Consider the following 144,179-nt stretch of genomic DNA (forward strand, 5'->3'; position numbering starts at 1 on the left):
AGTTCTGCGGCAGGTACAGAATTCTGGAGTGGAGGAAGTAGATGGCGCTATCAGAGCAGCTCAACAGGCACTTCCGTCCTGGTCCCGACAGTCAGGGTTTGACAGGGGCCAGGTCTTGAGAAAGGCGGCACAGCTGATTAGGGTATGATCTAGGGCTGGGGGCAGAATATTCCATTTTAGAATTATCTAATCAGTCAAGGTTTTGTGTGGTACAATTTTCTTTTCGAAAAAAGTGGGAAAGATAGCCCTTTCTGCATTGAGAAAGCCCTAAATGAAACAAGTCTAGATTTCCTCAGGTTTTGAATCTCCCATCTCAATGGGATTCATTTTCAATTTATACAGAATCATTTGTCTCTATCAGGATTATATTTATTCAAAGACTAAACATTAGTCTTGTGGAATAGATTGTTATATATGTTATAATTGGGATTACACTTTCTTAGGAAAGTACAGATTCGAGTACTTTTGTTGAGTTGAGTCCCATCCGGGATTCGAACCCACACCCTCAGAGTCAGGCATCTAAACGCCAGCACACAACGTCAGCCGCCTAACCCACTCAGCCACCGCAGCTGGTTGTCCTGTCTCGGGGACAAGTACACACATCAAATGTCTACATATTTGTTTTGTTGTCATAGAGAGTTTGATGTAAAATAAATGCATTTGAATACCAGTTCTTAAAGTTAGATGAAATGAAGTGACCATGAAATGAATAGTTGTTGTGGGCTTGGGCATCTCTCCAAAGATTAAATGGTTGGTACAGGTAATGTAAAAAATACCATGGTTACAGGAGAGGTGTGAGGAACTGGCACGGACAGAGGTGTTGGACACAGGGAAGCCGATCTGGGAGGCTCGCTATGACATTCAGGGGTGTGCCGACACCATCGACTACTACGGGGGGCTTGCAGCAGCAATAACAGGTACTTTAACACACCTGGCCCGATTTCTCGGAAACAAACTTAAGTTTTTACTCAAATTTCAAACTGAGTTTGACAATTTGAAACAGCTGAATTTTTAACTCAACTGCATTTTTAAAATTGAAAAGCCCAAACAACCCAAGTAATGTATCCACCAACACAAATTGTACACTATGTATGAGTTAATATCGATTTCAGTTCATTCTGGCAAATGCATTTTCCTGCGTTTCTCAAATTTGACTACAAACTCTTAAGTCAAAGCTCAGACTTAAGTTTGTTTCGTGCATCATAGCCTAAAGCATCCCGACTTCTTGCTCAGCATCTGTAGATCCTGAGTTCAGTTACAGACAGTGGAGGTCCGGTTAGAACTGGTAAGACGCGACTAATAATAATATTGGCATTCGTAATATGCTGAATTCCGCACCACGGAGGGGCACTCTCAAAGTGCTACAATCTGATTATTATTACCCTGGATAACCTAAGCTGCCTGTGAGGTGCTAGAACGTTAATAGTCACTTGACTTATCCTACCGGGTACCCATTTTTCTGCTGGGTGAACAGAGGCAAGTTTGAACAAACTCACTTGCCTTAGGTGAGACCACATGTATCACATGTGCTTCGTGAGGCAGGACTGAAGCCCTAGAGACTCTCAGTGAAGCTGCCAAACACAGGCTCACTACCTTGTTTGACATCTGTCATCTTATCCACATTGCCGAGATAAATATTTACAGAATATTGCTGAGTTTGGTGTTAAACAACAAACAAACAAACAATCAGACAAACATGTTTAGCCACTAGCCCATGAAAATTTAATTGTATGAGTCATTTTTTATTCCCATTTAGGAAAGTTTACTGCCATCTGTCTTCAGTGAACTCCACCATTGCATAGCAAGGAAAATATTGGACTCCTGCACAGATTAAGCTCCTCAGTGTTTGCAAGTAGTTTTGGTGTGATTCTTCCAGGCGAGTTCACTCAGCTGGCAGGGGGGTCATTTGCCTACACAATCCGTGAAGCCTTGGGAGTGGTAGGGGCTATAGGGGCGTGGAACTACCCCTTCCAGATGGCGGCCTGGAAGTCCTCTCCTGCACTAGCATGCGGCAACACCGTCGTCTTCAAACCCTCGCCATTCACACCGCTAACAGCCGTTATGTTGGGGGAGATATACAGAGAGGCAGGGCTGCTGGATGGAGGTTATAATGTTATTCAGGTAAGTTGTTGAGTCTCCTGACGGATGTTACAACTTTATTTAGGTGAGCTGTGGGGGCACCTGAAAGACGATACAGTGTTATTCAGGTAAGCTGTAGGGGCACCTGACAGATGTTACAGTGTTATTCAGGTAAGCTGTGGGGGCGCCTGACAGACGTTACAGTGTTATTCAGGTAAGCTGTAGGGGCACCTGACAGATGTTACAGTGTTATTCAGGTAAGCTGTAGGGGCACCTGACAGACATTACAGTGTTATTCAGGTAAGCTGTAGGGGCACCTGACAGATGTTACAGTGTTATTCAGGTAAGCTGTAGGGGCACCTGACAGATGTTACAGTGTTATTCAGGTAAGCTGTAGGGGCACCTGACAGATGTTACAGTGTTATTCAGGTAAGCTGTAAGGGCACCTGACAGATGTTACAGTGTTATTCAGGTAAGCTGTAGGGGCACCTGACAGATGTTACAGTGTTATTCAGGTAAGCTGTAAGGGGGCACCTGACAGATGTTACAGTGTTATTCAGGTAAGCTGTAGGGGCACCTGACAGATGTTACAGTGTTATTCAGGTAAGCTGTAGGGGCACCTGACAGATGTTACAGTGTTATTCAGGTAAGCTGTAGGGGCACCTGACAGATGTTACAGTGTTATTCAGGTAAGCTGTGACAGATGTTACAGTGTTATTCCTGACACCTGTTACAGATGCTGTAGGGGCACCTGACAGATGTTGTTATTCAGGTAAGCTGTAGGGGCACCTGACAGATGTTACAGTGTTATTCAGGTAAGCTGTAGGGGCACCTGACAGATGTTACAGTGTTATTTCACCTGACAGATGTTACAGCTGTAAGCTGTAGGGGCACCTGACAGATGTTACAGTGTTATTCAGGTAAGCTGTAGGGGCACCTGACAGATGTTACAGTGTTATTCAGGTAAGCTGTAGGGGCACCTGACAGATGTTACAGTGTTATTCAGGTGTTATGGGGCACCTGACAGATGTTACAGTGTTATTCAGGTAAGCTGTAGGGGGCACCTGACAGATGTTACAGTGTTATTCAGGTAAGCTGTAGGGGCACCTGACAGATGTTACAGTGTTATTCAGGTAAGCTGTAGGGGCACCTGACAGATGTTGTTAACAGTGTTATTCAGGTAAGACAGGGGCACCTGACAGATGTTACAGTGTTATTCAGGTAAGCTGTAGGGGCACCTGACAGATGTTACAGTGTTATTCAGGTAAGCTGTAGGGGCACCTGACAGATGTTACAGTGTTATTCAGGTAAGCTGTAGGGGCACCTGACAGATGTTACAGTGTTATTCAGGTAAGCTGTAGGGGCACCTGACAGATGTTACAGTGTTATTCAGGTAAGCTGTAGGGGCACCTGACAGGGTTACCTGACAGATGTTACAGTGTTATTCAGGTAAGCTGTGGGGGCACCTGCACCTGACAGATGTTACAGTGTTATTCAGGTAAGCTGTAGGGGCACCTGACAGATGTTACAGTGTTATTCAGGTAAGCTGTGGGGGCACCTGACAGATGTTACAGTGTTATTCAGGTAAGCTGTAGGGGCACCTGACAGATGTTACAGTGTTATTCAGGTAAGCTGTGGGGGCACCTGACAGATGTTACAGTGTTATTCAGGTAAGCTGTAGGGGCACCTGACAGATGTTACAGTGTTATTCAGGTAAGCTGTAGGGGCACCTGACAGATGTTACAGTGTTATTCAGGGAGCTGTAGGGGCACCTGACAGATGTTACAGTGTTATTCAGGTAAGCTGTAGGGGCACCTGACAGATGTTACAGTGTTATTCAGGTAAGCTGTGACAGGGTTACCTGACAGGGCACCTGACAGATGTTACAGTGTTATTCAGGTAAGCTGTAGGGGCACCTGACAGATGTTACAGTGTTATTCAGGTGGGGCACCTGACAGATGTTGCTGTAGGGGCACCTGACAGATGTTACAGTGTTATTCAGGTAAGCTGTAGGGGCACCTGACAGATGTTACAGTGTTATTCAGGTAAGCTGTGGGGCACCTGACAGATGTTACAGTGTTATTCAGGACCTGCTGTGGGGGCAGACAGATGTTACAGTGTTATTCAGGTAAGCTGTAGGGGCACCTGACAGATGTTACAGTGTTATTCATGTCAGCTGTAGGGGCACCTGACAGATGTTACAGTGTTATTCAGGTAAGCTGTAGGGGCACCTGACAGATGTTACAGTGTTATTCAGGATGCTGTAGGGGCACCTGACAGATGTTACAGTGTTATTCATGTCAGCTGTGGGGCACCTGACAGATGTTACAGTGTTATTCAGGTAAGCTGTAGGGGCACCTGACAGATGTTACAGTGTTATTCAGGTAAGCTGTAGGGGCACCTGACAGATGTTACAATTAAATCAAGGTAAGTTGTAGAAGCACTTGATGGATGTTGCAAGGTTGTCTAGTGAAGTTATAGGAGCACCTGACTGATGTTATGCTGTGCTTCATATGGGCTGTAGGGGCACATAACGGATCCTTTTTTCTATGTTAAGCATCAGTGCCTCATTATAAGCACTAATCTTGTGTTTGCAGGGTGAAGGGGAGACTGGACAGTTACTGTGTCGGCATCCAGGAGTGGCCAAGATGTCCTTCACAGGGAGCGTCCCCACAGGATCCCGCATTATGGAAGCATGTGCCCAGGTCGGTAACCATTCTAACCATTGGCTCATCATGTCATGATTCTAAAAAATGGGTACAATGTATGAAGCCCATTTCTGGTGTCCCCTGCCGTGACGTAGCTGGAATATATCTAAACATAGCATAAAACCATACTCACTTACCCTAACCATGTGATACCCAAACATTCTGAGATCTCATACACTCCTACATTACTATGACAAAAGCTTAACTGGTACGTAGTTATGCTACCAAGTTAGAGCATTACAATGAATGTTCCTGTGACATTTGTTTATCTTTTATTGGATTTTATTTGGCATATTCAGTAATGTTTGTGATCTAAAGGTTGGTTAACTTTCAAACTTTGAACAAAAATACTGTGCCTTTATGTACTTTGCATGGTCTTTCTTACTGTACATGAAATGATAACATGCTTATGTTGTTACTTCCCTGTGAACATCAAAGTTAAAAGTAGTCAAGCATCTCAACTTGTCTCAAAGTGAGTGAGTTTTGATTTCCGCTCCTTTTAGCAATGTTCCAGCAATATCACAGTGGGCACCAGAAATGGGCTTCACATATTGTACCCATGTGGGGAATCGAACCTGGGTCTTCAGCATGGCAAGCAAATGCTTTAACCACTAGGCTACCCCACCGCCCTGCTTGTCTTGAAACATAACTGATATGTGGTCAGTGGTTGGGGTTATTGACTTTGTTCATGGATGTCATTGTATCTGAATTGCGTAGATCAATGCGCATTCATTGATCAGTCTACCAGTGAAGGTCCGGGTTAGAATGAACCTTCAGTAACCCGTGCTTGTCGTAAGAGGTGATTAAAGGGATCATGTGGTCAGGCTCTCTGGCTTGGTTGACACATTTCCTTGGTTCCCAATTGAGCGGATGGATGCTCATGCTGTTGATCACTGGATTGTCCGGTCCAGACTCGATTATTTACAGACATCCGCCATATAGCTGGAATATAGCTGAGAGCGAAGTAAAACTAAACTCACTCACTCACTCATTGATCAGTCACTGGATTGTCATGTCCTAACTTGATTATTTACAGAGAGTGAGTGAGTTTAGTTTTACTCCGCTTTTAGCAATATTCGTGCAATATCATGGCGTGGACACCAGAAATGGGCGTCACACATTGTACCCATGTGGGGAATCAAACCCGGGTCTTCGGTGTGACGAGCAAACGCTTTAACCACTCGGCTACCTCACCGCGCCCTGATTATTTACAAAACATGAACAGTAAAATAAATTATATGCATTTATTAGCAATATCACAGGGTTTGAAATACCCCATATATTAGCGTGCCATAGCACGGTAAATATTGAAATGGCACGGACAAAAAATGTTCTCGGTGCCCTTATGGCACGCCTAAGACATAACACACCTTTAGTCACTTAATAACCAAACAAAACACTTATGCAAATGACAACCAAGTAAAAACATTTATTGACTTTATCACCCAGGAAATCACTGGAATTAGGATGGTTCGTGTAAAGAAATCTGGTTGTTTTTTCATTTAGAGTGTTGGGAGTATTGATAGTTCAGTTATTGAAGAGGAAATTGTGTATGTTAGATATATTGAAAAAAGTGAACCTTCACACAATTCTTAGCTATTAAAGGTGTTGGGAAAGCAGAACAAATGAAGCTTAAGAAAGCCATCCTAAACAGAAGACATATCAGTGATAACAGAAAACTGGTTACATTTGTTGTTTTCTGACAACAAATTTCAAAAGATCATCATCCTTGCTGCAGTCATTTATTCTAAAACATGTGGGCACACCTGATTTCTGAAAGGTACACCTAAAATATTTACCTGGTGCCATAAGGCACACTTAGAAAAAAAAGTATTTCTATCCCTGAATATCACTTTCAAATACACAGTTATATACTTGTGCATGCTTATTTGTTTAAGGTATGATTTAGTTGAGAATAGCAAGAACAATAGTTCCCTTGATGGCGTGATAATGTCTGTGTTTCCAGGACATCAAGTATGTTACACTGGAGCTGGGAGGAAAGTCTCCTCTCATCATCTTCTCAGATGCGGACATAGACAATGCTGTGAAAGGGGCGATGTTAGCCAACTTCAGCAACCAGGGCCAGGTACAGTCATGCAGTTGGTTGGTATCCACATGTACAAGTATGCCACTGGGCCATGGTGCAATAAACCCATACAGATCCTTCTTAGAATTGGTTTTCTGCAACCCATGCTTGTTGTAAGAGGCGACTAACGGGTTGCTGACTTGGTTGACACATGTCATCGTATCCCAGTTGCATAGATTGATGCTCATGATGTTGATCACTGGGTTGTCTTTTCCAGACTTGATTATTTATATCGGGATAACTTTATAGGTGAAAAATTGCTGAGTGTAGCATTAAACAGGAAACAAACAAACCTCCCTCATGATAACACTGGCAGTTTACACATTGTATGCACAGCCATAGGTTCCTGGGCCTAGATTTTTCAAGCTCTCTTACTGCTAAGATAGTCGTAAGTTAATGTTAGTGAGTGAGTGAGTTTAGTTTTACGCCGCACTCAGCAATATTCCAGCTACTATATGGCGGTGGTCTGTAAATAATCGAGTCTGGACCAGACAATCCAGTGATCAACAGCATGAGCATCAATTTGCGTAATTGGGAACCGATGACATGTGTCGACCAAGTCAGCGAACCTGACCACCCGATCCCGTTAGTTGCCTCTTACGACGAGCATGGGTTACTGAAGGTTCATTCTAACCCGGACCTTCACGGGTTAAGTTAATGTTAAAGTATGGCACTTACGACTATCTTAGCACTAAGAGAGCTTTGAAAATCTTGACCCAGGGTGGTATTCTAGCCTTGAGTGCCCATGGGGTTCTACCTCTGTTAGTGAGCTGACCGTTTCCATTCATACCCTTAGATTTTAGTGTCTGTCTTTCAGGTGTGCTCCAACGGAACACGAGTGTTTGTCCAGAAGGATGTTGCCCAACAGTTCCTGGAGAAACTGGTGGAGCGCACACGAAAGATGAAGATTGGTGATCCAAATGCAGAAGACACGACAGTGGGAGCCACCATCAGCAGCAGTCAAGCAGACAAGGTCATGGCGTACGTTGAGGGGGCGAAGAAAGAGGTACTAGCTTCTTTTGTTGTTTTTTCTGGAAGATATCCTCTTTATGAAACATTGATTTACATTGATAATTTGTAAAACTTAGTGATGCTTGATGCTTGATGCCTGTAAATTTTCAAAACTTTGAAGTTTCCAAAGTAGAAGTACATATGTCTTATCAGAGCCTTATATGTCTTCTATTTGGTCATCAGCAATATCGTGGTCAAATAAAGATTTGATACCACTTCTTTACCAACCATGATAGAATTCTGCCATGTCTTGGTTGTGCTTTTCCCAAGCACTAGTGCTGGTTATCGCTCACAATATGCAGATCGATAATCGGATCTCAGTATTAGATTGTAATCGAAATCTCACCACAAAACTCATGTGGGCTATAACGGAACACAATCATAACACTGTGCAATCGAAACAGGCACCGATTAATACCATGCATACTTCCTTTTCAAACTTTCAGGCGAGTATGTTGTTTACTAGGGCTGGGACGGGTAAGAAAAAATGGAATCGAGTGCCCGCATGTACTTACCCGAATCGAGTACCCGGAAGTGTAAGGAATACAGCGCTTCTGTCAACTTTCTGAATATTCAATCACAACTTGACGGAGATTTTTATACAAACCTTGAAAGGATGGCAATAAGACACTGAAACTGAACTTAGGCTATTTAATTTATGTCTATTTAACAAGTATAGAGAGTAACTCCATTACATGCTTTCCTCGTTAAAACACAGGACTTTTCGTTACCGCTGTTACTGTAACTTGACTCCTCACTGCTCATGCTCATATATATTACAGTCGTTAATAATGACCTCCATTAATCGGACAATACCAATGATGCAAATGTGTGTTACAGCAATAATGAAAAAGACAAGTTATGTGCCCTTGCCATTATAGAGTTCTCTCCCTTTCCGGGTACTCAATTCCTAGAAATAGTATTCGATTTCAATTGTACCCGACCCGGATTCGAGTACCCGTCCGAGCCCTATTGTTTACGTTGCAGTTTTAAAAGTAAGGAAACTGCATCTGTTGTTCATGTCTTTATTTAACAAACATAACAATAAGAAACATACTCTCTAAAGTTTAATTTGATGAATTTTTTATGAATATCGATAAAGCTCTTGAGCTGATCGATAGTCGCTGACACAAGCGAGATCGATCAGATTGATCAATTATTCGATCAATCGCTCCAGCACTACAAAACACTCTTAAATGGATGCCAATTATGCTTTGGGGCACAATATACAAGGAAACAGTTCCTTACAGCATTTGGAATAACATGATGGAATTTATGAACATGTAATGAAGAAATGACCATTCAAATTTGACTCACTCATGAAGATCCAGGTTAGTACTGATCTCCAGCAAACCAAGCTTGTCGTAGGAGGCGACTAACGGGATTGGATGGTCAGGCTCACTGGCTTGGTTGACATGTCATTGTATCCCAATTGCGTAGATCGATGCTCATGCTGTTGATCACTGGATTGTTTGGTTCAGATTATTTACATATAGTAAATAGTGACCTCTGCTATATAGTTGAAATATTGCTGAGTGCAAAAATATCACACAATACAAACAAACAAATATGACTACTGATAAAGTCACTTTTAGATCATTATCAATGAAGACATTGAGATTTTGCCTACGTGTTCAGGGTGCTACTGTGGTGTATGGCGGAGAACGTGTGTCTGTATCTGACCCGTGGCTCGCCGGTGGGCACTATCTGTCTCCCTGCATACTGGCAGACTGCCACGACGACATGACTGTAGTTCGTGAGGAAGTGTTCGGTAGTGTCATGTCGGTGTTGACCTTTGACACAGAAGAGGAAGTGTTGAGGCGAGCCAATGACACAGAGTTTGGCCTTGCTGGAGGCGTGTTTACCAGGTGAGGGAAGATCAACTTCTTGTCTCTCAGTGTCTATTTCTAGATGTTCCCGGAGGTTTTTAAGCCTTCACACACTCCATGATGTAATCAAAACATACATAAAGGGCAAATGTGTATATAGATCGATGTAATCAAAACATACATAAAGGGCAATATAGATCGATACTGTCGATATAGATAAAAGAGATTGGTCATTCACAAATCAGCAGACCCTGTGAAAGGTGCAACCACACGGCACAACCTTGACCTTGACGTTTTGCCAAAGCAGGCCCAGCACTCTGGACTGAACTCCTGCCAAATATCCAGCAAATCAATGGCTGTGACATATTTCAAAGTGATCTGAAGACCCTCCTGTTCAAACGAGCCTATGACCTGCGCCTTTGAGCAAATTTTGGATTTAGGCACGCTACAAATATGAACTTATTTATTATTATTATTGGTAATCATTAACTAAATATTGATAGATTGTTTATAAATATCTGAGAAGTAGCTTTGTAAAAATGCAAAAGAGGTCCAAAAGAAATCAGTATATTTCACGTCACAAATGAGTTGTGATGTAAGAGTGTTCTGAGCATAATTTAGAGGAGGCATGATTAATAAAGATGTAACTCTATGTGTTGAGTGTGTAAATTAGAACTTTATATCATCACAATAATTAGTCTGTCATACAGACCTTGAAACTTATATGCCCAAGAAAGCTAATGCAAGTGTAAAATATGTGGCGAATCTAGATTACCACAGTTTCAGGAAAATGAAGAAAGTCTCTGGGCTTTTGTTCATTATATTTTATGAAATTAAGTTAGGGACCATTTTTTCTGTTACATATGCTCATTTCAGAGGCTAGATACACAATAGTGTATGTAACATATTTTGACATGAAGATCCGGGTTAGAATTGTTCTTCAGCTACCCATGTTTGTTTTAAGAGGCGACTGCCAGGAGCATGTGGTCAGGCTTGATGACTGGGTTGACACGTTATGGTATCCCAGTTGTATGGATCGACGAATATACTGTTGATCACTGGATTGTCTGGTTCAGACTGGATTAGTTATAAGCCGCTGGCATATAGCTGGAATATTGCTGAGTGTGGTGTTAACCAACCAACCAACCAACCAAATAACCCATTTGATGACAAATTTCAGGGACCTAAGTCGGGCCCACCGTGTGGCAGCGGGGATGGAGGCAGGGTCTCTCTACGTCAACAACTACAACATCTACCCCGTCGGGGTCCCCTTTGGAGGATACAAGAAATCAGGAATTGGGCGGGAAAATGGCCGGGACACCTTGGACTATTATAGTCAGATCAAGTCTGTGTATGTGGAGATGAATGATGTGGATTGTCCATACTGAGTATGTGGTCAGTTGGTCACTAGCAGGGACGTAGCTACCATTATAAAAAAAGCCCGGGCTTACACATGATTGCTGCTGAAAAGGTTGGGCAAGCCCTCAATACTATCCAAATATAAAGCTTTGCAACCTATCGGGCTTACACGAAAAAATTGGCTTGCTATGCGCCTGAATAGGTCAACCTGGTTGGTCGTGAAGTCGAGATGTTTGGCTTCAAGGTCTAGACAGCTGGTTCAGTGTCTACCCAGTAGATCTCGAAGTCAAGCCTGTTGGTCTAACATTTAACCAGTTGATCTAGAGGTTGGATTTTAGCTCTAATAGATTTGTCTTGAGGTCAGGCCAGTTTTATCTCAAGGTCTAACTAGGTGATCTTGAGGTCAAGACAGTTATTCTGTGCCTAACCAGCTGGTTGGTTGTTAGGTCTAATAGATTGATCTTGAGGTTTAATCGGTTGGTCTCAAGGTCTAAGCAGTTGGTCTTGAGATCTAGTTGGTTGGTCCTGAGGTCAAACCAGTTGATCTCGAGGTCTGAATTTGGTCTCCAGATCTGGCCAGCTGGTTTGAAGGTCTAGCTGGTTGTCAGGAAACTTTAACAGCAGGCTATAGCTGTGGACATTGATTTGAGTCTTGAAGAGACTGTGACCTCCAAAAGCGGTGACCATATGTCAGCATATATATAATCAGTGCCCTTGTGCCTTTCTCATGTATTTTGGCCATCAATTACATTGTGATCTGGATCTGGAGTGCATCATCACATATCACATTCACCTTAACTACGATTGTGAATTTAGAACTTTATCCAAGATGCCATTTTCATAGACTACCTATTTTTTATTAAGCACAAATTTTGCAGACATTGTTGTCGACAAGATCTTTGTTATCTCATCACAGAATATATATGTGAAGGTCCTGGTGTTCCTATTTGTTGGGGAGGCTTCAGGAAGAGTTGAGAAGATCTGTACCAAGCCAGACCCTTCCACAATGTTCCATGCAGGGTTTTAGAAACAAATTACAAATGGATGTAGATATTTATAATTATGATGCACAAGTGGTTATAATATTTGAATACATATGAATGACAAGTGACATTCTTCGGATATCAATGGTTGGATACTGACCTACTTTCAGTGAAGAGCATGTGCCATTTGTTGTTACATTGAATTCCACCTAGGGACGTCATACATGCGGAGATGCCAACCTCTACGATTTTATCGAAGTCGCTACGAATTTTAGCCTCAAACTACGCCAATACGATTCCACTACTCATTCTACGAAACTTGACAAAAATTCATTAACATTCGGATATATAGACAAAAACATATATTTTCATGGATTAAATATTTTCGTTGATTAGATACATTTTCGCCAAAAAGAGACGACAATAAGAAACGTAATGCTGATAATTTGGAATGTATGTGGAGGTAATGTTGGAGGTATGTGAAATTAAAGCTTCACTCTTGATTAGTGTCATATTATCTTTCTCTGAGTCCATAATGATTTTTAGTATTTAGTTGACTACTCATTTTATGGTCAAACTACTAATTTTGATCCTTGAAACTACTATTTGCAACACTTTGTGGTTGGCATCTCTGTACATGAGTTGTGTTGTACATGACCCCCTGGAATGTTTCTGAAACGTTGTCACTGATATCCAAAGTAAAAAGTCTCAATTTTATATATTTAAAAATGTATGTTTGTGGTAACTCAGGAAGTGTTCACTTTGGAAGGATGAAATTAATATCATCATTCAGATGGGGATGTTTGAGTGACCATCTTTGAAGGTCAAGTAATTCCGTTTCTTTGTATACTGGACCAATATTCATATGTTAAGTGTTTGTATGACAAAATTCATGGATAAGGTAATTTGATTGAGGTGCATTTGTAGACAAGTTGCCAAACAAAAAGTGATGTCATCTATATTTGTTATAAAGGTACTTGGTATCTGCATGCACAGTTTGGATGCATTCAGGAAAAGATTAGGGAAGGTGATGCTGTTCTTCATAGCAACACATTACTGAAATACATTAAGCCCTCCAATGTGAGGTGTCATGGTTAAGTGCGTGTGTTACATGTGTGGCTGAAGGATGTATCTGTATGGTGAGTAGGGTATGTTTAGGTATTACCAAATACATTTATCTATATATATTCAGAGACATTGTTGCTATAGATGGGATGTGGATTTCTGTGATTTACATTTTTATACAATCATTTTGTTTTGTTTGTAAAGATTCTAATTTGTTTGGTTTTGTCACAAATATACAGACATTATAAACTTATAATCAGAACACTTGAAGTTAAATTTTCCCCAAAAGGAATACCCTCATTTTTGAGGGTTTACAAAACATTTGCTTTCTTGGATGTATTTTTTTCATAGCAGTGCAGCAGAGGAGATATGTCTGTATCTTGACGACCAATGGCATTGAAAAGTATTTTGTTTATACATTTCTTGGTCTTGACAGGGATGAATGAATTCTCAGAATGTTTTCTTGAAATCCATACAGCTTGCTGATGTACCCTGCATCTAAGAAGTGCTCACTGTTTTACAGTGGCAAAGATGTTGAGCACACACTTTATATATGGTTATTAATAAATGTACTTCTCTACACTATAATAAAGTTGTTTTCAACAATATTGTTGGGATAAAATATTTAGAAGTTTTAACACCAGCTGTGATGGTCAAGAAATTGAACTTACAGCGGATGTGCGTGCTCAAGTCAAGATACTGCACATGTACAGTGCTAGCTAGTGACACCATGCTGCAGTGTAGTGAGTGAGTTTTGTTTTACGTCTCTTTTAGCGCTGCAGTGTAGGATGGATACCCAAGGTTACCAGTGCTTGTTTTATCCCTGTAAGACTGAGTGCCAGGCAGGAAAACATATGGTAATATGAAGTACCGTGTTTTGATGTGATGCTGCAAGCTGAGTATTGAATAAATGACCTTCTATACTCTTTCCATTATCCACTATGATGTCGTCAGAGGCGACTAACAGGATCACGTGATCAGGCTCACTGATTTGGTTGGCACGTCATCATATCCCAACTCCATAGATCGATGCTCATGATTTTGATCACTGGGTTATGTGGTCCAGACTGGATTATTTACAGACCGCCCCTGTATAGCTGGAATATTGCTGAGTGCAACCTAAACAACAAACAACTAATGTGGTAAACTAAGATTTGGCACCTTCATTCATACCTCTCAACAATAAGAATTTGTTTTCGTCTTGTTTGACATAGTTTATGAGCCTGCAAGAGTAATGTCCCTTTGATTGCTAATGTTAATCTACAACAACAATTATGACGAAACACTTTGTGTCCAAAACTGGATTGTCTGGTCCAGACTGGATTATTTACAGACATCCGCCATATAGCTGGAATATTGCTGAGTGCAACGTAAACTAAACTCACTCACTCATTGATCAGTCACTGGATTGTCATGTCCTAACTTGATTATTTACAGAGAGCGAGTGAGTTTAGTTTTACTCCGCTTTTAGCAATATTCCAGCAACATCACGGCCGTGGACACCAGAAATGGGCTTCACAAATTGTACCCATGTGGGGATTCGAACCCAGGTCTTTGGCGTGACGAGCCAACGCTTTAACCACTAGGCTACCCCACCGGCCCCGAGAAACAAACCCTAAGAGATGCATGTCTCAGATGAACCACTGATGAAAATTCAATGCTCATGATGTCAATCACTGGATTGTCTGGCCATGATTAAAGCATTTACAGACTGCTGTTTTGGAGTATAACAACAATTAACAAACTGAAGAAAGTGACAACACAACACCATTTTTTATAATGTTTATGTATTTTTAATGATTTCAATGGCACATGTGGCTGTTAAAATCCAGTCCAGAGGTGATGAGCTATAATGTATATATTGTACAATATGACAGGTCATCTTGACCCACACACATTATTTTATGTTGTCATAACAATTACTTCTGACATTGCAGTGTACACACTCAATACCATGACTGAAGCTGAAATCCCCTTGTGAAAGACCTTAAAATCTTCAGTATCTATAATGAAAATGACGGGACCAGTTTTGTCTCTATCATACTGATGGAAAAAAAATCCAATGTGTCTTGTGTTTCCTGTCATCAAAATAGTGATTGGGTTGGGTCTTACATTACTTCAATCAAAATCACACATTGGGAATCAAACCCAGGTTATCAACATCAGCAAGCACTTATACCACAACACTACCCCACCACGCTTTAACGAAATTGCTGTGATAACTACCAAACTTCCCCAAATAAAATTAGTATTTGTTTGGTCATGACACTAAATCCTGGCAAAATCTGACTCTGTTGAATGCAAGAACTCGGCTTAAACTTTATTGGTTGGTTGATACTTCTGGTAATACTAGAGGAGAGAATAAATGCAACAAGGCTTGCGAGTATAGTTAATATGCTGTTCTCAGCAATATTTCAGCAATAACAGCGGGGGACACCAGAAATGGGCTTCACACAGTGTACAAATTGTGGGAATCGAACCTCTGTCTTTGGAATGACGAGTGAATGCTGTACCCACTAGCCTACCCCACTCAACAGTGTAAGGCTAAATAATATCCTCCTCACAGAGTTCTATGTATATTAAATTTGGGAGATTTAATTCTTTGAAGACTGGCACTCTTTTTGTATGAATTATGGAAGAAAATGTAATTTGGTATTTGAGCTGTAAACTCACAAAGACAAAAAGGAACAGTTCACAGCTGGGAAATGTGATGTCACATCAAACATTAAGTTTTCAAGGACAAGAGTTTCTTGGCCATCCTTACATGCAGCTTTTAGCAATGTTCCAGCAATATCGTGTAGGGGACCCTAGAAATGGGATTCATACAATGTACCCATGTGGGAATAGAACCAGGTGTTCAGTGTGATGAGCAAACGCTTTATCCACTAGGCTACCACCGCCCTTACTTTCCACAGGTATAGCAAGACATAATACTGATGAATGGTGCAACATATTTCACATTCAGATCCAGATTTGAAGCAGAGATGTTGGGTACTGTAATGATTCTGCAAATGTTGTGTGATCCTGCTTATTAATAAGACTGTCAATGAAAAATAATTCACAAATCAAAGATGAAATGGATTGTTTCTGAAAGCATTGTAACCCTAAATATCTTCTGAATTTAGTGCCCGAATCTTGATGTAGAAAGGCCTTTAACAGTGTATGAAATAAACCCAAAACCCAGGGCCCGTTTCACAAAGCTATCGTAGCGCTACGACTGTCGTAAGTCTATGCTACAGCATAGGAGGTACGATTCCTCCGAGAAAAGTTACGAGATCTTAGGCTTACGAGAGCTTTGTGAAACAGGGCCCTGGCCAACATCAGGGCTGGTAACTTCAAAATGTTACCAGCCCAAAACGGATTTAACCAGACCAGACACCAAGATATGGTGAATTTACTCCGATGTATGAAACATCTACAAGTTTTACCAGACCATCGGGCTGGCTAGCTGTAAATTTAGACCGTCCCTCAGAAATCTAGCCCGTCTCGGGTGGTCGGACAGGCCTTATTTCATACATTGCCTTTAACCTGAAGGTTAAGTGTGTAGTTGTTCAGAAATCACTAAGACGGGATTTCAAGCTCATTGATAATACTGAGGCCACTGCTTTAAGGTATATCAGCTCTCAAGTCTCTGTACAGCCGCTCTTAGCATAAAACAGCATTCATAAAGTTCATCAAGTCAAATAACAATCACATGAATCTAATTGAATAAAATAACCAAAGCATGTATAATTACAGTCAATTTACATGTGTTAAAAGAATCAAAGATTTCAACTCAAAACTTGACTTTTCCACACATAACAGAACCCTGCCAACAACAACCACTGACTACAAATTAACAATGTGAGTTTCGACGTGTCTTGTCACTGGGAAAGTGTACCAGTCCCTAAATTTAAAGCTCTTATAAATGTTGATGTGCTGGAAATTCACAACAAATTGAGCCTCAAAATGCTCTTTCATTAATTGTTTCGTAATTTAGAAGAATCCTAAAACTTAAAATACATGTAATAATGCCAGTTATTAGGGAAATACTTTCCAAATCCAGAACAGGAATGTGCCCAAAAGGCTGAAATCGGCTCTAAGAACATGGCTCTTGGCCTCACTTTCAGTTGTATTTACTGTTATCATATAGACCATTATTACCTGAGCTTGGCTGAACAGTATTCTACTGGGCGAGCTATGGACTAGTGGCTAACACTGCAAACTAATAATGTGACGGGAAAGGAACAGTTTCCCTGGTAACAAACACTTTGAGTGTGGTCAGCTAGAAAACAACAAAATGGGGGAAAAACAGTGACAAAGGTCTTGACCAATAAGATATATAAAAATCCACATAAAACTTTGCGTCTTGTGACAACACAACAACATGAGTCCTTCTAGCTGCTCTTGGCTCAACGGCTACCTACAACACATCCTAGCCATGGGAAGCAAATGCCGAATTATAGCAAGCATTGGCTGCCCAATATCTTTACAGTCAGCACGGGGAGGAGGGGATTAGACAAATCAGAGTCTGGACATCATGGACGTTCATCTCATCCCATCCCTGGCCCTACCACACAAAGTGATCTGGCTCTGTGATTGCCTTAAATCTTAGTTAATGAGAGTTACGATCATCTTAAATCTGTTAATAAGAGTTACGATCGTCTTTAATCTATTTTAATGAGAGTTATGATCGTCTTAAATCTATGTTAATGACATTTATGATCATCTTTAATATAAGTAAATGAGAGTTACGGTCATCTCAAATCTATGTTAAAGAGAGCTACGATCGTCTTAAATCTACATTAATGATAGCTGCGATCATCTTTTATATATGTTAATGAGAGTTACGATCATCTGTAAATATGATTATGAGAATTATGATCCTCTTAAATCTACGTTAATGAGAGTTACGATTGTCTTTAATCTATGCTAATGAGAGTTACTACGATCACCTTGGTTGCTTTGTACCAGGGTCCTGGACTCGACTAATACAATTTCAAGATCAGTAATTTCACTAAAAATTAATGAATATGGCAGCAAAATTGAAAATGGTTTAATATTCTGTTAAAAAAAATGTCTAAACCCTTCCTCCTTTCTATAAATACAAACACACTCAGCAGTTGAACAGCAACTTAAGCAAGACTCGGTCTCAATCAGTTACAAAGCACACCAGAATCAGCAGCAAATGACACTAAGGCCGACACTATAGAGATCTTAGTGTTCCATAAACACAGATTCCACGGTCCACAGAACACTAAGGCCGAAGCTATTGAGATCTTAGTGTCCCGTTAACACCGATTCCACAGTCCACAGAACACTAAGGCCGAAGCTATTGAGATCTTAGTGTCCCGTTAACACCGATTCCAGGGTCCACAAAGTACAAAGCATCAGCCAAAAGCCTTCAAGACTCAGGATCTCTGTTAACTTCTATCACTTCTTCATCTAGTGTTAGACAAATTGTGATGGAGGACCAATCAATCAGACATTCGTTAAAGATTCAATCAAGGGTTTCATTATGAGGAATATCTACTTAAAGTCACTGATACGAAGAACTTATTAACTTGATTTATTTCACCTTGACAAGCATTGAGCATCATGTTATGTGTGAAAAAATTCAACATTGTTCATCCATTAAAACCAAGCCTGAATTTGAGATCAGTGACACACCAACAATGTTGATGAAGCTGCAAATGGATGGCTTTTACCAAGTCTATCAGTGAGATGGCTGACTACAGTCCTTCAAAATAGGTCATTTCCTAGTTAGAACATATGGCTTCAGATTAATTCAGGTCACTTCTTCCCAGAACCATCCCTAAACTCTGACAACGAACCCCTGGATACCACACTCTGCAATGGTCACTCTGTAGCGGAGAACAACTTGAAATACATCACACATATAAAATGGACAGTTTTGGATTTCTTTGAATCGTCTTATTGTGTTCACTTTCCAACAGAAGTTATAACCACAAATTGAACAGGTATTCATATATGTACTGGGTGACATAATACCCTTGATGAATTAGGATGACTATGTGGTATCATTCAAATTGTTTATTTGTCAAAGTAAAAGTAAGATAATTAAAAACTTATGTAGCCTATATATATTCTAAACCAGGAATAGGATATTAATTTTCAATCCGAGCCCAAAGAGCCCACAATTTCTAGCACAGAATGCACTTCATTGATGAAACTGAAAATCTTTGTTAGAAAATGCTTGGCATCCAGTTGTCCCAAACTTCCTTAACCATGTTCAATTTAGCCTGAGAATTAGATCACTGAAGACTGACTGACTGAGTGTAGTTTTACGCCGCTTTTAGCAATATTCCAGCTACATCATGGCGGGGGAACACCAGAAATGGGCTTCACACATTGTACCCATGTGGAGATTTGAACAAGGGTCTTCGGCGTGACGAGCCAACGCTTTAACCACTAGGCTACCCCACCGCCCCAGATCACTGAAGAAGGCAAAATTCATACTAATATTCCATCCATTAATTCAGCAATAAAATGTAATCTTCAGGATTATCAGAGACAATTGTCAAATCTGGAAGACTTACTGATCTACGCCATTCAAAATATTTCTTTAAAAATTTCATCCTAAAACAGTTAAGAAAGTAGCATTCCTACCAGCAACTACATCAACGTGTCACTTCTCAAAAGGTTCAGCATTTAACCTACTATGCTGGACACCGTCGCAGAAAGAAATACCCTTGTTTTGGCAGTGCTTAAGTACAATACAGTCGGACTTGCCCTTTTCAAACATGCCCCTCAGACAAGCACACGGGATCATCGAGGAAAATAAAGACTGACAAAACAATGTGACTGGACAGTCTGTAAATACAACTACCAAGGAAATGATACAGTCCCTGACAAATGTACACCAATGTTAAAGACACACTGTACTTCATCAGTAGACTTCTATTCTTATTATGAACAGATCAGGCTTCTTTGGAATCGGTGTACAATTATTTTTTTAATTGAAAAGGAATTATCATTCAGAAATCTGTAAATCAAACACCAAAAGGTCTTGTTGCGTCCATTGTCTATCACAAAAAGGTCTTATTTCTGATGTTCAGCTGACTGATTTCCCTTTAGTAACCTCTCCGATGAGAGAGTTAAAGAAGTGACAGATCAAGTAAAACAATGTGCCTTTAAACACTGTTAACCATGCGCTTAGGCCTGGACACGGAATAAATAACTGACAGGCAGCTCACCACTCCAACTCCATAGTTCAAAGTAGGATGCTGAGCAACGACTTTGGCATCTTGGTGAAGCCTTTTAATTTTGTAGCATCTGATTTAAGCTTGGCCCCAAATGTTTCTTAAATGTCAATTTCCAAATTAACCTACTGTTGAGGAATGAGAAATAAAGGAAAAGCACAATTTAGTCAGTAGAATATCTTTTCGTACCATGAAATATTTGGAATATTTAGCATGTCAATCGTGTGAGTTGTTTATTTCTCTAAGACATTTTTAGCAGCTTGTAAATATAAGGTAGAGGTTGATATGTTTTGTTAAACTTCATTTTATGTTTTCAAACTTTCTTTCAGAAGCTTTTGTTATTTGTTTTGTAAACCAACCAAAAGGCACAATTTGTGAAGCTGACAAATGTTTCTATCCATTGTTACAATACTAGGTGTGTGTACATGTGTGTGCATGCATGTGTGCGCAGGTGTGTATGTGCATGAAAGTGCATGCATTGTGACAGAAATTTAGCACCAATTCTAAAGGAACCAACAAGTGCCCTATATCACTTTTGAGAGAACACCCACCAAGACTAGGATATATTTGTCTATCACATGGCAAGTATGTGTACAAGCCTTACCTCAAAGAAATGCATTATGTGTTATGAATAACAGTTGCAAAGCTCACAGGTGATATATATTTACATGTCTACATACCAATAAAAAAAAATATATATTAAACTGAACCGATGATTGATGAGCAATGTACAAATTTTGAGCACTATCTTGGCCTGAGCTATTAAAAGTCTATCATGATGTCAGGAATAAACTGGTTTTGAGATGGTCCCCATGTAACGCGTTTGACGCGGTGTTCTCAATTGCCAAATAAAAAAACTTTGGGCATCACAAATAATTCAAAGCAACAATTTTATTGGCCTTTTAGGCAAATCTTGTCAATGGTCCATAATAAATGGTAATAAAAATGGGTTTGTTTGCAACAAGAAAAAAACATGTTACGTAGAAATGAAAGTTGACAGTGGGATATCGTAGACAGAGTTGTTTTTCAATCATTATTCCTCATTAATGAAACTGTCTGTGTTGGAGTTTGCGTAAAATTATATTTGGATCTTATGAAGAGGGGAACATTGACAATGAGATGTGGAGTTTTTTCTACACGATCTATGATGCTTATCTGCAATCATCAATAACAACAGTTATCATCACAAGCCAAAATAGTCTTGACATTCAAACATCTAGAGTAGTTTACCAGCAAACAATTCTTTGAATTTCTGTGTATGTTTAAAACATGCCGATCAATCCGTAACCACTTATGACAACATAAAATCACAATAAACAGTCAGGTTATTGCCAATTCTTTTGCCGTATCAGATTTTCACAACAGCTTCATGTTGTAAAAACTATGTGTTTGTTTATATAAATGCATGTTTTAGTGTATATGTGTGATAGATTTCATGCAAGCCTATACCAATCTAACTTCTGCATCAAATTGACATGATTGATGGAAACCGACAACAGATACTTCACATTGCACATTATGAAATCGTATTCATGATTGATGACTATGGAGGTGAAATGGTCGAGCGGTTACCATGGAAACTACGACAGCGAGGTTTTAAAGCCAGCAACACGCACACTACATCAATAGTCCTGGATTATGTAAGCGCTACTTTTTCTAAAGGTGAAATGTTGTGAATACATACAAATGTACAATAACTCAGTAAATCTAGACGTCTATGTACATATTTATAAAATACATTGTATACAGATGGGGAATTACGAGAGGTTTGGGTGGCGACTTGCTTCGTAAAACACACAAATAAAAGCTATAAAAAATAAAACATAAATAGCTACACATGGAAAAAAAAGCAAGTTTAGGAACTTGTTGCTTGAGTTTATCACATTGTGGAGACCATGTCGATGCTAGAAGGCAGAATGTGGAGAAAATTTGTTTTATATTAATGAAACTTAGCTTATATTTCAAATAATGTACCCAAATTGTAGAATCTGAATTTATTAATTTTCAAAATCTTGAAGAAATAAATGTGATAACACTTTTAAGGACAGATTCCATGTGTTGTACCCTTCAACTTCAATTTAATTTAATTTTTATAGAATTTTAATTACTTTTAATTCTTTTCAACCAAAATACACTGGAAAAATGTTGGCTTTGTAATTGAAATGATTTAATTGTTATTACAAAGCCCTCCAGATTCTGACCTTCTTTACAAATATTCATGGATTTTCAAGCACTAAGAACATATTTGACAGTTGAGTACACATGGCAAACACAGCAGCAGAGTTATGTCAGACATACCGCATGTTCCTACACTTATATAAGACCAAAACTGATGAGTATCCATGGTAAGGGGCTACACAAACTTGTCCATCAACCCCTGATTATGGATCAGAATTAGTCAATCCATCTGGTTACAAAATTGTCATACCAACGTTTGCTAACAACAAACTTTTAATATGAATAATTCCGACCTTAATTAATGTTGAGGAGCATATACCCAATGTAAAAATACCATAAACTCACATTGGTTGATATGGATACTGATGAATAAGAAATATATTTATCCATGGTAATAGTTTCACTCATATGACTTCCAGCCCTAATCATGGATATTTACCAATATGCAGCCTTCTGATCTTATGTGTAGTCCAGATAACTGTTCCATTATAAAAGCATATAGGAACTAACCTATTACCATTTATACTTAACAACCATGCATAATAAACACGTAAAAGAAATGGAAAAAAAAAAAAATTGACACGGAAAATTGCACTTTGTGGCACAGAGACATGCCTGCTGGGTAATATGTAAATGAGGTCACAAGATGGGGACACCACAAGGCAACCAATCGACAGAGGCGAGGTGTTCTTTTAGAGCAAACAATAACATTGCTTCAAAAAATTTAAGTAATTCCTTGAGAACAGCTGTGAATCAAATGGAATTAACGAGACTATGATAAGAGATATCGGCTGGTGTTTCAAGGTGATTTGAACATAAGGGCCCCATTTCATAAAGTAATCATAGTGTTAGGTCTGCTTTAAGTTAATGTTAAAGTAAAAGAGTCTGGTACTTGTTGTGCTACAACTGCTTATGTGAAATGGCATCCGAGGCGTTATTCCAGAGAGAAAATCATATCCCCTTGACTGTTATAATCCCAAGTTAACATGTGGGAGATATGACTGTTATAATCCAAACATAAGAGAGTTATGACTGTGATAAACCCAAGTTAACATGTGGGATATATGACTGTTATAATCCTAACATATGAGAGTTATGACTGTGATAAACCCAAGTTAACATGTGGGAGATATGACTGTTATAATCCTAACATATGAGAGTTATGACTGTGATAAACCCAAGTTAACATGTGGGATATATGACTGTTATAATCCTAACATATGAGAGTTATGACTGTGATAAACCCAAGTTAACATGTGGGAGATATGACTGTTATAATCCTAACATATGAGAGTTATGACTGTGATAAACCCAAGTTAACATGTGGGAGATACGACTGTTATAATCCTAACATATGAGAGTTATGACTGTGATAAACCCAAGTTAACATGTGGGAGATACGACTGTTATAATCCTAACATATGAGAGTTATGACTGTGATAAACCCAAGTTAACATGTGAGAGTTATGACTGTCATAATCTCAAGTTAACACGTGGCAGTTATGATTGTCACTGTTATGATCCCAATTTAATATGTGGGAGTTATGACTGTCACAATCCCAATTTAACATGTGGGAGTTATGACTGTTATAATCCCAAGTTAACATGTGGGAGTTATGACTGTTATAATCCCAAGTTAACATGCACGAGTCATGAGTGTCAAAAAATTCTAAATTTCTTTTTGGGAACACTGTCCTGCTCAACACAATGTCAAACAGCAGACTTACCAGCCACACATCAAGCAACAACATGGCTTACTATGTAGCTGCAAATTTGTGAAATTATGTGTCAATACAGCTAAATTCTGGTAATAAGGGGACAATTGAAAGTATGACCTTCACACTGATTAGCTCATGCTGGAATCAAACCAGTACTACTACATGGCAAGCTAACACACTACCCGGAGGGCCAACCACATTGTGAGCAAATCCGAATACTATGTGTACACTTGAAACAACCACCTGTCCCAATACTGCCCATATAATGTCCTCAGAAGCATCAACAATATTTTGATTGTCACTCTCCATTATCTTCAATCCACACTAATTCAGAATATCCAGCGATATGAACAGGGAGGAGACTTGAATAGAGGCCTCTGTCAATTGAGCCAGATACACAAGAAGAATAACTTCAGTTTCTCTGTAATACAAACATTTCATTGGAAGACACGTTAAGCAAATGAAGATGAATATCACATGAAGACATGGCAAACTGTTACATTCAAACACAAGGACCAAACATTTAGGTATCATCGATGAAGAATTGCGACCTTGAGTTATGAGGGTCAAAGGTGATGAAAAGGTGAGGAGTTCAGATCGCAATTGAAGATGGTTTGAAGTCTTGGTAAAATTTCACAACTTGAAGCTTCGGTTTTCGGGCACAGTTGACCTTGACCTTCACAGATGGAAATTAACCGAGGCTGTCTTCTATCCTGAAGAGTGATAGCATATTCAGAATACACCAAAAATGGACATGTTTTATTAATGTACTTTTAAACCATTGTGATTTCAAGCACAGATGACTTGAAGCTTCAGTTTTCTGACACAGTTGACCTTGTCCTTGAGGGATGGAAATTAACCAAGCCCGTCCTCTACCCTGAATCATGATAGCATATACCAAAAATGGTTGAAATTCGACTAGCTGTAAAGCTTTAACAAAACTGGTCCGGGGGGCTCATTTCCATCCCTGACCATCAGCGTAACATAACTTCATGTTGTACAACAATGATTACAAGTCGTAGCACTGAACTACAGGCAGTCTGGACAAATGGCCACCGCATACTCGGCTATAATGATCCTGAATATCAAGTAACGCATGTAATGATTTGGTAACTCTGTAATCTCTCCGTCCGTCCGTGTTGCATGTAACAAGGAACTAGCAATAGCATTATGCAGTCAATGGCTTCAGTTACTTACACAAATAACAATTAACACAAGCAAGCCGCCGCCTGCTCGCAACATCTCCGTTAGAAATACTGCATGGGTTATCTCCCCTTCCACTTCTTCCACGTCCAATCTCTTCCGCTACACCAACCACGGAAACACAAATCCTTGCATCTTCCTGTGATCTACACATTAGTCAGTCTACTTTCTCTGTGGTTTGTCGATCTCTATCAGCATCTACACTCACTCTGATTGGACGTCACGTACACAAGCTGCAAATGCAACCTCCATGATCTTTTTAAAAGTACCTGGCACTATCTTGTGTTGCGTGAACATTGGGAAGATAACCCAGGCTGACAATTCATTTATCGTCCAACTTGGATAAAAGACATATTGAACTGTTTAAAATCTCTGTTCTCCCTTGGTCACCTGATGTTTTCAACATGAGATGGTGATTTCCAACAAGAGGGACAACCCTGGTGTGACGACTATCTCTTGGAGATAAAAATTTAAAATATCTCGCTCCTTCCTGTTGGGACCTGCATGATATTCTCCACGCGCCTTCTCTGACTTCGTCTCACGGCATCAGCTCTTCGATAGGGCTCGTTCTTCAAATCTGGAAATATAACAAAAATTGAAAAATACTTTCTCAATGTTTGTTTGCCTAACTTATATGTGAACACAATATGCTACAAGTTTGTGAACATATGTTACAAGAAGGGTCAATATGTATGCTAAACTGACACACTGGACACAGTACAAGGATACATGAACACAGTATGCTATAAGGAAATGTGAACTCTGTATTCTACAAGGAACATGAACACAGTATGCTATAAGAAGATGTGAACACTGTATTCTACAAGGAAGGAACATGAACACACTATGCCACAAGGAAGAAACGTTGAACACTATGCCACAAGGTACACACTATAAGAAGATTGAACCATTCTAGGAGGAACATGAACACAGTATGCTATAAGAACAGTGCTATAAGAAGATTGAACTCTATTATTCATGAACAAGGAACATGAACACAGTATGCAAGGAACATGAACACAGTATGCTATAAGAAAGTTTGAACTCTCTATTCTACAAGGAACATGAACACAGTATGCTATAAGAAAGGTTGAACTCTGTATTCTACAAGGAACATGAACACAGTATGCTATAAGAAGATTGAACTCTGTTCTACAAGGAACATGAAAGTATGCTATAAACATGTATTCTACAAGGAACATGAACATTGTATGCTATAAGAAGATTGAACTCTGTATTCTACAAGGAACATGAACACAGTATGCTATAAGAAAGTTTGAACTCTGTATTCTACAAGGAACATGAACACAGTATGCTATAAGAAGATTGAACTCTGTATTCTACAAGGAACATGAACACAGTATGCTATAAGAAAGTTTGAACTCTGTATTCTACAAGGAACATGAACACAGTATGCTATAAGAAACGTTGAACTCTGTATTCTACAAGGAACATGAACACAGTATGCTATAAGAAGTTTGAACTCTGTATTCTACAAGGAACATGAACACAGTATGCTATAAGAAGATTGAACTCTGTATTCTACAAGGAACATGAACACAGTATGCTATAAGAAGATTGAACTCTGTATTCTACAAGGAACATGAACACAGTATGCTATAAGAAGATTGAACTCTGTATTCTACAAGGAACATGAACACAGTATGCTATAAGAAAGTTTGAACTCTGTATTCTACAAGGAACATGAACACAGTATGCTATAAGAAAGTTTGAACTCTGTATTCTACAAGGAACATGAACACAGTATGCTATAAGAAAGGTTGAACTCTGTATTCTACAAGGAACATGAACACAGTATGCTATAAGAAGATTGAACTCTGTATTCTACAAGGAACATGAACACAGTATGCTATAAGAAGATTGAACTCTGTATTCTACAAGGAACATGAACACAGTATGCTATAAGAAGATTGAACTCTGTATTCTACAAGGAACATGAACACTGTATGCTATAAGAAGATTGAACTCTCTATTCTACAAAAGGAACATGAACACAGTATGCTATAAGAAAGTTTGAACTCTGTATTCTACAAGGAACATGAACACAGTATGCTATAAGAAGATTGAACTCTGTATTCTACAAGGAACATGAACACAGTATGCTATAAGAAGATTGAACTCTGTATTCTACAAGGAACATGAACACAGTATGCTATAAGAAGATTGAACTCTGTATTCTACAAGGAACATGAACACTGTATGCTATAAGAAGATTGAACTCTGTATTCTACAAGGAACATGAACACAGTATGCTATAAGAAGATTGAACTCTGTATTCTACAAGGAACATGAACACAGTATGCTATAAGAAGATTGAACTCTGTATTCTACAAGGAACATGAACACAGTATGCTATAAGAAAGGTTGAACTCTGTATTCTACAAGGAACATGAACACAGTATGCTATAAGAAAGTTTGAACTCTGTATTCTACAAGGAACATGAACACAGTATGCTATAAGAAGATTGAACTCTGTATTCTACAAGGAACATGAACACAGTATGCTATAAGAAAGATTGCACTCTGTATTCTACAAGGAACATGAACACAGTATGCTATAAGAAAGGTTGAACTCTGTATTCTACAAGGAACATGAACACTGTATGCTACAAGGTGAACAGGTCCACTTACCCAGCAGGATGTCCTCCAGTGCCCCATGGTACACCTCGTCCTTGTTGAGGAGCTTCTTCTCCCTGATGTTCCTGTTTCTGCTCTTCAGCTCGGACACCATCTCGGCCTGCAAATCAGCAACAGTTTTTATTATATATTTATTTTATTTTAAATGAGTGTAAGTACTTGGGGAACAAGTCTCCTTCAGTGGCAGAGACTCTGCAAACACTCTCTTACAGTGAGATGAGATCTTGGAAAAACTCTGCTACAGTCAGATGAGACTGTGGGCTGACACTTGGGAACATTCTCTGACAGCAGGGTGATACTGGACAACACTGCTGCAGTGGATGTGTGAATGTTGATGATTTATCCATGTGTACAATGTTTGACATTTAACAGTGAGTGAGTGAGTTTAGTTTTATGCCACTTTTAGCAATATTCCAGCAATATCACTCGGGGACCCCAGAAATGGACTCCACACATTGTACCCATGTGGGGAAATCGAACCCAGGTCTTCGGCATGACGAGTGAACACTTTAACCACTTGGCTACCACACTGCCCCAGACATTAAATAGAAGAGCCTATAAATTATCAAGCTTGGGTCATACGGACCAGTGGTCGATATCGTGAGCATCTATCAGTAGTTCACCATGGCACATGACCGACTATGTCTTACACAGACAAACAAATTGTCTCAATTCTGATAGAATATATCAAGCAATCTTATACTTTTGCAGAAAATGTCAACATGCTTGCAGAAGAATGCACAATATCACTGACAGCTACAATTGAGCCTCCAGGTGGTATCTCCGTCCATTATAATGTATAAATGATGTAGGCCACATTGCATCAGTAGCTTTCAGGAAAATTGATCAAACACATTCATTATTACAAAAATGTATGTGTGTGTGTGTGTGTGTGTGTGTGTGCTTGCTTGCTCAGGCAACAAATACATTTAAGCCAGCTCCTGTCTATCAATCAGCACATATACATATTCCAATGCTTTCTGCTTGGCAGCCATGTCAAATATGCAACCTATTGTGCAGCATCAGCACATTTCACATGGTGAAGCAGCCTTAGTCAAGGGAGACAATCTGCCTTCCAACCTGACCCTTAATTCAAAATCCCTGATTTTCATAAATAAAGTTTAAAGTGTTCCCAGCTATTACGCTTTATAAAGCTAAGGGAATGCCTGTAGTGACTTCGGTCACTGATGTCATTTGTGCAACCCTTGGACAAAGGTATGGTGCTTACAAACCAAGAATCATAATCAGGTCAAATCACAAATTCACACCAACATTCAGTGGATCCTAATACTACTAAGGGAGACAACTCTGCACAGAAAATCACATCACCTTATATAATAGTCCACAGCCCTCCTTACATTACAAAATCCCATGATTTAGATGACATCTACCATCTACAATAATAATCTAATATGATTCATAATTTCCAAAGGGTATAGGTGTGCTACAACTCTCTGCCTGTGTGATAAGGCCCCAGCAAGACCAGCAACCAGCTCCCTCTATCCTGCATCCATGCATTCAACACAGCAGCCAGTCCTCGTGACAGAAGCATGGCTACATACCTGACCTCCTGCTTCTCTAATAACGTTTCATGACCAGCTGTGAAGCAATATCCAAACATTCAACATACTGCTTGTGTTACAACTGTTTCAAACATCACTGCCATCAACACGGAGTTGGGTTTAATGTGGCTTTCAACAGAATTCCAGTTATGTCAATGCATGATGTTTTACACATTTACCATTTTTGTGAAACTCATGAACAAAGGTACAGCGCCAAGAATCTTGAATCATAATTGGGGCAAATCAGGATTCAAACCCGGAATGATGAAGACAAAACTCTGCACAGCAACTTGTGGTAACATAAATGACTTGGTCTCCGATACCCCCATCAGCACAGAAGATAGAGGTGAAACAAAATGGAGGTTACCATTTCTTTTTCTCAATTTCAAAAACTCTGCTTTTCCAAACAAACATTTACTGCAACAATGGATCGCTTCACCCCTATTCGCAACGGATATAATAGAAACTACTTATTTCATGCAAGAATATGTAATCGGATGTGGAGCAAATACTCAACCAACAAGCGTCTAAAAACAACAACCAGTTTCCACCACTGGACACCTGCTCCAAGTCAACATTTCTTTAACTCATCATCAGATAAAATAGTAGATCAGCAAGCATTATTGGAGCTGAAATCATCTCTGCTGGGCTGGAGCACCTACCTGAGTGGCCTTCTTGTCCTTCTTCTTGTTGGCCATGGGGGTGTTGGGTTCCATCATACTAGCACACTCCAGCTTCTTCCTCCGCTCATTGTCCAAAATACTTTGCTGTGAAGATGAAGAAGTAATGAAGTTACTGATTACAGTAAACTAAGTTACTGATTACAGTGAACTTGTGTTTAATGAACTAGTTGATGTAACAATAGTGAGTGAGTGAGTGAGTTGGGTTTTACGTCGCTTTTAGCAATATTCCAGCAATATCACGACGGGGAACACCAGAAATGGGCTTCACACATTGTGCCCATGTGGGGAATCGAACCCAGGTCTTCGGCGTGACGAGCCAATGCTTTAACCATTAGGCTACATGAGGACCTATGGTGAGAGACAGACAATTGTTTATTAGAGTGTCAGCAGTTATACAAACATCCAACTATGATTTTCATAAACTAAAATTAGTGGTCTCTTTGAGTTATTACAGAGATACTGTACTTCAATGTATCACAAGAACTTTTTGTTGTCAGTTTCTTCATAACAAGTAAGTGATATGGAGGGTGTATGAATGTCTCAAATTTGTTTAATATCTTAATATAAACAACACATGAGTCATGAAAATCAACGCAACATAAGTTGCTGAACAACAAGCATACACAAAACAATGAACTCACCTTGAAAGCGTTAACAAATCTGACAAATTGAGCAAAGAAGGTTGATGGGGCAACGGTCCTTGGACTTTCACCGAAATACTCCACTACACGCTTGTATGCATCCTAAAACAAACAAATTATAGTGATGATGATGATGATGATGAAGATGGTGGTGGGTGGGTGGATGGTTAGTGAGTTAAGTTTTATGCTGCACTCAGCAATATTCCAGCTATATGGCGGCGGTCTATAAATAATCCAGTCTGGACCAGACAATCTGATGATCAACAGCATGAGCATTGATCTCCGCAGTTGGGATACGATGACATGTGTCAACCAAGCCAGCGTGCCTGACAACCAGATGCCGTTAGTCGCCTCTTAGGACAAACATGATGATGATGATGGTAATGATGATGGTGGTGATGATGATGATGATGATGGTGGTGATGATGATGGTGGTGATGATGATGGTGGTGATGATGATGATGATGATGATGATGATGATGATGATGGTGGTGGTGGTGGTGGTGATGATGATGATGATGATGATGATGATGATGATGATGGTGGTGGTGGTGGTGATGGTGATAATGCTCATGATAAAGCTTATCAGATTGATTTATCGCATCAATAAAACTAGCCATTATATGATAAACAGGATATGACTATGGTTACTTAATTTAGACTATCATCATATCGACACAAGGTGACCTTACCTGTGTCTCTGCTTAACAAGCTCGATCAGCCTGATATACTCACCTGTGCAGTTTTAACATCAGCCAACAATTTCTTAAAGCGATCTTCTGAGTTAGAGAGGAAATCTTTGAGTATTGTTGGTGAGTCTTTTTCCTTTCTTAATGAAGCTTCACGCTTTGTCAGATCAAAGCCCTTTTCTAGTTCATGAATATCTGTGGTGATGTTCTCCATCGAAACTGAAACATAAAAAGGAACCTTAGTCTCTATGATGACACCAAACTATCAAAAGTGACTTCGAATGGAAATCCACAGAGTCCTGTACATCTTTTCCCTGAAAGAATGTAAATGCAATACAAATATCTGCCCAATAAACACTTATTTGAATACAAAAGACACAGATTTATCCTGTTTTCTGAAGATCTATGGACCTTTTATCTACATGTGATGGGAGTTTATCATATTCAGAGCTACAAAATATGATACACTCTGCTTAGACAACCCCCAATCTGTCTCTCCCATCAACTGCATGGCCTGCCCAGATAAACCTCCCAGCCTGCCTTTAACAATTATACTGCTCTGCTTAGACAACACCCAATCTGTCTCTCCCATCAACTGCATGCTCTGCCCAGATAAACCTCTCAACCTGCCTTCAACAATTATATGCTCTGCTTAAACAACCCCCAATCTGTCTCTCCCATCAACTGCATGGACTGCCCAGATAAACCTCCCAACCTGACTTTAACAATTATACGCTCTGCTTAGACAACACCCAATCTGTCTCTCCCATCAACTGCATGGTCTTGCCCAGATAAACCTCCCAGCCTGCCTTTAACAATTATATGCTCTGCTTAGACAACCCCCAATCTGTCTCTCCCATCAACTGCATGCTCTGCCCAGATAAACCTCTCAACCTGCCTTCAACAATTATATGCCCTGCTTAGACAACCCCCAATCTGTCTCTCCCATCAAGGACATCCTCTGTCACCCCCAATCTGTCTCTCCCATCAAGGACATCCTCTGTCCAGACATACCACTCAACCTGCTTCTTCTAATGCATTCAAGGATAAGCTCCTCCCTTCAAGGGCGTGTTCTGCTTAGAGAAACCTCAACCTGTGTCTTCACCATGGACATGCTCTACTTAGACAAACCCCCAACCACCAAGGATGTGATTACATATCAGTTTGACATGTAACTTGCTACTAACTGCATGTCAGTCTCACCTACGGCTGCCTTGTCTATGAACCTGAGCTCGGTGTCGAAGTTCATGAGATCCGGGAACTTCTCCTGTATCGTCATCACCAGGAAGTGCATGAGAGTGACCTTCTTGTCCCCAGACTTGGTGTCCACCAGCTGAAAACACAATCACACCAATGAAGAGGAACACAATAAATGCCACATTCAACAATCAATATAGATCAAGGCTATTACATTCCTACAGATTACCATCACTTAATCAAGGCCAATCAAGAATAACCCTTCCCTACCCATTATCTATCTGGATTCTTAGTCATTATGTGTAATCAAAACTATCAAGTGAGTTTGTTCAAACTTGCTTCTGTTCACCCTGCAGAAAATGGGTACCTGGTGGGATAAGTCATGTGACTATTTACCTTCTAGCGCCTCACAGGCAGCTTTGGTTATCCAGTGTAATAACAATCAGGTTGTAGAGCTTTGACTGTGCCCCTCCGTGATGCGAATTCAGGGCATTACAAATGCCCTTATTATTATTATTATTATTATCAGTGATGTCAACACACTGTACATCATTCTCTTCAATTGCGAAAACTCAAATAACCTTCATGTATATATTCTCCTTGTGCATAATGCTGTGTATCACTTGATTGGTAACAGTGTTAGCATCTACACCAAAACGTCCCATCTATTACAATAAGCTGTCTATCCATAAAAATTGTTTCTCGTCATCATACCAGCTTCTAAAGGCCGGTTAAAGAAATAACACCAATGGCAGAAGGAATCATAACACAGAATTCCAAATTAAAGAGGAGAGCAGTATTTTAAGAATTTTCACTCCAGGGTAAATAATTTTAAAACGTAAACTCACCATGTCCAGACTCTGCAGCTTGAAACCATAGGCAGCTCCACGTTTTGAACTGTTCATGTAGTTCCCAAAAGCAAGGATCACCTGAAACATTGATTAGGCTGTCATTGAAACATCTTTGTTTCGCTGTGACACATTAATATGAACTTGGGCAGCGAGGAGAAGTCTAGCTTTCAAGATCCTTGTCGCTTGCAGAGACAGAACAACTGAGCCACATCAGTAATCCAGTAAGTCACCTCAAACAATTACTAGGTTGGTTGGTTTCTTATTTAACGCTGCACTCAGCAATATTCCAGCTATATGGCAGCAGTCTGTAAATAATCGAGTCTGGACCAGACAATTCAGTGATCAACAGCATGAGCATCGATCTACGCAATTGGGATACGATGATATGTGTAAACTAAGTCAGCGAGCCTGACCATCCGATCCTCTTGTCTTACGACAAGTATAAGTTAATGTAGACCAATTCTTACCCGGATCTTCATGGGTTCAAACAATTAGTAAAGGTTGCTAAAAGCATTTCTAACCCACCATCCTCACACGGATTCAGTTTAAGATCAAGTGAGCGAGCGTAGTTTTATGCCACTTTTAGCAATATTCCAGCAATATCAAGGTGGGGGAAGAAATGGGCTTCAACCATTGTACCATGTGGGGTATCAAACCCGGGTTTTCGCCATGACAAGCGAACACTTTAACCACAAGGCTACCCATGGCCCCCAGAAACAAGCATGAAGTGGTATGCAATTCCTTGGCACATGGTGTATGTGTGAGAGTGCAATCGAAAGTGCTGCTAGTGGACCATATTCCAATTCTTGGCATCATTCAAGACAACTCAAACCAATCTTACCTCCATCAGTTTCCGCACTTTCGTTGAGCTTCTTACAGACATGGAGGCAGCAATGATAGCATTAACTTGCTGGAAACAGAGATAACATTATACTCATGAGAAAGCCAGAAAGAGTTACAGTTCACAGAGAGATTATTATATCCCTGTTACGCAGAGAATCAGGTTCTTATTATTTTACTTTCATAATACAACAAACTGTTATCAGATCAATCAAAAATGAATTAACAAATAACATTTAACTTAAATAATCTTCAGTATCTTTTTCCAGTTAAAAAATGTCTTGAGTTGGCTGATCCATGTTCAAGGGAGTTTTCCAAGAATCTCTACATCATACAAAGTGACACTCACCGGCTGGAGATGATGCAAGTTATCATAGAAGTTACCGATGAAGCTCATGATTGTCAGTCGATGAACAAGACGTTCTACCTTGCACAACTGAAAATAACAGTACTGTTTATTAAGCAATACGACAATGACGTTTAATTTGCATATTTTTTTAATGTTGCACTCAGCAATATTCCAGCTGTATGACGACAGCAAGTTACTAATCAGGTGTAAGCCAGACAATCCAGTGACTGACACTGTCAGCAATGAGCCAACAACATTCCACACCATAGAGGTAGGAGGACTGACTATGAGCCAAGTCATTGAGTCAAATTCTTATCTAGAATAACAGTGAGTGAGTGAGTGAGTGAGTGAGTGAGTGAGTGAGTGAGTGAGTGAGTGAGTGAGTGAGTGAGTATGGTTTTACGCCGCTTGTAGCAATATTCCAGCAATATCACGGCAGGGGACACCAGAAATGGGCATCACACATTGCACCAACGTGGGGAATCGAACCCAGGTCTTCGGCATGATGAGCGAACGCTTTAACCAGTAGGCTACACCGGCCCTATCTCCAATAACAATCATCATAGGTTGATGGAGAGATTCCATAATCAAGACCAAACCCATCTCACAGAGATGATTAAATATATCATATGCCATCCATTCTATATGACTAAATATATGATGTCCATTCCATTTTACAGTTGACTTAACAAAAAAGACTGCAAGTTTCATGATGAACTAACAAGACCATTATTATATACACTAATTCTCATTTCAGTCCTTCATCTTGATGTGCTGAGGAGTGAGTTGAGTTTTAAGCTGCATTCAGCAATATTCCAGCTATATGGCGTCGGTCTGTAAATAATTGAGTATGGACCGGACAATCCAGTGATCAACAGCATGAGCATCGACCTGCACAATTGGGAACCGATGACATGTGTCAACCAAGTCAGCGAGCCTGACCACCCGATCCCATTAGTCGCCTCTTACGACAAGCATAGGTTACTGAAGGTTCATTCTAACCCGGACCTTCGCGGGTCTCTTGATGTGCTGGGGATGAACTAACCTGCATCATGAACTTATCTTCGTCAGTCAGGTTATCAACAGATTTCTTCTCCCTCTCATACATCTTGTATGCCTTGGCCTGAAGATGAATATTGTTATAAATACATCGTGGTAACATGAAATCAAGGAGTCCTCATTACAGTGTGCGAAATAGCCACTGGCCCGCTAGCCCGTGGCTAGTAAAAATCCAGCAGGGCCAGTAGATCCACAGCCATTGGCCCTACTACCTAGTGAATTTTCATTGGGTCATTTTGTCAATATATTACACTCTCCGACTTGTTAAGTTATAACACACTTTTAAATCATGCAAGATTATGACCTGATAGAAATGTTCATCATATCAGCAGCTAATGATGAAACCCGTGTCTACATTCAAATTTCGGGCTAGTGAATTATTTTGTGCGCTAGTAACTTTCAGGCATAGCTAGCCCGACTGGCTAGCAAAATTTGGAAACTATTTTGCACACTGCCTCATTATGACCTCAGTGTTGAAAGATTAAAATGTAATGGGTACCAGGATCCAAACATGTCAGAACCAGAGGACGCCCTTTGATTCTGAACACAGCATCAACAACAAAATCCTGCATCATCTACATCACCATACAGCTTATTACTGGGCCAGTTTACCCATGAACCGTGTGTGTACATCTTGAGGCACACAACCCTCCCTCCATATATATTTTCACATTATGCCATAATGTATTACGAGAAGTACACAATGTGTATAACCAGTGACCTGATCCGTTTGTGAGGATCGTGAGAAGTACATCGACCATATCCAAGGACAGTCACAACACATTCTCATCTGTTTAAAGTTTTCTGGGTTGCCTTTCTCCCAAGTTCTCAACATTTTCACATGTAATTGCCATAGATGCGTGGAATGCAGAGGCCAAATTCACCAGCACCTATATTTGTAAAGAAATTGTTACCTTTTATATGCTACTTATCATCGTCTTCACAACTATCAAAGTGTGACCAAAACTGTGTTGTTTCTATTTCCAGCAGAAAGTGAGAGTGAATTGGGCTTAACACAGCTATTAGCAACATTCCAGCAGTAATCCCGCAGTGGACACCAGAAATGGGCTTCACACATTGCACCCATGTGGGGATTCGAACCCAGGCCTTCAGCATGATGAGCAAACGCTTTAACCACTAGGCTACCCCACCGCCCCTTCCAAGAAAATTTTAGCATGAGAGGTGAGGTGAGGTGAAATTGGGCTTAACGTCGTGCTTGAGACTATTTCGCTCATATGACGACATGCATGCGTGTGTATGTGTATGTGCGGCTGCTTGTACTAGCCCAGACTTAAGCTGGTTTTATAGTGCTAGCCCACTGAGATACCATGCCACAGTGAAGCATGAATACCCCACTCAGACACATTATACTGACTCCCGAGCCGACCAGTCCTTGTTGTACCCATTAATGCTGAGTGCCAGACAGGGACCAACAAGTACCATATTTTAACGTCTTTTTGGTATGACGCGGTCGGGGATCGAACCCGCGACCTTCCGCTCTCCGGGCGGGCGCTCTAACCACTACACCACGGATGCGGTCTTTAGCATGAGAGACTGACACTGACTGAGAGTTTGGTTTTACGCCGCTTTTAGCAATATTCCAGCAATATCACGGCGGGGGACACCAGAAGTGGGCTTCACTCATTGTACCCATGTGGGGATTCGAACCCGGGTCTTCGGCGTGACGAGCCAACGCTTTAACCACTAGACTACCCCACCGCCCCTAGCATGAGAGATCATAATAATGATAATATACAAAATTTGCATAGCGCCCTATAGGATTTAGGAACAAAAACACTCCAAGGCTCTTAGAATCAACAGACAGGACAACCGTTCACCACACACTTACTTCCTGATCATTCGGGAGGATGGTGAGAAGGATGTCGACCATATCCAAGGACAGTCTTTTCAAGTCCAGGCTGAAATGGATTAAACACATAAAACATGAAATACAACACCATATAATAAAGTAGGAATCTTGGAATTCCATTTGCATATCATACCAATAACATTGACTGGAAAGAGAGGATTTACCTCGACTTACAAACATGGGCGTCCGGGGGATATCCATTAATTATTTTTTAGCCCTTCTATACAATATGAGGGTCCTGTAAGTATTGTGATGGTGTTGTGCAATGTACATTTCGCTAATGACTTCAGAGTCAATTTATCAATACTCATGTTAGCAGTGATGATGACTGATGGATGAAATAGACACCCCATAACTGAGTGATTAAGTGAAAGTTGGGTTTTACGCCGCTTTTAGCAATATTCCAGCAATATCACGGCGGGGGACACCAGAAATGGGTTTCACACATTGTACCCATGTAGGGAATCGAACCCGGGCCTTCGGCGTGACGAGCGAACGCTTTACCCACCAGGCTACCCCACCTCCCCCATAACTGCCCTGTAGATACGATGAATATCATTTGCAACCCTCGTGATGCGGTATGTTAGTTTTTTGGATTTATACTCTATATTTGGGCATACTGGACACACATTTGAGCATCGTGTAAAACCCTGAAAAAGACACTAATCTCGGTCAAACTGACCGGGGACCTTGTCTGTCCCAACAGGTCCCCACTTACTTTCTATCAGTGTGCTGACAAAAGGAATATTAATGAAGACGACTCTAGAATTTGAACTCATAATCATATGATCCTTGTTTGCATAAGGGACGCAACTCTGCACAGAAAAACGTAATTGTTTAATGCAACTGGACACAGCAATACAACACTCACCCCATGATGGCCTTGACTATTTCCTCATTGGTCATGTCCATCTTCCTTCTCGTGATGGCTGAAAACACAACGTCACATCATGTACTCTACATGGGATTGGTTGGTTTGCTGTTAAACTTTACAATAGGCAACATTCAAGTAATGTTCCAGCTTGTAAATAAACGAGTCTAGAACAGACAATTCGGTGAGGAAATGGAGCGTCTTGATTGCTTTGGTTTCCAGCAGCTTTTAGCAATATTCCAGCAATATCACGAAAGGGGACACCAGAAATGGGCTTCAGACATTGTACCCATGTAGGGAATCGAACCCAGGTTTTCAGCGTGACGGAGCGAACACTTTAACCACTAGGCTACCCCACTGCCCCTGATTGGACAGAAACAACACCATATATACATTTAATGCGTCATCAACCCATGCTTGTTTTAAGAGGCGATCAGGTGGTCAGGCTCGCTGACTTGGTTGACACATATCATCGTATCCCAACTGCATAGATTGATGCTTGTGCTGCTAATCCCTGGACTGTCTTGTTCAGATTGATTATTTACAAACCACCACCATACAGGTGTCTATAAAAATCGATTCTAATGATGTTTTTTAAATGGCATATTATTATTAATTTGGGACAAAATTGTATTTGAATAGCAAACTTAAACAAAGCGAGATTGTACTAAAGAGTCAGGACAATTAGCTGTTATGTTAAGGTTTAATCTACTGACCAACATTCCTGAGTCTGTTTGCCTCCATCAAGGAAATACTTTCTGGCTTCTTGTTCTTCCTCAACAACTTCGGCGTGCCGGTTGATGACTGACGCATTGGACCAGCGGGACCCAGACGAAATGTTTCTTCAAAGTCCTCAAAGTCTATTACCTGCATTGGATAAAGATTGAATAATTGTACTATAAGTTTTTTGGTCACACGTGCTATGTCACAACACGATCAGACTTATTCAAGAAAAGCAAGATTATGGATGTCAATTCTTTATTATTCTTTTACGTTTTTGAGTGTATGCTTGCTCCTTCCTCACCTGATGAAGCACCTGCAAGCATACTCTCCAAAACATCGTGTTATTCACAATAAAGAAGTTGACATCCATAAATCTTGCTTTTCTTACGCATTCCACTTCTAAATGCTCTTCAAAGGTTTTTCTAAGGATTCCAAACTAAAACTGATGTTTTTATCAATTTTTCATTTTCGAAATTCAGAGGTATTTTAACAATAATTTTGACAATGAATAAATGTATACAATACTTTTAACACAAAGAACATAGATACAAGATAGTCTGGTGCCTCTGTTATAATCAATGGGCAAACGTCTTTGAGTTGTCTCCCTTCACACAGCTCTCCCGTATCAGTGGTTTGGCATGAGTGAGTGAGTGAGCGATAACTGTTTTACGCCTTTCAGCAACATTCCAGTAATATCATGGCGGGTGACACCGAAAATGGGCTTCACACATTGTACCCATGTGGGGAATGGAACCCAGGTCCTTGGCATGATGAGCGGAGACTGTGGTGTGATTATGTTGGGTTTTACTCTGCTTTTAGCAATATTCCAGCAATATTCCAGCAATATCATAGCAGGTGCATTGGAAATTGTCTTCAAACACTGTTCACTTGCAGGAAAAAAGAGCCCCGGCCTCCACTATGACAAGGTATCCTTGAACCTTTCTCATCACCCCTCAGCAGATTGACATTTCAAAGTAAATGAAAATCCTTGTCAGAAACAAAACATCCCAATGACTTACCGCATACAGCTTCTCATCATCCAGATCGGAGAAAATGGTCCCCTTGACTTGCTGTGGTTTGAGTGGAGTCCAGTTGAGTATTGGCAACCTGTACTTGGTCTGGATCTTCCTCTTGATTGTCATAGCAGACATGTTGGGGATGCCTCCCCCTGGGGGTGGTGGAGGGGGTGGAGGACCGGAGCCTGGGGGTGGAGGAGGTGGAGGTGGAGGGGTGGAGGAGGAGGAGGCGCCACCGCCGGAGCACTGACTGGGGCAATTGGAGGAGGGGGAGGGGGGAGTCCGTTAGGCAGAACTGGTTCAGCTGGAACAAATTATCTTAATGTACGGCAAGGAAAATATTTGATGGCTTTGAAATATGAAATGCATGTGAATTTTGATATTCATGTTTCTAAATTTGTACAAAAATTAATCTAACAAACTGTATTCCTGACATTCTGAAGATGAATTGATAGACCAACCCATATATTAACAGTGATATATTATCAACATCGTCATCGCCTACACCCATCACAGTCGCATCATCAACAGAAAGAGGAAACTTGTTTGAAAAAAGGGTTAGCATCTTCACCCAAACTCTGCATCTATTGCAGTGAAGAAGTTGAAAATGCAGAAAACTTGTTCCTCATCATCATATCATAGCTAAATGCCACACAACGAAGACATCATCAACACAGTGAAGACATCATCAACACAGCGAAGACATCATCAACACAACAAAACTTTTACTGACACACATTATCACTGAATGAGTAAGTATGTTTTTACTCCACTTTAAGCAATATTCCAGCAATATCACGTCAGGAACACCAGAAATGGGCTTCACACATTGTACTCGTGTGCGGAATGGAACCCGGGTGTTTGGCGTGACGCTTCCACCAACTGGCTACCCCATTGCTGCATCATTACTGGTACAACTTCTCCACACACAATCAGGGGTGGAAATAACTTTAAAATTGCTAGTGTACTCAGGTACAGTGGCACATGTGAAATCACTTGCACTGATAAATTTTCCACTATACCGGCCGTTTTCTTGTTGAATTTTAAAATAAACAACATAATTAATATTGGAAAGTCAACTGGACACCGGTACAGTGTGATATACAAATTTGCTTGCCCGACAGAAAGAACCACTGGACTCGGGCGTCGGGCAATGGGTTATTTCCACCCCTGACAATCAACACATTCTGCCCAGAAAATTCTTTCACTCACTTCCAACTTGGTTCTTGAGGACCTCCAACTCCTGCAGCTTGGCGTCGAGCATTGACTGCCGTTTCCGTGACTCTTCATCCTTTTCGTTCACCGTCTTCCGTAACGTGTTCATCTCGCTCTCCTTCTCACGCAAGTCCTCCTGGTAAACAAACAACCAGCAGGTGTCAGAAAACCATTCCTCCATCCTATACAACTTGTTTCCCATTTACCTATACAAACTAAACTCTCATCATCAAAAATCATATAATTTGATATCAACAGAATTAAATTGCACAGTATGTTGGACAGCTTGATAAACAAGGTCAGAATCTAAAAATCAAGGTGATCTCGCACCAAGGCTATGAGAGCCCATTCCACAATACCATCTCAGGAAATGGCCACCCTGTCCCCATTGCACAGTGCAATATTAGCATCATTGATATCAGGCTTCATACCCCATGTTATCTTACCATGTATGGGGTTCAGGAGGTTCCCATTTCCCTGATGTCAGTGAATATGAGATATATCATCAATTCATGATCAACTCACCTTGATTTCTTCCAACTCTGTTGTTGTTTCAGATAATTGTTTCTCTAACTCCACTGAAAAATACACATAAAAATATTTGTACTGAGTTAATACTGAAAATAACTGAATCATAACTATAGAAGACTATTTCGGATTCCGAAATATGTTAATTTCTTCCAAAAAGGCCAAGATATGACATTTGTGAACCTTGACAAAAGTAGCAACAAAATTCAAATATTTATTTGATAAACAAAGTATTCAGACTCTTTTTACAATGGAGTGCTTCACTGTGATTTAAACAGTGACAAGGAATACATACTGGTGAATTACAAAGATTCCAATAAAGTATAGATCCAGCCTGTCAACCCACTGAATGGGCTGTACCTAAAAGCGAGAGTGACTCACCTGTTTTAACCATAGCTTCTTCTTCCACCTCCTGTAACCTCTCGTTTACCTGGAAGTCATACAAACATTGGGTACTAAGGAGATAAACAGTGCACTGTGAGTATCATAATAATATCCAATCGAATGTCATCAAACACAATACTCTTCAAAACCTGATTCGAGATTGAAAATCAACTTTCCAAGAATTTGTGTTGTGTCGGATATGAACATAAAATATTACTTTGTCATTAAATGAACATTTAATACAGAACCCCTACCAAAAAGCAGTGTTCAAAAAATACCAAATCAGTGATTAATATTTTTGTCCATGCTGAATTTGTTACCTGAGACAGATCGTCTTCCAGCTCAGCAACTTTCTCCAAAGCTTCCGTCTTTGTCTCCGAATCTTCCAGCAATTGAGCCACATCGATCATGTTGTCTAGGTACGCATGTACCTGCACAGCCAGTCGGTCGCTCTCTGTGTTCCGAAGTTTCTACAACAATGAAGCAGATAATGGTAATGTGGATTATGTTAACTACTGCATGATACACAGTGTGATACACATCAAAATAGTCAGTTCCTGAAATGATTAGTATCATGATACAGAAAAAATGCCACATTCTGGTGGCCATGACGACTTCCAGTGATACATGAAGACCTCAGAGTGAGTGAGTGAGTGAGTATGGTTTTACGCCGCTTTTAGCAATATTCCAGCAATATCACGGCGGGGGCACCAGAAATGGGCTTCACACATTCTACCCATGTAGGGAATCGAACCCGGGTCTTTGGCATGACGAGCGAACGCTTAAACCACTAGGCTACCCCACCGCCCCCGAAGACCTCAAATCACACAAGGGAAACAAAATGTGCCACCAATGACATCTTATGGCAAAGCAGTGATGCACAAGAAGCTACTGTGTACAAAGAATAGCCACAATGCATATAACATACTGTGGTGTCATCAAATATTGATTGTAACACATGTTAAATTTGGCATAACACTTTCTTAGTAAAGTACAGATTCTGGTTCTTTTGTTGGCTCGAGTCCCATCTGGGATTCAAACCCATACTCTCAGAGACAGGCACCTTAACCGCAGTACACAAAGTCAGCCATCTAACCCCCTCAGCCACCAATGCTGGTATCCGTTTCATTTGTGACTTATAAGTGTTAACTCCAGCACCTAGATCAGCATGTTGAGTTGGTGTTCTTATGAGAAATATTCTGATTGAGAAGCAGAAGATCCAGGCATTCTCCTGTGGGCAATTAAGAGGTGATGAGGGAGGAACTTTATGTTTCTTCTAATCAAAGAACACCTCTGTTCGCTGGCCAGATTTATTCGTTTAGAGGCAGTCTTATGGTGCAGTGAATGGCAGGGGGGAAAATAACTTTAAAATTGCTAAACCATAGTGGCAGTCTGATAATTTTCCCACTATAGTGCCATTTTCTTGTTGATTTTTAAATAAACATAATTGAATATCAATGCCCGACAGAAAAAACACTGGACTCGGGCGTCGGGCAATGGGTTATTTCCACCCCTGTACAGGATTAAATAATGCTCACCTCCAGGTAGTCATCCAGTCCTATCTCTGTGAACTCATGTTGTAAATGCACTCTGAAGTTCATGTTCTCCACAGAGTGGACCACGATGTTGATGAACTGCATACACGCGACCTGCAAACAGACTCCTTCTATAAAACACGTCACATGGACTACCAATGTCTGTTCGCTCCTTTGTTTCTTTCATGTTGAAAATGCACCAGCACTATCAATATGATGGCAGTTGATAAATAATCATCTGGACCACACAATCCAGTGACCATTTATGTGTTTCTTGTTTAATGCTGCACTTAGCAATGTTCCAGCTATATGGCAGTGGTCTGTCAATAATCAAGTCTGGACCTGACAATCCAGTGATCAACAGCTAGAACATCAATCTATGCAATTGGGATACGATTATATGTGTCAACCAAGTCAGTGAGCCTGACCACCTGATCCTGTTAGTTGCCTCTTACGACAAGTATGAGTTACTGAAGATCAATATTCTAACCCGGACCTTCACGGGTCTCCAGTCACCAACATTATAAGACTGACTGAGTTTGGTTTTGACGCCGGTTTTAGCAATATTCCAGCAACATCACAGCAGGGGACTCCAGAAATTGGCTTCACACATTGTGCCCATGTGGGGATTCGAACCCGGGTCATCGGCGTGACGAGCCAACGCTTTAACCATTAGGCTACCCCACCGCCCCTCAACATTATAAGAATCGATCTACACAACTGGGATACAATGAGATATATCAAGCTAGTCAGTGAGCCTGACCATAGGACTGCTGCCTTTTACGACAAGACCAATTCTAATCCAGATTTTCACTTGTAAACCAACATCTGTTACATATGACGGATAAACTACTGATTTTTTCTCTTAAATAAAATTTATATGTCTTAAATTCCATAAAGTTTGTAACAATACTGCATACTTCCAATGATGTACTCACCATGAAGTCTATATGAAATTCCTCATAGTTTTTAAAATAATCCATCAGTGTCTCAAACCGGTGTCCTTCATCACAGACCTGGAAATACAAACACAAATTAAACATACATGTGCTTTATCACATTGAGGACATTTCTTATTTACACAAAATGCCAGTAAGTTCTAGTTGTGAAAAACCTAATACACCCAGACAGTTGGTTCTGCAACCAAATTCTCTTACAGATATAAAGTGTTCCAAAATAATTTTTGTGTCTGTAGTATTTGAATACCCTGCAATTTTCATTTTCATCATCAACAAAGTAACTTGGGATGGATGGAAGGTTTTGAGTGGGAGAAGGATGGGTGGTGTGTTTTTTTATGGATGGATTGATGGTTTTTTGTGTAGTCCATTAATGGATGGATGGGCTTTGGTGGAAGGAGAGATGGATGGGTATTGGGTGGAAGATGGATGTTATTTTGCGTGGGTGGATGGATGGAAGGAGAGATGGATGGGTATTGGGTGGAAGAGGGATGTTTTTTTGTGTGGTTGGATGGATGGAAGGATTGAAGGAGAGATGGATGGATATTGGGTGGAAGAGGGATGTTTTTTTTGTGGGGGTGGATGGATGGAAGGAGGGATGGAAGGACAGATGGATGGATATTGGGTGGAAGAGGGATGTTTTTTGTGGGGGTGGATGGATGGAAGGAGGGATGGAAGGAGAGATGGATGGGTATTGGGTGAAAGAGGGATGTTTTTTTGTGGGGGTGGATGGATGGAAGGATGGAAGGAGAGATGGATGGGTATTGGGTGGAAGAGGGATTTTTTTGTGTGGGTGGATGGATGGAAGGATGGAAGGAGAGATGGATGGGTATTGGGTGGAAGTGGGATGGTTTTTTGTGTGGGTGGATGGATGGAAGAAGGCATGGAAGGAGAGATGGATGGATACTGGGTGGAAAATGGATGGTTTTTTTGTGTGGGTGGATGGATGGAAGGATGGATGGAAGGATGGAAGGAGAGATGGATGGGTATTGGGTGGAAGAAGGATGTTTTCTGTGTGGGTGAATGGATGGATTGACAGACGGGTGCATGTTGAATGGATTTGTAGATACAAAGATAGATAGAGAGCAATAGAACAGAGTTCTACAAAAGAATAAACATATTGCACTCACCTCTTTAAAATTATCAAATGCAGAGAGAATGATTTCATGCCCCCCACTGACTAGGCAGACAGCAGCTAACAGTTCCAACACCAGGGCCTTTGTCCTGCAAGACACACAAACAATTCATTCCCACAACCTGAAGCCTTCGATTGTCAACAAACCTGCAACTGCACAAAGAGTGAATGAGTTGGCAATTTGCAACATAACTCACAATTAACTCACATATATCACAATTTGTCAGCTTAATGTGGAAGGATGACCCAAAGTGAAGCAGATCTCATTCTGTTTTGGATACATATCCATTCAATGAACACTGTTCATTAGCAACAAGCTGTTGATCTTATTTACAGTAAGGCCAGAGTAAGCATCATTTGGCTAGTACTGTAGTGTTGATAGAGTGCTTGTAAGAGCGCAGTGGTATAGCTTAGTGGTTAGAGCATTCGCTCATCACAGTGAGGACCCAGGTTCGATTCCCAAAATGGGTACACCATTTCTGGTGATCTCCGCTGTCATCTTGCTAAAACATTGCAAAAAGCGGCATAAAACCACATGCACTCACGCTGGTACGATGATACAGATGTCAACCTACCTGAGACTCCGGTGGTTGAGACTGAGCGCTATACAGTTGATGGCGTGCTTGTGAGCTATCACCAAGTTGAAACCATACTGAAACATAGGGCAGCCCACTGTAGAATATCATCTGACAAATATATATTTAATTTTAAAATCATTCTAAATTCACACTGAACATAACCCCTACTTCAAATAACCCCTACTTCAAATATCCCCTGCATCAAATATTTCAGTGTGTTTCTATGTCGCAGGTGATAGTTTTACCTGTGCATCAAGTCTCTCAACTCCATAAATTTTCAAAGACGGTCTTCAAACCTGTGGTTAAAGTCACAAATAGTAATTGTGGGCTGTGGCTTCTAATTGTGGTCTGTAATCCGAACTTAAAATTAACCTTCTATTTCAAGTTAACCTTCTGTTATCATCGGTGTGCTTCCTACCTGGTGGTTCATGATTGCCCTCAAGCACATTATGCACACATGCACATCATCCCTCGCCTCCCCCATGTTTAGTTTACTCGAGTATTTTATGGATCGCGGTGAGCCTAGGGTGTTGGAGCGCCGCAACCTCCGGCCAGGACTCCGACTCAACCCAGACTCCAGGCTGGAAGTCTTCTCCTTGTTCAACAACTGTTCTCGTCTGGAACAAACACAGCATGGCATGAGTGAGTGTGGGGAGGGGACAGGGGTGGGAGGGGTTTGAGGTCAAATTGGGTTTAATTTTGTAATGAAGATTACTTTAATTGAAACACACAAGCCGTAAGCAATTGTATAGCTGTTAGCACTAATCCAGAGTTTTGAGACTTTTATAGTTCTAGCCCACTGAGCTATTAAACCAACATCTAAATGTGAAAAACTTGGACAACCTGAGAGGGAGAAGACACCTGTGATGGAATATTTACCAACCTCATGACAACTTGAGTGAGTAACACCTATGATGAACAATTAACTCACTTCATGACAACTTCAGTAAGTGACACCTGGGACAATTTACCCACCTCATGACAATTTGAATGCATGGCACCTGTGACAATTTACCCACCTCATGACAACTTGAGTGAATGACACCTGGGACAATTTACCCACCTCAAGACAACTTGAGTAAATGACACCTGGGACAATTTATCCACCTCATGACAACTTGAGTAAATGACACCTGGGACAATTTACCCACCTCATGACAACTTGAGTGAATGACACCTGAGATGAACAATTTACCCACCTCATGACAACTTGAGTGAATGATACCTGAGAAGAACAGATTACCCACCTCATGACAACTTGAGTGAATGACACCTGAGATGAACAATGTACCCACCTCATGACAACTTGAGTAAATGACACCTGGGACAATTTACCAACCTCATGACAACTTGAGTGAATGACACCTGAGATGAACAATTTACCAACCTCATGACAACTTGAGTGAATGACACCTGAGATGAACAATTTACCCACCTCATGACAACTTGAGTGAATGACACCTGAGATGAACAATTTACCCACCTCATGACAACCTGAGTGAATGACACCTGAGAATGAACAATTTACCCACCACCTCATGACAACTTGAGTGAATGACACCTGGGATGAAATTTAACCTCATGACAACTTGAGTGAATGACACCTGGGATGAACAATTTACCCACCTGGGTGAATGACACCTGGGACAATTTACCCACCTCATGACAACTTGAGTGAATGACACCTGAGATGAACAATTTACCCACCTCATGACAACTTGAGTGAATGACACCTGAGATGAACAATTTACCCACCTCATGACAACTTGAGTGAATGACACCTGAGATGAACAATTTACCCACCTCATGACAACTTGAGTGAATGACACCTGGGATGAACAATTTACCCACCTCATGACAACTTGAGTGAATGACACCTGGGATGAACAATTTACCCACCTCATGACAACTTGAGTGAATGACACCTGGGACAATTTACCCACCTCATGACAACTTGAGTGAATGACACCTGAGATGAACAATGTACCCACCTCATGACAACTTGAGTGAATGACACCTGGAACAATTTACCCACCTCATGACAACTTGAGTGAATGACACCTGGGACAATGTACCCACCTCATGACAACTTGAGTGAATGACACCTGGGACAATTTACCAACCTCATGACAACTTGAGTGAATGACACCTGAGATGAACAATGTACCCACCTCATGACAACTTGAGTGAATGACAGGTAGTCCACCAGGACATCCAATCCTTGGTTTTCTTCACTGAGGAACTCACGCACCCATCTGAAAACAAACAAAAACCATCAGCAATGAAATCATTGGTCTTATATATCTACGCTTTCTGGAAGCATAAATCATGAACACCAGCCATGAAAACCTTGATCCCATGTCAACTGATCAATGAAGTGTGTCCCATTTCGTACAAGAAAAATAATCTTAATATCTGAACATCAAAACTAAACAGTGAGTGAGTGAGTTTAGTTTTATGCTGCACTCAGCAATATTCCAGCTATATGGCGTCAGTCTGTAAATAATCAAGTCTGGACCAGACAATCCAGTGATCAACAGCACAACCATCAATCGATCTGCGCAATTAGGAACCGATGACATGTGTCAACCAAGCCAGGGAGCCTGACCACCCGATCCCATTAGTCGCCAAAACTAAACAGAAAGAAACACTTAACGGATCATTCCAACACATGTAAGTGACATAAATATTTAAGGCCTCTTTGTTTTGTATATTGTTTGGTGTTTCTATGTTGCCATATTCAAACTAATGACATGGTATGTAAAAAATCAAGTCTGGACCGGATAAAACAGTGACCGGTATCATGAACATCAGGTACGTCAGTGTGTTTTCACGCCGCTTTTAGTAATATTCCAGCAGTATTATGGGGGACACCAGATATGGGCTTCACACATTGTACCCATGTGGGGAATTGAACATGTTTTTATTATTATTATTTATTATTATAGGATATTTATATAGCACACATATCCAGGCAACTAGTGCATGCTCAAGGTGCTGTTATTTTTTCCCTCGATCATTGGATGTCCATCTCAATGGCACATCGTATTAGCAATCTCAACTCGTGCAGCCACTAGGCGAACCGAGTTATTGCGGCTTTCTCATCCTAACGAGGTACCCATTCAAAGCTGGGTGGACTGGGACACATAGTCACAGTACTTTGTCCAAGTTTACTGCACGTTGCTGTACCCACAACTAGGTGTTTGCACGTATACATGTGGCCAATATCTGGTCATATACCAACAGATCCGTGGGTTCTTTTAAGTGCACAGGGTTGTGTACTGTACACTAGGGGTTGTGACAACACTGAAAGAGTCTTTACACAAAGTTGACTCCAAGGTTTTTACACCTAGTCACAGGTGAGCTCGATCCTGACACCTCACCCTCGCTGGATCACTAGCCCCACGCTTTAACCACAAGGCTACCCCAAAGCCAATCATGAGCATCAATCTGGAAAATTGGGGATACCAAAACATGACTCAACCAAATAAGCAAACCTGACCACCTGGTCCATTAGCTCCCTGTTACGGGTTAGCAAGCTCGCATGGTTTGCAGAAAACCAATTCCTCCTCTCCTTCTTGATTGTTCAAAGGGCAAAGCGACTCGGGCACTAAATGTTTATCACATACATACATCCATGGTGGTGAAGGGCTAGGGTTCATCACGGAGCCAAACTCAGCACACTTTCTGTGAATCCTGGCAGGGCAAAGGGACACAACCGACTCAGCCAACTGAATCACCTTCCACCACCATTTGTGCGCTCCTAATGTTACCATACGTTACACTCAAACAGTACTTACTCTATGTGGTTGGTTCGGAGTGAGATCTCGAGGTCACGTAATACTTGAGTGGAGGTTGAATCACCCAGGATTTTTCGCTTCTGGAACAAATGAGAACTTACAGACAACACTGGCACAACATGAAAGCCTAGTCAACTTAATCGTGCAGCAAGATGGTTCCTTTTTCCTCAGCACTTTGTTTGGGCAAGAATGCATTTTAACAGATACCTTCTGCCACTTTGTTAAGGGATGCGTATAAGTTCATTCCTTAAGACTTTGGTTTCATGAAAAATAAAATAGAAAAAAAAAAAAAAAAACTTCATTCATTAGCATCTGATCTAAACAGTATCAGCTGCCTTTTGTTCCCACCTCACTAGATGTTTTCCTGTGTGAGGGCTGGTATGGGGCTGGTGTGAGGGTGGCCGCTGAGGGCTGCTGTGGGTCTGAGGTGAGGGTGGTCTCTGTGGGCGATGGGGGCTGCGGTAGGGGCTGAGGTTAGGGTGGGCTCTAGGGGCTGGGGCTGCTGTGGGGGCTGGGGTGAGGGGTGGGCTCTGTGGACGATGGGGGCTGCGGTAGGGGCTGAGGTTAGGGTGGGCTCTGTGGGCTAGGGGCTGCTGTGGGGGCTGGGGTGAGGGTGGGCTCTGTGGGCTGGGGGCTGCAGTAGGGGCTGAGGTTAGGGTGGGCAGGCAGGGGGTGGAGTGTACCACACAATGGGATTGTGTCATTTTCAGGAAACACAAGTGGTGAGTTTAGCAACATGAGCTTGGGGACACCAGAAATTTCAACACTTGTCAACGCTTTAACCACTAGGCATTTTCAGGAAACAGAGTTAATGAAGTCCCAATGGATTCCATAAAAAAAATAAACAGAGGGATCATTTCTTTCCCCTAACTGTATCAGTATAATTTTCATAAAAATACTGTATTAGTAGCACAAACAAGCATGGCAGATAGGCATCTGGTAAAACGCATTTAAACCATTCCTTGACGAGAAACCTTAAATTTCTAATCGATCAACATCACATGAAGTTTTGAAATGTCAACAAACACAGGTATCATTAAGAAGTTTCAAAAATGTATCTTTATATTGTATATATATCTATTTATTTCTACTGGTGTAGGTACTTCCAACCAACAACAGAATGTCCCATTAGACAGATGAGCCATTATGTCCACACATATACAACAAACAGGATATTTTATATCATGACTATATTACCATTTCAAATATTCCTATAGTTGTAAGGCATATTTCAGTAGCATGACTGCAATCTGGGCCCTTACGTAATACTTACCAGCCCTAAACCAACTCTCGAACATTTTATCACACTGGGAGCTGGTATAAAAAAACTATCTACAAAGCTGTCATTCAAGGGAGGCAACCATGCAAGACTTAACTTTCAGCGACAGATTGTTTTTATTTTCTTGGAATCTTGCCTTAATACATGTTTAAATTTCTAATGGCAAAGTTCACATATTAAACAATGAAAGTTTTCAAAAATCATCTTAAAAAGGAATTTTTTTAAAATCATTCAATTTTTATCGCATTTGGTTATCAATAAAACAGGGTGATTATTTTCGTATTTCAATATATGATCTTAAGGCTGACTTAAAAATAGCTGGGCATTATTTGATTTATGTAATCTCTGGGATTAGTTTGATACTTTTTTTGAAAGATGGTTAATCAGTTAATACTTGTGTCAATATTACAAACTATTACATACATGCAACTCTCGACATTCACACAGAGGAAGCTCCTACGCCATTGTTTAATGTTATCTATGTCAAGGTCTACGCCATATCAAGACAATTTGCTCGTCTATACATGCTTTTCCTACAAGCCAAGTAAAACATGGGGACCTTGTTGTACATAAATTATATCAAAGCTGTAATATACAATACTAATGATAATAATAATAAGGCTTTGAAAAATCAGGTAGAGCTTTTCAAGACATCTGATTGTTTAGCTTTATGAACCATTTCTGAAAAACTTGACATTGGTATGTTGAAACAACAAGACTGCTTTCAGCATTCCACAAGTAATGTTATATATACGTGTACAACACATTTCCAACAAATTTAAAAGAACAATTAGGTGTATTGACGACAACACTGTCTTATGAGGTTGTTGAAGATTTGACAGGGGCTTCCAAAGGAGCTGACTTAACACATGGATCTGTGATTGTGTTATTTAAGAGTAAGTGAGTGAGTTTAGTTTAACGCCGCTTTTAGCAATATTCCAGCAATATTGTGGTGGGGGACACTAGGCTTTAAGAAATGCACACTGTAACAAAATATAAAGAATGCGTGTGTGATGTAACATCTGTCTTAGTTCAGTAAAACTGATGCTGTAACAACAGGATGCAAAAAGATTTATGTCAGTGTTGTTTAGATAACTGTAACCTGTAACATGGATGCCTGAGTGATGCAACAAGATTTGTGTCAGTGTTGTTCAGATAACTGTAACCTGTAACATGGATGCCTGAGTGATGCAACAAGATTTGTGTCAGTGTTGTTCAGAGAGCTGTAACCTGTAACATGGATGCCTGAGTGATGCAACAAGATTTGTGTCAGTGTTGTTCAGAGAGCTGTAACCTGTAACATGGATGCCAGACTGATGCAACAAGATTTGTGTCAGTGTTGTTCAGAGAGCTGTAACCTGTAACATGGATGCCATAGTGATGCAACAAGATTTGTGTCAGTGTTGTTCAGAGAGCTGTAACCTGTAACATGGATGCCAGACTGATGCAACAACAATGGTGTCCGCGTTGTTCAGGATGCACACAGTGACAATACAGGATGCCTCTGTGACAAAGTGGAATATTGTTCTTGGTCCAATGAGACCATCAATTATCACTACAAGAAATTACCACAGCAAACAGCTCACATACATCCTTTATGAACCTGCCGCAGAAGCCAATCAACAACAAATCTAACCTGAAGTGTCAAATTACACCCAATCAGGAAATACCAAACAGTGACTTGTGAAGTACATTCACAATTCGCATCCTGACAAATGCCTGCCTTAGCAGCCCTCCCACAACTTGTACATTAAATGGCCTATTACCATAACGGACATCCTGATGTCAGGGCAATCAATATCGAGCCAACAAGCTCAAATAGAAATATCACCCCAATACCCAAGGAATACACTCTTCCATTTATTCATAATAGCAGTTCATTGATTGTAACGAGCTGATTACCAGAGCTGGCACCATATTCGATATGATATTTGGGTCCCATCAATTTAGTCAAATTAGACTGGGTGGTTTGTGGTTAAAACTGACTTTCCTTAGCATGATCTGAGTTGTGTATCTGCATACATAAACACCCAATATCTGGACATTGTGACACAATCAAGATGGTAATTAACAATATTATTTATGATGTAACAATACTTCCTAAATGATATCTGTTGTCAGCATCCCATCTGGTATATTTTGTGCTATACTAACAGTGCAAGTAATACTCCCAATTATACCTCTAACACCCCCCCCACAACACGTCACATGTCCCCACACCTCATCGTTCTTGTAACACCTCCACCCCTAACCTCCTTCATAACACCCCCCACCAACCCACCATAACAACACGTCACATGTCCCCACACCTCATCATTCTTGTAACACCTACACCCCTCACCTCCTTCATAACACCCGCCACCACCCCACCATAACAACACGTCACATGTCCCCACACCTCATCGTTCTCGTAACACTCCCACCCCTAACCTCCTTCATAACACTCTCCACCACAACAACAACACGTCACATGTCCCCACACCTCATCGTTCTCATAACACTCCACCACCCCTCACCTCCTTCATAACACCCCCACCCCATAACAACACGTCACATGTCCCCACACCTCATCGTTCTCATAACACTCCCACCCCTAACCTCCTTCATAACACCCCCACCACAACACACCCCACCACAACACGTAACATGTCCCCACAACTCATCGTTCTTGTAACACCTCCACCCCTAACCTCCTTCATAACACCCCCCACCAACCCACCATAACAACAAGTCACATGTCCCCACACCTCCACCGTTCTTGTAACACCTCCATCCCTAACCTCCTTCATAACACCCCCACCAACCCACCATAACAACACGTCACATGTCCCCACACCTCCACCGTTCTTGTAACACCTCCATCCCTAACCTCCTTCATAACACTCCACCATCACCCCACCATAACAACCACGCCTATAACAACATGTCCCCACACCTCAACACCCTCACCTCTTGTAACACCCCTCTACCCCTCCATCCTAACCTCCTTCATAACACCCCATAACAACCTCTCCCCACCATAACAACATGTCACATGTCCCCACACCTCTCATTTTCTTGTAACACGTCCACCCCTCACCTCCTTCATAACACCCCCCACCCCACCATAACAACACATCACATGTCCCCACACCTCATCGTTCTCATAACACCTCCACCCCTCACCTCCTTCATAACACCCCCACCCCACCATAACAACACCGCCACATGTCCCCACACCTCATCTCCTTCTATAACATAACACCTCCACCCTCACCTCCTTCATAACACCCCCCACCATAACAACACATCACATGTGTCCCCACACCTCATCGTTCTCATAACACCTCCACCCCTCACCTCCTTCATACACACCCCCACAACACCCCCATTAAACCCCACGTCACATGTCTCCCCACCACACCTCATCGTTCTCATAACACCTCCACCCCCTCACCTCCTTCATAACACCCCCACCCCACCATAACAACCATGTCACATGTCCCCACACCTCATCGCTTCTCATAACACCTCCACCCCTCACCTCCTTCATAACCCCCCACCCCACCATAACAACACCTCCACATGTCCCCACACCTCATCCCTCCCATAACACCTCCATCCCTCACCTCCTTCATAACCTCCCATAACACCCCCACCATATATACAACACATCACATGTCCCCACACCTCATCGTTCTCATAACACCTCCACCCTCACCTCCTTCATAACACCCCCACCCCACCATAACAACACATCACATGTCCCCACACCTCATCCTTTCCATAACACCTCCACCCCTCACCTCCTTCATAACACCCCCACCCCACCATAACAACACATCCCATGTCCCCACACCTCATCTCATAACACCTCCACCCTCACCTCCTTCTATAACACCCCCACCCCACCATAACAACATCCCATGTCCCCCATCGTTCTCATAACACCTCCACCCCACCATAACAACATGTCCCCACACCTCATCCTTTCCTTCTCTATCACATGTCCACACACCTCATCGTTCTCCACATAACACCTCCACCCCTCACCTCCTTCATATAACACCCCCCACCCCACCATAACAACACGCCACATGTCCCCACACCTCATCGTTCTCATAACACCTCCACCCCTCACCTCCTTCATAACACCCCCACCCCACCACAACAACACATCACATGTCCCACACCACATGTCTCATAACACCCACCCTCACCTCCTTCATAACACCTCCACCCCACCCTCACACATCCTCCTTCATAACACCCCCATAACACCCCCACCATAACAACACATCACATGTCCCCACACCTCATCGTTCTTGTAACATGGCCTCATAGTCCTTGTAACATCTCACCTTCACGCCCATCACATCTTTGTGAAAACAACCCTGTCATCTGAATCCCTTCAGAAAACTTCAGCTTTATCACACTTTACCTCCCCAATAAAACCCCCTTACTTCACCTAACCTTCCCTGACCACAACCCCTCACCTGAACCCTATCCCTGACCTCCCCATCTCCTCCGTAACACCTTCATGTTAATAACACTGTCACATTTCACTTCCAGAATAAAACCCCCTTCCTTCACCTCACCTAACCTTCCCTGACCACAACCCCTCAACTAAACCCTATCCCTGACCTCCCCATCTCCTCCGTAACACCCTCATGTTAATAACACTGTCACATTTCACTTCCAGAATAAAACCCCCTTCCTTCACCTCACCTCCCTGACAACACCTCATCTACACTACAGCCAGTTCTTAAAACAACTAACTTCCCCTCCCCACTTTGTTCCCCTAAACATTCTAGACCCCAAAACATTCACCCTCATTTAAACCAGATCCCCCTCCCATCCATTCCCAACTCAACCCCTCCTCTCCCCCCCTCCACATCTCAACTCCCTCATCATCAGATCCCAGCAATCGCTGCCATCTCTGACAGACAGACAAACTCTATCCCCTTCAGACCAGATCAAATACTGCCCAACTCTCAATCCTACACCTCCATACACCAGCATGAACTCAAGTCTCAAGACCAATTCTTTCTCTAGATCATGTGTTTGTAGAAGGAACATCTCACATCCCATTGGGTGGGGAGTTTTCTCAATAAAACAAGGCAGATAACATTCAGGCAGGAGAAAACAAATCTTTGTTCCAGATGTGCCTCAGTCGACAGCCTGTCTGTACAGGACTGTGAAGAGGTTCAAGGGTTTGCCTTGTGAATTCTCCTGCCTAGGAGACAGTAAATAACAGAGAGAACAAAACAGAGAATGAAAGAGTGACTGAGCATGAAAGTGATAGTGAGTGAGTGAGTTTAGTTTTATGCCGCACTCCGCAATATTCCAGCCATATGGTGGCGGTCTGTAAATAATCAAGTCTGGACCAGACAATCCAGTAATCATCAGCATGAGCTTCAATCTGTGCAATTGGGATACAATGACGTGTCAACCAAGTCAGCAAGCCTGACCACGTGATCCCGTTAGTTGCCTCTTACGACAAGCATTGGTTACTGAAGATCAATCTAACCTGGATCTTCACAAGTATGACACTGAATAAGAGCAGGGTCAAAATTAAGGTAAGTCTGCAGGAAAAATTAACGTGATTTTTCCTTGTGGCTTACAAAACTTTCACTAATATGTAAATGGAAACACAATAATTTTTAGACTTGTGAGAATGAAAATTAAATTCTAACCATAGTTTGAGAGAGAGAAAATAGAACAGAATGAAATACTGGATAAGTATGAAATGAACAGGGTGAAATACTGGATAAGTATGAAATGAACAGGGTGAAATACTGGATAAGTATGAAATGAACAGGGTGAAATACTGGATAAGTATGAAATGAACAGGGTGAAATACTGGATAAGTATGAAATGAACAGGGTGAAATACTGGATAAGTATGAAATGAACAGGGTGAAATACTGGATAAGTATGAAATGAACAGGGTGAATGAACTGGACTGGATGGTTTGAGGTTAAAAATGACTTTTTTTATCTGGATGAGTATGAGTGAGTGAGTTGAGTTTTACTCTGCTTTTAGCAACATTCCAGCAATATCACAACAGGGGAGATCAGAAATGGGTTTCATACATTGTACCCATGTGGGGAATCGATCCTGGGTCTTTGGAGTGAGTAGCGAATGCTTTCACTATTAGGCTACCCCACCGCCTGAGAGTCAGTTTGAGAGAACGAGACAGCCCAGGTTTGTTTGTTGTTTGACACTGTTATGGTGGTGGTGGTGGAATTGGGTTTAACGTCGTGCTTGAGAATATTTTGCTCATATGACGACGTGCATGCGTGTGTATGTGTATGTGCGGCTGCTTGTACTAGCCCAGACTGAAGCTGGTTTTATAGTGCTAGCCCACTGAGATACCATGCCGCAGTGAAGCATGAATACCCCACTCAGACACATTATACTGACTCTGAGCTGACCAGTCCTTGTTGTACCCATTAATGCCGAGAGCCAGGCAGGGACCAACAAGTACCCTATTTTAACGTCTTTTGGTATGACACGGTCAGGGATCGAACCCGACCTTCCGCTCTCCGGGCGGACGCTCTAACCACTACACCACAGAGGCGGTGACACCGTTATGAGAATGAAAGAGTAACAAGTATGGATGAGAAACAGTGAAAGTTTTGCTTGTTGTTTCAGTCTCACTCAGCAATATTCCAACTCTAAGTTGGCAGCTTCTAAATAATGGACCCATGAAGACAAATCTTCCCTAGATCAACTATTTGATACTCAACGATTTACGACATCTGGGTACCAGGAAACACAATTGCACGTTTACGATCCCGACAATCCGATCTAATCCTGACCTCTATTCACCACAGCAGACCCTCAAGACCTTGGAACAACCCACATATTTTTTAAACCTGCTATGCACGAAAATGTATAATTCTAATCCACACAAATTCACCATATTTGGTGAACATATCTTCACCCATCGAAACGTAAAATACAACAATATGATTCTGGCAACCCCAGCTGTAGTAACAGTCTGCAGAACACTCAATATTGATTCCTGCTGCCAGTGCATAAACAACATGGAAATTTCAATGAATACTTGATTATTTTTCACTCTAGGAACTAAGATTTTCTTCAGAGAATGGTCTGTTCCTCTTCCTCCTTCACAACAGGATCAGCTGCCTTGATGCAACACAGATTACGGTTCTGATAGGCACAGGCGAAAGTCAGCAGAAAATAGATGATCAAATAGCAACGAAATATTTCCCTTGAGATGGATGTACCAAAACTGGAATTACAAAATTTCAGATACAATTTAGAATAAAAATATTCATAGATTCATTGACAGGGTTGTGTCAGTGAAGCTCTCTTGAGTAAATTTTGTCAACTCCTGAATAGCTTGTTTCAATTTCTCTCAATCAGTGCTGATACAGCATGACTCTATTATTATTATTATTGGATATTTATATAGCGCACATATCCACGCACTAGTGCATGCTCAAGACACTGGTATTTTTTCCCCTCGATCATTGGATGTTAATCTCAACTGCACATCGTATTATCAATCTCAGCTCCCTGGGGATCATACAACTCTTGCTGCCACAAGGCGAACCGAGTTATTGCGGCTTTCTCATCCTAACGAGGTACCCATTCACAGCTGGGTGGACTGGGACACATAGTCACAGTACTTTGTCCAAGTTTACTGCATGTTGCTGTACCCACAACTAGGTGTTTGCACGTATTCATGTGGCCACCATCTGGACATATACCAAGGGATCCGTGGGTTCTTTTAAGTGCACAGGGTTGTGTACTGTACACTAGGGATTGTGACAACACTGAAAGAGTCTGCACACAAAGTTGACCCCATAGTTTTTACACCCGGTCACAGGTGGGCTCGATCCCGGCACCTCATGCTCGCTGGATCACTAGCCTGGAGCCTTAGCCAGCTCGCCCAACACGTCCAACAATAGCATGACAAAAGCACACATTGTCACTGTATGTGGTAGGAATTTGAAAGGCATAGGTGTGAGAGGAGAGTTGTGTCCCTTTAAAAAAATTGTCCAATCTTCAGAGTTATGTCCCTTTAGCCGGATTTAATAAAAACTACTAAGTTATGACCCTTTTGTATGATAAATTAAGGACGATAATATCATAATCTTTGTTGTAGCAAGCCAATGTCTTAATGTCGATGCCAAGGAGTGAAATGGATGATGTGTCATTGCTCATGAGTTAACAGGACATGTATAGACAAAATCAAATCTCTTGAAACGAATGTCGAAAAATATGTTCATGCAAACACACACTGACAGACTATCTGAAATCGTTTCTCCTGAAACCACCAGTGCAGTCTATATTTCATAAACTCTTGCATCTGAAGGCTCCCAAAGTCAATGACTTGTACTGGAAGATGATGGACTCTAAACACTGACCATGCATACACAGGACGACAACCAAACTCTGGTACACTAACAAAACACAGATGATGACACAACACATAAAGACATCAAGATGACAACATGTAATGATATCAAGATGACACAACACGTAAAATATTAAGATGACAACACGTAGTGACATCAAGATTACAACACAAAATGATCAAGATAACAACATGTAACGATATCAAGATGGCACGACAGTCAGTGATCACTATCAAGATGACAACATATTATGACTGCAGGTCAAGTTGGGTTCAATACTGTTAAAACAGCAATTCATATATCATGGTATGTCAGCAAGTGTCCACAGTAGTGTTGGGAATTGGTTAAATCTCATAATTGATGATTGGTTATTTACAATCGATCAATCATCGAATATAATTGGCTAGCGTCATTTATGAAATTTGTTAATGCACATTAAAATAAGGGGAAAAATGTAGTTCTTCTGGGGGTTTTGGCAAAATTTCACATCTTTAAAGGATGACAAGTATGTAAGGAACATAAATTTCTTGGAAGATAAATTCAATCATGACTTGAAACGAGCTTGTAGTGCTTACGAAATGTAACAGACAAAACCAACCATGTGAAAAATATTGTTAATGAAAACAAGTGTTCCAGAACTGTTTGTGTTCAATTATGAGAAATTATGATCGATTGCTTGGTCGTTTAGTCACTACGACCAATCTTCGATTATTTCAATTAATCGGACCACCACTAGTCCACAGAAAACTCAAAGTGATACAAGTCTTAGGCATTTATCACTATGCAGAAACTCATACCCCATACCATTGGCGCTGACAAACCTAGACATATCATGAAACAGCAATGTTATTCCAACCAAAGACCTTCGAATTCTGGCACGACCAAGGGATGCAACTCTGTAGAGCAAATTGCAAGGCCTTAGGCGGCTATTTAATGCTGCTAAGATGGCACAATGACACTAAGATATGGTAAAATTGATAAATACTGACAACATGAAGAGATATGTGCAAATCCTGTGTACTCACTAGATACGGAGGCACAGGAATCTATATGGGCAGCAAATGAATAGAAACAGAAGCATTAAAAGCAAGAAGATAAGATATATGATGAAAATCATACATCGAAAACACGTTCTTAAAAACAATAAGAGAGTTGAACATTTCAAAGTGAAATGACTTGAAAAATGATTGTGGTTATATGCTCAGCATTATTTAAGCTACTTGACAATGGGATGTAAATACTTGAGTTTGGACCAGACAAACCAGTGGTTGATAGTGTGAGCAAACTATCCACACCGTCCTGGTATGATGACGCTAATCAGCACGGTTTCCGAGGACTTATTATTTTAACCTGGAACCCCCACAGGGTTTGAAAAATGAACAACATACATACAATATAAATTATCATTAGAATAAAATGCTTTTTCATGAAATTATTATTCATGACAGTAAATAATGAAAATAAGGTTAGCATCTTCAACTACATCATATCAAACTTTGGGAATTTGGAGCAAGTACTACAGAAGCAATATTCTACTTAAAATTGGCAGCAAAATGTGTTAAGGTTTCAGAGAAAGCATCACACTTCAATTTAATTGACCATTTTTAAATCTGTCATTCAAATAATCTAGCAGAAAGGTGTAGGGTTGCACACGGTTTTAATTTAGGATCGTAAGGTACTAAGTGTTAATGACTAGAAAGCAGCAGAGTTATCTCCCCTACATGAATGAGTTCCTTGGGCTTGAACCAAGAGGACAATGGCCAAGCAGGGATATACTGACTGACTGAATTTTGGTTTTACGCCGCTTTAAGCAATATTCCAGCAACATCACGGCGGGGGACACCAGAAATGGGCTTCACAAATTGTACCCATGTGGGGATTCGAACCCGGGTCTTCGGCGTGAGGGGCCAACGCTTTAACCACTAGGCTACCCCACCGCCCCAGGGATATACACCTAACATATGGATGCTATGGTGGTGAGGATTGATGACATGGGGATTGAGCAGCTGGTGAGATAGACATGATATATGTTTTGTAGACAGCCATGACTCTACCGTGTAACCCAGTACAGACTAATCTGATAAAAAAAAACCTGCTCATTATAGTGAGTGAGTGAGTTTAGTTTTACTCAGCAATATTCCAGCTACATGGTCGCGGTCTGTAAATAATCGAGTCTGGACCAGACAATCCAGTGATTGATCAACAGCATGAGCATCGATCTGCGCAATTGGGAATCGATGACATGTGCCAACCAAGTCAGCGAGGCTAACCACCCAATCCCGTTAGTCGCCTTTTACTACAACCCTGCTCATTATAAAGATTGGGTTCATGAGTTATTGGCGGCAAAGTAAAATCCACTTTTTAACATAACATTACTTGTTACTTTTTTTTAAAAACAACTTTGTATTTTGACAAGATAGGACCATCTACTTTGTTGCAGAGAGAGATTTTGATGGTTCATGTGGCATTCAGCAATAGTTCAGCTGTTACGATGGTGGTGGGTCTGGACCAGACAATCCAATGAAAAATATTGTGAACAACAATTCAACAACTGGGGTATTATGACACACAATCACCGACATTATCAAGCCTGGCTGATTGGACCCGTTTCATAAAGCTCTCGTAAGCCTAAGAGATCTCGTAACTTTCCTCTTAGCATTCTTATCTCCTATAGGGTAACACTGACTTATGATTGTCATAAGCTCTTGTAAGCCTAAGATCTCGTAACTTTCCTCTTAGCATTCTTATCTCCTATAGGGTAACACTGACTTACGATAGTCATAAGCTCTTGTAAGCCTAAGATCTCGTAACTTTCCTCTTAGCATTCTTATCTCCCATACTGTAACACTGACTTACGATAGTCATAAGCTCTCGTAAGCCTAAGATCTCGTAAACTTTCCTCTTAGCATTTCTTATCTCCTATAGGGTAACACTGACTTACGATAGTCATAAGCTCTTGTAAGCCTAAGATCTCGTAACTTTCCTCTTAGCATTCTTATCTCCCATACTGTAACACTGACTTACGATAGTCATAAGCTCTTGTAAGCCTAAGATCTCTTAACTTTCCTCGTAGCATTCCTATCTCCTATACTGTAACACTGACTTACGATTGTCGTAGCTCTACGAGAGCTTTGTGAAATGGGGCCCTGATCCATCAAGTCACCCCTTAGAACCAGCGTAAGTTACTGTGAAGTATTTCTAACCCGAAAAGAAAACAAACCAACATCTTCCTCAAACAAACAGCACATGTAGGCTGCAGTGAGGTGAATGGAAATCATTCTACTTGAGCACTGGTCCAGTTATTTGCAGCCAGACCTTGGCACAAGTGGTGAAACAGGCAATAAGCACTTGACACCACAGCCACAGGACATGGCCACACTATGAAGCAGACCTCTCCACATACTGATGGCCATTGACATTTCAAACAGACAGGAGCTGTGGACAGATGTAACTGTTAAGTCACAACAATGCAGAGAACTACAGCCATTCCATTAGATGGCCATTAACTGGCCTAATTGATCACATTCAACACCCATTCAATCCTTGTAAAGGCAGAGGGAACTCAGATTTGGAACTTCCTTAAGCTGAACTACTAGTCGGTGTCTTTTCTGTCTCTGTAAAGGCCAAATGTGAAGTTGGTCTGCCATCTTGATTTGGAGACACATGATAAACATTTTTTATTTATCCATTGACTATATAGATAACTTACTCAGGGAGTAAATAACAATGTATATCTACTGGTAATCTAGGTTTAATTAACTGGAAAGATAAATGTATGGGCCAGGTATATCCTTATCCAAACCAAGTATTTTAGGTAGAACAGGTTCCAGTTCTTTCTTTTTTTGAATTGTGGAGGAAAAAAAGGACATACCATTGATACTTTACTATCAGAACAAAATCTTATCATCAAGAAGTGAAAAAATGATCACATAAAACATTATAGTGAAAAAACTGTGTTGGTTAAAAAAATAGTTTGGCCCCAAACCAATCCCCTTTTCAGAGGTTATAACTCTACACAATATCTCAGCATAACAATACAACACGAAATAATGACACTTCTTTCATCAACCTGTCAAAGGAAATAGTTCTACACCCAACGACCCCTTTTTTCACAACCACAGTAGACGACTTTAAATTGGAGTCTAAAATAACTTGATATATTCAAAGTTACAATCCCTAAAGCTGACATATATTGACTAAATGGTTTCAAATTGCGTCTAATTTCACACAAAGTGACAATGGCCTTTTGTAGGAGTGTTGTAAAGAAAAAATGGGTGTGTTACTTAACGACAATGACAAAATCTCCCTGTTACACACCCTGCTGCACTAAGTATAGTGCGTGTCAGACCGCTGTACAGATGAATGAAAAAACGTAAGGAAACACTTCCTGTTTGGCTATTAGGTTGGATGTTAAATTTGGTCCTTATTGTAGTGAGTAAGTGAGTGAGTGAGTAAGTATGGTTTTACGCCGCTTTTAGCAATATTCCAGCAATATAAAGGCGGGGGACACCAGAAATGGGCTTCACACATTGTGCCCATGTGGGGATTCGAACCCTGGTTTTCGGCGTGACGAGCGAACGCTTTAACCACCAGGCTAACCCACCGCCCCTGTAGTGAGTGAGTGTGTGAGATTACCTTTACACTGCACTCAGCAATATTCCAGGTAAATGGCGGCGGTCTGTAAATAATTGCGTCTGGACCAAACAATCCAGTGATCTACTGCATGGGCACCTATCTACGCAATTCGGGATACCATGACATGTGTCAACCAAGTCAGCGAGCCTGACAACCTGATTCCGTTAATCGCCTCTTACGACAAGCATGGATTACTGAAGATCAATTCTAACCCCGGATCATCAGGTTCCTTCTTGTAGAATCTGTACAAGACAAACCTAAGTCTGAAGTGAATACACAGATAAACTAAACAAGGTAGAATTTACCTCATCACAAATACAAAGATGATTATTCCTCAACATTTGTTTGTTTGTTGTTTAATGCCGCACTCAGCAATATTACTGCTATATGGGGGCAGTCTGTAAATAGTCTGGACCAGACAATCCAGTGATCAACAGTATTGCTCTACAAAGGTGTAATCATTCCACAGCTTTCATAAAATGCTACTTATGTAAAGTAGTCTCTTTTTTAAATTTGATCCAGGATCATAACATTGATGATATTGAACAGATAATAAACATATGTTTTAAATTCATCAAATATTAATCAAATCTACATGCATAAATATGTGACAAATATAGGTTACAACAAGATGAAGTTTGTGAAAGATTTGTCACAATATAGCCATTATATAGAAAGGAATAACAGATAAAACATTCAAGTAACCATGGGAACTAAATTACATTAAGTCTCAAAAAAACTTTCTAAAAATATAGAAAGGAATAACTGATAAAACATTCAAGTAACCATGTAAACCAATTAATGACATAATGTGTCAATAAACCTTAAAAAATAGTTTTACAGAAAACAAAATATTTCACAGCTGAAGATGTTCTTGTTTTGTCCTGTTTAGCATGACATAATAAGCAAGGAATATTCCTTCTTCAACACAATACCTCAACATGTACACAGTCCTCATCATGAAACTGTGACATTACTATTAGAATGTGGATAGGACAACCACTGAACAAAATGATAGAGAAAATACAGAGATTACAAGACCCCAGACAAATATTTCTATGTATGGAAACATGGAAATCAATTTTGGCAATTTGTCACTTAGACGCCAAGATTGCCATGTTTCAGTTGATGCCGAATGCACCATTCATCTTTGGTAGACGCAGAGGAGAGAAACATATTAAATGATTACACCAACATTGTGAGAATGACAACATGGAGTGCTAACTCCCAGAATGCATCAGTGCACAGGTCACATGACCAAGATCACAACACGGCAGTAAGGCCAATATGGAGTCTCCACGCTAGAACAAAGAAGATCACTACACAAAAATAAGCAACGAAAAATTCAAGCTTTTCCTCAGGCTACGAAAACAAGTGGAACACATTGGAGGATATATTTGCTGTTATACGCTGTCTCACTCTGTCTGAGGGTGTGAGTCTCATGCTTGCATGCCTGGGGAGGGGATGGCAGCTCACGGAGGAGGGGCATGTTCTACTCATGTGGAGGGGAAGGGGGCTTGAGAAACTCACTGAAGAGGGGATGGTCGGTATACTCTTGGAGAGGGAAGATGAGTTCTTGGTGTCAAGAGCAAGAATGCATTTTCCTTATCATCAAGGAATTAACATGCTCCACAAATCAAATGACTTGTTCTCCTGACACGTCTTGGCCATTTCGCCACTCAAACTAATACCTGATTACAAGTTGTTTTTATCTTAAACTGTTGATATTTTGAATTCAAAACCTTGTAAACCAGCAATTCAAAATGGATGCCACAAGTCTGTACCAGAAACCCTTTAACCTATAAGCCCGAGCTGGTATCTGGCATTTTTAGATTTTAGTTTAAGTTTGTGGCTGGATAAACTGATCTGACAAGACTTAAGAAAATGCAAGAATACTCAAGCTATATATATATACTATATACACTCGGATGTGGCTAAAGTCACAGACTGATACATAGAGCTAAACATGCTGAATCCTATATTCTGTAAGTTTACAAGTTTTCTGTAAGTTTACAAGTTTAAATATTCATTTTATTTGTTTGATGTTACTCATGAAAGATCATTCAGATAACTTCACTGAAGTTATCAAATTTTATCATTTAAACCATCCTTCTTTCGTGAGTTCAATGGTCTTTTTCAGTATTATTTCCCATCTTAATTTGAAATCATAATTAGCAAAACACATTATCTCTATGAATCTGGTTTCATGGAAACGGTACATTTAAAGTTAGTGGCAAGGTATGTACCTATTGCTAACTTCTAGGTCAAGATGTCCTTATCTGCACAGATGTAGAAGCGACATGTGCACTAACATGACAATCAACAGCCTAAATCTGCAAAATAACAGCTGCCTGGCTAGAAATAGATTATCCTTTGTTTCATAGACTCTCCTAATCAGTGTCATTAATCACTGCAAATGCAATCAATGCCTGTTTGCCTGGATACCAAAGCGTTCTTGGAGGAATAGATTTTTAATAATAATACTTGACAACCATTCTGTATTTTAGAATTAAGAAAACAACATTACCTGAAAAGCACATGTATATGTATTTTAGTAAATGTTTTGCATTACAATCTAGGTAGTGGGGCCAGAACAAGAGCTGGAGGGTAGGAAGATAGGGGAATATTGAGAAGAGAGAGAGTTCCCTGGATGGGTGGGACAAGACTGGATCTGGGGGGTCGGAGAGACAGGGGCTGGGGCTGGGGGGTCAGAGAGACTGGGGCTTGGGGTCAGAGAGACTCGGGCTGGGGGATCAGAGAGACTAGGGCTGGGGCGTAGAGAGACGGGGGCTAGGGGGCAGGGAGACTGGGACAGGACTTCGATGGGTGTACCAATCCGTGAGCCACCATTCTTCCCTACACTGAAAGCCTTGTAAATATACGGATGATCCAGATTGTGATGTAACAACTTATCACGTACACTTTCTGTACACTGAGGGAACGTTACCATGGTGTGGAGAGCGATACACATTCGCTGCTGAAAAGGACAAGGGACAAACACATTTAGTCATGTAGTAGCGCAAAGGTCATGTGTACACGCAAGTCGTGGAAAAACTGGGCGTGGTCAAGTTGAGTTACAGCAGTGCAGTAACTGTCACAACAACGCTAGCAGTAGCACGAGACTAGTATACTTCTCAATGCAGTGCTGTAACCTGGCATCACGTGACATGTTGGCTATCTATCGCTAAACTCACATGCATTCATGTGTACTTAATGACACTTAATGACAGGACACTTCTGTAAATTGGGCAAAAATGTATCAATATTAAACATATGAATTTATACAACAGTCATGCATTAACTGATTTGATCTAGATTCTGAGACCAAAGTACCGGAACCTCAACCTAGGATATCAATCAACTGTAGCAAATGGTAGCATTATAAAGTTCTTTACTTGTTTTTTTCCATAGACTTCGAAACATTTGGCTCAATAATGCCTATTGCTCTGAACATGTTCATCAATGGCGAGTTGTATATATGGAATGGCCATGGAATAAACATGTTCGTTATTACATATCAGAATTAGCCGATACCTATCACTGGAGCTGAAAATAACAGGATTAAGCTGCAGGGAATTTTGCTGGTTGAACAGCCACAGGCTAAGCACACTGCCCAGCGATTCAATAAGCATATGGTACAGTGAGGAGTCTTAAGACGTTTTGCCGGATGTAGAATCTGATTTATCACACACCATTCGTTCATTTTTTTTTACAAGAATCCCTATCGTTAAACTGACAGAAAATATTATAAACACAAACCCTAATAAATTTCGAAAAAAAATCCAAACATTTTCATTCTGTAAATCTGCATTGGGAAAATCAACTTTTATCAAAATTACTCAAAATAGTTTGGATCAGGCACTTTTAGGAGGTACTTAAAAAAATATCAAGAAAATAATCCTCACATCAGAAACGGACATAATTTTCATCACCAAGAATCTAAATTTCCAATCGGCTGATTAATACAGTCTGAATGACATCAGCAAGTCACACATCTGCAGATCACTGTGAGCAACATTTGAACTTAATTACATCCTAAACGATAAAAAAAAATGTCTCTGAAAGAGTGTATCCGGCATTACTAATTGCATGGATGGAAATGTGCCCTATGAATAGGAGACTATATGCTAAGGACTTGACGTACAATATGTAGATAGGCTAAAACAAATACTGACAAGTTGAGACACTGACATTAGCTGCTGCTGATGCTGCTACATCCAGATGTAAAATGACAAGGAAGCATGAAGGTCAAGGTCACTTACTCTGGAGCTACGTGTGGCTCGTGGGTCAAGGTATGTCCGTAGCTTGTCCAGGTACACATGTGGCGGGTCCTTTGCATGAACTCTCTCCTGGAACCAAAATTTGAAATCATTAACAAAAAAACAAGTTGAGTCAAATTCATTGCATGACACCCTTATTAATTGCAGACAACATATTAATTTCATGACGTTGATACATTCCATGGACGATCAAATAGTTTGGGGATGAAAGCTATGGGTGAAAGTTAGTGGTGTGACGATTCATCGATACGCATCGATGCATTGATCCATGGGCCGCCCAGTACAGTGAATCGATACAAAGTTTTACATTATTGTATATACCGATACGACACATGAAATCGGCCACGATACATCTATGTTTAACTTTGAATATTGCCGAATCGCAATATCAGTCCAGAAAAAAGACTTACTTTTGTTGATTAAAATATATGCTTACTTATTTTCCCTTCATAAGTAAATGTTTTCTCGGAAATTCTTGCATCAAGAACTGTGTCAGACATAGAGCTCACATGTTATTAACATTCACAAAGTCTGTGTATAAACTTAATTATCTCGTTTCCGAATGAACATTGAACAACGCTGGCGGAATTTGACAAAATACTTTAAAATTGGTTTTGTTTTGACCTTTAGGCGTTTAATAGTTGGTGTTAGAATTAAGGATTTTACTATCATGACACCTATTGTATTGCCACCCTTATATCGGTATTCGTATAGTATCGCAGCTTAAGTGCACAATACGTTGGCAATATATCGTCATGACTAAAATTTCAGTATCATGATGTATCATTTCACTTGTTGTATGCCAATACCAGCACTAGTGGGGGATGATGCACATAATACCGAAATGCGATATAGCCGCAGTCACTGTCACAGTCAACTAGAAAATTGTCCGGGGGTAAAGTGCCTTCAGTAAACTACCGTTATAACAAAAATCTAACAGACAACACTGACTGAGTTTAGTTTTGCGCCGCATTTTAGCAATAATCGAGCAATATCATGGCAGGGAACACCAGAAATGGGCTTCACACATTGTACCCATGTGAATTGAACCCGGGTCATCGGCGTGACAATCGAATGCTTTAACCACTGGGCTACCTCACCGCCCCTAAGAGACAACACAGTTTAGTTCATTGTAAATGTAGTTCCTATCAACCATACATATATGGTGATTATGTTTGGTACATTTGTTCAAGCATCAGTGTGACACACCATCAACAACAGTTGAAGTTAGTTTCTCTCATCTAAATACAGTTTTCTTTTGATCTAGTGGATGTGGAACTAGGTTATATTATTAGATATCATCAATAATTTACTTTGCTTAAGATAGTTCCTGATCCTGTCATTCAGACCTATAAACAGTATGGCATTTCACTATTGATTCCAGTATCATTCCAATTTGGCCACTGAAGTCTATTCCGAGGGATAAGTTCTTGAAAAACTAGACATTATTTCTTGGAATATGTTGTTTTGTTCTTGCAAACCAATCATTAACACAAGGTTTATGTTCAGTCGTATATGAAAGAATTAATACACAAAAAAGTTTTCTTTTCTATATTTATGAAGTACATAGCTGCACACTCGTCAGGCTCTGTTATTCTATGTTCATACCATGGATATTACTGATGCAAGGAGACCTGCTGATGATGTCAATACTCCAAGGATGAAGGATACGAGGAGACTAGCTGCTGAAGGCTGCATATTGAATCCGACCCTAGAGCATGCTATATCAGGCTGTATGTAAACAGAAGTAACCTGGAAGGCGACCCAGCCTATGCTCAGCCCTCTCCCCTGAGGCCAAGGCTGCTCCCAGCCTCACTGGACAGTCTGTGAGCTCTATATACACGCAGATGTGTCTGTGATGAGAACAACATCTACAGCATCACTTCCTGAACATCTGCCACACACAGGAGAGGTGCTGGGGAACTGCTGGGTAGTAGGAAGACCTGTAGTTGGGGGCTGAATGAGTTCTGCTGTGGACAGGGTTAGATTCCGTAGGTGGGTACAGGTAGGGTGGGAAGAGTCCCTGGGGATGAGCCCCTGGGGTTGAGGGGTCAACTGGTGGGGGTGAAGGGTCAGCTGCTGGGGTTGAGGGGTCAACTGGTGGGGTAGAGGGTATGCTGTAAGATTGAGGGGTGTGCTGCTGGACATTTGGGTTTAAATGGCTGGAGTGAAAACTACTGGGGTGAGAGTTAAGTGGAGTTTAGGGGTTAACTGGTGGGGGTGAAGGGTCAGCTGCTGGGGTTGAAGGGTCAGCTATTGGGGTAGAGGGTACGCTGTAAGATTGAGGGGTGTGCTGCTGGACATTAGGGTTAAATGGCTGGTGTGAAAACTACTGGGGTGAGAGTTAAGTGGAGAGGTTAACTGGTGGGGGTGAAGGGTCAGCTGCTGGGGTTGAAGGGTCAACTATTGGGGTAGAGGGTACGCTGTAAGATTGAGGGGTGTGCTGCTGGACATTAGGGTTAAATGGCTGGTGTGACAACTACTGGGGTGAGAGTTAAGTGGAGTTTAGGGGTTAACTGGTGGGGGTGAAGGGTCAGCTGCTGGGGTTGAAGGGTCAACTATTGGGGTAAAGGTACGCTATAAGATTGAGGGGTGTGCTGCTGGACATTAGGGTTAAATGGCTGGTGTGACAACTACTGGGGTGAGAGTTAAGTGGAGTTTAGGGGTTAAGTGGAGTTTAGGGGTTAACTGGTGGGGTTGAGGGGTCAGCTGGTGGGTTTAGGGAGGCTGGTGGGGTTGAAAATTCAGCTGATAGGGTTGAGATGTCAGTTGCCAGGTATATGTCACAGGAGTACTGATCAATCACTTGTTGGGTTACTATGTCCCCTGATTTTCATCCCAATGTTAAATACAATATCAGCATGTTTTTGTTTCAAACACACAACACTAAATCACATCTAAGCTCAAGCCCCTAGTGTATCTAAAACATTCCACATGGGATGTACAGCATTCTACCAATTTCCTACACCAAATTGTCCATATTTCCTCATAGTTCCTGACACTCTTCATTTAACCCTCCTCATCCCATCACCATGTTCAAAATCCGTTCATCCACCATCTTCAAAGAAATATAATTCTTCTTACACAAAATAATTTTTTTCGCATTATAGAACACAGATCATCACTAGGTACAAACAACGATCCCAAAACAAGTAAAACAAGTACCCATGTGCCAAAGTTTCTGCACTAGTTTGAAAGATAAAAGGGTTAACCAACATATGTGACTTGTTAGCGGACAGCTTGCCTCCTTTCAGATACTTTTAATAGTCAGTAAATTACAGCATCATACACATATATCATGTTTAGCGAGAAACACAAGGTTTGGTTGTCTGTCAAACAGACAGGGAGTATACTCTAACATGGGGGGAGCACCTGTTCCAGCTGGGAAATGTACATGCTTGAGATATTGATGCATGTCAGTTACTACAGAAAAAACCTCCAGTGGCGTCATAATGATATCTCCAGACAAGAATACAAAATACAGGTTTCTGAACAAGGGGGATCGGCTCTGTCTAACCAGTGAACTGAATGAGGGAAATACAGAAAGAAATATCTAACACCCTCAACAGTTCTAGTAACAACTTGTGGTGGGAATTGGTTGAAATATCACATTCATCAAAGAATATTGGTTTAATAAAGTCATTTTTCAGATCTTCCTATTCAGGTTTTCCCGGCAGTTAAGCATACATGATGCAACTTGCTACTTTAAAGTGATGACTAATATACCTAGAACATAAACTTCCTGGAGTCTTCAAGAAATATTCAGTGATGTGTTTTCAGTAAATGAAGTGAGTTTTCTAAGCATTAAACATGCTTTCAGGACCTGACAACTTTATAGATAGGTTCATCGTCAAGTGTTTCAAACACTAAAACAGTAGTTCCAAAATTGTTTGTGTTCAATTGTGAGAAATATGATCGACTGCTTGGTCATTTAATCACTGCGACCATTCTCTGATTAATTTAATTAATCGGACCACCACTAGTAACGACATCAGGCTAGTGCATATATTTTTTAAAATATTAATATTTTACGACGAGATGGACACAGACACATACACACAGACATAGACAAACTCAAGGCTAAACCATACTCCAAGAAATCTTTTATTACACAACAACTGTCTCTGTTTAACGAATAAATCTAGCAGCTAGCTACACCTGGCTATTTTTACCACCAAGACTGGCTGTGGATAGATAAAAAGTAGTCTTGTTGCTGGACTCCAATTACCCACACTCTTCAAAAATAAAACCTACAATGAAATATAGGAGCTTTTGATGGCATAGAAATAGTTTTGTTTTTGTCCAGAGAGTTATTTTTACAAAAACATCAATTCATCCAAAATAATTCTAAAATCAACAAATATTTGTGTTTCTTTGTAACTGGTCATACAATCAACACTTCTACACTGATCCAGTGACCACTATGAGCATACAAAAATTCATGGAATTTGGCTCTATAGAAATGTACCCCATATTATTATATAAATGTGTTTATGTTCCTACACCTTGAATGCTCGGTGGAGGTACTACCACAGACAGAATGACAGCAGTTATTCTTCCTCCAATGAGGAAATACCCCCAGTGTATTCATGAGGAAGTTATACCTATATGTATGTAAAACACCTTGTCCAAATACTGGCCTCAAACCTGTCCTCTACCATCCATCATCTAAGGGGCCAGTTCAAAAAGAAATTTCTTCAATTTTAAGACACAACCAACTCCTTACAAAAAAAGCAATTCTGAAATTCTTTACCTCCTGAGCTCAGTGGCTTCTAGAGTTTGTTTGTTTGTTTTGTTTGTTTGTTTGTTTAATGCCACACTCAGCAATATTCCAGCTACATACCGGCAGTCTGTCAATAATCGAGTCTGGACCAGACAATCCAGTGATCAACAACATGAGCATAGATCTACGCCATTGGGATACAATGACATTTGTCAACCAAGTGATCGAGCCTGACCACCTGATCCCATTAGCTGCCTATTACGACAAACATGGTTTACTGAAGATCAATTCTAACCGGGACATTCACTGATCAGTGGCTTCTAAAAAACTGCAAGTTGATTTTGTCCAAATGACAATTAGCAGGGCCATTGTTGCACCCAAATCTCCACCCCAATAGATTTAAGGAAACCCATTTTTGCCATAAGAGGCTATGAGTTGAATCTAAATTTAGGTTTTGGCTTGCTGACTTTGTTGATACATGTCACTGTATTCCAGATGTTCATGACATCGACCACTGGAATATCTGGTTCAAACGTTGCAAACAGACCGCCATTATAAAGCTGAAAATGGCTGGGTGAAGGATTAAACAACACACATAAGGAATTACGATGTTTATCCCACATGGAACTTTTGAAACGGTCCCTAACAAGCCTGTTACTATCGCCTCATTGATCTTGTTGATGTACCAACAATGTTCATACACAATACATACGTACGCCCATATTTCAGATCTACAATTACATGCCCTTGTGAGCAGAAAAACAGTCAATAGCCACCAGTTAGCTGTGACTGACTACAAAGAAAGGCAGTGTACCTGTATTGTGTCTACAGCTTTGTCCACAATGCACCAGGTAAACGACTTGAATGGCTGTGTTTGTTGCTCTCAAAGTCTAATGTACATAATCCAAGAATAAACTTCCAACACACTCTGTATACTGTGATGCATACTGTGGTCACATCGTGGTCATACTGTGATGCACACTTTGAAGCATATGGAGGTGCATACTGTGATCACATCGTGGCCATACTCAGTGATGCATACTGAGGTACATACTGTGGTCATACTGTGATGCATACTGTGGTCATACTGTGATGCTTATTGAGATGCATACTGTGATGCATACTGTGGTCATACTGTGATGCATAATGTGATGCACACTTTGAAGCATATTGAGATGCATACTGTGATCACATCGTGGTCATACTGTGATGCATAATGTGATGCACACTTTGAAGCATATGGAGGTGCATAATGTGATCACACTGTGGCCATACTCAGTGATGCATATTGAGGTACATACTGTGGTCATACTGTGAGGTGCATACTGTGATCACATCGTGGTCATACTGTGATGCATAATGTGATGCACACTTTGAAGCATATGGAGGTGCATAATGTGATCACACTGTGGCCATACTCAGTGATGCATATTGAGGTACATACTGTGGTCATACTGTGATGCATATTGAGGTGCATACTGTGGTCATACTGTGATGCTTATTGAGATGCATACTGTGATCATACTGTGATGCATATTGAGATGCATACTGTGATGCATACTGTGGTCATACTGTGATGCATATTGAGATGCATACTGTGATCATACTGAGATGCATATTGAGGTGCATACTGTGGTCATACTGTGATGCATATTGAGGTGCATACTGTGGTCATACTGTGATGCATATTGAGATGCATACTGTGGTCATACTGTGATCATACTGTGCTGCATACTGTGATCACAGTGGTCATACTGTGATCATACTTTGATGCATATTAAGGTGCATACTGTAATCATACTCAGTGATGCATACTGTGATCTCACTGTGGTCATACTGTGATGCATACTGTGATCTCACTGTGGTCATACTGTGATGCATACTGTGATCATACTGTGGTCATACTGTATCATACTGTGATGCATATTGAGGTGCATACTGTGGTCATACTGTGGTCATACTGTGATGCATACTGTGATCACACTGTGGTATTGTGGTCATACTGTGATCATACTTTGAAGCATATTGAGGTGCATACCGTAATCATACTCTGTGATGCATACTGCAGAGGCCCAGATAAGCTGCGCATCCGGGTAAAATACGCATAGAAAATTTCCAATTACGCATTGAAAAATAATTGTAGCGTACCAATTACGCATTTAAAATGTTATATACGCAAAAAATGTAAAACAAATGTGTACTGAATATATTTATTAAAATTGCTTGCGTAATGAAAAAGACATCGATTGGTATCAAGTTGTACTGTTAGTATAGGACTAGTGTTGTACTATCTGTACAGGATGAGTGATTTTTTATTAAATCATTTCCATTATACTTAAGTTGGTGTACCAAATGTCTCCTGGGCTGTATTAAAGACGAATTTCACTTTTTATTTATTTGCCCTTATTATAAGATAAGCAGACAACAGTTTTACCTGAATATTATCATAAGAATCCGTCTGCTTCAAAAATGTATCAGCTGCTAGCATCCACTGACACAAAACTTATCAAATCTTTGTCGTTGTATTTGAAAAGAAACTTGCCAATTTGATATTATTTGTGAATGAATGATATACCGGTATGTGCACTGTGTGCAGTTATTATGTATTAGTAATATGGGTCACGTGGCCCCAAATACTCATAAACTTGTCACTTGTCACTAAGTTGGTTTTGATTAGGTATGACATAAGGCAGAACATACCTTACTCAATGACAAAATACTTAGGTGAGTAAAATGACTGAAATTCGCACATATTTGAAAGCAGTGGGTAACAGAAAAGGAAATGCCCACTCAACATTCATAATACCCACTCAAAAAATATACAGTGGGTACAGTACCCACATGAGCTAAATCTTATCTGGAGCTCTGATACTGTGATCACAATGTGATCACACTGTGGTCATACTGTGGTCACACTGTGATCATATTGTGGTCATACCGTGATCACACTGTGATCATACTGTGGTGCATACCGTGATCACACTGTGGTCACACTGTGGTGCATACTGTGGTCATACTGTGGTCATGCTGTGGTCATGCTGTGGTCAGACAGTGATCATAATGTAATCCATACTCTGATCACACTGTGGTCACACTGTGATCGTACTGTGGTCATGCTGTGGTCACACTGTGATCGTACTGTGGTCATACTGTGATGCATACTGTGGTCACAGTGATCACACTGTGGTCATACTGTGATGTATACTTTGATGCATATTGAGGTGCATACTGTGATCACACTGTGATGCATACTGTGGTCACACTGTGATGCATACTGTGGTCACACTGTGATGCATACTGTGATCACACTGTGATGCATACTGTGATCACACTGTGATGCATACTGCATACTGTGGTCATACTTTGATGCATACTGTGATCACACTGTGATGCATACTGTGGTCACACTGTGATGCATACTGTGATCACACTGTGATGCATACTGTGATCATACTGTGATCACACTGTGATCATACTGTGATGCATACTGTGATCATACTGTGGTCATACTGTGATGCATACTGTGATGCATACTGTGATGCATACTGTGATGCATACTGTGGTCATACTGTGATGCATACTGTGATCATACTGTGATGCATACTGTGATGCATATTGAGGTGCATACTGTGGTGCACTCAGTGTGACTTGCACCTCACTGTACACGTTTTGAAGTCTTTACAATTCTCGCCTCTAGACAAAATGAAATTTATTTTAGTTTCAAATCAGTTTCAAAACTGCTTTATTGTCATTCAAAATGTCCTGAGGACACTTGAAATTTAATAATATTATAACAGAATGTCTTATCAAAATTTGCAAGAATCATAAATGATAATATCTGGCTCCAGCAAATCTCAATTTTATTCATGCTTCCTACACGTTCTAAACAAGATAGAACTCATAAAAACTTTTCCTCTTCATTTTATCACATTTATCAAACTTGCATCTATGAATAATGGGAATAGATAGCTTTAAGCTGGGTTATTGATGAAAATAAAATAAAACTTTTACCAAGTGCTCATAAACAATAATGCATTGCATACGAATTAATGTGGATACTTCTGGCTCAAATAACCAGGTTCTTTAAAGGTAAAGGAAAAAATATCAACATTAGATGAAAGACAAGATTACAAAAGAAAAATTCTCTTTGTCAATTGAATAAGAATACTTGCAAGAAGAGCAAATCAGGCATGAGGATCAAATTCATCTTAAATTCAGTAATACATTCATTTGAATCACCTATTTTTTGCAATATGAGGTGCATTCAAGTGGCTGACTCTTTCAATTTGGATCATGGCAGAGGAATAGCAATGTTGCTTGGCGTTTTAGTGATTTATCTTGTACTGTTCAGAGGCTAAAATCTGAGGCCCAAAAACTGCAGTTAATGTCAGTAAATATTACTAAATGGGAATTACAAATTTCCAAATTTATCTCAATAAGTAATAACTAATGACATGTCCTTGTAGAATTAAATTGAACAATATGACCTTTCGTTGCCCAATTCTTTGCAAATTGCTTGCACATAGTTTAGGACCATGAAGGTTCGGGTTAGAATTCGTCTTCAGCAACATATGCATGTTCAATGAGATGATGCCGAAGACCCGGGTTCGAATCCCCACATGGGTACAATGTGTGAAGCCCATTTCTGGTGGCCCCCACCGTGATGTTGCTGGAATATTGCTAAAAGCGGCGTAAACCCAAACTCAGTCAGTCAGTCAATGAGATGACTAAACTGATCGGGTGGTCAGACTCCTTGACTTCAGTGACTTGGTTGATGCATATCATCGTATCCTAATCTCATAGATCGATGTTCATGCTGTTGATCACTGGATCGTCTTGGTTGGCTATAAATAACAGAATCTGTACAAGACCCCAAAGCCTACACCTTTCTCCCTAACAATAACCCACCTGCACTGTCTGAGATTCTTAAATGATTCAGGAATCTGATTCACCAGACTGGGAGAGGATATGAACTTATTAAAAAAAACAACTGCATACAAAATGTGTTTTAATCATATCACTGGGATATAATTGGTATTATGGCCTCAGTGTACTGTGACTCTTCTGATTAGCAAAGAGCTGAACTGAATTTCACAGTAGCAGATCACAAGCCCCAAAGGAGCCCGACAAGGAGATCCCAAGGAGCCCCCAGGGAGCCAAACACAGATAACTAGTAGTAGTGATGTAGTATACATGAACATTCTACTGCACCACCCACATCACTGAATCAAGTGATATACCATACCTACCTACAAGTCACTAGTTACAGCTTAGCTGGTGAAGTCCTGATCAAGTGATATACCATACCTACCTACAAGTCACTAGTTACAGCTAGCCCTGGTGAAGTCCTGATCAAGTGATATACCATACCTACCTACAAGTCACTAGTTACAGCTAGCCCTGGTGAAGTCCTGATCAAGTGATATACCATACCTACCTACAAGTCACTAGTTACAGCTAGCCCTGGTGAAGTCCTGATCAAGTGATATACCATACCTACCTACAAGTCACTAGTTACAGCTACCCCTGGTGAAGTCCTGATCAAGTGATATACCATACCTACCTACAAGTCACTAGTTACAGCTACCCCTGGTGAAGTCCTGATCAAGTGATATACCATACCTACCCTACAAGTCACTAGTTACAGCTACCCCTGGTGAAGTCCTGATCAAGTGATATACCATACCTACCTACAAGTCACTAGTTACAGCTACCCCTGGTGAAGTCCTGATCAAGTGATATACCATACCTACCTACAAGTCACTAGTTACAGCTAGCCCTGGTGAAGTCCTGATCAAGTGATATACCATACCTACCTATAAGTCACTAGTTACAGCTAGCCCTGGTGAAGTCCTGATCAAGTGATATCCCATACCTACCTACAAGTCACTAGTTACAGCTAGCCCTGGTGAAGTCCTGATCAAGTGATATACCATACCTACCTACAAGTCACTAGTTACAGCTAGCCCTGGTGAAGTCCTGATCAAGTGATATACCATACCTCCCTACAAGTCACTAGTTACAGCTAGCCCTGGTGAAGTCCTGATCAAGTGATATATCATACCTCCCTACAAGTCACTAGTTACAGCTAGCCCTGGTGAAGTCCTGATCAAGTGATATACCATACCTCCCTACAAGTCACTAGTTACAGCTAGCCCTGGTGAAGTCCTGATCAAGTGATATACCATACCTACCTACAAGTCACTAGTTACAGCTAGCCCTGGTGAAGTCCTGATTACACTGAGGATTCTTACATAAGGTGTGGAAATAACATTAAAATTGCTAGTGTACTCAGGTACAGTGGCACATGTGAAATCACTTGCCCTGATAATTTTTCCACTATACCGACTGTTTTCTTGTTGATTTTTTAAATAAACAACATAATTAACATTGGAAAGTCAACTGGACGCTGGTACAGTGTGATATACGAATTTGCTTCCCGACAGAAAAAAACACTGGACTCGGGCGTCGGGCAATGGGTTATTTCCACTCTGTACATGAATACTGGGTAATGAATACGAATATTGGTTACTGAATACACTAACAAGTGATGTATTATTTAGTGTATTCACTGAAACAACAACTAAATACATTATCGGACATGGTTTTACTATGTTGACAGTGGTAACGTATCCTGACAATGACAAGTGGCCAAAATAAGTGTCGACTTATTCTGGCATGGAGATATTCCATTTAGCATATCTTGTATTGATAAATAACACTCAAATTCAAGTAAAAACACTCCTTTTCGTAATATTCAAACATTTTCGATTCTGGTGATCGCGAATAACGGATTGAATTCATGAAAGGATACGATTCTATTCAATTCACTGAATAGACAAGTGAATCGTAACAGCCCTCATAGCCATATATCAATATTGTATTTCTGAACACTGTAATCATAGATTCATGCTACAAGAATGTGTGTACCTGACAAAAAAGCTTATAAAAGAAACACAAAACACATAAGTTAAATCTCACTATCCGTGCCCAGAATGGGCCTTTAAGACCAAGGACCACCTTACAATATGTTTGATATCATCCCACTGAACCTATTCTACAATATCCTGTCATCAGCTGTCACGAATTATCACTGTAGATTAAATGCCATCATTGCTTGTGTTGAGACAGTGCTATCTTCATTGAAGGGCCTGGCCAAGGATTTGTACCATCATTAAATGTCAGCGGTTATCTAACTAGACTGCATTCAGCCTTGCTTTGTCATTTCCACAGGGATAGAATGGTTACAGGCCGGGAGAGCCACATTTCTGAAACCGATATCCAAAATTGATGTGGCTCTCCCGGTAGTAATTATGGTTGTGTGTACATGGAACAAACTTAGTGCTATGAGTATCGTAAGTGAAATATATAAGTGTAAAATATGGGACTTGTGATCACTTCAGCAACCTCAGGGTAAAACAACCTGCCATGATTGCAAACATCGGGTGTTCTCGTATCATCACCTCAACGACATTAGGACAAAACAACCTTAGTGCTGCCATGATTGTACACATTGGGTATACTCGTATACGTATGGGACTTATGATCACATCAGCACTAAAACACTTCGTACAAGCAGCCTCAGCGTGAAACCTTAGAATCTGGTTGAACAAAAAAACAGTAACTATTTAAATAGTAAGGTAGACCAGAAGTTGAAGAATTTCTTTTATTATTTCTGCATGGCTGCCATGTTATCAAAGTCTCATTCAAAGCCATATTGTAACTTAAAGGATATTAAAGCTTTGTGTTTCTGCATGACTGGCCACATCTCATCTATGTCATCTTGTAATGGTGGATAGTGAGATTATTGTGATGATTTCCTACACAGCTGTCAACCTTAATCCACAATGATGACACAATGATGACACAATGATGACACAATGATGAACCTACAACCGAATCTTTCATCACAGAGAACCCAGCTCTCAACAACTGCCAAAGGGGACTAGATGTTGTTCCTTCCACTTCACTATTGACCAATTAGACAGAGGTTTTAACATGATGGTGGTACATTCTCCATCAAATGACATCCATGTGGAGATGATGAGCCTGCATGCCACCTGTCGGGCCTGACTGATTGACTTGATATGGTAATCCTCTCACCCTCCACACTGTGCCTGGACCCTGATAAGTCACACAACCACTGGGAACTGTTAAACTGTCTTGCAGTCCCTGAACCACAGTGAGGGACTGTGAGACTGTCAATGAGGGAGGGAAAATAATGTGAGTCAGGGACTGAGACAGTCTAGGAAGAGGGAAATTAATGTGGGTCATTGACTGTGAGACAGTCTAGGAGGAAGGGAAAATACTGTGAGTCTGGGACTGAGACAGTCTAGGAAGAAGGGAAAATAGTGTTGGTCAGGGCCTGAGACAGTCTAGGAGGAAGGGAAAATAATGTGGGTGATTGACTGTGAGACAGTCTAGGAAGAAGGGAAAATAATGTGGGTCATTGACTGTGAGACAGTCTAGGAAGAAGGGAAAATAATGTGGGTCAGGGACTGTGAGACAGTCTAGGAAGAAGGGAAAATAATGTGGGTCAGGGACTGAGACAGTCTAGGAGGAAGGGAAAATAATGTGAGTCAGTGCCTGAGATGGTCTAGGAGGAAGGGAAAATAATGTGGATCATTGACTGTGAAACAGTCTAGGAGGAAGGAAAGAGAGAATGTGGGACAAGGACAGTGAAAATGTGAAACAGTCTAGGAGGAAGGAAAGAGAGAATGTGGGACAAGGACAGTGAAAGAATTAGGAGGAAGGGAAAATAATGTGGGACAAGTACTGTAAGAGAACTAGGAGGAAATGAGATGGATGTGGTTGTGGGAGACAGACTAGATAACTGATGGCAGGGTTGGATGTGAGGTGAGGTGAGGTGAGGTGAGGTGAGGTGAAATTGGGTTTTACGTCGTACGTGAGAATATTTCGCTCATTTGACGACGTGCATGCGTGTGTATGTGTATGTGCAGCTACTTGTACTAGCCCAGGTTTTATAGTGCTAGCCCACTGAGATACCATGCCGCAGTGAAGCATGAATACCCCACTCAGACACATTATACTGACTCCGAGCCCACCAGTCCTTGATGTACCCATTAATGCCGAGCACCAGGCAGGGACCAACAAGTACCATATTTTAACGTCTTTTGGTATGACGCGGTCGGGGATCGAACCCGCGACCTTCTGCTCTCCGGGCGGACGCTCTAACCACTACACCATGGAGGCGGTCGCAAGGTTGGATGTAGGAACAGCTCAGTAAAGTGGGACATTCCAACTAGTGGTGACAAGAAACAGGGTTAACTTTGCCTTCAAGATGACAGCACAACATAGTGACGAGCATGCACATGTGTGGGCTTACATAAGTGTGTTGTGTGGATATATGTGTGTGCTAGTGTGTGTATCTGCCTGTCCAAGCAAAACAAATGCCAGTTTGATAGGCCACTGAAATACCACTCACAGATTCACATGGGAACTTCAAGGATACACACACAGTATACTGCTGACCCACACATTCCAACTGAATCCTAAACAACCCATCTAAATGTCTTGTTTCAGTGGATCAATCCAGGACTTGGCTATCTCTCCACAACTGCAATATCCAATGAATATATCAAATGAGCCGCATGTATATAAATAGATCACATACAGATAACAACTTCTGGCATCTTGAGTAGGATCTTCAGGTTTATGTGGTTCTGTCTCACACTCTGATTACTGAATAGTTAAAAATAGAAATTTGTTTTTTAGGCATTGGAAAGTCTCCTTTTGATTCCTGATCACAAATGTAATTTAATACACATTGTTTCAACACAGCAACACTATTTTAGAGACATGATGACTGTCTGTGAATCAGTTTTGGAGCAGACAAACCAATGACTGATATTACTAACAAGATCATTTGGATGAGTATCAAAGGGACTATCAGGAGTGAGTGAGTGAGTTCAGTTTTATGCCACACACACAGCAATATTTGAGCTATATGGTGGCATCTGTAAATAATCGAGTCTGGACCAGACAATCTAGTGATCTTCAATTGTCATAAGTCTATATTAAGGTATTGAATTATGATCACCTCAGTGAGTGAGTGAGTGAGTTTAGTTTTACGCCGCACTCAGCAATATTCCAGCTATATGGCGGCGGTCTGTAAATAATCGAGTCTGGACCAGACAATCCAGTGATCAACAGCATGAGCATCGATCTGCGCAATTGGGAACCGATGACATGTGTCAACCAAGTCAGCGAGCCTGACCACCTGATCCCGCCTCTTACGACAATCATGGGTTACTGAAGATCAATTCTAACCCGGATCTTGGGACTATCAGGACCAATGCTCATTCTCTAAACGTTTTTTACTCAGGTTCAGGTTCTGACAGCCTTCACACTTAGTCTCCTTTCCGATTAGATGGAATTGTTAGTTTCTGTAAAAATTGTACATCTTTAGTGACTTAGCAATAGTCTTACAAGTACTTGGACTAACGATTAGTGTCTGAATATATATAATTTTGATAGACACAAATAATTCCTTTTAACCTGGAAAGAAGCCCCAGTGAGATGGGGATTTAGAACCTGAGGGAATCTAGACTTGCTTCTTGTAGGGCTTCAGCACTGCGAAAAGGGCTGGGCGGAAAGGAAATAATGTGGTTCAGGGGTTGATCAGGAGTATTCATGCCTGGGTAACTCCTGGGCCTAGATTTTCGAAGCTCTCTTAGCACTAAGATAGTCGTAAGTTAATGTTAATGTATGGCACTTACGACTATCTTAGCGCTAAGAGAGCTTCCAAAATCTAGGCCCTGGCTTCTATTTGCCTAAGTGCAGTGGGGTAGCCTAGTGGTTAAAGCATTCGCTCGACACGCCGAAGACCTGGGTTCGACTCCCGGCATAGGTACAAATTGTGAAGCTTATTTCTGGTGTCCCCGGCTGTGATATTGCTAAAAACACAATCAGTCCATTTGCCCATTACCATTACCTTCAGACTGACTGACTGAGTTTGGTTTTACGCCGCTTTTAGCAATATTCCAGCAATATCACGGCGGGGAACACCAGAAATGGGCTTCACTCATTGTACCCATGTGGGGAATCGAACCCGGGTCTTCGGCGTGACGAGCCAACGCTTTAACCATTAAGACTACCCCACCGCCCCCATTTCCTTCAGAGCCAATTAACTACTGACTTGTTGAGTGCCCACCATAGTTATCTTATCACTCTTGTTGTCTCACATGAAGTTCTGTAACTTATGCTTCCCAGTAGAAATTCACATGATGAAGGAGCAGGAATATACTCTGAAACATCCTGGTCCTCATTTTACAATAGTTGACATCCATGAATTTTCACCTTCATGTGTATCACTTCCAAACGCTATTCAAAAACACATCACCATTGAGACTTAGTTAGACTACAGATCATGGGGGAATGACAAATGTCTATTCTAGAAAATGTTCATTAATCACAGTAACCTACTCTACGTAAAATTCTAAATTGCAAAAACACAAACATCTTCCATAACTAAAATTTGCCTGAGAACAAGGACTCTCCCTTAGGATAGCAATCAGTTAATTACCAACATGCTTATAAGTCTTCAGTGTGCCATATGCTCTGGCAGTAGAAACCTCTTCAATCTTCCATACAATATACATGTGGGATGTTTCCGGCCACATGCTGTCTTACACCTGGGACGGTTCAGAGTAAAAATATGCAGTAAACTTCATTCACAACAAACATATATAACAAACTGATGGACTTTGGGAACAGTTCTATGAGCTCCTTTATGAGCTCCGGACACTTGAGGTATATTTTGGTCGAAATGTACCAAAAGAACTCCGTCATAATGACTCAAATTACTGGTTCCTCTGTGCTCCTTATACTGACGGACTGAGTTTAGTTTTACGCCGCTTTTAGCAATATTCCAGCAATATCACGGCGAGGGACACTAGAAATGGGCTTCACACATTGTGCCCGGGTCTTTGGCGTGACAAGCCAATGCTTTAACCACTAGGCTACCCCACCGCCCCCCTGTGCTCCTTATAACTATAGTTTACTGTAGTTCCTCCAATACATGTGCTGGTCCTACAAGGCCACTAAATGGATTGGGTGGTCAAGCAGGATGGCATAGCGGATTCTGTGTCATATCAACTTGACTGCTGGTCTGTCACAGTCCCTGAACCACACTGTGCCCCTTCTGTCCTGCCCTTTCTGCAATGCTAAAGCCCTTAATGAAGCAAGTACAGATTTCTTCGCTTCGCATCTCAATCTTCCATCTCACTGCAGCTCCTTTTCAATTTAAAAAAGAACTATTTGTTTCTATCAAAATTATATATATTCAGACATTATACATGTCATCGGTTCCCAATTGCTCAAATCGATGCTTATGCTGTTGATCACTGGATTGCCTGTTCCAGACTCAATTATTTACTGACCGTCACCGTTCTTATATAACTGAAATATTACTGAGTGCATGTGAAACAACAATCATAATGTAGCCACCGCATTAATGTAAAACATAGCATTGAAACAGACTGTTCACTGAACATAACTGCAAAATCTAAATGTAAGATGCAAAAGTCAAAATCATCTGTCTCATCATAGAGCATAACATACGATCTTATGGCTTCTACAACACAACTAGGCTCACGCTTAGTCCCTGAATATATATAATTTTGATAGTAATGTAGTAAGAATAATGTGGTTCAGGGACTGTGAGACACATTACAACACAACGTACCACAAGAGGCCAGTGTCAGTCTAGCCACCACAGGTGTCATCATAAAGCATTAGATACGATCAAGCAGCACAGGCAGGATCGGATCGACCTATCAGCCACAATAATAGGATTACGGTGGCCTCTTTATATTGCTCAGCCTGTAACGCTAGTGTATGAATAGAGGGTTTACACATCTTGATTGAACACTGGCTCTTGTAAAATGAGTATTAGCCGTTTACTGTGTGCTGAGGATGAGAAGAACAATACTTAGTCTATCTTTCTCAATCCTGGTGGTAGAATGTAGATTCTTCCCTTGTGTAGGCCAGTAATAAAACCAGTGTCGGAAATGAACGGGGTCTGGGGATCCTGGGGTCCTGGGTCCTGGGTGAGTGAGTGAGTTAATACTTATCGTCACATCGGCAATATTTCAGCCCTATCGTGATGAGAACAATTAATGATTATATCATATATCAATAAAATTAGAAATTAAAACATGTCGACGAAGAACAGTAAAACTACTATATCACAGAAATCCAGTTAAAACTAGTGATGAAATCTAAAACATGTTAGCTAGAAATGACAAGACAATGTAAAAACAGGCTATAGATTGCCAACAACTGAAGGTAGATCACCATACTAGGAACCCTGGGGTCCTGGGATCCTGGGCCCTATTCCACAAGCCAATCGAAGCTAAGATGATGGTAACTCCCATACTTTATCACAGACTTACGGCTGTCATAGCGTTACAATTGCTTAGAGGAATGGGGCCCTGGGGCCCTTGAAATCTTCTCTGGTATTTGAATCAAGGCACCCATCTTAACGTTTGGGTTATGACAAGGACCCTAAGTTTTATGCCGAATTTCAAACAGTCTTCATAAAACAGAAATAACATCTGAATTTCACTATGAACTTAACAGCAAACAATATGATCCTAAGGTGATTGTTAACTCCACTCACACTGGCTGCTAAGGTGATTACAACTCTAATGCTTTAAGACAGGCTGCTAAGATGATTTTAGCTCCCATACTTTAACACAGGCTTATGATCATTGTAGCGCTAATATTGCTTTGTGGAACAGAGCTGTCGGTTCCTTGATATTTGCTGCCAGAGTATTAAAATCTAGGACGTCCTCAATCTATAATTCTTAACATCTGACTCCCAGGCCTAATTTTGAACCCTGCATGTCTACATGTTCTTCAGGAATGTATTATTTCAATATTTGACCTAACCTCTGCTGGAATGACTGCCGTGCAGCCAGTGGACTCCACACTCAGACAGAGGGGAATATGATATTCCTGTGTTGAGAGTGCAGGTCAGTCTGACAGTAGGGCTGACACTGCCGCCTGCAGCACACACACCACTGTTACATTCATTCATTGCCAGTGTACTGAGTGAAGTAGCAGCTCTTGGTATAGCCTTGCTCCAAGGCTGTACTGAATGCTAAGCCCATGGATGAATAGTAATTCCTCCTTTAAAGAGGCAAGTCCAGATTAGTGGACAGTATGCCAGTCTAAGGACTCAAGCCTGTTTGCGGAATATTTGTATTTATTTTAGATATTATCATTTTAACTATTAATTATTACCTTAGAGACTTGTGCAAGTCTACAGCTCTAAGTATAGCCTTGTTCCAAGGCTGTATTGAATGCTAAGCCAATGGATGAATAATAATTTCCCTCCTTTATGGGCAAGTCTAGATTTAGCGGACAGTAAACCATTCTAAGGACACCAGTCTGTTAGAGGAATATTCACATTTTTTTTAGATATTATCATTCATTTAAACTATTAATTATTACCTTAGAGACTTGGGCAAGTCTACTCTAGGTATTATTCACCTCCTCTTCCTGTCTGGTGCTTTCCAGTCATCCATCCTCTACACATGCTTACTCATTACACTTCCTTTACAAGTTCTTATGACATTACCATACATATTGGACATTTCTGTCCATATTCTGTCAGATATTCTTTTATTCATTATCACACCTTCACTCGTATTCATACTAAGAACCCGTGAAGGTCCGGGTTAGAATGAACCTTCAGTAACCCATGCTTGTCGTAAGAGGCGACTAATGGGATCGGGTGGTCAGGCTCACTGGCTTGGTTGACACATGTCATCGGTTCCCAATTGCGCAGATCGATGCTCATGCTGCTGATCACTTGATTGTCTGGTCCAGACTCGTTTATTTACAGACCGCCGCCATATAGCTGGAATATTGCTGAGTGCGGCGTAAAACTAAACTCACTCACTCACTCATACTAAGAAAATCTGGGTTAGAATATGTCTTCCGTAACCCATCCTTGTAGTAAGAGGCGAGTACAGGAATCGGGCTCGCTGACATGTTTGACACATGTCATCCTGTCCCAATTGCGTAGAACAATACTGAATATTTCTTGAAAACTCCAGGAAGTTTATGTTCATGATATATTAGTCATAACTTTAAAGTAGCAAGTTGCATGATTTTACATCTGATGTGAAATTTTCAAATGCAATTGGCACAGCTTCTAAATACAACAAAAACAACAGAGAACCATGTTTTTTCTTTATATTTACCTGCAAAAACAACCTGAACAACAACCTTCAATAACAACCTGAGTTTAGTTTTACGCCGCTTTTAGCAACATTCCAGCAATATCATGGCGGGGGACACCAGAAATGGTCTTCACACATTGAACCCATGTGGGGAATCAAACCCGGGTCTTCAGCATGATGAGCGAATGCTTTAACTCCTAGGCAACTCCACTGCCTCCAAACATCAGTGACAACACGTCCCCACCATATGTTGTACAAATGACCTACTGGGATATGGCGTCACACGGGAATACCAAGTCCTACGTTTTATCAGTGGTCTATTTAATCCACTGATTACTGCAGCCTGATCTAACAACTGGGTTGAAGCTGGTTTAGTCAGGAAGTGCTTCCATCTCCCCACCACATGAAAGGCCAGTCTCGGGATTCATCAAACTTGTTTTGCTTTCTGCATCTCCAACCAGCTGCCGTAGCCAACACATGCTTCTCATTACGGGACAAGTTTATTACTGTTCAGGTGCAGCCCTGCCCCCAGTCAGCTTACAAATCTATGTTCTCATTCACTCGGGGGGATTTCTTTTGTGGAAGCCTGAATAGAAAACTTGGATTTTACAAAATGTTATATTTGTGCTTACAGGAACCTGTCAGGCCGATTGGTGCAGCTTAAAAGTTATTATTATGTCTGATGGTGACTATTTGTCAGATTACTGCCTTTGTAATATTCGGAATGAAGTTGGAATTGTCTCAGATAAGCAGGGTTTTAAATGGCTGCAAGGAATGTCTCACATGATGTTCAAACAGTGAGTGGTTGGGTATGTGGGTGAGTGAGTGAATGAATGGCAAAAGGGGCCTGGTATGACAATGAGTGAGTGAGTGAGTTTGGTTTTACGCCGCTTTTAGCAATATTCCAGCAATATCACGGCAGGGGACACCAGAAATGGGCTTCACACATTGTACCCACGTGGGGAATCAAACCCGAATCTTCGGCGTGACGAGCGAACGCCCTAACCACTAGGCTACCCCGACGCCCCAGTACGACAATGAGAGAATGAGCTGATTATTTTGGTGAGTGAGTGAGTGAGTGAGTTGGGTTTTATATTCCAGCAATATCGTGGTGGGAAACACTAGAAATGGGCTTCTCACATTGTACCCATATAGGGAATTAAACCTGGGTCTTCACCATGACAAGCAAACACCTTAACCACTAGGCTACCCCACCGCTCCGAAAGTTTTGAGTGAGTTAGTAAACAGCAATGACAGCTTGGTCAGACACCAACTTAGTGAATGAGTGAACAGCATGTGAAGTGAGTGAGCGAGGGAGCGTGTGAGTGAGTGAGGGAGCGTGTGAGTGAGTGAGTGAGTGAGTGAGTGAGTGAGTGAGTGAGTGAGTGAGTGAGTGAGTGAGTGAGTGAGTGAGTGAGTGAGTGAGCGAGCACATCAAAAGATACACCAAGTGGTACACATTTGTACCAGCTGGAAAAACCAAAACATTAACTTCGCCATGAAGTATTCAAAAAACACCCTTCAAAATGAATAGATAATGAATAAATTTCCAATGATTTCCCTGAGAAATTCTGGACAAAATTTCACTTTACATTTCCTGATGTTATCAGAATCACTATTACAAAAATAGACATAAACAAACAACAAACGAGGAAGTTGCTTTGTGAATGATAATGAGGGTTCTACTTTCAAATAATACCTATACAATGAACCGACACCATGGCTTAGTCACACAAGGAAACTGAACAGACTCAACACATATCAACATAACCAGTTCTAAAGGCTCTTCGACTTCTTCTACATTAGTCATCTTATTTGGTAAATATTTCCCCCAACACAAAATACTGATGAAAAAGAGACACAAAGCAAACAAATACAGTCAATAAATTACAGTAATACCTAACTCAAAAGAACCTCTCATTTCAGTTTGTTCTCAATGGGACTTCTAATTTTAGTTACCCGTGAAGATCTGGGTTTGAATTGGTCTTCAGCAACCCATGCTTGTCACAAAATGCGACTAACTATCGATGCTTATGCTCTTGATCACTGGCTTGTCTGGTCCAGACGATTATTTACAGACTGCCGCCATATAGCTGGAATATTGCTGAGTGCAGCATTAAACAACAAACCAACCAACCTTCACAAACATTCCAGACAGACAATAAACTCGGCAGCATTCATAATTCTCTATATTTCGACACAGGAGTGCCAGTAGGTATTGAATCAATAATATATTGATCTGAATCTGATATGCCACTGTATTACCAACACAGAAATATTACTAATCTCACAATTCTTATCGCAATCTCTTTTCATCCCGATATGACTACCAAATATAGGACTACTGGGAAGCTACACATTTAATGGACTCGACATGAAATGTGTACAGACACGTTTCATGGAAAACAAGTACAACAATCAATATAATCTGCCATACAGACACTGAAACAGATACACCCATTCCATGCAAATCTAGAATGTGTGGCAAGTCTAGATTACCACATTTTCAGTTTCTGACAATGAGGGAGTATGGTCATAGCAATATTGCAGCAATATCACAGCAGGGGATACCAGACACGGACTTCACACATTGAAAAATGAATGTTTCTGGGCTCCTTTTTACTTACATTTTAGGAATATACTCTAGGAACTGCTTTTTCTGTGCAAACTGCAATATGTTCATGTCAGAGATTAGACATTACTCTACAATTGACACTGTTGTGTACAAGACCTCAATCATGATGGATGATAGGCATAATGTTTTTTCTCAGCAGCTGATGTCATCACTAGTCCTATCTCACAATATATACATGCAGTGAAGGATGTTTATTCAGAAAAAACAGTAGATTACTCCTTTGCCAAAGGCTGGGATTGTTTGTTTTTTGTTTGTTCATTTTACACTGCACTATGTAATAGTTGATTTACACCAGTAATACAGCCTGTGAGTGAGTGAGTGAGCGAATTTAATTTTACGCAGCTCTTAGCAATATCAGAGCGGTGGACACCAGAAATGGGCTTCACATATTGTGCCCATGTGGGGAATCGAACCAGGGTCTCTGGCATGATAAGCGAACACCTTAACCACTAGGCTACCCACCGTCCCCAAGTCCATGGGCCTAACCAGCTAATCCAACTGGCTGCCTCTGATGACCAACTTACGTAGCTGGACATCAATTCAACGAAAACAAAAATATCTGGTCCCATCACAACAGCTTGTAAACCAATGCTATTATGACCAACAACCTACCCCAGGGGCATAATCCACAAGGGGCAGTGGATAAAGTGTTCGCTCGTCACGCGAAGACCCGGGTTCGATTCCCCACATGGGTACAATGTGTGAAGCCCATTTCTGGTGTTCCCCTCCATGATATTGCTAGAATATTGCTAAAAGCGGCGTAAAACAATACTCACTCACTCATTATGCCACAAACTGACATATGATGAAACCTAAATGAGCAACCTTCAATGACAAGCAACAGAGCTGGGAAACTATTCTAATCTTGGTCCCTACAGTATGCTTCATGTGACAGCTAGTGCTACATCACTAAAATTTTAGTCACGACGATATATTGCCAAAGTATAGTGCACTGAAGCTGCGATACGATACAAATCCTGATACAAGGGTCGCGATACGATACATATCACGATACTAAAACCTTTAATTCTAACACCAGCTATAAAACACCTTAAGATCAAAGAAAACCACTTGAAAGTATTTCGTCAAATTCCACCAGCGTTTTTCAATGTTCATTCGGAAATGAGATAATTACCTTTATACACGGACTTTGTGAATGTTATAAAATTGCGATCGCAATGTCTGACACAGTTCCTGATGCAAGAATTTCCGAGAAACATATGAAGGGAAAATAAGTATGCATAGTATGATATAACTTAATCATTAAACAAAAGGAAGTCTTTCTTGACAGATATCGGGATTCGGCAATTTTCAAAGTAAAACATTGATGTATCGTGGCCCATTTGAAGTATCCTATCTGGATATACGACAATGTAAAACTTTGTATCACACCACAAGTGACAGCTATAATGGCACCAACACCTGGTTCTTTGTTGACCAAAGGTCAAGTCTGTTTTCCTCATAAACAAAGGGATGCGTAACAAACCTCAAATCCATGTCAAGACCCGAATACAACAAAATGTGAATGTTTCCTGTTTTTAAAGTTTCCTCTTCTCCTATACTACCCATCTATGCTTCCCTACAAAACCAAAAAGCATCATCAGCCTATTTGTTCTCAAGACACTGGGAATGCCCCCAACATTCTGCTTTCCTCATTAATGGTACCGGTATATGGACAAAGCGCCAGTGATGGTCAGACAATTCCCTAATGAACTAAACAGATCCTGGTGAAAGGACCATCTGGGGAAAAAATCTATTAAAATGCCAACAGAAATCACAGGAATCATCATCATCACAGGCACTAGCATCTTCGTTTCAACCTAAAATATAATAAATAAATAATAGAATCCTTCTTTCAGTCATTATCATCACATATGCCATTAGCATCTTTTGATATCAATTTCACAATCAAACTTACACAACATACAAAGAGCTTATAGAGACAATAATCATGGTCATGAGATAAAAGCTAAATGAGATAAATGCTAACATCTTAATTTGTATTCAAATGATATCAAACTGCTTTCAAACCCTATCGTGATAATAAACATCATCATCATTATCATCCATCAACATCATCATCACTAACATCTCCATTAAAATTATCAATTTCAAAATTATGAAGCCTGTATTTTCCTAAATTTCCAAGGCCCACTGATAATGCAGAACGGACAGCCTGACTCAGGTTCTTCAACAATTGTGTTTTTACCCCAAGTAATCATAAAATTCTCCCTAATTCATTTTCCCAACCATATAACCTGTACACTTCAAGACAATACCAGCAGCGTGCAGTCATGTGTCCGATGATGATTAATTCCATGGACAATAAAATATTGGGGTGAGTTTATTTTGTCATCAGCATGCAAATTGGAAGTGACTGATCTGCACTGTGTCATCAGCTTCAATCAACACATCAGGATGAGGGAGGGGTCATAAAGGATGTTCTGCTGCCATTGTTGGGCCATGCATGGCTGGTTGCTCATCCTCTGTCTAGACGAGCACAGTTGGGTGAGAGACAAGCACTGGAACATTGTTGCCAACCTCACAACTAGTGCTGGTAGACTGTGTCACAATGTCTGAACCACATTATTTTCCCTACTTCCCCTAAAGCCTTGAATGACGCAAGTCAAGATTTCCTCAGGTTTCCATCTTACTAGGGTTCCTTTTCAATTTGAAAAAGTTTATTTGTTACTATATTCAGAGACTAATCATTAGTCTAATAATCTGTCTCCCAGTCTCTGAACCACATTATTTTCTCAACTGCCTAGCCCTCCCTGCAATGATAAAGCCCTAAATGAAGCAAGTCTAGATTTCCTCAGTTTCCAAAATTCACTGGAGCACCTTTTCAATTTAAAAGGGTTTATTTGTTACTATATTCAGAGACTAATCATTAGTCTAATAATCTGTCTCCCAGTCTCTGAACCACATTATTTTCTCAACTGCCTAGCCCTCCCTGCAATGCTAAAGCCCTAAATGAAGCAAGTCTAGATCTCCTCTGCCCCATCCAACTTTTCAATTTAAATTGGTTTATTAGTAACTTTCAAAATTATATATATTCAGAGATTAATGTATATCTACCAGTGCTAGCTGTTAGTAGTGTTAGGGCTGCAACGAATCCACAATAAGGCGATTATGATTCATATCACGAATACTGAGTGAGCGAGTGAGTTGGGTTTTACGTCGCTTTTAGCAATATTCCAGCAATATCACACCAGAAATTGGCTTCACACATTGTACCCCATTGGGGAATCAAGCCTGGGCCTTTGGCGTGACCAGCGAACGCTTTAACCACTAGGCTACCCCACCGCCACCACTAATACTGGGTAATGAATACGAATATTGGCGAATACAATAACAAGTTGATATAGTATTCAAATATTCAGTGAAACAATTACAAAATAGATATGTTTATCATGTTGACAGTGTGAATTTATCCTAACTATAACCAGTGACCACTGTCAAATTACTTGAACTAAATAGATATAAAACAGTGTTGACTATCACCCTGACTGGCATCGATATATTCCATTTGGCATATCTTGTTTTGATAAATAACGCTCAAATTCAAGTAAAAATACTCCTTTTATAAAATTCATAAATTTTCGATTCTAGTAATAGCGAAAAACAAACTGAATTCATGAAAGGATACGGTTCGATTTACCGAATATCACCCATTACCATCACCCATTGTGAACATTACCAATTGGCAAAATACTATTTTCTTGCAAACTGATAATGTATGGCTGATATCAAAACAGACTTTCATTGAAAACATGAAGCTTTATTCAGAGGCCCAGATAAGCTGTGTATCCGGGTAAAATATGCATAGAAAATTTCCAATTATGTATTGAAAAATATCTGTTGCATACCAATTACGCATTTAAAATGTTAGATATGCAAAAATTTAAAACAAATGCGTACAGAATATATTTTTAAAAATCGCTTGCGCAATGCACAAGACATCGATTGCTATCAAGTTGTACTGTTTGTATAGGACTAGTGTTGTACTGTCAGTATAGGATGAGTGATTTTTATGAAATCATTTCCATTATATTTAAGTTGGTTTTGATTAGGTATGACATAAGGCAGAACATACCTGCTTAGTAAACTTACTCAATGACATAATACTTAGGGGAGTAAAATGACTGAAATACGCACATATTTGAAAGCAGTGGGTAACGGAAAATGAAATACCCACTCAACATTCATAATACCCACTCCAAAAAAATACAGTGGGTACAGTACCCACATGAGCTAAATCTTATCTGGAGCTCTGTTTATTAGTATGATAATAGCAAATTTATCAGAATTGTGGCAGTAATGCAATTGTATAGTATTCAAAAGAATTATTTATAACATTAGCAAGTGAATAAAGTGATCTGTAGTCTTTGAAATACAGCAATGTATAAAGCCATATTGTAGGTTACAAATAATAGTATTCAATGTTAAGTCTCCTCTCTCTCCCTCTCTCTCTCTGTCCTCTCTCTCTCTGATCCTCAATACATGCTCCTCCACCGCCATGCACTTAAACACACTTAAAATATGATAAAATCAGATTTAAAGCCATATTGTAGGTTACACATAATAGTATTCAATGTTAAGTCTCTCTCTCTATCCCTCTCTCTCCCTCTCTCTCTCTGTCCCTCTCTCTCTCTGATCCTCAACCACATGCTCCTCCGACCGTACAAATGCACTTAAACACACACTTAAAATATGATAAAATCAGATTTAAATAATACCATAAGTTTTCTTATATTAAACATATACTCTAGTCTTTGTAAGGGAGACAACTAGAAACTAAACGCAAGTCTCACTGTAATGCTGAAAAATTCAAAGTTTGTTCAATACTTGCAAGTTAATTTGGAAATTGACTTTTTATGCATTTCATTTTCAACCACATATTCTAATCCAGCTGAAAGTTATTAAGTATGGGTACTTTATCTTAGAATTCCTGAAATCTAAGCAGGTTGACTGTCTGATGTTGACAACAAGCCTCCAGACTTTCTACTTGAATTTCAATCAATACATCAGATTGCCAATGTGCTTTGGTTGTGGAACTCACAAAAATCCAATTTCATTTGGGGGCAAACGTCACATATATTACATGTATATGACATCAGGTTATCGACTAAACGACCCATATATTCCAATCTTTCCGACCCGTGAAGGTCCGGGTTAGAGTATTGATCTTCAGTAACCCATGCTTGTCGTAAGAGGCGACTAACGGGATCGGGCTCACTGGCTTGGTTGACACATGTCATCGGTTCCCAATTGCGCAGATCGATGCTCATGCTGTTGATCACTAGATTGTCTGGTACAGTCTCGATTATTTACAGACCGCCGCCATATAGCTGGAATATTGCTGAGTGCGGCGTAAAACTAAACTCACTCACTCCATCCAATATTTCCAAAGATCTGGATTACATTTGTGAAAGGCCATTAATAACTGACTTGATGTCATCATTTACAAACCAGAAAAATAACAGTTTTCACATGTTCAGGGACAAAGACTATGGATAATTTAAAGAATAACTTATCTATACCTGGAACTTACAGGTTATCTTGGAATATTGTTAAGAGCAATCTCTGAAGATCTGCATTACGTTTGTGTGTGTCTCCCATTAATGGTTGGTTGGTCGGTTGGTGTTTAACGCTGCATATAGCAATATTCCAGCTATATGGCTGTGGTCTGTAAATAATCGAGTCTGGACCAGACAATCCAGTGATCAGCAGCACAAGCATCTCCCATTAATAACTGACATGACGTCAACATATATAAAATCTGACATCGCATCTCTCTTCATTATTAAAGGGACGGTGGGGTAGCCTAGTGGTTAAAGCGTTCGCTCATCGTGCGGAAGAGCCGCGTTTGATTCCCCACATGGGTACAATGTGTGAAGCCCATTTCAGGTGTCCCCCGCCGTGATATTGCTGGAATATTGCTAAAAGCGGCATAAAACTAAACTCAGTCAGTCAGTTCAAAGGGGCGGTAGGGTAGCCTAATGGTAAAAGTGTTTGCTCGTCGCGCGGAAGACCCATATGGGTACAATATGTTTCTGGTGTCCCCCCACCATCATATAGCTGGAATATTGCTAAAAGCAGCGTAAAACTAAACTCACTCACTTCACTTCCAAAGAAAAAGAGTATGGCAATTTAAAGAACAACTTATCTACACCTTGAAATTACAGATTATATTGCTGAGTGCGTTAAACAACAAACAAACAAACAAACCAAACAGATTATCTGTCCCTCGTGATTCTCGGCTTGACTCCGAACTTCAAAAATGAATTCTCCTGGCTGTGATGGAGACTCCTCCACATGATGCCCCAGTGGGATATTGTTTTGACACAGTGACATCAGGGACACATTCAGGACATAAACAATGTCCCATGCTGTCAGATTACGATGACACGCCATCCACCAAATCACTGACCAGAAAATCTAATTTAGTCATCTCTTTCCATAGTGCTGGGGATATGTTCCTACCCTTGCTGGAGAACAAAGGGTCCATGTTTCTGTAGTGCTCAGCATGTGCCACATCGAAAACATATAGTCTAAAGAAACTCTGATAGATCTAAACATGGATACAACTTGAGCTACTTGGCAAATATCTTTTTCAGTACGTTCTATTCCATTCAGTAAACTTTCACCTGCATTCTTGACATAAAATTTTCAAAATTGTACTTACTTTCAAAATTGGGACATTTTTGTCCATATCCAGACTGACTGACTGAGTTTAGTTTTCGCTTTTTAGACTGACTGACACCAGAAATGGGCTTCACACATTGTACCCACGTCCATATCCAGACTGACTGACTGACTGAGTTTAGTTTTACGCCGCTTTTAGCAATATTCCAGCAACATCACGGTGGGGGACACCAGAAATGGGCTTCACACATTGTACCCATGTCCATATCCAGAATGACTTAGTCATTGTTACATTCCAGCTAATGCCATAGCATGATATTAAGAATTCAAGGCTCTTCCCTTTTTGTTATTAGTAAAATGCAAGCCATCATATAGCTATAACATGATTTGGGTGATCATAAATCCAATTTTGGAGTTTTTAATGACAATTGCTTCTGATGGGGAGAACATGATCAGTCCCGATGAGGTCTGGATAAATACATGCCTACACATTGTACTGGAGATAAGCTGCTAGTGACTGAAGTTATAGACCACTTTGACTTAGTTACAGACTTCAGCAACAACAGACCCGTGAAGATCCGGGTTAGAATTGATCTTCAGTAACCCATGCTTGTGGTACATGGGGAATAAAGGGATTGGGAGATCAGGTTCGAGGACTTGGTTGACACACGCCATCATCACCCCAATTGCGTAGATTGATGCTCATGATGTCGATCAAATGATTGTCTGGTCTAGACTTTATTACTTACAGACTGCCGCCATATGGCTGGAATATTGCGGAGTGCGGCGTTAAACAACAACACCCAAGTGAGTACAGGTACCAATCTGCGTGACTAAATTTATAGGCTGATGTCAAAGGACACAGAAATTGTTCACCAGTCCCAGATTACAAACACATGAAGTCCGAAGGTCAATGACATGAACTACATGAACACAGCCATGACAACCAGCTACATCACACATGTCACCAACTGATGGAGCTATTTCATTTCCTGGGGAAACCCTGTAACGAGCTGATGCTTGAGGACAGGACTGTCATCTAAAGTACATCATCCACCACACACATAACTCCTTTACCAACAGCTTAGACATGGAACATGAAGACAAGACACCAATTACCATAATGCCTCAAGGCAATCTCTAAGTGATTATCAGGGTCAGCTTTAGGTTGACACCACATACAACAGATTGACAGTTTTCGTTTCATTTGTTTGTGTGTAATGATGAACTGTGCAATTACCCCAAGGTATAATTTGTTGGTATCTTCACATGGCCTAACAAGGAGCTGGTGATACTTTGTGGTCAAGTCGTTTATCTGGCCAGATTGTGTGGTCAAAACCCCTGTATCAGGTGAGACTGAGTGATCAAGCCCTCTATATCAGGTCCGGTCAAGTGGTAACTATATTAGTGGTCCAGCAATATCACGGGGTGAACAGAAATGATATTAGTGAGCATGAGAACACTTTAACCACTAGGCTACCTCAGCCCCTAACTATATTAGTTAAGGCTGAGTGATCAAGCCATCTATACCAAGTCAGACAGTACAATCAAGCCCTCAATATCAAGTGAGACTGTGTGGCCAAGCCCTTTGTATCAAGTCTGCATTACCCATAGACATGTAGTCTGTCTCACAGTCCCTGAACCACATTATTTTCCCTACTGCCAAGCCCTCTCTGCAGTGCTAAAGCCCTAAATAAAGCAAGTCTAGATTTCCTCAGGTTCTGAATCTCTGGCCTCCCTGGGGCTCTTTTCAATTTAATTGGGCTTGTTTGTTACTATCAAAATGATACATATTCAGAGTCTAAGCATTAGTCTAATAGACATGGAACCAACCCACTGTACTGGGTCAGTCTGTGTGGTCAAGCCCTCAATATTAGGTCTGAGAGAGTGGTCAAGCCTTCCTCCTTACAGCATGATCCCTCACATGAAGCCAACCCTCTGTCAGGTCAGTCTGTGTGGTCAAGAGAGGATAAAGCACTGCGCAATCTTGATTATGTTGGGTCAAAACCACTCCCGGGTTCAACACAGTCAAGATGGTTATTTTGGAAGCTTTCTCCGTGAAACCGTAGCAGGTAATCTATCCTGCTGGAAGACCTTCCTTCCATCACCATGCTTACTGCTCCTTCAAATCAATACACTTTTTGGCACCAGAACATTGCTGCAACTTGCACTGCAGTGCAATTTGTCTGCAAGAGCATCTCCCATCCTCAACATCCAGCCATATTGTCAGCATAAACATGACATGTTTAATAGGAGAGGAACAACCGTTTGGCTCTCTAGCCTTCAGAAGCAGTTGTGACTGGCTGATTAGATTTAACTTCCATCAAACACATCACTCTGCTAGTTCTCCACAAGCAATTTCCCACCAAAGCAGCCATTTTATCAACCTTGAAATAAACATTCTCTAAAACACTGAAGAACTGAAAATCAATAAAATTACATTTTGAGATTATTTCAAACTGAAAGCCTCCAGTTTATTCTTAAATTGAATAAAGGTCACCTCTGAGGGATAAGGATCCACAGAGGATGTCAGTTTCAATCCTGAAAGGCAAGAATATCTGGAAAATATTTTTCAAGCAAGCCTGGTTAGTGAACATGGAACACACGAACCAGTGGACTGGTTTTGTGGGTTCCTCCTGCTGAAACTTATGAATGATTATTAATTAAAAGTCACGTACCTGATCACAGATTAAATCCCATTTCTTCTCATCATCGTAGTTTTTTAGTACTTTAGCTTTGTCAGGAGGTAAGTCCATAGAATTCTGAAAAATTAAAGCATTTTGTCAGGACATCCAAAACAATATTCACTTTATACTTGAAACAAACATTTTATAAGTGAGTTTCTCATATTGTTGTCACATAGATTTATGATAAACATGCCCCCCTTCCCCAAGCTGTCTATGTGAGCAAGGTGCTATATATGTCATCAGCAACTTCTTGGTTATACCGGGGCGGTGGGGTAGCCTAATGGTTAAAGCGTTGGCTCGTCATGCCAAAGACCCGGGTTCGAATCCCCACATGGGTACAATGTGTGAAGCCCATTTCTGGTGTCCCCCGCCGTGATGTTGCTGGAATATTGCTAAAAGCGGCGTAAAACCAAACTCAGTCAGTCAGTCAGTCTTGGTTATACCACTCATCCCAAAACAGTCATCACTTCTTTGTAAACATGCCACTACTGACTAGTTGAGACTCGATTGTACGCCAGTGGAGAGAGGATTGGTTGGTTTGTTGGTTTGTTGTTGAACACCACACTCAGCAATATTCCAGCTTATATGGCGGAGGTCTGTAAATAATCGAGTCTGGACCAGACAATCCAGTGATCAACAGCATGAGCATCGATCTACGCAATTGGGATACGATGACATGTGCCAACTAAGTCAGCGAGTCTGACCACCCAATACCGGTAGTCGCCTCTTAAGCATGGTAACTGAAGATCAATTCTAACCCGGATCTTCACTTGATTTGGGAAGGGACCCTGAAGTCACACAGGTCTTAAACATTTACAAATTTTGTGAAACCAACAAGTAAGGGTGCTGGTGGCAAAACATCGAATCCATCTTCAAGGGTTCCAAAGCGTCCAAGCATGGCATCTCTTTAAAGTGAATTGCAACAACTTAGACTACTACACCTGATAATGTAGAGAGGTCTGGAACACAACACTACCTGGGGATTGCAGAGGTCATTTGTGTCCCCCAGAATGCCTTGATGATATGTTCAGATTGTCTTATATTGTTATTATAAGGATATGCTAAGAAAGAGATCAAAGTCTGGCAGTGTCGCTACCAACAATGCACTAAACAGTGAAAACACTGCTCCCTGTCAAGATAAAATCAGTTTAGTCTTTCATATATTAGTACCTTAACTTAAATTTGAAATGTTCTGACCACCAGCTCTCTCTGCCAAATTAGGAAACGTTTTGTGATGTTGTTCAAAACTGGGTTCTCTTCATTGTTCGTACTTTCTTGATTATTAATATCAAGCATTGGAAATGTTTTATACAAATTAGGCATTTGTACTGCCATCTGTGTCAGACTTGGTGCTGAACTTCTATACCAAACTTCGTAATCGATATATCTCTTCCAGACATGCTAGTTGAATCAATACTGGGAATTTAACATGGCAAGATCAGTCAACAGTGTAAGTTTACAAAACCATTACAAGGCTATCCCACAAGTTCCCTGTAGTCCTGTCTCACAGTCTCGGAACAGCATTGTTTCCCTTCCTCCCAGTGGTTCTGCAGTACTAAAGCCTTCAATGAAGGAAGTCTAGATTTCCTCAGGTTCTGAATCTCCCATCTCACTGGGGCTCCTTTTCAATTTAAAAGGAATTATTTTTTCTATCAAAATTATATATATTTAGAGACCAAGCATCAGCCAGTCCTGAGGGTGTACAGTGGAATAGAGGATTGTTGGAAGGAGTTTTGGAGTTTGAGGTCAGCCATTTCTGCCAAGTTGTTAATAAACTGAATTTACCAGTCATTCTGATTTATTATTTAAAATAAATTATTTGTTTCTGTCAAAAGTATATAGACAGCAAGTATCAGCCTAGTCCCGTGGGTGTACCTTGGAATGGAGGTTTGTTGGAAGGAGTTTTGGAGTTTGAGGTCAGCCATTTCTGCAAAACTGTTAATTAACTGAATTCACCAGACAGTCTGATTTAAAACGAATTATTTGTTTCTATCAAAATTATACATATTCAGACACCAAGCTTCAGCCTAGTCCCTGGGTGTACAGTGGAATAGAGGATTGTTGGAAGTTGTTGGGAGTTTGAGGTCAGCCATTCCTGCCAAGCTGTTAATTAACTGAATTTACCAGTCATTCTGACCCTAGTACATCAGTAACAACATCATTCACACAGTAAAACGATCCTCCCCACTCAGTAAAACAATCCTAAACACTTGACAGAAAGTGTGACTGTTCTCGGCAGCTAGTAACCAGAGTACTACCTACCAGGTGGGTCTCGGATTTCCTATAGTCATTAACACCAGTGGTGCATGAAAGTAGGACTACAAGAACAAGCTTATCTCCCAATTTGTGGAGGTGTATGCACTGAGCTGGATGGTATGTGGGTATACTGGTGGTAGTGATCTGTGGGTGGGGCCATCAGTGCCAGGGATATATTTTCTGGGGGTTGGGTGATGGTGGGGCAGTCCTAGTGCTGTGGGTACAGTGTTATTAATGAAACCTCTGAGTTCTGTGGGTGGGGCATTGGAACAGAAGTTACACTAATCTGACGGTATAGCAGCCCTAGTGGTCTGTGGGTGCAGTGTGAGTACAGAAGCCCAGGTGCTCTGTGGGTACAGTGTTAGTACAGAAGCACCAGAGCTCTCTAGTTGGGGAATCATTACAGAAGCCTGGGTGTCCTGCACATGTCTGTGTTTGTCAGTACAACTGCCCCAGAGCTCTGTTGGTGGGGTGACAGTACAACTGCCCTAGATCTCTGTGGGTGGGGTGTCAGTACAACAGCTCTAGATCTCTGTGGGTGGGGTGACAGTACAACTGCCCTAGATCTCTGTGGGTGGGGTGACAGTACAACAGCCCCTGAGCCCTGTGGGTGGGGTGACAGTACAACTGCCCTAGATCTCTGTGGGTGGGGTGTCAGTACAACAGCCCTGATCTCTGTGGGTGGGGTGACAGTACAACTGCCCTAGATCTCTGTGGGTGGGGTGTCACTACAACTGCCCTAGATCTCTGTGGGTGGGGTGTCAGCACAACAGCCCTAGATCTCTGTGGGTGGGGTGTCAGTACAACAGCCCCTGAGCCCTGTGGGTGGGGTGTCAGTACAACTGCCCTAGATCTCTGTGGTTGGGGTGTCAGTACAGCAGCCCTAGATCTCTGTGGGTGGGGTGACAGTACAGCAGCCCTAGATCTCTGTGGGTGGGGTGACAGTACAGCAGCCCTAGATCTCTGTGGGTGGGGTGACAGTACAGCAGCCCTAGATCTCTGTGGGTGGGGTGTCAGTACAACTGCCCTAGATCTCTGTGGTTGGGGTGTCAGTACAACTGCCCTAGATCTCTGTGGGTGGGGTGTCACTACAGCACCCCCTGATCCCTGTGGGTGGGGTGACAGTACAACTGCCCTAGATCTCTGTGGGTGGGGTGACAGTACAACTGCCCTAGATCTCTGTGGGTGGGGTGTCAGTACAACAGCCCTAGATCTCTGTGGGTGGGGTGTCAGTACAACAGCCCTGATCTCTGTGGGTGGGGTGTCAGTACAACAGCTCTGTGGGGAGACCACCACTGATGTTATTCCTGGCTACTTAGCTGCTACAGGCTATTGTAGATTGTATTACATACTAGGGCAGAGTGGAACTAATTGTTTGGAGAACCTGTCCAGTAGATCAAGTGTAAGTTTCTTACCATGCTAATTGGTCTTCAGTGGTCACAATGCATGTGACTGACCTGACTGACCATTGGAACGCGAAGTATCCATATACCAACTCAAAAGTATCATACTTATACTGATTAACAACCAAACTTGATATACTTTTCATGCATAGAAAAGATTATTTTCTAGTAATGTAATTACTCAACTTAATGCAAAATATAAACATAGCAAACTGAATTATCTGCCATCTTACTGTCCTTCTCTACCATGTTAATATTAAAAATTGGATTCTGGTACAAAAATATGATTTGGGATAAAGAATTCAATTACACCTGAACAGCACTTGAAAAATAACAATTATTGGGTAAGCTTTCAGGTAGATGATCATGTGAAACAAGAACTGTTTTACATCACAAACCTTTCTGCACATTGCAGAATTTAGTGTGTTCGCTGACTGACTGACTGAGTTTGGTTTTACGCCGCTTTTAGCAAAATTCCAGCAACATCACGGCGGGGGACACCAGAAATGGGCTTCACACATTGTACCAGTGTGGGGATTCGAACCCGGGTCTTCGGCGTGACGAGCCAACGCTTTAACCACGAGGCTACCCCACCGCCCCTGTGTTCGCTGAATATACACATGTTATAAAGCATGTATACTGCAGAGCTATGGTCTAAATGAAGGTTGAAAGTCAAGAGGTCCTTGAAAATGGTACTGTAAAAATGCTAATGTTAAAGAGCAGCATTCGACTTAAGTATATTATTTATCAATGGTCTATGAAAATCATAGTGCTACAAATACTTTGTTTTGTCCCAAATAATTTACAGATCATTTTCACATAACTGGAACACTGCAGAGTGTGGCGTAAACAACAAACAAATAATATGAAGACACAACTACTGGCAAACAAGGATAAGTTGGACCAGAGCAGAGAACACATTTACGAGAAGTAGGCGGTGCACTGCAAAAAGCAAACCCATTTGGTTTGTGAAAGGTAGAGCAGATGTAGGCTAGTGCACGTGCATTGCATGACGATGAAATTGATTCCGAGCGCAGCTGCCTACACCTTGTAAGACTCTCATATTGGTGTAGTAAGTCACACTAAACTTGATCACGGACAACCTGGACCCCTTCGCTAACAATGGCAAGAGCCAGTCGGCAGCACTCATAGTAGTGATACATGCCAATACGGGTCAATTGTCAGGTCGGTGCTCAACTTATCCTTGTTTGCCAGTAACATAACATCTTTTGACATTTTTTGGCATGAAGTTATTTGGTTATTCTGTTAAGTAATACTTCCCACAACCCCCATTCTCTTCCCACAGAGGTTACTTGTCATATCTTCCTACGAACCTCTGTTCTAATACGGCCATATTTCCCGGTTCTCGTAAAATCCCCTAGCGGCAAAAGATCGCAACACGAGTTATCTCCCTTCTTTCTATCCAATCAGAACACGCGTTACATCGACTTAGATTCAACTTGACTAACACAAGCAAATGTGGGGCCACAAATATCCCCCATCTGCCGGGGACTTGTGTTGATGTTACACACAAGACGTTTAATGGCTAGCTTGTCCGTCGTCAACGAGGGCGATGGAGACGCGACTGATCCGCCATAACATGACTGAGTTCTGTCTAGAAGAAACGTTTGCGCATCGCGCAGGGGAAGAAGTTTAGTTTTCTCGAAGCATACGGAAATTACCGAGGCCTTGCGAATGATCACTTTTGAAACAACGTCGCTGATTGCACAACTAAATCTGATTGCCTCCAATCACAAGTCTTGAACGCTCACACCATGAAAGGGCCGTATTAGAACAGAGGTTACGTAGGAAGATATGACAGGAGTAACCTCTGTGGGAAGAGAATGCACAACCCCATGCCACAAAGCAATCTTAGCCCTAAGGTGACCGTTTCTCATATACCTTGACACAGACTTACAACTAGTCTCGCAGTTCCTGAACCACACTATATTCCTTTCTGCCCTAAATGAATCATGTCTAGATTTCCTTCGGTAATCTCCCATCTCACTGGGGTTCCTTTTCAACATGAAAGGGATTTTTTATTACTATCAAAATTACATACATTCAGAAACTAAGTGCTAGTCTAACATACGACAGTCGTAGCACTAAGGCTGTTTTGTACAACACCATCCACATCTGTTAGAACATTTACTGTAATATGATTTGAAACTTACATCTAAGTGGGCTTGTTGGGTTATATTATTGAAGTACGAGGAAAGTGTTCCACATATAGCTAAGGTTCATTGGTGTACTGGCCCAGTTGAAGAGATAGAGATCATGAAAAGCTCACAGTTGGTACACGTTGTAATTCGACACCATTTCTTGTGGCAGCAACCTTTCAAAATGAGGTGTGGCTGAGTTTATTACGCTTCAGATTAGTGGCTGTTTACAGGTTCACGTTTCACAACAATTTTAAAGTGACTTACACTAGTTTAGACTATAAACAAGGACTTCTTGCGGGATTAGTTGTTTTGTTTCAACACCTACAGTGTGAGAGAGTAATATCATGGTGGGGACACAAGAAATGGGCTTGTACCCAGGTGTGGAAACGAACCCAGGTCTTCGACGGGATGAGCGAATGCTTTAACCACTAGGCTACCCTACCGCCAATCAAAACCTATGTGAAGATCCTGGTTAAGATTGGTTTTCAGCAAACCCATGCTTATCGTAAGAGGCGACTAACAGAATTAGGTGGCTAGGCTCACCGACTAGGTTGGCACATATCATCGTATCCCAATTGCGTAGATTGATACTCATGCTGTTGATCATTGGCAGCGTTCGAAATACCTGCAGTTCCAACAGTCGGGGCGTTAAAATTTAGACAAGTATATGAAGATATTTTGTGGGCAGGTAAGTTTTGGTCAGGGCTAGCAAGTTTGTTTGTTTTTTTTTTTTTTTTATTCCATTTCAAGTCTCACATGAAATATGAAATACATATGACATAAAAGACAATTTCTATATAACATCAACGGTGTTTTGTTAGGTTATAACAAATGTGTAAGTACATAAGATATCATTAAAGTTTCTGTAGAGGGCATATGAAATATAAAATTGGAGGGATAAGTTTGAATAGTGTGATTGTAGTGAGTGGGGTCTGGAAATACAGCTGATATTATAAGAAGAGTTCAATGCTTAGCACATAGTAAGGTATATAAATGTTTCCACTTCCTTACAAAGGGATCTAAGCTATTGTTTTTCCTAGCTATATATTTTTCAGTTGTACATATATTTTTTAATAACTTAAGAAATCCCTCACGGGAAAGTGCTTGTTGTTTTATACTTGAAACATAAATGAATCTTTTGGCAAGAAGTTAAATATGATTTAGTATTTTATTGTTTGAGCACACTCCAAACATGATAGTGAATTTTGTAAATGTGACATTACACTGGAGGTGAGTATTTAGAAATTGTTCTACATTTTGCCAAAAGTTTTTAACTAAATCACAGTAAGAAAATACATGCAATATGTCTTCTGAGGTATGTTTACAAAAGTACAAGTATCATTATCAACTAGCTTCATCCTCAATAGTTCTTTCTTTGTATAGATTATTCTGTAAATAAATCTGTACTGAAAATCTAACAGCTTACAATCATTTGTACATTTCTTGTAATATCCTAATACATCACTCAACATTACAGCCTGCTGAAAGACAGTATTCCAATACTCTAGTACCTTAGGGGTATTGTTGGCCAGGGCTGGCAAGTTTTACATCTAACCAGCCCTGTGGTCTGGCTGAATTTTTGGGAGTTTCATACCCTGTCATTGGATTATCTGGTCCAGACTTGGTTATGGACCATCGTCATATAGCTGGAACATTGCTGAGTGTGACATTGAAAACACACAAAACAAAACCTTCAGACTGAACTGTTTTCTGTTGACCAAGTGAAGAGTAATAAGCAAGCAATTGAAACAAGTTCAACATAAAAATGAGACACTGACAATGATTCCGTGCTCTACCTCACAAGAAAAAACTTTTATCCACGAATAAAGCAAGCGAACTTGATTGAGAACATAATTTCACCACCTGTGAATTTTTCTTATGTAGTTACTATTTCAAGAAACACAAGTGATAGTTCCCGAGCATCTTGGCTCTTCTTGAAAAATACCTAAGCCCACTGTAAGTGAGGCAGTTTATGGGCTTAAAAGAAATTCAATTTTGACATAAGCTGGTAAAATCTGAGAACCAATGGAAAATCCAGCATTTGCACTCAAATTCTGCCTTTATAAACTATATATTATATCACATTTGATATAACATCAACGTAACATGAGCTTTTGTTCCTGTAAACAATGTGACATCCTTCAAATAACCTCGGAAGAATGGCATGAAGTCTTAAACTACCAACACGTTCTATGTTAAGCTTGGTAAATCTAAGAGCAAAGAGATACGTCATCTGGCTATTGAACTGAAGACAGCACTCCATAACCCTCCATCAACGGAAGATGACAACACACCTTTTCCTCCTCATCTTCCCTAATATTTTGCCTGCATGGATCTGAGTTTTACAGCACAAACAAATACTGATCATAGATACCTGTCAAAACAATGCCGAAATAGTTCCCAAACATGAAATAGATTATTGAAGGCAACATTGGAAGATTCTTTTTGAACGAGACCAATTTTTGAGCATGTCTAATGTCTTTGCTTGCTGAAATGTTCATATCAAAAGTGAGTGAGTGCGTTTGGTTTTACAGCACTTTTAGCAATATTCCCGCAATATCATGGCAGGGGACACCAGAAATGGCCTTCACAGATTGTACCCATGTCAGGAATAAAACCCAGGTCTACCAAAATTGCTATACCAGCTGGAGCACTGACAGATGGGATCCCATCAAGAGACAACAAATATTGAGCCAGGTAAGAAACACTGGTGTCAGCTCCTCTAAGCAAGTTTGTTCCACAGTGACAAACTAACAGCTGTCTGGCGTTTAAGTAGAAGCTACTTTGGGACACAGTTTGCCAAGACAACACGCAAACAATCAACATCAGCGCTATGGCATCAACAACATGTAGGGCTGGTTCTCAATGTAGATAATAGGCATCAATGATTGTTGACCAAATAACCATCAATTTTCAACAAATATTGGAAAAGTAAATTTTAACAAGAGCTAAACTGAAAATATAAAGAAATCAACATATTTCACATCACTTCAGTGTGCGAAATAGTTTCCAAATTTTGCTAGCCAGTCAGGCTAGCTATGCCTGAAAGTTACTAGCCCACAAAATAATTCCCTAGCCCGAAATTTGAATGTAGACACTGAGCAAAAGATTACAAAAAGGTAAAATACCATCAAAACCAAATGACCACATGAAAATTCACTAGCCTGTCGGGCCAGTGAATGTACAGATTTACTGGCCCGACTGGATTTTTACTAGCCACGGGCTAGCGGGCCAGTGGTTTTTCCGCACATTGCCCTTACAAAACAGCATTATGAACATAACTTCAAGTGGTAACTTTGAGCATTGTGTGTCTAAATGAAAATGTTTGATTGTAACAGTTTATGTAACTTAAGATACAATTACTACTGACTTTACACAATTTGTATAAACCTTTCGAGCAGGAAGTGAGACAGCACACAGAATGGACAATCAAAAAAGTGTCAACAGCAGTGCAGATGTTGCCATTTTACATTTGGAACTGTCTGTTTATTTTGATTATCAGATACAAATACCTGGAACCAGAATGGAAACTGAGCAGGTCTCAATCCTTATATTAGCTTACTAGAAAGTTCACCTGACTGGACCTCTATATTTGATAAGAAAGTGAACAATAGAAAAAATATATTTTCCTGAAGAATCCGAGAACAATGGAGTCGGCCTCATACTACAGGTAAGCTGCCAGCTAATATTCATAAAGTCAAGCTGTTTACAGACGTCTGCCATCTGTCCAAACAAATTCAGATGTATACAAATTAAATTCTGGCCAGATCGATCATGTAAACTGCCTGTTACTGTTACCCATCTTATTCTACTGGAACTAAATGACTGACATAATCTGCTGGCGTGTAGGTATTTTCGGACCCCTTTGAGGCTGTCATGTCAGATAGATATAGATCCCACCAATACTCCGGCTATTCGTAAGGTAATGATCCTGTGTTTCTGTTTGTCCAAGGAAGCATGCTTTCCCTCATGTTAACCAGACTCGCATGGATGTTCAAAGTGTCCCTCTAATCTATGCATTGTTCCCCTGCCGGACCTATCTGAAGATGAAGTTGGTATGTACACCTGTACATTAGCAGCCTGCCAAAACAAACACAGACATCTCATTAGGTGGTACTATCGCTTTCTAATGTACAAGTAAGTAGGCTTGAAAGCATACATGAAATAGCTTGTTTGTTTGTTGTTAAACGGCAAACTCAGCAATTTTTCAGCCATATGACAGCAGAATGTAAACAATCGACCCAAGACCAAGCAATCTGGTATATATGATCTTCCTCCGTCAGGGAGATGACCACAAGCCATTAACCAATTCACCAAGCCTGACCACCCAATCGACTTGGTTGTCCCTAGAGCTGGCTAAAAAGATCAACAATCAGAATTATTGTCAATGGGAATCATCAATAATGATTATCGATATGAAAATTGTGTAATCGATAATGTCAAACATGTTTGTTTGTTGTTTAATGCCACACTCTGCAATATTCAAGCTATCTGGCGCAGTCTGTAAATAATCGAGTCTGGAGCAGACAATCCAGTGATCCACTGAATGAGCATCGATCTATACAGTTGGGATAAGATGACGTGTGTACAACCCTGACCACCTCAACCTGTTAGTCACTTCTTACAAGAAGGATGGGTTGCTGAAGACCAGTTCTAACCCAGACCAATTCTAACCTGGCATATACCTGGGTCGTATATTTGGAGGTCATGTGAACTCAGTCTTTATCCGCCAAGGTCCCAGGCTAAAACATTGGGGAGTCAGACAAATCTTAAAATTCTTTGAGAGGCATTTTAGAAGTTGTGAAGATGAAGGAAAACTAAGTTCTATGGATAGTTAACTTCTTTATTGCAATGAGTGCGATGTTTCGGTGTAGGTACTTACACCATTATCAAGCAAGTGAATGGAGCAGACAATCCAGTGATCAACAGAATGAGCACTTGCTTGATAACAGTGTTAGTACCTACACCGAAACATCGCACTCATTGCAATAACGAAAAGTTGACTATCCATAGAACTTAGTTTTCCTTCAAATTAAAAAAAATATAACAAAGCCAAGTTCTGGCATAATAATCAGCCCTCATTAGAGTGAGTGAGTATGTTTTTTTACTATATTCCAGCAATACCATGGCAGGGGACACCAGAAATGGGCTTGGCAGTGTTCACAAATAGCATCTGACCCTGTGACAAATCCGGCAGATTTGCCAACGGTCAGACAGAAGTCTACAACCCGCCGGTCCCAGTGTCTGACTGTATATTTCACAATGACTTTGACTGAAGTTGTTTTATGTGACATGTGACACTTGTTTGCTGTTTATAAATCTTATGTTTGTTAATAATTTCAATGTCAATTATAAGAAATATTAAATCTGAAATGTGTGTTTAAGTTTTTCCATGGGTCCTGTGCATTTTCAATGGGTCAGTCAGGTCAGAAACTCTGACCTGACTGCCATGTGACTACTGGTAGCCTAAACCTGTGGTTGACACTGTTCCATGTCAACACATCCTGATGTTTATGTGGAGACACTGATATGAATGTGTGACACCTAGTTAGCCCAGTTTCTCTTCCCTCATCACAGTAACTGTAGCTGGACCAATCCTAGGTCAGACTCTTTTGGGCTAGCAATATAATATACTGGGGATTTTTGTGAAAGATGAGATGATCATTTCTCTAGATACTTCACATGAGTGAGTGAGTGAGTATGGTTTTTACGCCGTTTTTAACAATATTCCAGCAATATCACGGCGGGGGACACCAGAAATGGGCTTCACACAATGTGCCCATGTGGTGATTTGAACCCAGGTCTTCGGCGTGACGAGCCAACGCTTTAACCACTAGGCTACCCCACCGCCCTGCTTCACATGAATTACAATGTCACGAAAGACAAGGTACATAGTTGGTGTATCATGAATTCAAACCCAACACCATCTTTGCAAAAACATTTGAGTCTACAGACATGAACTTTGCAAAAAGCATTATTTTCTGCAGATCTTGATGTTACTTTCAGAACAGTACAAGCTTTACTTTTAGGCCGGACAGAATTTATCTCAGGCTTTGGGCTAGAGGTAAAAGTCATCGACTTCAACAGAATGTTGCAAATGTTTTTATCAGTTATTGATCATATTGACTGGCCATACTTATGTTATGATTAAAATTTTGGAGAAAAGGATATTTTAGATGACAACCAATCAGCCCAATGACAACTATAGTATCATAACCCGTGAAGATCCGGGTTAGAACTGATCTTCAGTAACCCATGCTTGTCGTAAGAGGCAACTTGTAACGGGATCGGGTGGTCAGACTCGCTGACTTGGTTGAGGCATGGTATTGTATCAAAATTGCGTAGATTGATACTCATGCTGTTGATCACTGGATTGTCTGGTCCAGACTCAAATACTTACTACCGCCATATATCTGGAATATTGCTGAGTGGGCGTAAAACTAAACTCACTCATTCAATAGTTGTCATATACAGAATACACTTACTAAATGGTACAGACCCTGTGAAAAGATACAAACAAGCACTTTCCGGTCATGACAGTAGTGATTAAGACTTTTGACAAATGTTTGATGTACATAGAGACTGCTCCAGCGACAGTGTTTGTGGACAGTGTTTGTCAAGAAGGGAATAAAACAAGGGTTTAGAAATCAGAATGATATGCATAATTAGGTTATTAATATTCATCTTCCAAGCTGGAACAAGTACCTACAAACATATGTGCAATGTCTCGAAAATAAATGCAATAACCTTTTCTATGATAACATGCTAATCATAAGTAAAACATTTTACGGTACTGGGACAAAGGGTTTTTATGGGCGTAATTTATTCAGTTTCAATTGTGCTGATGTGACGTTAAATATTCACTCACTCACTTATTCTACTTAAACCCATGTTCATGTGCTTTCGATCTTACTGAATTACTACAGGAAAACAACATGAGTCACAAATGTTTTGACTCCAGAACAAACACAAAGACATTGAGAAAAAGAACATTGGTGTTCTTTAATAAGAAACATGCAATCATAATATTCCAGCTGCTACGCTTTAGATATAAAATCCTATCTCATCCTGACAACAGCATGAGCAGAAATTTGTTTAAAGGGGTCACTATGTCCAGTGTCCGTTTGATCTGGACAACTGACAAAATATGAGATAAAGGATATTACAAATGACTGTGTTGCCAGGAAAGGGGACAATGGTTCTGCTGTACTTTAATCACTCGAATAGAGAAATATCCATGAAGTTTTTCTGAAAACCATGGCCATGAATATCAACAAGACTTGAAGGTGAACAATCTAAATTTCTAATACACCAGACTACTGAATGAATCCTCTAACATCCTTCGAACATGTCACATTTTGTGTATTTCCTAGAATCAATAATTTCTAACTTTCCCAACCTGAGTTCCAGTTATAACAGCTAACAGCTCTTAAACAGGTCAATGTTAACTCTGATTACTATTCACTAAGTGCATTTCAATTCATTAAACATGTAAATAATAAAATATGCATGTAATGGAAAATTCTATAAATTTGACAGAAGTGTTTGATGGCCTTTACCATAATTAATTTGTCGAATATACCCCAAAGAATAAAATCTGCAAATCTTAATACATTAACATCACTTTCTGCAAGGACTTGGCACTTCAGTCAAATGTAAATACTGTCAGGGAAACCAACTTCTCAAATAAATTGGCAATTTTCACTAACAAGGTCCAAAAATAGAAGTTAGCCAGCTAAAACATTTCCTGTTTGGAGTTTCACATTCACAGGTCATTAAACGGAGAGGAAATTTTCAACACATGTCTAAAATGTCCCTGTTCAAGTGATTCAGAAATGCTTCCACACAACATGAACAAAGACGTTATTCAATATAGCTTTGCATGAGATAATAATCATAATTAGTTACAGACTATAGCGTCTATATGAATGGCTGTGGGTAAGGTGTCTAGTTTCTGCTGTGCTCCCCATCTGTCACAAGTGCATCCAAGGCAACCCCAGAAGCACTTAGCCAATCAGTTTGTATTTAACATTCTGATTAAGTAGGCACACTTCATGTTCTTCTGAATGTGTAACTCATGGCAAGTTATTGGTGACAGCAGACCTGACAGAGGCATGAGATGGGGAAATATCACTTGTAAACAAAAGAATCAATCCGCACATGCATAAAAACAAGCTATAGAGGAATGTCAGGTGGATTCTCACACAAGGGGTTGGGTCTTTTAACTCTTTATCACCCCCATTGTACTTTCCGACCGAATACCTTACGTCTGCCATCCTGCCTATCGTATTTTACCCCATAAAAGCATCTTAATAAGGTGTTTGAGTACATTATCATGATCTGTCTTATGAAATATGCAGTAGCGGTAGCAGATGGGGAGTGTTTTGCTTTCAACAGCAAGAAACATTGCTGGGCTTGGCAGTTTCATGACCCAAATATGAGGTCACCTCGTTGAGATCAAAGCCGCAACGATCATCTGGAGATTGCGGCGCAAACAAAGACAAGGAGAATTTGGCAGTTGCTATGTTTAACTTACCAAAACCTTTGTAAACCGTCTTTCCAACTCGTGAGAGTCCGGCATGGGCAGACGAATCGGCATGGACGTCTTTCGCTGTTCCAGCCCTCGATGGTCGTGGCTGTTGGATGAAGAATTCCCCATCTTGTGCATGGGGATTTGTTTTTCTGACGATACCTCGATGTCCCTAGGAGGTAGATGAATAAATCCACATGATTATTATCCTGGTAGAAAGTAAATCCAATGTTCTCTCGACATTTCACGCTAATATTTTGACGATGTCTCAGGGCGGAAGAGGAGAAAGGATTCGTGAGTCATCGTAACATCTCGCGAGATTTTGTTCGCAATAACACAAGGGAGGTAACTCCTGTGGAGCGTCACACCTTTGCCAAAGTTTCGAAACAAAAATAAGAGAATAGAAACCTTCTCACAAAAGTACATTGAAGATTAGAAGATTGAAAAATAAACGTATTTTTAACAAAACTGTAGGGTTCGCTTCTATTCCTAATGAATGCTGTCAAACATTAAAGGTTTTCTGTGTGACAAATATCGTGAAATGTACCGGACATAATTAGCATTCCGAGTAATCATCACTGGTTAATGACGCTTGCATTCTTCAGGATATGGTTTCCTTGATGTCCCGACTGACAAATTTCATACGCAGTTATTGAGACACACATTGTGAGAAGATATGTCACGCTGACACAGGGATGATTTTGATCAACAAGTCAGAATGCTGGGAATTGAACAAGGGTACAAAAGACGAAACGCCCAGAACGCTGCTTATATAAATAAGAAAAAAATATTTCTTACATTTTTAAAACAACTACGATTTGTGCATTTATTGGGGTTGTGGATGTGGTATGTTCCTGCAAAATTGACAGTTTCGTGTTTTTGTAAATAAGTTATTATTTCGGGTTGATGACTCTCTCTCTCTCTCTCTCTCTCTCTCTCTCTCTCTCTCTCTCTCTCTCAAACTCTCTCTCTCACTCACAACTCTCTCTCTCTCAACTCTATCTCTCTGACACACACACACACACACAGTAAAAGTATGCAAACATTAAGAAAACAAAAATATAATGAAAAGGACAGAGACTTTCTTCACAGTAAAATTTGAATGAAAAGAAATCTGAGACTTTCTTCATACACTTTGACTTGCTCGGGCTTTCTTGCATGTATTTGCTTCAGGGTCTGTATGACAGACTAGCAAATTACACATATATCATTTCACACGATCATTTAATTTCCAAATATTACCACAGGGATAAAAATTATTACCCTAATATTATATGGCCTATTCAAATCAAATTGTACACATAGCTGTAGCCATGCAGTCATTCGGAACCTAATACAAATTTAACCAAAATACAGCCCATGCATGCCTATATCATAGGTGGCAAGTCTAGATTACTGCCCTGGAAAGAAGAGAACCTCGGGCTCCTTTTATTATTTTGGTATTTTATTAAGATACATTTTCAACTGTTCTGTCAAATATTCTCAATTCAGAGGCTATTCTCAGTCTCATATAGCTGTAAAATATATTTTAACAAACCCAAACAATGAACAAACTCATCAAAATCATAAAATACAAAATCTGACCCCTTGCACTATTGACATTTAAGAATGAAATATATATTCTGAAATTATTTTTGAATAAAGTCGTAGTTATCGTGTTACAAAAGAATTACCAGTTTCAAAACATGTGTTTGGTGAGTTACATGCATCCACGATATCAGCTTTCTATTTGATTTGAACACAATTCAGTTCAACGCCCGTATATTGACCCAGGCAACTAGAAAAACTTGAAGAGGTCAACTGGGGACCGGGCACATGAGCTGTGTAACAGGTAACCAATTTGCGTGGCATTTGACTTTAGGCGTCGTCGACTGCGTGAGTCAAAATCCTATCAATTTAACTATTGTATATGCTCGCGCCGTCCCCCCTTTTCCTCGACTATACAACCGTGACTGTATCGTACTGTATTCTGGGTGTGTGTTGAATAGCGCACGATGTCATTGTGTTGAATGAGTGTATTTGTAAACATTAAGTATTGGCTAAATTTGTGAGGCGCTGTTATAATGTACATGCGAAATGTCACAGTATATCTACACATGCAGGGTGTGCTAACTTAAACTGTATACACAGTGTATACATAACAGAATGAATATTCAGGATATATTATTGAAATGAATATTCAGAATATATTATTGAAATGAACATTACATTCTGTTCATATGGCCTACATATAATTGTAAAAGGTTTATTTGGGTAGAAATTAAAAGCTGATACACTCACATCGTTGAAAAGTTGTGCATTAATTCAATATATGTTTCGTAAAATAACAACCATTGCCTTTACAGACATTTTTCTTACTGTGGCTAAATAAACAAAGGAGGGGTAACCTACATCAGACTGACACGTTTAATTCACTTAAAATCCTCACATACCCCATATACATCTATCATATTAGATTCAGTTATTGAGACATTCCTTCACAAGCACCAATATCTGTAGGAGAGGGTAACGTGATACGCTTAGAATATTCCTAGGTTAAATTACGGCTTGGGAAACATATCGCTTCCTGCTCTGATATATGGCGTATATGTACCCGAACGTGAACAGACCGGATACAGGAAAATCTTTACATGAACCTGCCATGTCTACATGGTAAGAATACTTATATATAAGTTACAAAATACCTACATATCGAAATGCATATCCGACCGCCCCGTCACGCTGTAGTCCCCGTACATGTTGTCGAATTCATCACTGTCGGATACAATGTGGGAGAAACTCCGACCTTTCCTCAATGTTTGAGTAGGCCGGCCTATTTTGCATTTGGAGGCCTATTTGTGTTGTGAAGTTTTTTAAAATGTGAACATAGTCGGCTGAAAACCTCCAAAATACTTCCCTTTTCCCTCGGCGTTGCCGTGCGCCCACAGTGGTGTATCGGAGTGAAAGAGGGCTTTATGTGTCGCCTGTAGCATACGGGCTGGGAAGTTCTCAGTGCGCGTGGGGAGAGCCTCGCGAAACCCGACCCCTAGCGCATGCAGTATCTATGCCTCACTCATTTGTATGGAATCAACAGAATCTCATCTCGCGGACACATCAACCGTCGGCGCTGCTTTAAAGGTGTATGACCTACATTTGATATGTATGTGTATTTTGGGGGGATTTTAGAATAATCTATTGATGTATAAGAGTGTATTTGAGGATTTTAGAATAATCTATGTTGGGGTTAGGCTACTTAATATAACGGTTTTTTATTGTGGCTGTTTTGACCTTTACCCCATGACCCTTTTGAATTGTGGTTGTTCTGACGTGCTTCTGGTGCAGTAAGTGGTGAGTGAGTACAGTTTTACGCCGCCTCTAGCAACACACCAGCCAAGAGACTGATGGGGCTTCCGGTATAATTACCACAGCTACTATTACTACTGCTGGCACTGCTCCTAAAACCGACTGCTAAACTGGCCTAATTAACCTACCACTAAATCTGACCTCAAGACTCATCTCTTCCTTATTACTGACAACTATTTAACGACAACCACGAGCCCACCACGACCATCACCGCTCCTGCTTCCGCTGTAACCACAGCTGCTGCTGTTACTACTACTGCTGCTACTACTATTACTGCTGCAACTACTACTGCTGCTACTGCTACTACTACTGCTGCTACTACTACTGCTGCTGCTACTACTTCTACTACTGCTGCTACTATAGCTACAGCTGCGGTTACAACTGCTGCTGCTGCTACTACTACTACTGCTGCTACTACTGCTACTACTGCTGCTACTACTACTGCTGCTACTATAACTACAGCTGCTGTTACAACTACTCCTGCTGCTGCTACTACTACTACTGCTGCTGCTGCTGCTACTACTACTGCTGCTGCTGCTACTACTACTGCTGCTGCTACTACTGCTGCTGCTACTGCTGCTGCTACTACTACTGCTGCTGCTACCACTACTACTACTGCCTCAACTACTACTGCTGCTGCTGCTACTACTACTACTACTACTACTACTACTACTACTACTACTACTACTACTCCTACTAACACAAAAATGAATCAGCTTGGCTGGCGTCATTGCCCCCGAACGTGTCAGTCGGGTAGACACGCCCTTTTCTCCAGCTAGGATTCCGGAGACGGCCGGTTTCTAACAGTCTTGCTTCCATCTGTTCCACGTGTTTACATGGTGCTGGCTACGCCCATACAGTAACAACACTGTCTACGTTAACTCCATCTCCCCCTTCCCCAACACACACAAACACACTCGCAACTTAATGGAGCTATGGATATATAACACATAGCCATGACTAATGATATAGATGCATTACACGTGATATTGATCATAACAGTGAGTGAGTTCAATTTTACGCCGCTTTTAACAATATTCCAGCTATATCACGGCGGGGGACACCAGAAATGGGCTTCACACATTGCATGTACCCATGTGGGGAATCGAACCCGGGTCTTCGGCGTGACGAGCGAACGCTTTAACCACAAGGCTACCCCACCGCCCCTTGATCATAATAGTATGAAGATATAACACTTATATTTATCATGGTATATGGAGCTATACCATGTTGATATTTATCATAATCATATGGATGTATAACATACTGATACCATTTTAATGATACAGAGGTATTACACACAGATATTTATCATAATCATGTGAAGATATAACACCGTGATATTCATTGTAACGGTATGAAGATATAACACCGTGATATTAATTGTAACGGTATGAAGATATAACATACCGATATTTATGGTAGAGTGAGTGAGTTTAGTTTTACGCCGCTTTTAGCAATATTCCAGCAATATCACGGCGGGGACACCAGAAATGATTTATGGTAGAAGTTTGAAGATCTAACAAATAGATATTTTATCGACCCGTGAAGATCCGGGTCCTTGTCGTAAGAGGCGACTAACGGGATCGGGTGGTCAGGCTCGCTGACATGGTTGACACATGTCATGGTATCGTAATTGCGTAGATTGGTGCTCATGCTGTTGATCACTGGATTGCCTGGCCCAGACTCGACTATTTACAGACCGCCGCCAAATAGCTGGAATATTGCTGAGTGTGGCGTAAAACAACCAACCAACCAACCAATCAACCAAGAGATATTTATAATTGTACGGATTCATAACATAAAGATATATATTTATCGTAATAGAAAGGAGATACAATTTACAAACATCAAAACAAATGGGAACGTACGTCACCGGGCTTTTAATTATGGAACTGCTTTTCACACTGTCTTTTCTGTTATCACTCTATTCCTTGACAACGACTTTAGTCACGACAACGCCAACGGTGCTGTAATTACAACATGACTACAAGCTATTACTGGAACCAACGTTACGGCAGCCGTATTACACCTACTGCTGCTGGCATTACAGTTATAATAGTATACAGTGTCCAACTACTGCAGCATATCAGTTTTCTTTTCGATCCTGTTTCATATAACTACACCGACAGCGATGCTATCTCCTTTGCCATGTCATGAGAGTTGTTCTACAACTACTACTGCAATTACTATTATATCTACAGCGGCTCCTACCTCTACAACTTCAGCCACCACAACCACAACCACCACCACTACTACCACTACTACTACTACTACTACTACTACTACTACTACTACTATCACTACTACTACTACTATTATTATTATTATTATTATTATTATAGGATACTTATATAGCGCACATATCCAGGAAACTAGTGCTTGCTCAAGGCGCTGATCTTTTTTCCCCTCGATCACTGGATGTCAATCTCAACGGCACATCATATTATCAATCTCAACTCCCTGGGGAGTATACAACTCTTGCAGCCACAAGGCGCACCGGGTTATTGTGGCTTTCTCATCCTAACGAGGTACCCATTCACAGCTGGGTGGACTGGGACACATAGTCACAGTACTTTGTCCAAGTTTACTGCACGTTGCTGTACCCACAACTAGGTGTTTGCACGTATTCATGTAGCCACCATCTGGTCATATACCAACGGATTCGTGGGTTCTTTTAAGTGCACAGGGTTGTGTACTGTACACTAGGGGTTGTGACAACACTGACAAAGTCTGCACACAATGTTGACTCCAAGGTTTTTAGACCCGGTCACAGGTGGGCTCGATCCCGACACCTCAACCTCGCTGGATCACTAGCCTGGCGCCTTAGCCGGCTCGCCCCCTACTACTACTACTACTACTACTACTACTGGGGCGGTGGGGTGAATATCCGGGTTAGAATTGGCATTCGGCAACTCATGCAAGTCGTAGGTGGCGATTAACGGGATTGCTTGGTCAGGCTCGTTGACTTGGTCGTCGATACATATCGTATCACAATTGCGTGGATGGATGCTCATGCCGTTGATCACCGGATTGTCCGGTCCAGACTCGAATAGTTACAGACGAACAACAAACATACCAACCAAAGAACCAACAACTACTACTGCTACAACTACTACTACTACTACTACTACTACTACTACTACTACTACTACTACTACTACTACTACTACTACTACTACTACTACTACTACTACTACTACTACTACTACTGGGACGGTGGTGGTTGTTCATGTGGAGGAGGGGTAGGACTTGTGCATTTGCTGTCTCCCCCGAAGGCTCGGGTACGATTCCAGGCATGGGTACAATGTATCAACCCCATAAATCGTGTCTGTGGCGAATTTTGAGGTGATGTCAACCCTACTCACTCACCCACTACCGCCAGTGCAACAACAAGCAACATTCCAGCAACATCACGGCGGGGGACACCAGAAATGGGCTTCACACATTGTACCCACGTAGGAAATCGAACCCATGTCTTCGGCGTGACGAGCGAACGCTTTAACCACTAGGCTACCCCATCGCCACCCCGCCCCCCTAATCGGATGAAGGTAATATTTATATAATATACAATTAACACACACACAAGCACACATGCACACACACACCCCTCTGGATCCCCTTCGCCCCCGTCAACCTGCGTGAGTCACAGCTTGAAGTCACCTGTCTAAGTCGCTATAATGTCAACAACGTCGTGTATCTCATACGGTATCTACACAGGTATTGTTCTGTGCCCTTCTATGCATTTCAAGCTAACTGGAGTCCATCTTTAAAATAAGACTTCCTCTAACGTAACATACAGTAGAATCTAACTGTCCAAAGTGTCTTTTAATTCAATGTGTTATAAAAGTCGTTCACAATTGGGAAATGCTGTCCCGATCATTTCTATTTGACATATTTTCTCACCTTTTTCGGAACACTATCCCTTCAGCCATTTCAGGTGTTTGTCGTCGGCCCCAACAACACGGCATCGCAAATTATCCACATGGAAATATCCAATTATACAGTACCCGTAACACCAAATTACAGAGCACCTGTCATCGCCTGTCTTGCAATAAATCGCAAATGGCCACAAACGCATCGGTTGTTTGGGCAATGAAGACCATACCGCAGCCAACGGGTAATGGCGTGGTGATATAGAAATGTAAGGCCGTTGGCAACGAGCCAGCAACGTTATATAATGGCTTATTTGCCAAGTCTCCCGTTCATATAGAGTATACCTGTTTACGACATTGTAATAATCGTCTCGACACTAAAGGTGGGTCTGTAAGGCGGCGAACCGTTGGGTCAATACGTGTAAGTCTTGTTGAGTGGAGGAGGGGGTTGTTATATAGCTGTGTGTCAACACTTGGGGGATAATAAAACATTATTACTACCAATTAGTAGTGATCTGTGGGGATCATTGAGAAGATGCTTGGTATGTTGTGTATGTATGTATGTATGGTGGTTTCTGTCAACACGTGACTGAGTGCGTGTATGTATGTATGTATGCATGCATGTATGTATGTATGTATGTATGTATGCATGTATGTATGTATGTGTATGTATGTATGTATGTATGTGTGTATGAATGCATGTATGTATGCATGCATGCATGGATGGATGGATGCATAGATGCATAATACATGTAATACATTACTATACTAAGCGATCTTAGTGCTGAGGTGATCGTAACCCGTGAAGATCCGGGTTAGAATTGGTCTTCAGTAACCCATGCTTGTCGTAAGAGGCGACTAACGGGATCGGGTGGTCAGGCTCACTGACTTGGTTGACACATGTCATCGGTTCCCAATTGTGCAGATCGATGCTCATGATGTTGATCACTGGACTGTCTGGTCCAGATTCGATTATTTACAGACAGCCGCCATATAGCTGGAATATTGCTGAGCGCGGCGTAAAACTAAACTCACTCACTCAGGATCAAACTACCCTTATGATTAAGTCACTACCCCGAACAAAATTTCAAGCAAAACAGAATATATTTGTAACTCACAAGGGTTACAATATGGGTGATCGTATCTCAAATATCTTAATATAGACTTATGATAATTGAAGATCAGGGTCTTCAGCAACCCATGCTTGTCGCAAGAGGCGATTAACGGGATCGGGTGATCAGGCTCGCTGACACATGTCATCGTATCCCAACTGCGTTGATCACCGGATTGTACAACATCATGTACAGACCGTCGTAGTATTGCTGGAGTGAGTGATTTTTTAGTTTTACGCCGGTTTTAGCAATATTCCAGCAATATCACGGCGGGGGACACCAGAAATGGGCTTCACACATTGTACCCACGTGGGGAATCGAACCCGGGTCTTCGGCGTGACGAGCGAACGCTTTAACCACTAGGCTACCCCACCGTCCCAGTATTGCTGGAATACTGCTGAGTGCGACGTTAAACAACAAACAAACAACACGATAGTAGAAGCCTCCTGATGTTCTTGTCTGACTGACTGACTGAGTTTGGTTTTACGCCGCTGTTAGCAATATTCCAGCAATATCACGGCGGGGGACACCAGAAATGGGCTTCACACATTGTACCCACGTGGGGAATCGAACCCGGGTCTTCGGCGTGACGAGCGAACGCTTTAACCACTAGACTACCCCACCGCCCCCCTGATGTTCTTGTAATCTTCTGTGGAGGAATAAAAAGTATATAATGAGGAGGTATGAATATGTTACAAGCAGGGGGTGGGGTGTGGGGGAACTATCGGAATATCGGGGGTTGGGATTCGGGGGAAGATCATGCCAAAACATGACAGTTTCGGGGGTTTTTCAAGCAGGTCATTGCTATTTAATAGCGGTAGACTACTGACATGCCATTCCTCAGCTCAGGCACCATTAATCACTCCGAACCGACCAATCCTCGTCTAACTTAACTCCCAGCGTGAATGAAGCAATGCAACAACAAAAACAAAACATATTTAACTTCCTTGGGAATGGTTGTTTGTAGGGACTGTTTTCAGCCTTGTTTTGATAACATTTCTAATTCTATATCAACTCCATTTTTCAAGTGTATACCTCCTTTTGCTAGATATGTTCATATCATCTCAGGAAACATACTCTGACTATGAAAAACTAAGTAACTCATTACCCTCAATGCTGTCAGACGAGACCACAAATCTCGCCTTCTTGGTGCTAAAAACATGCCTTTCACTCTTTTTGGGGTAAACTTAAATTGTATGAATTACGAAACGAAAACGATCTTATCGTTCTATAGATACCATATCCGTTAACAACAAAATAATTCTATGATTAGATTTTGTGAAGTCGAGGTCATGTCCAATTGCGTTGATACATGCTTATGATGTCAATCACTGGATCGTCTGGTCCAGAATCCATTATCTACACAGACCGCCGTAATATAGCTGGAACAGTGTTGAGTTGTTAAACAACGAACAACACGACAGTGCAAGCGCTAATGTTCATTCGTACAACGCCAGTTGAGAAAGGTAAATGAAATGTCACATGCAAGGGAAATTATCGGGATATCACGGGTTGGGTATCAGGGCCCACTTGCACAAAGCGACCTTAAGTCTATGCTGGAGAATGGGAGTTACAATCATTGTAGCGCTAAGATCGCTTTGTGCAAGTGAGCCCAGGAGATGATCCTGCAAAACTTGACAGTGTTTACCTTTTTTCACGTTAGTTATTGTTGTTTTTTCATGGCGATACCCCTCCGTAGTTCAGACAGCATCACTGACTCCGAACCGATTTATCCTTGTTTAATCTCCTGACAGCCCAGCGTCAAGCACGGTAAACGAAAGTTCAAGCGCTATGTTCCTTTGTACAATTGACTGAGTGAGTTTGGTTTTACGCCGCTTTTAGCAATATTCCAGCAACATCACGGAGGGGACACCAGAAATGGGCTTCACACATTGTACCCAAGTGGGGAATCGAACCCGGGGCTTCGGCGTGGTCAGCGTACAACGTCATACTACGTCACCGTGGTCAGCGTACTACGTCACCGTGGTCAGCGTACAACGTCACCGTGGTCAGCGTACAACGTCACCGTGGTCAGCGTACAACGTCACCGTGGTCAGCGTACTACGTCACCGTGGTCAGGAGAGAAAGGTAAATCATGTCTGTGATAATATAATGTAATCGTTTAACAGCAGTTCAGAAAATCGATTATGTCACAACAGTATACATATATACAACACTGAGTATATATGCTTTTAATAAAGATGACAACAAACTCATCAGATTTAGACACTTTAACGTAAAAATGTTTTCAAAAGTGCAATAAATCTGGACGGTTGTTTCAACGTGGATATATGTTAGAGTGATGATATTTGACGTACATTATGCACATTGGGCCATGGAACAATTCTTTGGAATATACAGTAATCGTTGTTGGAGGAGAGATTCACAAAATATAGTGAAACTCGTCTCCAACAATATATGAGTTGCATAATGTACAAACAAGGTCTTCTCTCAATATTAAAGTCTAGATTCTTGTTGTGAGTGAGTGAGTTTAGTTTTAGGCCGATTTTGGCAATATTCCAGCAACATCACGACTGAGGACACCTGAAATGGGCTTCACACATCGTACCCATGTAAGGAATCGACCCCCGGGTCTTCAGCGTGACGAGTGAGTGGGTTTGGTTTTACGCCGCTTTAGCAATATTCCAGCAATGTTACGGCGGGGAACACCAGAAATGGGCTTCACACATTGTACCTATATGTGAGAAATCGAACCCGGGTCTTCGGCGTGACGAGCGAACGCTTAAACCACAGGGCTACCTCCGCCCGCGCTGCATGTATAAACCTGGTTTAATCGACCTTGAACATTGCTAGGTAGCCTGACGGAAATATGCTTTTCTTAATTGTTTTCATTTCCGGTTGTGGAACAGTGACGCGTGTTCAGTACTCAGATAGCATGTATATATAACTGTACAACCTTATAATTGGAATCGTATTCCTGCGTCGCTAAGACTGATATATATCAAAGATAACATGGATTTATGAAGCTGAAGTCATTCATATTTTTGACGTAACAGCTTTAATATATATGGCAATATCATATTCCTTACGTGTGTTGCACTAGTATAGGATTATTAACCTGGGTGATATTGTCCCTAACCCTTCCCGATCGATCAGAAAAAACATTACTCTAATAAACTTATATAACAACAACAAAAAACATACATCACCGCGTCCAGAAATGGTTGTGGTTGCGGTGAGGGTATCGTTGAAGTTCGACTTGGATCAGAGTGAGTGAGTTTAGTTTTACGCGGCACTCAGCAATATTCCATCTATATGTCGGCGGTCTGTAAATAGTCGAGTCTGGACCAAACAGCATGAGCATCGATCTACGCAATTGGGATACGATGACATGTGTCAACCAAGTCAGCGAGTCTGACAACCCGATCCCGTTAGTCGCCTGTTACGACAAGCATGGGTTCCTGAAGATCAATTCTAACCTGGATCTTCTCGGGGGTGGGGGTTTCTTCGATTTTTTTTAATGAAATGACAGGATCATTTGTTTTGTGATGGGCGGTGGGGTAGGCTTATGGTTCCGCTCGTCATGCTGAAGACCCGGGTTCGATTCCCCATATGGGTGCATTGTGTGAAGCCCATTCCTGGTGTCCCCCAGCCGTGATATTGCTGGAATATTGCTAACAGCAGCGTAAAACCATACTCACTCTGTTTCGTGACATGGGAAATGCATAGGGACTCTCTTCCCCTTTTTCCTATAACAATAGGACATGGCAATAGTTCTGTCAGTGGTTCTGCAAACCCGTGAAGATTCGTACCATTAATAAGTACATGTATATGGATGCATTGACAAGTTCAAATGTCCATTCTTATCAAGAATTGTTAATCACTGCCTGTATTAGTAAACATATACTAGGCACATAAAGAAACTGTGCATACAAAAATTTAAAATCTAAATTTATCAAACCTGTGTAGACACATAAGGATTTAAACTCAGAGATTAGTGACATGTATCCAACATGCATGCACGTGCCACGTTCCGTGACGTCAGTGGGTTCGTCCTTGTGACGTGCAATACGTTGTTGCACGTGCATTCCGGGAAAGAGAAACAGAGCAAATGAATGCCACACAATACTGTCACTTTGGAAAGCCCAGCCCCTGCCCTTGCGATCGTTCAAAAAAATTAAACGGCTATTGAAACGCATAGCATGCCAAGGCTCACGTCTGCACAACGTCATGAGGCCATTGGGATGGTCCGTGGGGGGAATGTCTCAACGACAAGTGGCTGCACATTTCCACTGCCACTGGAACACCATTTCTGCACTGGTGAGACGCTACCAGAACACAAATGACGTCATCGATCGGCCACGTTCTGGACGTCCACGTGTAACAACGCCAAGACAGGACAGATGGATAAGGGTGACCCATCTTCGCCACAGGTTTCAGACTGCAGTGATGACTGCCCGAACCATCCCAGGACTTCGCCGTATCCACCCCAACACAGTTCGACAACGTTTACGTCATCACGGGATCAGACCACGACGTCCCGCCATACGGCCTATCCTGACACAACGTCATCGACAAGCTCGCCGAATGTGGTGCCGAAATCATGTCCGCAGACCCTTGTTTTGGTGGAGAAATGTTGTTTTTACAGATGAGTCCAGGTTTAACATTTCCATAGTGATGGACGTCAACGTGCCTATAGACGTGTGGGAGAACGTTATTCACATACCCGTGGTGGACATACCCGTTATTGAGCTTGTGACATGGTCGTTTGACCCCTGTCCCGCTTGTGGACTCGTGACGTCATTGTGCTTGACTTTTCAATTGAAATTCTCCCGACTTGTTATGTTCTCATGATCCCTCCATTAAAGTTTATATATACCTTTGACATTTTTATCGTACTTATCAACTGGGATAATATTTTGACAATGCACAGTTTCTTTATGTGGCTAGTATATTTCTAACACACATATGTTTAATTCTATCGCGCAAAATATTTACTAGAGCTTCCAGGCTGAGATTTTTTTCTATTTTAACTCATTAATTAATTTATGTTAGTAGAGCTGTGCAGTTAATACAATATGCAGGAAATATGAGATGTGTGCTTCCATCCTTGGGAGCGTAAGGGGAGTGTTAGGGGAGCGTTAGGGGAGTGTTATCCTCAGAGTAATCATAAACATATTTTAAAAAAATATACATGTACTTTCAAACCTGTATAATAATTGAAGGAATAATAATGCACTTACAAACCTACAATTCCCGCAGGGTTACTCCAACTCAAGTCAGCTGGCATATTTATATAAGTTTTTATAACGTTGGATAACCGAATGCAGGACATTTTCCCCATATGGACAAAGTTAAATTTAGATAGTACACGACAGGGGCGGGTTAAGAGGGGTGGGGTGGGTTTGTGTGCGCGCACCCACAGACGCTCGTGTCTTTGCGAGGATTAAAGATTTTATAAAATATATACAAAAATTTGAGATGAACCCCCGACTCGAAATGCTTCACAGTATAATACATTATGATGTATTGTACTGTGAAGCATTTTGAGTCAGGGGTCATCTCAAAAGCAATATTTTTTAATAATTAATCCTCGCAAAGACACGAGGGCCTGTGCGCGCACCCCCTTTTCCCCGAAAAACATTTCCCTGGGGATCATTTTCTCTTAACATTTGTACTTCATGATTTATGTGCACACCCTTCTCCAAAATCCTCGATCCGCCCGTGCAAAATTGCTGACGTGACGTCAAGTTATAATCACTCACTCATGTCACATTGAATATATGATTCATCAACAGCAGGTTTTGCTATTTGATAAATCATACAAATATGAATCTCATAATTCATCATCTCTTGTCAAGTTCACTAATCAACGTCACAGATAACAGGTATTCCGTTCATTCAGATCTAGGGGCGGTGGGGTAGCCTAGTGGTTTAAAGCGTTGGCTCGTCACGCCGAAGACCCGGGTTCGAATCCCCACATGGGTACAATGTGTGAAGCCCATTTCTGGTGTCCCCCGCCGTGATGTTGCTGGAATATTGCTAAAAGCGGCGTAAAACCAAACTCAGTCAGTCAGTCAGTCATACATGTACAATGAATGAACTGACTGAGTGATCATGCCCTTCTTCCATCAGCGTGAAAGGACCACCCACAGGGGAAGAAAGGATTAAAAATCCTGAACATGTCCTGTCTACGTGGTATTTTGTATTCACTACCAGTCTTCCCCTGATGATAAACTGTTATATTTGGCATCCCCAAGCACCAATTCTCAGTATGCCCGCTGAGCAATCGTCAAAAACAGAAAACCTGAAAAGATCATATCTACGTGGCATTGTCATGCATGACGAAAATACCGCCGTCCAAGGTGGATAAATTATAAACTGTACATCGATAGGGTGAAGCGGTACGCTCTTACCACGGTACGGTACGTATTGCGGTACAAGGCCTTCGGTTCGGTCCGTTTCGGTTCGGTACATGAGATACGATCATTTTGCAGAAAAGTGACAAGAGCCAAACCTTACATTGTTTAATAACATGGGAAAAAAATAACCATATTTTTTGTTATTTTGAATGAACAAAACTGTCTTTTTTATGACTAGACAGTAATGACGGCACGAAACCCGAAAATACCGAATTTTGGGATTGCATTACGGTATACCGAACCAAGGCAAAATACCGCGGTTCTGCTAATACCGCAGTATCTAGTTTTACCCTTACTTATATACCGACAGTATTGCAGTCATATAACCATACATATATATAATACTGTAACATATTGTATTGTATCAATTTGCGTTAATTAAATATACATATTATATATATTTGGACGAAAATTGAATTAATGATTAAAGCTTGACTTGAAAAAAATGTTACCCGTGGTTTTGTTTTCCTTTTGGGGATAGCGACAATTATGCATGAGCAGTTACTTTAAAATTTAAAGTTTAAAGTTAAGTTTAAAAAAAGACATCTATCTCGTATGAGGAAAATATTATCTCGTCTACATATCACTCACCTTCACCAAAAATACAAAGTTAACACCCATGTTGATAATTACTGTAACATTTTGTAACCCTTGTGAGTTACAAATATATTCTGTTTTGCTTGAAATTTTGTTCCGGGGTAGTGACTTGATCATAAGGGTGGTTTGATCCTGAGTGCGTGAGTTTAGTTTTACGCCGCACACAACAATATCCCAGCTATATGGCGGCGGTCTGTAAATAATCGAGTCTGGACCAGACAGTCCAGTGATCAACAGCATGAGCATCGATCTGCGCAAATGGGAACCGATGACATGTGTCAGCCAAGTCAGCGAGCCTCACAACCCGATCCCGTTAGTCACCTCTTACGACAAGCATGGGTTACTGAAGACCAATTCTAACCCGGATCTTCACTGGCCCTAGGGTTATATTTCTCTCTAGAGTGATATTCTCCAAGAACAGGATCCGTCTAGAGTGAACGTTAGGGCGAGTGATTTAATAATAATACAAGTTATACAACGGCGCCTATTAGAGGCCCAGTGTCTACAAACCGCCGCCATATACATGTAGCTGGAATATTGCGGCGTAAAGCTCGGTCACTCACTCATGACAACAATGGGTCTGTGGAAGGGAGAATGATATGGTTCAACACGACTCACTGGATGTCTCTGAGGAATTGTGGATTTTAAAAACGATTTTGTTCTCAGTTTCGTTAAATAGTAAAATAACAAGAAGCGGGGACAGAAAATATACAAAATAGCTAACTGAACTGTTTTACAAAGATTATGTTACACACGCCTGCCAGCATGTAAGAAGACTTGTCACGTTTTGTCAGCGGCATGAAACGTCTGAAACACACGCACGCACGCACGCACGCACGCATACTAATGAACTCTGTAAAAATTATTAACGTAACCCTATAATTGTCCCTTCTCGGACAGTACCGTATTTTTTTTATGCAGCTCTGGCGGTATAATATCTAACGGTAAAAGTATATCTATCCGTTTTACTGTTATGTTAATATGGCCAGACTTACAGGACATCCTGCAATCATGCACCATTACGTAAGTATGGACGTAAAACCTTCCATGTATCTATTTTAGCATAAATTGTTAATATGCAAGTATGTGCCCAATACATACACAAGTATGCAAAATGTCCATATAAGCACTCGCCGTGATATTGCTGGAATATTGCTAAAAGCGGCGTAAAACTAAACTCAGTCAGTTAGTCCATATAAGCAGGGAATATCTACAGTTAACCCTGTTGTGTCGAACTAGAAAGGACCAACTTAGATACTTCGAGTTACCCGAGGTTCGACACAACCGCAAAATGATGACTATATAGTAGAATACTCAGGGACCAAGCTCTTACTTCGAAACAACCGTAGTTCGACACATCGAAATTCGAAAATGTGTCCATACTAGAATATGCAGAAACTAACATTTTGTTAAAGGTGAAATAAACTACGGTTATGTCGAACTCAAAGGGACCACTCGTTGCAGTTCGACCCGTGAAGATCCGGGTTAGAATTGATCTTCAGTAACCCATGCTTGTCAGAAGAGACGACTAACGGGATCGGGTTATCCGGCTCGCTGACTAGGTTGACACGTCATCGTATCCCAATTGCGTTGATCGATGCTCATGATGTTGATCACTGGATTGTCTGGTCCAGACTCGATTATATACAGACCGCTGCCTTATACCTGGAATATTGCTAAATGTGGCGTAAAACTAAACTCACTCACTCACTCACTCACCTAAATCGGGCAGTACTTAGCAATTATGATAGCAGCAGGTGGAAACTACAAACCAACCAACCAACGTTTCAGTTCGTTAAAACCGTAGTTATACGCATTTCGGTTAAAATACCCAGTAAGAGGCCGGGATAAGAACACAAACAGCTCGTTATACCCGTCAATTCGTTACAAACGTAGTTTACTGTACCTGTAAGTCAGCACGACCCTCGTAATACACTTCAAAGTATCGTTACATCTGCGACGGGATTTCCTGTCTAAGAGCTGGAGTGAGGCTCTTGTAAGTGTGCCGATATTTCCGATATATATTACCATATTCCATAACGCTGATGGACTGATAAACATTCAAACATGATTCCGAAACCGGAACCAGTTCCTCTAGTAGGGGAACTACTTAACATTACGTCATGTGGAGTTTCACTTTCGTGAGTGTAAGTATAACTTTGAACCGTTTAGCAATATTCCAGCATTAATGTCCTTATCGTATATATACTGACGTTCAAAAGAAAGTATACTAGTCCAAATATTTCGTTGTTCTTTATGGAAAATGCTCCAACAAATCAGGTGTATATTTTCTTGTGTACGTCATTCTGATCTGTTCTGTGAACTATGGGTTGGAAGATCATAATTAGTATTGATTGACTGATTGGTTGGGTGGTTGGTAGCTGCATTTCAATACACAGAAGGAGGTATTAATTATTTCACAAACTGTAAATGTCAGAAGAGTGATCTTTCATGATAAATAGAACCTCACCCGAATGTCTCTTGATAATGAAAAAAACACACACGTCCACAAAAGTTTAAAACTCTCCGACCGCCTCCGTGGGTCTAAACATTTGATGGGTAGTATAGGTATATGGACATGACTGATTGCTACAATAATGTAAAACGTATTTCTGTTACAGTACAACGTGTCGGCTCAAAACATAGACTGTGGACAAACCTAACTGCCTCCGTGGTGTAGTGGTTAGAGCGTCCGCCCGGAGATCGGAATGTCGCGGGTTCCATCCTCGACCGCGTCATACCAAAAGACGTTAAAATAGGGTACTTGTTGGTCCCTGCCTGGCGCTCGGCATTAATGGGTACGACAAGGACTGGTGGGCTCGGAGTCAGTATACTGTGTCTGAGTGGGGTATTCATGCTTCACTGCGGCGTGGTATCTCAGTGGGCTAGCACTATAAAACCAGCTTAAGTCTGGACTAGTAAAAGCAGCCGCACATACACATACACACGCATGCACGTCGTCATATGAGAGAAATATTCTCAAGCACGACGTTAAACCCAATTCCACCACCACATTTAAAACTCTCCAGCAAGCCAAGGCGTTTTAAACTTTTATACACTCGCGTTGATCAATGCAATACGAAAAACCCCAAACCAACAACCCGCACATACACATATACACGCATGCACGTCGTCATATGAGAGAAATATTCTCAAGCACGACGTTAAACCCAATTCCACCACCACATTTAAAACTCTCCAGCAAGCCAAGGCGTTTTAAACTTTTATACACTCGCGTTGATCAATGCAATACGAAAAACCCCAAACCAACAACCCGCCCCTAACACTGTAAATTCACAAAAACCAAAATAAACGAAAAACAAAACAAACAAACAACAAACAAAACCTGACCACGCAGGTAAGGCCCTGTGACAGGAGTGAGTGGATGGGTATGGTATTACGCCGACGGGACACCAGAAATGGGCTTCACACATTGTACCCATGTGGGGAATCGAACACAGGTCTTCAGCGTGACGAGCGGTCGCTAAAATTATTAGGCTACCCACCGCCCCCTTATGATAGGAAGCAAGATGGTGAATTTGAAATAATGGATTTATAACTTCGTTGATGAACAAATAAAATTCCCTTTCATGCTATCATAATGTTACTCTGCGGTGACAGAAGTATAAATCATGTATGTTTAGATGTTTAGTCACAATAAGTTCGCACAAACCATTGTGCGTGGTTAATAACAGACATTGGTAATTTGAACAGGAATATTAGAAACGTTCTCGTTTCGAGAAATAGTTGTTTCTTAACCATGACGCAAATATGGCGCTATCATGTGCATACTCGGTATATTTCCTTATGACAAGGAAACGCATAGATTTATCACACTGAAAAACAAAACAAAAAAGGACTATTCCTCCTTGAAATGAATAATACTACAATACTTACGAACTATAGCATATATAAAACGTAGAATCTCCTTGAACAATCGCCATTGTTGCTTCGTTTCCCTGTTAAAATCAGTTGGTTTACATTTCCTGACAATTGATACTGAATTAAGACGGTATACACTCCACTGACGCCAGGCGTTCCTTCATTTAACAGCTATTTAGGCGTTAAGGCCAAAAGAGTTACCTTCCTTGTTCTACTTACGGTCTGACTTCATGGTGTACATCGATTTGCGAAAAGGGAAGCGATATACGGAAATCCTACATTTAAAGGAAGGTTTCTTGTATCCGTACACAGAATACGTGGAAAATGATATTTATGCCAACAGCTGGCACAAACATAGGTTGTTTCATTGCTTAAGACCGCTCCCAGCAATATTCCAGCAAAATGGCGACGATCTGTAAAGAATATCGGGTCTGGACCAGACAATCCAGTGATCAGCATCATGAGCATCGATGTATGCAGTTGGGATACGACATGTGTCAAACCAAGTTAGTGAGCCTGACCTCCCGATCCCGTTAACTAGTCGCTTCTGGGTTGCTGCAGACCAATTCTAACCTGGATCTTCACGGATGTTGCATAGGTTCGAACTGAAAAATAAATATGCATACCAACTTGCAGTTGTAGGTCTGTATTTAATATATAAACTACCCATCAAAAGTTTAGACTCACTAAAAGCACTCACTATATGTTATGTATATATATACGGTAACATCGAAGATGAATTTCTCCACTGATTTAGGGGGAACCATCTGCAAACCTTATGCAGATGAATTGCACGAGGATCATGCATCAATTTTCTGAAAAACATGTGCAAATATCTATTTCTATGACTGAATTAAGTGGCTACGGAAAGAAAAAAAATAGAAAAGTGGCTACATTTACACTAGTGAGTCTAAACATTTGATGGGTAGTATAGGTATATGGACATGACTGATTGCTACAATAATGTAAAACGTATTTCTGTTACAGTACAACGTGTCGGCTCAAAACATAGACTGTGGACAAACCTAACTGCCTCCGTGGTGTAGTGGTTAGAGCGTCCGCCCGGAGATCGGAATGTCGCGGGTTCCATCCCCGACCGCGTCATACCAAATGACGTTAAAATATGTTACTTGTTGGTCCCTGCCTGGCGCTCGGCATTAATGGGTACAACAAGGACTGGTGGGCTCGGAGTCAGTATAATGTGTCTGAGTGGGGTATTCATGCTTCACTGCGGCATGGTATCTCAGTGGGCTAGCACTATAAAACCAGCTTCAGTCTGGGCTAGTACAAGCAGCCGCACAAACACATACACACGCATCCACGTCGTCATATGAGCGAAATATTCTCAAGCACGACGATAAACCCAATTTCACCTCACCTCACCTGTGGACAAACCTGTTTAAACTGATTAATCTGGATCTTTCTAAATAGAGGACCACATTTTTTGTGTCCCGAATGTTTATGGATCATGAAGTAAAACTTGTTTAATTCGGAACTTATTCACTCTGAATTGAGACGGTATACACTCCACTGACGCCAGGCGTTCCTTCATTTAACAGCTATTTAGGCGTTAAGGCCAAAAGAGTTACCTTCCTTGTTCTACTTACGGTCTGACTTCATGGTGTACATCGATTTGCGAAAAGGGAAGCGATATACGGAAATCCTACATTTAAAGGAAGGTTTCTTGTATCCGTACACAGAATACGTGGAAAATGATATTTATGCCAACAGCTGGCACAAACATAGGTTGTTTCATTGCTTAAGACCGCTCCCAGCAATATTCCAGCAAAATGGCGACGATCTGTAAAAAATATCGGGTCTGGACCAGACAATCCAGTGATCAGCATCATGAGCATCGATGTATGCAGTTGGGATACGACATGTGTCAAACCAAGTTAGTGAGCCTGACCTCCCGATCCCGTTAACTAGTCGCTTCTGGGTTGCTGCAGACCAATTCTAACCTGGATCTTCACGGATGTTGCATAGGTTCGAACTGAAAAATAAATATGCATACCAACTTGCAGTTGTAGGTCTGTATTTAATATATAAACTACCCATCAAAAGTTTAGACTCACTAAAAGCACTCACTATATGTTATGTATATATATACGGTAACATCGAAGATGAATTTCTCCACTGATTTAGGGGGGAACCATCTGCAAACCTTATGCAGATGAATTGCACGAGGATCATGCATCAATTTTCTGAAAAACATGTGCAAATATCTATTTCTATGACTGAATTAAGTGGCTACGGAAAGAAAAAAAATAGAAAAGTGGCTACATTTACACTAGTGAGTCTAAACATTTGATGGGTAGTATAGGTATATGGACATGACTGATTGCTACAATAATGTAAAACGTATTTCTGTTACAGTACAACGTGTCGGCTCAAAACATAGACTGTGGACAAACCTAACTGCCTCCGTGGTGTAGTGGTTAGAGCGTCCGCCCGGAGATCGGAATGTCGCGGGTTCCATCCCCGACCGCGTCATACCAAAAGACGTTAAAGTATGGTACTTGTTGGTCCCTGCCTGGCGCTCGGCATTAATGGGTACAACAAGGACTGGTGGGCTCGGAGTCAGTATAATGTGTCTGAGTGGGGTATTCATGCTTCACTGCGGCATGGTATCTCAGTGGGCTAGCACTCTAAAACCAGCTTAAGTCTGGGCTAGTACAAGCAGCCGCACATACGCATGCACGTCGTCATATGAGCGAAATATTCTCAAGCACGACGATAAACCCAATTTCACCTCACCTGTGGACAAAACCTGTTTAAACTGATTAATCTGGATCTTACTTAATAGAGGACCAAATCTTTTGTCCCGAATGTTTATGTATCATGAAGTAAAACTTCGGAACTTATTCACTCTGACTGAAAAAATTGGTCAAAGATCCAGTTTGTCATGTAAGAGACGTACTCTTAACCGGAATAATTTTTCATTTTTATTTTCTTTGTTTTTAGTTCCCTGAGATGTCTAATACTGCAATCGAAACAGAACTGTTGTATCAGCGTAGTTATTAATTGTTATCACTATCATTATCATTTGAGTTAGAAGTAGTGTTGGGAATTGGTGTAAATCTCATAATTGATGATTGGTTCATTACAACCGATCAATCATCAAAAATAATTGGTTAGCGTCATTTATCAAATTTTCCTGGTTATGTTTGTTAATGCACAAAAAATAAAGAAAAAACATGTAGTTCTCTCGGTTTTTCGCAAATTGCACAAAATGCATTTGCAAATTTCACATCTTTAAAGGATGACTAGTGTGTTAGGAACATACATTTCCTGGAGTTGTTAAGATAAACTTAATCATGACTTGGAACGAGCTTGTAGTGCTTATGCAATGTCGAGACAAAATCAACCTTTTGTAAAAATATTGATATTTCAAACCAGTGTTCCAAAATTGTTTGTGTTCGATTATGAGAAAACATGATCGATTGCTTGGTCGTTTTGTCATTGCGACCAATCTTGCGACCACCACTCGTTAGAAGTCTGACAAAGTGATGTACGAGGTCCTTGAATGGGGCAAAATAAAAGAGCGGTGAGATGAGCATCAAGATTACTGCTCGTTTACAGTTAGGGCGGTGGGGTAACTCAGTGGTTAACGCCATCGCTCGTCACACTAATGAATTTACGGGTATACATTATCTACAAGTCCCACCTGGTCTGTAAAGTCCTATTTGTCGAGCACGACGTATGTTATCAAGAAAACAAGTTAATCCTCGAGAAGTTAGAAGAAATTGTTTGATACATGGCCTCGTATCACCAATGTGAAGATCGATGCTCCTGATATCACTCGGTGGATTGTCTGGTCTCGAGTCAAATATCTGGTCGTTAAACTATGGTGGCTGATTAGGGCCGTGCTATCGCTTTCTCGTCTCGTGTTATCGCTTTCTCGTCTCGTGATATCGCTTTCTCGCTTTCTCGCCTCCGAATTTTAAGGCGAGAAAGCGATGGCCCTAATCAGCCACCATATTAAACAGCAAACAAGTTAAACATTTACTAATGATTTCCCCATGGCACCTGACAAAAGTAACTGAAGCGGATATAAAATATATATACAACTTAAAGACCTCAAAGAAACAATCGTTTCTCAGTTGCTCGCTCCGTTTGCCGTTTGCAGCCTCATCACTGATGTCATCGGCAAATATAAGTAGTTTCACACATTGATTCAGTCATGAATTAAGCATTTTTCCTTCCCGACATGTTAGTTTTGATTGTTGCCTCGAATACTTAAGAATAACTTCCTGGTCACGTTTTTGTTTGTCGTTTGGTGTTACAAGCAGTGTGCGAAATATCCACTGGCCCGCTAGCCCGTGGCTAGTAAATATCCAGTCGGGCCAGTAAATCGCCAGTCACTGGCCCGACTGGCTAGTGAATTTTGATGGGGTTTCATTTTGTAAATATATCACTCTCTCCGACTTTATGGCCTGATTATGGCAAGATCATGGCCTGATAAAATGTTCATCATAATAGCAGCTTAATAATGAAACACCTGTCATGCCGACGATATCTCATTCTCATCTATTTTTGTAATCCTTTGCATAGTTTCTACATTCAAATTTTGGGCTAGTGAATTATTTTGTTGACTAGTAACTTTCAGGCATAGCTAGCCCGACTGGCTGGCAAATTTGGAGACTATTTCGCACACTGGTTACAAGTATTATTCTGAAGTGTGTTTTTATGAATTAATTAAAACAAACTTTACTACAACTGTAGTTTTGTCATGCAATTAAAAACTTGTTAACTCGTCACACCTAAGACCTGCGTTTGATTCCCCCCAAGCCCCCCTGTTCCTACGTCCCTGCATCTTAATATCTAAGGTTGCATTTTAAGGATTCTATCCCATTATCTGTATTTGATAAACTCGATTTCAATCAAACGTGATTGCCAGAGATGTGGTAGCTTCGAACGACTCGTGTCACTAAGTAAATACCAGTAGAATGATTTAATGCATTAGTTCTACATCCATAAATACCACGTTATACACATCCAGCCCCGATTGAGCATTGTGTATGATTTTGGAAGGGGCGTACGCACGTGGATCTCGTGCTTCACGTGCACATTCTCGTTTGCGGTAAGCGTTGACAGTAAGGTTTCTGTGCCTTGCAGCGTTGTATTGTAGGAACTGGGAGGCGAAAATCATGAAAGTGGTAAGTAATTGTAAACGTTTGTACGTTGATTGTAAATGGCGAGGCATGAAAAGAACCTTTTTAGGATCCACGTCCATGCTTTGAATAATTAGCAACATCTCATGAAACCGTTACGAAAGTTAGCCGTGTGTGGGTCGAGACATTACAACTGCCCCTATGTGTTGCAAAGTGGACATATTGTAAACGGGTCAGTCTTCTTTTCTCGCATTCTTGTCACATAAACATTTGTGAGGGCTGTTGATCCCACCTTGGTCACAGTAAGCCAGGTGTTCGAGAACGGATGGAGATGGCACAGCACAGGTTAATGAATCAATAACTTTGTCTATGAACGTGCTTCTCGAACACCTGGCTGTCCCTTTCTCTGCCCTCGTAACAAACAGTGAACTGGGTCAATATTTTAATGATAGTTTATTAAACAACTTTTTTATTTTAAGGACAAAAATTCTGCAAAAACCTCACAGAGTGGGTATGATGTTTTTGTAGGTATGGGAATTACGACCACCTTAGCGCTAAGATCGCTTTGTATAACGGCGCCCTGGTGAGAGAGGAAGTTGAGTTTACGCCACCTTTAGCAAATTTCAAGTAATAGCACGGCGGGGGACACTAGATATGGGCTTCACACATTGCAACCATTTGGGGGATCGAACCCAGGCTTACGCTTTGACCGCTAGGTTAACCTGTTCAGATTGTTTCCGTTTCTTGATACAAACAACGTTAGGTAGAATTTGAAGGGACCTATGCAAATACGTCGAATTATCCAGGGTTCAACAGTCTGCCAAAATGATGACGAGGCTTTTACTTCGGAATACCGAAAGCTCGACACAACGGGTTTTTCTGTATATACAGTAATCAGCAAATTCATTGATTAAATGGGTGGGATATATCTTTGATGTTTGATATTCTCCTAATCACGAAATCAAGGCGATTGTGGGCCACTGGTTCGCCCTGACTAAACATGTAGATTTGTTAGCGTCACGTCCGTTTCATGGGTTCGTGAAAGTGGTAAACATTTTATAAATGTATCCCTTTGGCCTTTCGTCCCTTATTCAGCTGAGATACCGTGAAATGTTCTTAAATGGCGCAACAACCACACTCGCCGTTTACGACCGCCTCCGTGGTGTAGTGGTTAAAGCGTCCGCCCGGAGAGCGGAAGGTCGCAGGTTCGATCCCCGACCGCGTCATACAAAAAGACGTTAAAATATGGTACATATGAGCGAAATAATCTCAAGCACGACGTTAAACCCAATTTCACCTCACCTCACTCGCCGTTTACGTTTTCTCTTACAGACGGAGCTACACCTGTTATGGTACCTGTGCGCCGTGGCGTCGCTTACCTACGTCTACCTCATCACCGTCGGCAGCATCGGCATGCTTGCCCAACAGTACAATCTGCCGTTTCCGCCAAAGGTCAAGGACACTGTAGCTGAACGGTTTCAGCCGGGCGCCTTGAAGCAACTCGTACAATACAACGCCGCCTGGGATGAAGCTGATAGGCAACTTCCAATCCTCGCGTCATCCGGTTCCACATTTACCTCTAACGATTCCGGAAGTAACTTTGAAAGGTCAAGGTCAGCATGAGAAGTTCCTCATATACCTCTGTCAGCGTGGGAAATACTGCGGAGGTCTCACGGACAGGATGATCGGTATCGTCACAGCTTACATCGCTTCAGAGATAATGGGCAGGAGGTTTGGAATCAAGTTCGACTCCCCGTGTTATCTTTCTACATACCTCGAGCCAAATCTTATCGACTGGGAAATAAGCCCCTTGGACCTGAGAAACAAAACTTCAAGGGAAAGTGTACACTTGGGAAATGCCGGATTCGGCACTAAAATGAACAAACACCTAGAAAATCTGGCCAAGATAGATATCATATACTACAGGGGCAACGTGGATACATTGGCACATTTAATGAAGAAGAAATTGATAAGATCTGTGCAGTGGGCCAGAGGTAAGTCCCTGGTCGAGGTGTACAATACAGCTCTAACCCGCCTGTTTAAGCATTCAAAACGTCTGAATGAGAAGTACAAACTATTTAAGTCAACTCTGACATATGGCCCAAGACAACTGATATGCTCGCACATGCGCATGGGAAGGAGTGAGACTTTAACAAGTGATTCCAACCTAACTCTTACCCTTCGACCCCGCCCGGACTCGGTGATCCAGTTTGTGAAGAATCGCTTAAAAGCCGGACAGGCAGATCTGTTCCTTGCAACCGATTCTGAGGAAATTCGCCAAAGGTTCAAGAAAGAGTTCCCCGATAATTTCCGCGAAGTTGAAGGGCCGATAACTCACATAGACCAAGGCAGGGGACGCTACAATTGCGGGGCAATGGGTAAGGTGATACTTGATCAGTACATTCTGTCGACTTGTAAAACTCTAATCATGTCGAATAGTGGATTCAGTCGACTTGCCGCTATCATGCGGGGCTCTGACCGTAACCTTTACCTGGCCTTGAACAACGGGAAGATCATTCGCCAAAAGAGAATGAACCCTTCACTGTCCTACCGTAGACGATGACATGGCGCCGTCACAGTGGGGCTTAAGTTGTTGTTGTTTCTATACCACTGTTACTCTTCTGTTATGTTTTGCTTGTTTTGTTGTTACCTGTTACGACCATTAACTGTAAACGTTAATTTGTTCCTTTGTAATTGTTAACAGAGCCACATGAACCCGAGAATGATTCTTTTCTGACCAAACACATGTATTTTGAGAGCAGACATTGGAATCTACCGTCAGTACCAATACTTTCTGCAAATAAATTTGGAAAGTCTCAAAGGTGTTATTGGTATAATTTTTCATGAAAGCAAGAAGGAAATCACGAGGAAGTGATCATTCATTCTGAAGGCACGTCGTATCACTCTCATCAGAGTTGCTTCCCTTGACTGTGCCAGAATCCTTTGCTCATTATGATTCGACAGCTGATTACGATTCTTGGTAAATGTCTTAGACTCGCGAATTTTCCAACAATCGATGCTCATACTTCTGATCAGTACTTGATCACTGGATTGTCTGGTCCAGACTTATTTATTTACAGACCGCCGCAATATAGCTGGAATACTGCTATGAAAGCAGAGTCGAAAACGAGGTTCATGGTCGCTTCTCACATTGAAGAGGCAGGGGTTTAGCGGTTCATCGGCACTCTGAGATCCGAGTTCAATTCTCCACATCGGAATACTTCAAACCCGTACATGGTATTCCATGTCCATGACACTGCTGAAAACTAAACTTAATCCCCTCTCATGGAACACGATCCTTGTTCGGGTTCCAAAGGGCCGATGAGGTAGCCTTGTGGTTAAACCGTTCGTTCCGTACGCCGATGACCTGAGTTTGATTCCCCACATTTCTGAAGTCTCCCATCATAATTTTTGTTGGAACATTTTGCTATAAGCGCAGTAAAACCATACCCAACCAAACGGTTAGCATAAACTGAATTTTGTCCCTATATGCCTACGTAGTAGGAAACTCAGCGTAGTATACTCATCACAAAAAGTTAAGCAACACAAATGTTTAGTCTCCATTACATTTTCATTTTATTGAACTTGCAAATCATGGAATGATGCAATAGAAAGGTGAAACATGTACACACGATGAACGAAATGAAATGAAATGGTATTGAGCAATAATAGACTTACAAATCATCAAAAGCATGTACCCGTGAAACAGTCGTGCAAAATGTGCTGCACTGATGGAGCAAAATGTTAACTTAAGGTTCAAGTCAGTTTTGGACAGTGAAGCAGTGTTCAGTAACGCCTATGACCACCATGAGCACAAATGCAAGCTTCTACAAGTCTTTGCATTGACCAAATGAGCCTTTAAAGTTGCTGTTGTGGAATGTTCTGCCATTCTCTCTGTAACGCCTGCTCAGGGTCATCCAGAGCCTCGGGGGTGAACATGAAGACCGTAAACACGACTTCCAATAATGTCCCAAGCATGTTCAATGGGACTAATATCAAGTGTCCTTGCATGCCAGTCCATATGTGTGATGTTGTTGATCTGAACAACATCGTCAACAACTCTTTCCCGGGCATTATCATCCATAAAAATGAAGGTAGGACCCGCTTGTTGTACCAGGGGAATGATTACAGGTAGGTTTACACCGATCTGGGTGCATGTGTGAAGAGTGGAGAACATTCATGCCACACATTTTGCATGTTGCTTCTGAGGGTGGTTGTGTTCGGGTGATGTCAATGGTATCAGACAAATCAATTTGACAGTTACTAAAGGTTATGTAATCTTTGAATATATACCTTTCAGTAACATGTCGGCAAATATCGCTATCGACATTGATAAAGATATTACACTGAAAATACGTGTTGCTTAATTTTTTGTGAGGAGTATATAAACTGAATTTTGTCCCTATATGCCTACGTAATAGAAAACTCAGCATAGTATAAACTGAATTTGTCCCTATATGTTGTAGAGGGGTGGGGGGGGGGGTGGTGGTGT

General features: G+C 40.9%; 3 protein-coding genes and 2 long non-coding RNA genes across 7 annotated transcripts in view; 3 read left to right on the forward strand and 2 right to left on the reverse strand.

Moving 5' to 3' along the window:
* The window catches only part of LOC124264878 (4-trimethylaminobutyraldehyde dehydrogenase-like), a 17,365-nt gene extending 3,637 nt beyond the window's left edge, over window positions 1–13,728 (forward strand). For 2 of the 3 annotated variants that reach the window (XM_046699653.1, XM_046699652.1), the window contains exons 3-10: window positions 1–142; window positions 788–917; window positions 1,877–2,121; window positions 4,677–4,784; window positions 6,754–6,873; window positions 7,691–7,879; window positions 9,523–9,752; window positions 10,894–13,728. The exon at window positions 1–142 is cut by the window's left edge and continues 4 nt beyond it. In XM_046699653.1, coding sequence (XP_046555609.1) covers window positions 1–142; window positions 788–917; window positions 1,877–2,121; window positions 4,677–4,784; window positions 6,754–6,873; window positions 7,691–7,879; window positions 9,523–9,752; window positions 10,894–11,101 — 1,372 coding nt within the window. In that variant the 3' untranslated portion in view covers window positions 11,102–13,728. The remainder of the gene's footprint in view (window positions 143–787; window positions 918–1,876; window positions 2,122–4,676; window positions 4,785–6,753; window positions 6,874–7,690; window positions 7,880–9,522; window positions 9,753–10,893) is intronic. The other variant, XR_006895281.1, reaches the window with a different exon arrangement.
* A 5,557-nt stretch (window positions 13,729–19,285) lies between these two features.
* Window positions 19,286–24,930, reverse strand: LOC124264879. Its single transcript, XR_006895282.1, has 2 exons — window positions 23,946–24,930; window positions 19,286–23,780 (listed from the first exon to the last, which is right to left on the reverse strand). It is a non-coding gene; the product is annotated as an uncharacterized LOC124264879 (long non-coding RNA).
* Window positions 24,931–24,963: 33 nt separating this feature from the next.
* LOC124264876 (formin-like protein) lies at window positions 24,964–118,361 on the reverse strand. The gene is given in 32 exon segments (XM_046699651.1): window positions 24,964–25,998; window positions 28,074–28,179; window positions 30,304–30,408; window positions 30,966–31,067; window positions 31,701–31,873; window positions 32,858–32,987; window positions 33,700–33,780; window positions 34,544–34,612; window positions 34,892–34,978; window positions 35,937–36,014; window positions 37,800–37,869; window positions 38,692–38,749; window positions 39,408–39,558; window positions 40,434–40,645; window positions 40,648–40,734; window positions 41,643–41,781; window positions 42,171–42,223; window positions 42,555–42,603; window positions 42,878–43,027; window positions 44,096–44,206; window positions 45,031–45,108; window positions 46,179–46,272; window positions 46,759–46,835; window positions 47,180–47,378; window positions 48,933–49,016; window positions 50,562–50,641; window positions 61,237–61,257; window positions 67,767–67,823; window positions 69,109–69,195; window positions 101,023–101,106; window positions 115,389–115,554; window positions 118,071–118,361. Coding segments are annotated over 32 exon segments (3,195 nt in total). The 5' UTR covers window positions 118,121–118,361; the 3' UTR covers window positions 24,964–25,891.
* On the forward strand, window positions 49,628–60,647 carry LOC124264880. Its single transcript, XR_006895283.1, has 2 exons — window positions 49,628–49,664; window positions 60,540–60,647. It is a non-coding gene; the product is annotated as an uncharacterized LOC124264880 (long non-coding RNA).
* A 21,216-nt stretch (window positions 118,362–139,577) lies between the features above and the next one.
* Window positions 139,578–142,508, forward strand: LOC124264896. Its single transcript, XM_046699675.1, has 2 exons — window positions 139,578–139,732; window positions 141,020–142,508. Exon 2 carries the CDS (start codon window positions 141,213–141,215, stop codon window positions 142,248–142,250), a length of 1,038 nt encoding a protein of 345 aa, XP_046555631.1. The 5' UTR covers window positions 139,578–139,732; window positions 141,020–141,212; the 3' UTR covers window positions 142,251–142,508.
* Window positions 142,509–144,179: the final 1,671 nt, after the last annotated feature.

The sequence above is a fragment of the Haliotis rubra genome, unplaced genomic scaffold (assembly GCF_003918875.1).
Source record: "Haliotis rubra isolate DU_JTF1 unplaced genomic scaffold, ASM391887v1 Scf95, whole genome shotgun sequence".
NCBI classification, from domain to species: domain Eukaryota; kingdom Metazoa; phylum Mollusca; class Gastropoda; order Lepetellida; family Haliotidae; genus Haliotis; species Haliotis rubra.

Bases quoted from the DNA above. Each gene is read 5' to 3' on its own strand.
- LOC124264896 (XM_046699675.1), top strand. From the start codon at position 141,213: ATGAAGCTGATAGGCAACTTCCAATCCTCGCGTCATCCGGTTCCACAT.